Source organism: Diospyros lotus, chromosome 11 (genome assembly GCF_014633365.1).
Source record: "Diospyros lotus cultivar Yz01 chromosome 11, ASM1463336v1, whole genome shotgun sequence".
NCBI lineage: Eukaryota > Viridiplantae > Streptophyta > Magnoliopsida > Ericales > Ebenaceae > Diospyros > Diospyros lotus.
In genome coordinates this window covers 3,489,351-3,628,353 of record NC_068348.1, presented here as the reverse complement: position 1 = coordinate 3,628,353, position 139,003 = coordinate 3,489,351, and the positions used below count along the sequence as shown (strand labels likewise).

The following is a 139,003-nucleotide window of genomic DNA, read 5'->3' as shown; positions in this document are numbered from 1 at the left end:
AATTAATGTTAAATTTGTTTTATTTTTAATGTGAATGTGGGTAATATTAATTTTATTTAATGTTATTTTTAATATTTTATTTAAATTTTTAAAAAAATTCTTGTTATTTTAAATTTTTTTATTCTTATAAAAGAAAATTTTAATTTTAATAAATATAAATTTTAATTTTATAAATTTAAAAATTAAAAATATATTTTTTGAAATTAAAAATATATTAATTTCATAAAAATATATTATTGATTTAAAATATTAATATTAATTTAATATTTTGTTTCAAAATTATTTTTTTTATTTAAAAAATATTTGCGACGGCTGTCCCGTCGCAGATTGATCATATTAATTTTATTATTTTTAAATAAAATTATTTATTTAATATTATTTTTTTTATATTTAAGAATATTTGTGACGGGTACTCCCGTCGCAGATCTGTGACGGGGGTACTACCCGTCGCAGATCTGTGATGGGGGTACTACCCGTCACAGATTGTTCGTTTTAATTATTTTTTTTTATTTTAAGAATGTTTGTGACGGCTTGTCATATCCGTCACAGATTTGTGACGGACAATTCCCCGTCACAGATTTGTGACGGGAATCCCCGTCACAAATCTGTGACGGGCAGTGCTTCCCTGTCACAGATCTGTGACGGGCACTATTTCCCCGTCACAGATTTGTGACGGGCAACACTTCCCCGTCACAGATCTGTGATGGGTAGAACTGCCCCGTCACAGATCTGTGACGGGTGTCCCGTCACAAATCTGTGACGGAATTGCTATCCCGTCACAGATCTGCGACAGGTAGCACTCACCCCGTCACTAAAATTCTGTCACGCCCCCTTTAGTGACGGATTTTACCCCGTCACTAAACCCATCACAGAAAAATTTAGTGACGGATTTTATGTTTTTAGTGAGGGATTTTTCCGTTACTAAAACTGATTTTTCTTGTAGTGTCTTTTGATGCTACATTGAGTTTGAGAGTACTTTCTTAGACATATCAAAAATAATAATAAACTAGTTAAAATATTGTTAGTAGAGATTGTAATACCCAGTAGTTAATATCAAAGGTATTTTTTGAAATTTTGGGATCAAAATGAAATTTATCAAAATTTCAGGTCAATGTGTAAATATTCAAAACTTGAACGAAAAGGTAAGGGACCAAACCAAGACGAAACTTGGAGGGTAAAAATGTTCAAGAGTCATGGGATGTCAAAAACAAGAGATTTACAAAGGTGTTGGGTCGAAATTACGCGATTAGGGGCATTCGAGCCAAAGTGCAGAATCTAGAAATTGATGGAGGGTGGTCAAAACCAGAGTTTTTCTAGACTTTCAAGGGTGTAGTGACACATCCTAAACTTCAAGGGTCTAATAGTATTAATGAAAAACCTAGGGTTTGAGTGATAGGGGCAGAATCTTGAAATATATATCAAAGTTTGGGGGTGAAAATGTAATTACTAACAATTAGGTATGAAACCTGCAAACCACTGACCAACTTTGCGACGGCCGTCGTTGGAACTACCAAGCGACACCAGGATGTGCTCCAGGCCATGATGGTTCAATTGAACCTAGCCATTGGTCAAGATCTACGATGTGTCGACGTGGTTTAATTTTTAAAGAAAATCGAAATTTGGCCAGAAATTTCGAGGCAATTTGGTCGCCATTTGGCTCGATTTGATGCTTGATATGATAAGGATTCTAAGCTTAGCAACCAGGAAAGTTTCTGAATTGTCGAAAATTCGGTCGAAATCAAGTATAAATAGGGTTCGAATGATCGAGGGTTTCAAAACAAATCGAAGTAGATTGGCCGTGTTTTAGAAAAAATCAAGCCTCAATGATAGAAAGCGTTTGTTCCTTGAGTGCTAGGGAGTATTTCTGGAAATTTTAGGAGGTTTTGGTGTGAGTTTTAAGGGGTTTCAATGCCTTTGTCGGAAAATCGGGCTCGCCAAAGCTGCAACTTGCAATTGGGTTTCGACGACTTTTTCGACCATCTAAGGGGTCCATCGAGGTCGCCTCATCGAGAGCTTTAAGGCCTTGCAATCGGATTAGCCATTGGAGGCTGTTGCAGATCGTTGGAGCCGGAGAATAAGCTATGCATGCATGGGCTTCACTCGTCGAGACTGAGGGTGGCGCGTGAGGGCGCGTGAGGTATGAGAAAAATCCAAAATTAATTTTATAATTTTGCTAAAATTATTTTAGGAATATTGGTGCAAAAATATTTGGTCAAATTAGGTGTTAGGTATTTATTATGAATTTTCGAAGGAAAGAAATGTTTAAAAATAGGGAAAAATGAGGAGAAATATGAATATTGATTTCTATAGACATAAATGTTAAGCAGGAGACAGTTAGATTGATAGAGGGAAGGATTGCACGATTTTCGAGGTACGACATATTTTTCGAGGCAAAAATCAAAATTTTCTAAATTAAGGTGAGTGGTTTGATTCCAGTTTTATTCTTGTTTTGGAAGTGTGTTGGTGTGTGTGTAAAGGGTTCAGATGAGCGATTTTACCCTCCCGAGCCTAAGTTACATGTGTTAGAACTAAGTTCCAGCGAGCGGTTATACCTTCCAAAACTTGGGATGTTATGCATAGGCATTTTACTTATGTACTTGTGGCATCGTATGCATATTGAACATATGATATATTGCATCAATTATTTTTACTTGTAAAAGAGTCGGTGCATGGCGTGTGATTTTTCATATCATCGAGGTATTGATTTTCATGTCTTGTTATGTCCATGGGGAACGGGATGGGGTTTTCTTGAGAATGGGGCAAAATTAATCCTAGTGATTGGGTGACATGGAAGGGCACTCGAGGATTAAGTATGTCGCGGCAAGGTCAACCCCAAAGGTGTGTGGAATGGATTTTTCACGAGAAGTTGAGTATGCTAGGGAGATTTCTCAAGTTAGACGTGTTGCATGTTTTCATTGTCTGTATATGCCATGTCCGTGTATGTTTCGTGTATTCAGTAAGTTGTATCATAACATCACTTAGATGTTTTATCTTCTAATCTGGGTTATACCCTTGGAACATGTAACGTTCCAGCTAGGGACTACTGTGAAGGCGAGGACGTGACCAATTGAGAGCCAACAGTGTTTAATATGATAGCTGTCGTATCATTTTGAGGTGATAGTATTTACTTTGATATATGTATGAACGATTGTATGATAATGTTGTTATCATTTGGTAACTTTGTAATATGTATTTTGGTGTGGAAATACTATATATGAACCTCGTGATAGGCCACAGTATTTTAGTGTTATTATATCCGCTGTGTTATTCAATGGCTCATTTAGTTTAAGATTATTGATTTTGTTAGTTAAACGGACAAAACTAGGGCTTATGGGATTTTATCTGGATGTGAAAATTGTTCTTAAAATTATTGCGGATGTTGGCCATCGTATGTGTCGAGCATGTTAAAATATGTAACGATTGTTCTTGAAGTATCACGTGTGATGAACTTGAAAAAAAAAAAAAGATTTTTAAGAATTCTCTTATAGTGACGCGCCTGTATAAGGTGGGGTGTTACATAGATGTTATATTAATAAAAGGAAAAGTTAGAAATTGAAATTGAATAATACATAGTACACCAAAACTGAGATAACGCCGATTAGAACTATTATTTTTTAATTAATTTTTCATTGAATAAAAATAAAGTCAATTTCAAGGAATACTTGGCATAGTAATAATTCTTCACTGAACCCTAAAGAGTAATTTCTACTAATATTAGTGTTGTAATTTTTTTCTAGCTATACATTCATAAGAAAAAGTGCTCAAAATAATCTTTGGTTTTCAACAAGTAGATATAAAATATTTATTGGATACATGTGGGTTTTACATATATAAGGTACATTAGCACATGCAACTTCATTAGCTAGAAAATACTTTTTATGTGTTACTTCACAAAATTAAATTTGAAATGTGCATCTAATGGCATGCCCAATGAACAATAGTATACAAATAAAATAGTTCAATACAATTTGTATCTATGACAAGTCATATATGGTAAAATTTTATTTAGCTATTTAAATATTTAACCTTTTTATTATAATTTTTTCTTTCTATGTATTTAATGATTTTGGACTGCATTCTCAAGCCAAATGTTGCCTAAACTTGAGATAGCCCTTTTAATGGTTAAGTTAGGATCAAGCATACAATTAGGAATGTTCATACTGTTCTTAACAAAGGATGGTTGCTATGAGTCCTACGCGTGCCCATTATGTGAAAGACGCGACATTTTCCAATCAACGGCAAGGGCCCTTTAAAGGTTAATGATCCTCCCAGGCCCAAGATGTCGAAAGTCCAACCTGGTCTTTTGTCACCCAGTAGTTTTGCCCCTTGTCACAAGGCTGGCTTAGTTTTTTATAGGCCCGTTTATTACAGTTTAATTAAAGAAATTATAACTTCTAACTTTTTAGATTCTAACTTCTAAAACTTAGAATAAGTTGTGAACCTATTTGTTGTAGTTTCTTAGAACTTGTAATTAAGTAGTTGTGGTGTTTGATATCATAAGTTGTAAAATAATTTATTTTTGTATAATTGTCCATAATACCATTAGTAGTTATAGAATGATAATTTAAAAATTAATTAGTGTATATGTATAAGTTTTAAGTGTTATAAAAAACTAACTAGAGTATAGAGAGAGAGGAAGATGGTGAGAGAGAGGAAGAGATCTAAAAATGAAGATGGTGGTGGAGAAGAAAAACCCATGATTGTGTAGACAAGAGGGTAATTCTTTATTAAAAATAAGGGTAAAATTGTCACAAAAATGTAATTATTTAAGCAAAAGTCGTAAAAGCTGGAATACCTTAGCTTTGAAAAAGCTAACTTCTATCACATCTAAAAGCTAGTATAAGCTATAAGTTAAAATTCTATAAGTTAAAACAAACACTACATCCCAACCTTTTGGAAACTAGAAGTTAAAAATTACAACTTTTAAGCTACGACAAACAGGCCCATAGTCTTGTTCCTAGGTATAGGGTTCCTCGATACTCCAATGAAATAATGGATTTTGGTATTGCTATAGCCTTGTTACCTAGGTAGTTAGAACTTGTGATTTTCCTAATTCCTATCCAATCTTTTAGTTGATCTTTATTCTATCCCTTTTTTTTAAAGGGTAGGTGACCTCTACAATAGTCCACACAACCTTCTAAAGTTGAGGTGGCAAACCAAGGTGACTAAAGTTAGTATGCAAAAGCTCGAGACCTACACGAGGGAATTGGAAACCCACCTTGCTCAGTTCCAACGAGAGATGGGGTGTTGGAATAATGAGGTGTCCCACATTTTGAATTGGTTAGATGCAATTGAGGCATATTTGTCCCATCTTTATGTAGCCAACGAGGAGCTTTGTTCATGTTCATGTTCATGATCAAATGGAGATTGTGAGGTAAGGAGGTGCCTTGTGAGTTGGTAACGAGAGAGGGAGAGATGAGAGAAAAAAAAGATAAGGGTATTTTAATTATTTTAAAAAAAATAATTGAGATTAATTAATAATAAAAAAATTTATTCTGATTGAGAGTAAATAGAATTGTTATTTACGTCATATAAGATGCATACATAAAAAAAGAGAAAATACTATATTATAAAAAAATCACCTCAGCAAGACACATCAAATTAAAATTTATCTTGATAAAAAAGATCAAATTATCTATATCTTAAAAAAAAACCCCTAAATCCTAAATAAATAAATTCCAAATATATAAATATTTGAATCACTTCTCAATTACAAAATATAATTGAACTAATCTTCATATTTCTAGGTATTAAACTCAATTATATATATATATATTTTTATTATAATACTCCAAGAACTTAGAAAAGATTAATATATATTGAGAATAAGTAATAAAGAAAACAATACTAGTTGGGTATTTTTTGGATTGAATGTAGGCAAATAACTCTCGGATTAAGCATGCTTGAGTTGGGGAAGCTCAAGAATGAGTAACCCCTTGAAAAGTTCACATAGAACCATTAAAGTAAATTGTTCCGATCTTTCTTATCACTTGATGCAGGATCTTACATTTATATTATTTTTGTGCCTTAGAATAAAGATTTAAAATAATAATTTTAATTGATGAGATACATAATTTTGATATTTTATATATTAAAGACTAAATATTATATTTTTAATTATTGAAGGAGTATAATAAACTAATCAACCTATTTAAATACTATTAATCAGACATCCAAGTGGCGTGTCACTTGTGAAAATAGGTACGTTTATATATGCGCTAACATTTTATCATAATAAAGATGTAAAGTAATAATTTTTTATAATTAAGATATAAAATTTTAATATTTTGTAGATCAAAAATTAAAGATTATATTTTTTAATTATTAAAAGAGTAGCGTACGTGATAAGCCAAATCTTTGTTATTTTTTATATGTAGTGGTGTTTTTATTATTTTATTAGTAGGGGTTCGGTGGAATTTACCCTCTTCTATCTAAGTGCACATGCTGACGCGGGAGCATGAGTCCATCCTCCAACATTTGGCGCCAAAGTAACAAGTGGTGATCCAGATTAGGGTTTTGCGAAGCTCAAAATTTCTTCTTGAGGTTTTATGGCAGCAGTGGCGCCTTCTTCTTCACGTTCCGCGAAGCGTAAACGTAATAGCCAGAACCAGCATGACGACGAAGAACCGAATCTCGAGATAACAAGAACGACGGCGGCGACGATTTGCAACTCGGAAACCGTTTCCGAGGCGGAGAAGAATGAGAAGTCACCGCTGGTGGTCTTTGCTCACGGTGCCGGTGCCCCGTCCTCTTCGGATTGGATGATCAGGTACATTTTGTGTATATACACATGCATATACACGAAAAATGCTAGCGGGTAGCTGGTCTTTGATTTTCGATTAGGTTTAGGTTTTGGTATCTTGTTTTAAGATTTGAGAATTTAAGGGAAGCTGGGGAAAGACGGGAGGAAAATTTTTGCTGTTATTTCTATTGATTTTTTCTCATAAGAAAGAAAGTTCCAGCTCATTTTTTTTTCAGTTGTTAAAACGCTTGTTCTTTTTTACTTTTAAAGGACTGAAAAGAATTTCATTTTATACTATTTAGTTTTCTTCTCTACATTTTCTGGCAATCAATCAGAGCTTTCTGCTATCATATGTATATTTTGATAAATAACATAACAGAACAAAGGAAATAACTGTTTTAAGGGGTCACTCCAAGTTGTGATAAGGTGAGTAAGATGCTCTATAAGGCCGGGAAAACAGAAAGGGAAAACACAGACAGAGCTTTTCTATCATGTACTTGTTATATCTGATTCTTCTTATGGTACTTTATTTTCTTAGTTTGATTTTGATGCAGAGAAAGTGAATCAGTTGTGTAATTGTGAAATCAAGCTAGGCATTGAAAACAAATGAATAAGACAACATATCAGGCCTTAATCCCGCTATGTGGGGTTGGTTACATGAATTCTAGCTTGCTAACCATTTTTATTTATAGTATGATTTTCTATAAGGCCTTTATAACTCATATCATGCTTAAGAGTCTCCCACCAAGTTTTTTGGTCTTCCTCCATATCTTTTCCTCCGTACTTCTTCCATTGTATCCACTCTCTTCATCCAAGCTCCTATTAGTCTTCTTTCCACATGACCAAACTATCTTAATCACGTCTCACACATCTTATCTTCAATATGAACCATGCTAATCTTAAAATAGGTGAACAAGAAAAGAAAAGAAGCAACAAGTTGGAAGTTTTGGAAACCTTTTTGTTGACAACTGATCAATGCCATAACAGGTTTAAGAAACAATAGGGTAACTTCAATCGGTTGGGACATTTCTATTACTTTACAGGAACATTTGAACAGAAGTTAAACTTACCAGTCTATTTAATGCATTTACTATTGTGAGCTTGCCTTTATTCTAGAATGTTATGAATGGCGCAGCTAGTCCTTCTCTGTTTTTTTGTGGGTTTGTTTATTGGACACTGAAAGATAGTAACTATTTAAACTAATTGATTTGATTGTATATTGTTCTAGATTCTTTAGTTGCTCACTTATTCTTTTTCTTAGAATTTAAATATGGACTCAAAGCTAAAGGCATAAGAAAAGTTGGAGCTTTCCTTGAATTTATACGTTGCCAAACTTCTGAAAGATTCTCTTGCCTAACTTGTGCAGATGGACGGACATGTTGGCCAAGGGGCTGCAAGCTGTTGAAGTTGTTACTTTTGACTATCCATGTATGCTTTTTAATAACAATGTACCTTAAATTTGTCTAATTGTCTATTTATTAGTTTCAAGACTTTCTGTCCTGATACTTTCTAAAGTGAGCTAAAAATGCTGACTTATACTTCATAAGCTAAAAATGCTGACTTATACTTCATAAGGCAGCCACAGAATTATTATGGCAAGTATACCTAAACTATAAAGGGCTATCTCATTGTTAAGACAACTTAATCATCTTTGGAAGTCTGGATTGCACTTACGGGACTGATTTACTATACTTATTACTGCTGGGTGCTGCATAATTTGTCAAATGCCCGTTGGCAGATATCGCTGGTGGAAAACGAGCGGCTCCTCCCAAGGCAGAAAAATTGGTTGGCTGTCATGTGGAGGTTGTCAAAAAGGCTGTTGCCAAGTACCCTGGGCATCCACTAATTTTGGTTGGAAAATCCATGGGTTCAAGGTAATTGTTACTGTTGATTTCAATTAAACACTTGTGCACACACTGATTGCTGCAAGAAGATTAGGCCTGAAATAGTGTTTTTCTCATCCCAAATATTGAATGGTTGTCTTACTTGTGGAACGAAAAAAAATCTGATTTCAATTATTTGGCATTTGCAACTAGGGCTCCATTTGGTATTGCTGTGAAATTTCTGCTTTTGTAAGAATCACTTTTGTGAGAAACACTTTTACAAGAATCACTTTTTATAAAAAGTAGTTTAGCATTTTGCCAAATTATTTTAAGGTGCTTTTAATATTGTCACATACGTTTGGCTAGGGATTGAAAAAGTGCCTATAGTAATCAAATTACCTAAAAGGATATTGACAAAAATTCTTCTATAATTAATACTGTTTGTATATTAAAATGCTTTCAATGTTTTTTACTTATTGTGATTAAAAATTATTTTAAATGATAAAACGTTTATTGCATTTTTTTCACTAAAAAACGTATTTTACGTATACATATGCACATATATATATTTTAAGCAGCAGAGGCCGTTGCCGGCCACTGGCCACCACCTCCATGGAACCTCCATGGCTGGGGGTTTCTTCAATCCCCAGCTATGGTGGTTCTCACGGTGGGTAGCGGCTGCCACCGCTGTATTTTTTTTTTTAACTCTATATATGTATATATGTATATATACTCGTAAAATATATGTTTTAATTATATACGTGTATATATATTTGTATATGTATAGGATGGACAATAGTTGTAAATTTAAATGTTCATTAAGGTTAATTTTGTTTGTTAATAATTTTATTTTCTACTTTTACTTTTGTTGTACAGAAAAAGCTCCAAATTTCTGGCTCTGCTGTACACAGAAAAACTGCTTTTTCCATTATTAAAAATACTTTTAAATTTGGGCCAAACAGTACAAAAAATAGCCAAAAGTGCTTTTACCATAGAAGAACACTTTTTTCTCTCACCACAGCACCACCAAACAGGCTATAAATGATTCATATTTTTACAAATAAATTTATTTGTAGCATGTTTTCTCATCTATAAATGACATCCCTAAGATGAGGCCACGCTTTGATAGCAATTGTAAGGTTGCTCTCTTGTGATTGGAAGGTTACAAGTTTGAGTTGTGGAAATAGTCTCTTTCGAAAGCAAGGTACGATTTCATAGGAAAAACAGCTTTCTCTTGACCCTTGCAAAACAGGGAAACTTGTGCATTAGGGACACCCTTCAAATGAAATCCATAAATATATGGTAGCCAAAATAAGAAATCATGCATCCATGCAAGCAATACCTATAATAATGGATAATGTGCATTGCCATATTCTTAGAAAAATTGATTCTGTATAAGGTGGTATTAGATGTCTCAAAACTTTTGTTACCCATGCAAGATGCATCTTTTTTTTTATTTTTTAATAAATTGTGATTTTATTTCTTTCTGTATTTGTAGGGTCAGCTGCATGGTGGCTGGTGAGGAGGGCGTTAATGCTTCAGCTATAGTTTGCCTAGGCTACCCATTAAAGGTTGGCCATTGTTCATGAGATACTAACAGTTCTGATTTTGCTGTTCTTTTTCCATGTTTATGGCTTTTGATGCATGTAAAATATTAAGACAATGCCTTGCGTTTCTTTTTCTTCTCATGAATGCTTGGTTTGGTAGTGTGCTGGGCCCATATTTAGTATTAGATATGCACTTGGTAAATTTCAGTGGTCTGTTAATAAAGTGAATATGCTGACAGAAATGTGACAACAAGTTAAACAGAAGTCCTGTATGTGTTGGATCAGCTTGGCTTTTCACCTATTGCCAAAAGACCCTGATTTGTGTGCCCTACATTAATGTAATACATTGAGAATGATACTCATGTGCCAGAGAAATGAAAAGTTATATGATTCAAGAAATAATGGATGTGGTAGTCATTCTAGTGGTGTGCAAGTCAGTACTTTATATGTGTATTTCCTAGACTGTGGGATATCTTGTGATGAGGAACCATGAAGCAGGGCCCCTTTTCTGGTTCTATGTGCTTCTATACCATGTGAAGTTGATTGTTTTCTCTAGATATTTCTGCAATAAGACGGGTAAAATTACTCTTATTTGGCCAAATTAGAAATGCATTATGATCTTGCAAAACTTCAATAATAAGGGTGAGGGCGTGCTTTTAACTTCTAAGAATTCCAGGGTTGGCTTGGCTGTATGGTGTCTTTGGCTTGCCTTAGCTGCCCGATGATTCTTGGGATTGGCAGTTTACTGTAGTGCTACTTATGCTGTAACACTCGAATTTTTTGAAAGAGACAAATAAGAGCGAAAACAAAATCCGAGAGGAAATTGGATTTTCTCAAAGCCATTGTAGATTAGGATAATTTAAAGTTTCAAAGAAATTGGAATTGAGTTTAGATTATAAATGGAGATTGAGATAAGGGGTTATCATAGTTCTAGAGGGATTTTATTTGGCTGGAAGTTTGAATTGAGAATAAACTTGATTAAGTCTTTGATAAATAAAACAAAATCATAATGATATAATATTATTGGAAGAGAATTTGAGAAGGATTAGGATTGACTTAAGGGATAATTGAGAGATAAATCAAAAACATATGGAGAAGGATAATGATTAGGATTAATCAAGGAATTGGAAACAAATCAATTCCTTGTAGAATAGGAGATTATTCATTTAAAGTTTGGAGACAAACTAATTCCTGGTTGAAAGGGAATTAGGATTGCTAATGTAAATTTTGAGGATAAAAAAGAAGAAAAACCTATGTATTAGCTGGTTAGGATTTTGACAAGGATTATGATTAATTACAGAATTAGAAATAAAGGGGGAAATTGAATCTACAACCAACAGGGATTTGGATAAAACCAAAGGGGCTTATAAATACAAGCTTAGAGGAGGATTAATCATCAAACTTAGATATGAGCATGAGTGAGAATTAAAGTTGCTGGATATTTATGGGTTTTCTCTACAAAGGGGTTAGGTGAGTGGTTATTCTTGCACTAGTATGGTTTCAAATGAATCCCATGCATGTTCAAAATTTTTTTGATATAATAAATATTCTCAATTTTGTTAATTGATATATATTCTTGAAGTGTTGAATTAAAAATAAATTGAGAATGGGGATTTATCAAATCATTTTGAAAAATTATTGATGGTGTTTGCATGTTGTTATCAACTATTATGGAACCATTGGGGAAGTCAAGGGGTTGCTCTGGCAATTGAAATTTAGCTATCTATATGCTGACATTTTAGTTTCTCAACAGGAAGAGATGGTGATATATTCTAATCACGGTCCACCAGGTACTTGGGGGTAGATCCTAGGGGAATTACTTGGTCCCCTTGTACATTGGCTGGATCCATGGCTATACTGCGTATTGAGATATTTATTGGGCTTTGAATTGATTATTGAATATTGTGATTCCTTTGAATAAATGGTGCTTTATATGTTGTGAAAATTGTTGTGTACACCATGTAGTAGTGATTCTTTATTGGTGTTGTTGCATGGGAAATATGGGTGAATATTTAAAACTGAAATTTGTTTTTATTGTATACGTATGAATTTGGTATTGATCTATTATGTGGGATGACTTTTATTGGGCTTTAAGCTCACCACTCTCCCTAACATATTTTTCAGGTGAGCAGGAATGGACTTGGTTGGGGATTATCAATAGACTCAGTTTGGGATTGTTAAATTTTCAGTTATTTTTTGTTATTTTAGTTATGTAAGTATGGAAGGATTTTAGGCTTCATGAATTTTAAGTCTTGGCTTAGAGTTCATGACTGGTTACGCATCCTGTAGAGGGGGGTGACATATGATGTTACTTGGAAAAGAGAATCGCAATCATGATTTTTCTCACTTTTTCTCACTGATTATTGAACATGTGAGCCATCTTACTTGGTTTGCATGCACGTATTTTTTCAGGCTATGAATGGAGCAGTTCGAGATGAGACATTGCTGCAACTTTCAGCTCCGACTATGTTTATACAGGTTAGACTATTTGCCTTCATCCTTTTAATCTTTTAAGAAAATAAATAGCAGTGTATATAATGCATATTAGAGTGCAAGGGCCACAAGTGCGTTAGCAGTACAGGCTAGTACGTGTCTGCTAGACTATATAAAATTCATCTTTTGGCTATCATCTATTTGGACGGCCTAAGGTTTTGCAATTGGTTAACTATTAGTTGTTTAGATATTTGAGTGCTCATTATAGCACCGATTCAAGGCCCAGCTAAGATAGTATTTTGTCTACCATTCAATCCACAGCATTTTTCTAGTGTTTTCATCAATACAAGTACTGCTTTTGAACTATTATGTTATGTCTCATGTTTGTGTTTCTTATTTTCCGATGATTCTGCTACATGAAGGGTAGCAAGGATGGGCTCTGTCCACTGGAAAAGCTAGAAGCTGTTAGGAAAAAGATGAAATCCGTTAATGTGTTGCATGTGATTGAAGGTGGCGACCACTCTTTCAAGATTGCGAAGAAGCATCTACAATCACAGGGGACTACCCAAGAAGAAGCTGAAGATCAAGCTGTTCAGGCCATTGCACTGTTTGTTTCCAGGTCTATTGAAGGAAGGTGAAACCTCATTTACTTTAAAGATCTGAATGTATATATCTATATTCTGTCTTGCCTGTTCAGCTCTTTGCTAGTTGCTGTCTTTTGTAAATCTGTAGCATTTCTTGTAGATTGCGCAGTTTGCATCCTTTGTGACTGGGGTCCTAATACTTGCTTGAAACATGTAAAATGATCTAGTCTGGATTATTAGATCACCTTATTTTGTAGATGGTTAGGCCTGAAACTATGTGGTTCTGTTTATGCCTACCTTGTTTTCATCCTTTTCTAACTTCTGTGAAGTGCCAAATTGCTCTTTACATCGGGCTAGTTAGCCATTATGGCAAATGATGGTTTCTTTTGTTAGTCTAGCTTGTTGGAAGTTAGAAAAGAAGTTGCCCTAGCCGTTGATTTCCATGTCCTGAAATGTTGTTACTGGGTGGATGCTTATGATTTTACCGGGGGATTAGACAGACCCAAGATGTGCATAAAAGAAAGAGTATTTACTCAGTGCAAACCACAATAAGCTTCTATCTTCAGTCATTTAATTTAAGGTTAATTACTAAGAAGTGATTCTGCAAATTTTAAAACTCATCAATTTTACGTTTAAACTTTGAGTTTTGTATCAATTTAAAACCACAATCCAAATTTAAGTAGTTAGGCTATCTCCAACGAGGTTGCTATTTTTGTTCGTCAAGCCAAATATAGCGACCAACCCCAAATTGATGCCTCTAGGGGACCTCACCATTACCAAAATCATTTGTCAAAAATTCGGAGAAACTCAAAAATATTGTTAGACGTGACGAACAAAATTTGCAAGAGTATCCTCGTCATCTCTCCCCTCACAATGGCCATCAATATTGGAAGAGGCTAACCAGACACAACAAAGACAACATCAGTTGGAGAAGAGAACGTGCAAACATTGCGATAACAAATTTGAAGAAGACAGCCAGAGAAAACAAGTTGCAAGCACAACAGAAGACAAAATCGATCATTAAATTCGGCTATTGCGGCAACCAGCGGAGGCTGCGGCGACCAGAGGAAGCAGTGGTGGCGGCAACAAGTAGAACAATCAACGGTGAACCTATTGCTACGGCTTGTTGGTTATCTTCCATCCCAGATTGGTTTGTAATTTTTTTTTGAATTTTTTATTTATGTGTGTATTGAATGAGTGATATTGTGTATTTTGATTATTGATTATTGAGTTTATGTATGTGTGTATTTGATTATTTTTTATATTTGATTATTGATTTATGTATTTGATTATTAATTATATATATGCATGTATTTAATTATTTTATGTATTTGATTATGTGTATGTAAATATTTGATTATTTTGTGTATTTGATTCTTGATTTATATATTTGATTACTCATTTTGCATATACATGTATTTAATTATATTGTGTATTAAGTGTTCAAAGATAATCCCACGATTAAATTAAATGAATTTCCAAACAAAATGTGATTAGAGTTCCCAAATAAATTGATTTTTGCAGTTTTTAGTATTTTTGATGCACGTTGATCAATTGTCTTTTGTTTGTCATGGAAGATAATAATGAATATTATTATACAAATTTACTCAACGTTGACTAAAATATTCAAGATTGGTGTGTGAATATCGCAGCCATTCCGTCTTAACTTAATTTATCCGAAGTCAACACTCAAGGAATGATACGAACAAAAAAAAATTTCAATGCAAGAGGATTTGATACCTGTGTCAGCATAGTTAAATATTAGTACGAATGTTATACATGGTAATGATCAAAGGAAACAAATGTATTGGGAAAAGGGTTTATTCCTATTTTCATCAATATAAAGAGTTCTAATCTATGGAACTCCCAATTCATTGTTGCATTGTTGGTTTACAATCTAACTTGCTGCGAGCAAATTTTAAGAATATCATAACTAAATAGGTGACAGAAATGAAAGTGGTATAACAAAAGAAGATGAGGTAACCTTTATCGTTATCTTTTTCTTGCTAATTATTAATATCATATTGATAGAAATTGTTATTGATATTATTTTTACATTATTATTAGATTTGTCAAACAGTTTACTTTCATATTTCTACATTACTAGTATGAGTCATGACATGCACTAAAATTTTCGTGGGCTTCATTGAAGAAGAAATCCAAAATTTCTCAGCATGCAAGTCAAACACGATGACCATCTCCTCTTGATTCGATGAACTTGTTTGATATTGATATCTGAAGCAATGAGTCTTCATTGGAATGGCCAATGGGAAGAGATGCTATAAAAGAACGTGGATGAAAAAATAAATCCAAGGTAATAGAAGTTTCTACTTAGGAAATAAAAAACATGTTGATGGAAATGATTGAAAAGAGAATGTAGTCTAAAATATTATTAATTGAACAAGCAAATGAGATGCAAAGGCTGGATAGAGATAGGATAAAATTAGAAAAAAAAAAGGGGAAGAGTGAGAACAACTGTTTTATAAAGAAAGAATTATTGGGATTGATACTAGTAATATGGATGAACTTCAAGCTAAATATTACAAATGTCTCAAACTCGAAATTATTCAGAAAATAGGAACTGCAAAGTTCCCACATTTGTAAATGGAGTTGAGATTAATGTAAGTATCTTTTTCTTTTATTAATGTATGGAGTTGGGATCAAGTGAACTTTATAAACATCTAACTTGAAATTTATGTATCTTTTCCTTTATCACTTGTTTTTTTTTTTTTTTTTTATCTTATTTGCTTGAATTGGTTTTAATCCAATTATCGTTGTGTTTAGTATTGATAGCTATTTCTTATGAGCGCTGACTCAGAATGAATTATTTTTGTCTAATATAATAGAAAACAAATACATTAATTTATTTCAATTCAATTGTTTACCATACAATTTTTACAAATGCTCCACAAGATTATTTTGGAGTTGCATATGAATCTGTTTGTCTCAAAATTAATGGTGAACATATATGAACTCAATAACTTCATTTGTGCGATTGCGAGACAATTCAATTGTTGGAGTGCCAGCAATTATATCATAGGTGAAATTTACATCTTCATGAATTATATCATGTTTATCTTTAATTATATTATATAATATTATACGTGTCGTCATTATATTTTTGAGTGTTTCAACATCCCACATACATCTTAGTCTACGTATTTTTGCAAATTGTGATTGTAGGACTCTAAATGCTAATTCGACGTCATTTCTAGTGGACTTTTGTTTTGCAACAAAAAAAAGTCTTATTCCCTTGAGGAGATAGAATGGTTTTAACAAAAGTATGCCACAAATGATATATACCATTGACAAGATAATATTTAATGGTATATTTATGTCCATTGATAATATATTTCATTTCAAGATTGTGACTTTCTGCCAATTCTGAGAATACATGGGATCTATCTAGCACATTAATGTGATTTAATGATTTCGATAATCCAAAAAAGGCATGTCATATCTACAGATCATAAGAAACTATTGCTTCCAAAATAATGGTTGGTTCACGGGCATTACCTGTATACATTCCGTGCCATGTAGTTGGACAATTTTTCGCTTCTAATGCATACAATCAATGTTACCCAACATTTATGAAAACTCATGCTACTCAATCGCAATCATTAACCTTGCAATATCAATACTATTTGGCCGCTTCAAATATTGCTCGTCAAATACTTCAACTACTGCTTTCACAAACCTCTTCAAACTCTCTATTACTATATTTTCGCTAATTCTAACATATTCATTCATAGCATCTGCAGGTGATTCATATGCGAGCATCCTTAATGTAGCTGTAATTTTTTGGAGTGATGATAATCCAGGAACTCCTACGGCATCAAATTTTTTAACAAAATATTGATCATGTAATTCAATTGCTGCTTGAATTCGTAGAAATAATGATTGACACATACAAAATCCTTTACGAAATATTTGTGGTGGATATGTAGGGGAATTAGCAAAATAGTCATAATAAAATCTTTCATGACCTTCACTTTATTGCGATTAATGACATAGTGGTTTATCACAGATCCACGATGACATGATACGAAGTCGTGATTCATAGATTAAATATAGTATTCAACTAAAGCTGTAGCAATAGCCTTATCATCTTCAAGTTCTTCATGGATCATTCGAAGGAACATACAGATGTTGGACATGATGGCTAATGCAAGATTATTAAAGATTGGTGATGAGAGTTAGTGTTTTAGATTTGTGAATTGTAATTTTTTTGATCAAATGGATCATCTATTTATAAATTGTTGGAATATGTTCGTTGGAATATAGCCATTGAAATATAACCGTTGGAATATTGTTATTGGCTTTGTTGGATCAAAATTCACTCAAAAACAATCAAACCCTTTAAATTTATGCAACTCACTCAAGAAGAAGAATAAGAAAGCTTGTTACTCTTATTGATAACTCTTAAAATTCTTCAATTGATGATACAACACAAGAGATGAGTGCTTATTTATAGGCCTTTGCAATCAAGCACAACTACATAATTTTAAACAAATTCACTAACCGAACATTATAATTATCACTAACCAAACATCTACCTAATTTTTCCATGATTGTCCACTAACCAAGCTGGAGATGAGTCATCAACTATTTCTTAGTTGTTGATAAATTATGGAGGTCTTTAGAAAATAAATTTACAAATCAACATAATACAGTCGTTGAAATATGATTGTTGTTGAAATTTTAATTTTAACATATTAAAATTTTAAATTTTGAATTATGAAAACATTTCAATCAATTTTGTTAACTAATTGTATTTAAAAAATATTAGTAAATTTATTTAAAGTAGATTAAATATTATAAAATTTTAATACCGTCATATTTATTATTAAATTATAAAATAATAGTAAAATTTTATAATAGTAAAAATTATAAATAAGGTAAAAAAATAGAATTGAATTTTATTAATAAATAAATAAAATAAAGAGTCAAATAGAGAAGGTAATATAGAGTGTGGTTAGAGTATGGATAATTTTTTAAATAAAATTAAAATAAAAAAATTATTTGTAATATAATAAAAAAATAGAATAGAAATCAAGTTGGAGATAGCCTTCATATTCCTTTAGTTTAATATACTAATTATTGAGCGTGATTTTTCTTCTTCACTTGGGATGCCTTCCTTTACAGGGGTTCTCGCTGCTCAATCCCACGATTTCGATAGAAGAGGTAAATTTGAGTCTGATTTATAATAGTTGTGCAGGAAGTGGATTCGAACATAAAAAGTCAGGCCGTCCACCACTTCTTGCTAATCATTGGGCAATCCCAAGGGACATGATTTTTCTTTTTCACTTTGTTATTGAGTTGGTGGTACTTTTGCGACAATTGAATTGATTGGAAGTTGTTTTGAGGAGGCAAGGCAAAGGTTGAGGTCCGGTTCCGATATCACATGGTTGGTTAAATGTGGGAATTAGAACATAATAAAAGGACATAAAACTAATAAATAATAACACAATTAAGTTTTAACCCATATATATATGGATTGTGCTATATGTACTGACGAGATATATAAGTTCGATGACTGAATCAAATTTCATCTGATGATAAAATCCGATTGGACTTCATCATGAATCGTCGAGCTTCATCATCAGACTTCATCAATCATGAATGTAGACCAGGCTTCATCCAGGGGCAGTAGCGGAAAATTAGGTGAGAGCATTTTTTAATTTTGATATTGTCGGTCATTCTCTTGATAATCCAATTATTTGAACAAATAATATATTTTTATATATATATATATGTGTGTATGTATATAAATCGACCCACCATTTGAGATGAAAGAGACTAGTAAAAGGTAAGAACATAACATTTATTTATTTAAGTAGAAAGAGGATGGATGCAACTTATCTCCAGTCCAGTCCAGTCAGTCCACCACCCATTAATTTGAGGGGGTGGGGGCTTTTATTTATTTATTTATTTTGGTAATGTGTATTCATTCATTCTCTTTTGGCTGATCTCCCGTCGACTCTCTTTTTGCTGATCGTCATCTCCCATTTCAGCTTCTGCTTTGGTCCAACCACTGCCAGACCACACACACACACACACACATTAGAATGAATATATATGTTTATATGTCACCACAATTTTAAATAATTGGTCATTTATTCTTACTTATCAAAAAATAATTGATCACACTCATTCAAATACATACACTATTCCAACCCAACTACATAACCCTCCCTCTCCCACAACCTTAATTTTTGAGAGATGTAGTAACTTAAAATTTATTATGTTGTTGACTTCTCGCAGATGGCTCTTTATAGTTTTTTTTTCTTCTTCTTCTTTTGGTCAAATGCATATTTTTACTACAAAACTTTTATTTTTTTTCTTATGAAATCCTAATTTTTTTGAGATTTCAAATGTGCCTCTAAACTTACAAAGTCACTAAATTTAAACACTTTTTAAGTATCTGCAACACTCGTGCCTTATTTGAGTGCTTGAGAGGCAAAAACAGGCCGATAGAAAATGAAAAAGTCAGCGATGGACTTCAAAGACCAAAATCGACTTCAAGAACCAATGATGGAATTCCAAGATATTGAGGAAGTTGACGGCTTCAACACCAGCACAAGCACCGGCGCTATCGTTAACCTCTTCTCTAAGCCTTGTCGTTGCGGATGATATTATAGTCCCCTTCGTCGAGCAATGCAATGCTTGCAGCGAAGCCATGAAGAGACCCACGCCATCATCTTCCTTTCCCCTGTAACTCAACTCCAAGAAAATCAATCTCCATCCTTTCTTCAGCCATCGTCTCTGTGGCTTCACCAATATTCCTCTTTTGCCCAATTCTTTGATGGTCTGGAACTTCACCTCGCCATTGTGGTGACTCTGCAACGTTCCGCCTCTGACCTTACAAACTCCCCCAGTTTTGGATGAAACTTACCCCATTTTTCTCTTTTTTTGTTTTGGGTTTATGTTTCTTTTAATTCTCTTTCAAAACCCGGGTCACACTATTCCTACAAAAGGGGTTCACATAACCCCTTTACAGACACGATAAATCGCGATATATCACGAGATTTTGACATCGAAAAATTACGATATATCGCGATTTGTTCACCCCTCTCTCTCTCTCTCTTTCTATCTCTCTCCTTGCTCGCCTCACCCTTGCCTGCAACCTCACTGTCGCCTCGCCCACCCCTGCAACCTCGCCAACGCCTCGCCTCCTGTTGCAGCTGCAACCTCACTGCCTCCTGTCTCCTTTCGCCGCCTCTTGTCGTCTCGCCTCTGCGCCTTGCCGCCTCGCCTCCTCATTGCTGCAACCTCCAGCAATTGGCGACCACCTAAATCAACTGTGGTGCAGTGGGCGGTGATGATCGGCAAGTGGTGAAGGCGAGGCGAGAGAGAGATAGAGGAGAGGAGAGGCGAGGCGAGAGAGAGAGAAAGTGTGTTGGGTTGAACAAATCAGGGATAATTTGGTCATTTCATAATTCTGTAAAGCTACCTGTACACTAGCTATCTGTACACCTCCTTCTGTACAAATAGCTTTATCCTTCAAAACCCACCCCATCACTAGTTCTTGGAAGTCCATTGTCGGTCTCGATCTTTGAAGCCCATTGTTGGCTTTTCATTTTCTGTTAGCTAATTTTTGCCTCCCAAGTGCTCAAAGGAGGCACATGTGTTGCAGATGTTTAAAAAGTGTTTAAATATAGTGATTTTGCAAGTTTAAGAACACATACTCAAAAAGTTTAGAGTTTTATAAAAAAATATAAAAATTTAGGGACAAAAATATGTATTTGGCTTTTGTTTTATTTGCCCAAGCCACCCACATGCCCAAAAGGATAAAATTAATTATCTAGATCATATCTTTTGGTAAGATCTTGATGAATTGCTACAATGTGTTCCATAAACTCGTTTAGGAAAACAATTTTAAAAAAAATTCTCAAAATAGCCCCCCCCCAAAATTACAAAAACAACATATTAACAAAACTGGATCTGTGCCCAAGCTGATGCACTCTGGATCTTCATGGATTCATTTAACATTCAGCAAAGAAACATGGGGGTTGGCTATCTCATGGCATCAATTGTCTAGAGAGATTAAATATAGGTAGTGTTTGTCAATTAAAATATAGATTAAAAAAAATAAGATATAGAAAGTATTTTAAATTTTTGTACTTTGTAATATATTCGTTAAATTTATCTAATGATTCTTGAAAAAGAAGTCACATGGCTTCTTATCTGATATTTTTCAGATATACTTATCTCTCTCTTCTTCAAGATAAATATATTTTAGACCTTATAAATAAGAAAAAAATGAAGTATATGTCTTTCAGTACATTCTAAAAAATTTAACAAATAGTTTGATAAAAATATTAAAATGTTTCCCAAAATTTATCTTGACCATTCTATATTTTGATTCAAAAAATATTTCAATTACATCTTAATACAATCTTACCTTATTTATTTTAACAAACACTGCCATAATAAATAAATAAGTGATGATGAATCTCCTTTTTAATCAACAGTCACCAGAACATAGTAATATTGTGAGTCGCGCTGTTCTTACGCATGTTAGTTCATACTCCCAAGTCAATATATTCTTGGATCGTGTTGTATCTTATCATATTTGAGGCTAAATTACCCAAATCTAAATTCAAGACAATCTTATATAATCACATGGGAACTTGATCATAAACAAACGCATACCTTCCTTCTCATCTTCTTCACTCTCACTGCTACTGCTGCCGCTGCTGTCGTCGTCGTCGTCATCTTCTGCTTTAAAGCTGCTCTTTTTCTTCCCCATGCTAAGCGTCCAGTAGCCTTGGCCTGTACGAGTAATGGTTGAATCATGCCCAGTGGACGCCGAGGCGTCAGAACGACCCTTCTCTTTCACTTCGTTGCCATTTCTGCGTTGAAGGTTGTCTTCAGGGGCTGGTTTTTCAGGCTGCACTGAGTCCATGGAAAATGGTTTAATTTGGGATTGCTTGAGACGAGACTGCAAATATATACATAACTGGTGGAAGATAATAATAACTGGGGTTCCTTCACGTTCAATTTATCATTTATGCTTAGAATCCACTTTGTCCGGCAGCCAAACAGCACCGAATATATTCTTACTGAGACACAAAATTCCCTGTTGTGATTTAATTTCAAACAATTATACATGGGATTGCTTGAGCCGAGACTGCGAGTATATACATAACTGATGGAAGGTAATAATAAGTGGGATTCCTTTTTATCATTTATGCTTAGAATCCACTTTGTCCAGCAGCCAAACAGCAACGAATATATTGTTAGGCCATCTCTAACCCCTCCCTATCTCTTTTCTTATTATATTATAAATAATTCACTCTTTATTCTGATTTTACCTAAAAAATTATACGTGTTCTAATCACACTTTCTATTCTCCTCTCTATCACACTCTTTATCCTACTTATTTATTAATAAATTTTAATTCTATTTATTTTACCTCACTTATAATTTTTATTATTATATGATTTTATTATTTATTTGATAATTTAATAATAAATATGACTGTATTAGATTTTTATAATATTTAATATATTTATAAATAAATTTACTAATATTTTTTAAAAATGATTATTTAACAAAATTATTTAAAATATTTCCATAATTCAAAATTTAATTGTCAAACTATGTAAAAAATCACAAAAATAAATACTATCCTTGCGATATAATAATTATTATTTTAAATACAACACTAAATAATCTAATTGAGTAATTTTGACATTCATTTTTAGGATCAATTTCAAAACATTACATTAAAACATATAGAAAAATTATGTAATACACAAAATGAATTAAATATACATAATCAATAATCAAATACACACATACACATTACATTAAAATAATGAGATACACACATACACATAATCAATAATTAAATACACAAAATAATCAAATACACACAAAATAAATAATCAAGTACACAAAATAGTTAAATACATGCATACGCAAAATATATAATCAAATACACAAAATAATTAAATATTTACATACAAATAAATGTATAATCAAATACACAAAATAATTAAATACATGCATATAAAAAAAAAATAATCAAATACATAAAATATAATTCACTCAATACTTCAATATATATAAAATGGAATAGGGAGCAAATTTCAGCTTCTCATCTATAAGGAGTCATTTTAACCAAAGCTAAATTTTGAAAAATGACAAGACATATAGAGAGTTGCATTGGAGATGAATTCAAGCACTTTTTTCCTCATTTTTTAACTTAGGGAGGATTCTGGCTGTAACGGCGCGCCTCTCGAAGCCCTTACCGCGGATAGAGGATCCGTGAGATGGTCATTATTTAAATGATATCGAACAATGATGCATCTACAACTCACACACAATCCCTATTAAAATCATAATCTCTTTTTATTATAACATCTCATAAACATCTTTACAAAACCATTCATCTCTTGGGCCTACCAGGGCTTACACAACATACGACAATCTCAAAAAAATGTAAACGTTAAGCTTATCAAAGACTCGATGACCGCCCAGGATCTAGTTTTGTGAGAGTTTTGCACTTGCTACCATGACACGCCGGTCTGGACCCAAACCCCAATGAACGTACCTGCTATCATAGGCGTTTCTCTTACTTGGAATGATGGAAAAACAACATGAGTCGCGAGACTCAACAAGCTCTAGAAAGAAAGGCTGAGGGATTAGGATAGGACTCTTCCCACGACATCCCATGCAATTCATACCAATGCAGTCACACCATGTCATGATCCATACGTGCCTTACTTCTACATGCATAACATAAAATTAACTGCACATAAGGAACCAGGGGCCCACATAAGTCACGCATTAGCACCCGGGTCCCACATACATACCTGTTGGCAGCCTTCTATAGGCTATCATTCCATACCATTTGCCTTACATGTCTATTCCTGTCGCTCACAACATACTTTGTTACCGTGGGTCTCAGCCCAAGGTCTTTAAGTTGCCGTGGGTCTCACCCCAAGGTCTTTATGTTGTCGTAGGTCTCACCCCAAGGTCTTATCGTGGACCACACCACCGTGAGTCTCACCCCAAGGTCTTACCGTGACCACGCCTACCACCCATACTTATCACCTAAAACGCACATTCTCACCATGCAACAAATAAGAAATGTAACGGCTTTTGTAGCATAAACGTGATGACAAGGCCCCCATAAACCAAGCATCAGGCCATACTAACGCCCACGTAAGAATTCACACATGCGAGATACCTCTAAATGGATATGCTCACATAGGGTATCCAAATTGGCTCTTAGACCAACTGGGTCATGTAAATGCTCACACATCCCATCACACACAAAGCATGTCCCCACGTGAATGCAACCCAGCCCCTTGTGGCACACACATCATGAAATGCACAAACCAAGGCGGGAATCTGGAGTATCAGCTCTTCTGGCCGTCTAACGTTTATCGTAACAACCGATGACTGGCGCCCATACATCTACCCATCAACTACCACGACCCACAGTCAACAGTCAGTGGCTTTGTACCCATACCCTTAAACACACTTACTGACACTATTAACTTTATATCTTCCCAGCTTAATCTTGCATAACATTTCTCCATACTTATAACTCTTCATATACATAACCTCATAACATCGTGATACCATTCTCGTCACTTTTCATTCACATAAAGCCATCTCAACATACATAATAAATTATTAATAAAACCCCATTAAACCATAGACAACTTTTCTAAGAACCTAGCCCAACGGGTATGGCATCATTCCCAAGGAAAGCGGAGCGAAACGAAACTCCGTGTCGGTTGTAATAAAAGACACCATGACGCCATTGCTTATCTCATTCCATTAACAATAAACTCATTAATAAAATAAAAGTCATTAAGTGGTTACCACGCGGATTATTGTTATTGATGCGTGGAACCGATTCAAGGTGAGGGAGGGTTTAGAGTATAAGAAACCTCGAAGGCTTTTACGGGAAATAAATAACGCAAGGAGAGGGTTCGGAGCTTGCCTGAAAACGACTGATTTCAGCATCTCTTGAGCTCCCGATGCAAAGTAAAACTTTTCCTATCAAATAATACAATCGTAACTTAAATTAGTTAATTCTAACGCATAAACTGTATAATCTAACTGTATAAAATCCATGATTTAAACATATAACACTTATATAAATTGTACACACTTACCTAAATATTTTAAACATCAATTAATCACCAAAATCCCTTCATTTTCCTCACTTTTTCTTCCTTCCCAACTGCTGCTCGCGAGCCCTTCATCTTCTCCCTTAATTTCTCTCTTCCTCTTTCTCATTTACTCCCTGTTTCTTGGCAGCAAAAGTGGCCGAAATGGCAACTGGAATGGCCTTAAATTTCCTCCGATGCTTGCTGCCCAAGATTTGTCTTATATATATCATCTTAAGTGGCTTTTAAGCCACAAATTAGAATGGCCAAGGATGAGCCATGCCATGCACACATACAAATATATATATATATTAACTAATTAGTTTATTTCAATTCAATTTGATTAAATCTTTTATTATTATTATTATTATTATTATTATTATTATTATTATGATTTATATTATTATTGTTATTATTTTTATTATAGTTTATTTTATTATTTTCATAAATATATCCAATTAATTTAATTAATTACCTTAATTTCCTATTTCTTCAAGATCTCATAAATAAATATTTTCTTAAAAAATTTTCAAATATTCTAAAATATCCTCAAACACCCAAATTAATTATTTTTATTTGTCTCCAAATTTTTGAGATGCTACACTAGCCATGCATTGGAGATGGCCTTAGTGAGACACAAAAATTCCCTTTATGTGATTTAATTTCAAACAATTATACATGGGGCATATATAATTTTTTTTTATTTTGTTTTCCTCCTCATTTAATTTGATTATACCTAGGGTCCAAATAAATCGAGTCATTCGTGAATTCTTTGATGTTTAACTCGATAAAAGCTCATTCATTAAGATAAACGAGACAAACTTGAGTCTAAGTTTAAATCTTAATTTGTAAACTACTTAACCTTAAGTTCAGTAAAGCTTGATTCGTTAAGGTTTGTAAATAAACTAAATTAAAAGGTCGTGAACATGCTCAATTAGAAACTCATGAATATGCTTGTTTATAAATATATTAATAAATTTATTTATATTTTTATAAATATATGTTATAATTGTGATCCGAAATTCAAATTTGACTATGATTGGGATATATCTACAATTGAAGATATATTTTCTTTAAGATTCATCAAAATTTATCTTCTTCATGACTCATCTTCTGATTAGAATATAGATTTATTTAAATCTTTTTTTATATACATCTATAGATGAATAGTAAATCTATAAATAAGTTCTCAATACTCTAGAATTAGTTGAAACTATATTACTATTATTGTATCAATATTCACTTAATAATATTTTGTTCTTTCTGCTCGTAATTTTTTCCAATTTGAGTTTTTTATCTTAAATTCTATGTTCATTTCTGTAATTGATAGTTTGGTAGTAATTTGTTTTTTATTCAAAATCAAAACAATATATTATTTAATATAAAATTATCAAATTTTAATTTTATTTTTTAATAAAGATGGAATTAAAGACGAAAACATCTAATTTGAAATTCCATTTCTCAGATAGACGTAGAGGTGGAATAATTTTTGTCTTTAAGATTGGGATTTAATCCCCAATCACTTCCTTATTTGTCCATTTTTCTCAAATCTTACATCAGCCATTTTTTCTCAATCTTAGTTGTCTCCCTTGCTTTCTTCACTGCTATCGCTATTCATCTCTCTCGCCATTGACCCTACCACTCACCTTTATCTTCTCTACCTCTGTAATACCAGAGAAACTATTAAGAGTATAAATGGCATTTGATAAAAGGTATAACTTGAATTATTGAAAGAAAGAGGCTGTAGGGCATACTATCGCAATCTTAAAAGACCGAATCAATCCGAGGGAGTACCTCGGATCTTAGATAGCCAAGGAAAATGTAATGGTATCGACAAGTAATACGGGTTATGATTTTAGGTGATGAAAAAATTGGATCAGGAACAGTTTTCGATACAGCTATCGACCGGGCTGAGAAAATCGAATCGACGTAAGAGACGTCTGGAAAGTCAACGGAGCACGCCGAGGACAAACATTTTACGTGTAGAACAACCCTTGAGCGAATTCGGGTTAAAACGAATGGATTTAGAGTCAAAACGGTCAATCAAGCTTAAGTGCAATTTTCTAATTTTACCCGAGGGAGGTCAAAACGATAGATTTTTGGATGTTTCAAGGGTGAAATAAGAAGTACTAATCTTGTAGGCTTTAGTGATGGTGTTGGAAAGATCAGGGGTATCATGGAAGAGGCTAAAAAGAAATTGGATAAAAATAGGGGTGAAAGTGCAATAAAACAAAAGTTGCAGTGTGAACACAAAGCCAAAATCGGCAGCTGCACTGCCACCGCACGTGGTCGTCGTTTCCGACGATGGGATGGTCGAGGGATGGCTGGGGGAGGTTGTATCCGGCAGTAGGAGGATTGGGGACCAAGTTGTGGTCGTTGATTGGCCGAGAGATGGCCAGTTTTCGGGTATAAAAAGGGTCGAGGGTTTCAAGGGTTTTGGCAACAAATCGATCACGATTTTGAGTTTTTGAGTGAGTGATTAAGGGGTTTTGAATCCTTGTGTCAAGGAGAAGAGATTGGGAGTGTTTTGAAGCATTTTGGGTGGGTTTAATGGCCGATTGAAGCTCGGTCGGAAGGAGGTGATAGACCACCACGAGCCGCTGCAACTGGCCGTTTGGTGGCCTTTCGGCCTGAAACTGGTGCCATTGTGATCAATTTGTCAAGGGCTTTAAGGCGGTGCCGTTGTTTTGTCCATCGGAGCAACTGTCTGCGGCCGGATATAAGGAAGAAAATGGTGGCGCATGGCTGCACGCGCTTCCACCCGCAGACACACGCTAGGCGCGTGTGATAGGGGCAATTTGGTATTTTTCTTCCAAATTTTTAATTTAATTATTTTAAGATTTATCATGTTGAAATATTTGGAAAAATATTTGAGGAGATAATTATTTTGGAATTATCGAGGTGAAAATTGAGAGAAAAATTGAGGAAATTATGGAAAAATTTAGGAAAATGGATTTTGATGCTTCCTTAATTAAATGTGATGTTTAGGAAGTATCGTGGCTCGAGATTGAGTATAAGTGCAAGAGTTTGTGATTTGGCATGCAAATTGAGGTAGTGCACGAGGCTCAAGGCAATCCGTATACGTTCATGTGAGTGGTTTGATTCTAGTTTTACCTTGTCTTGATAATGTGTTGGAGTATGTGTAGTGGGTTTTGGTGAGCGGTTTTACCCTCCCGAACTTAGGTTACACGTGACTGGGCTAGTTCTAGTGAGAGGTTTTACCCTCCGGAACTTGGGTTGTTTTGCAAAGGGGTTTTACTTATGTACTTGTGATGTCATTTGCATATTGAGCATGTGGTATATTGTATCAACTATTTTTACTTACAAAAGAGTCGGTGCATGGTGTGTGATTTTTATATCATCGGGGTGTCGATTTTCGTGTCGTTGTTGGGTCCGTATGGGACGGGATGAGGTCTTCTTGAGAATGGGACAAGGTTAATCCAAGTGAACGAGTGACACGGTAGGACACTCTAGAGATTAAGTATGTTGCGGCAAGGTCAACCCCAACGGTGTGTGGAATGGATTTTTCACAGAATGTTGAGTATGTTAGGGAGATTTCTCAAGTTAAACGTATTGCATGTTGTTGTTGTCTATGTATGCCATGCTCATATGTCTTCCATGCATTTAGTAAACTGTTTCATGCCATCACTTAGATGTTTCATCATTTAACTTGGGTTATTCCCCTAGAACATTCAAACGTTCCAGCCAGGGACTACTGCGAGAGCAAGGACGTGACCAATTGAGACCAATGGTGTTTAGCTTACTAGTCTTTGTATCATTCTGGAAGCTTTAGTATGTATTTTTGGTTGTGTATGATCGGTAGTATGATAATGTTGTTATCATTTGGTAAGTTTTGTAATAAGTGTTTCAGTGTAGAAACACATTGTATGAACTCGTGGTAGACCACGGTATTTTGATATTAATGTATACGCTGCGTTATAATATGTCTCGTTTAGTTGTTGAGATTATTGATCTTGTTAGTTAAACAGGCAAGACTGGGGTTCTCGGGATTTGTTTTCTGCATGTGAAGATTGTTCTTGAAATCACCGTACGTGATAAACTTGGAAAAAAAAAAAAGATTCCCGAAAATACCCTTATAGTGACACTCCTGGCGAGGCGGAGTGTTACAACCTTCATCAACTATGCCACCTTTGTTGCCTTAGCCATTCGCCGTCGCTAACTCAGCCTTTTGTCATGGTTAACACTCTCATTGTTGTCCACTTCTCTCACATTCTTTCATTGTTTCCAAAACCTTGTCAACCTTGTTGTGAGCTTGAACTTGGCTTGCCAAAACCTTATCAAAAGCTTGATTTGAGCTCAAGCTCAATATTTTTTTGCCAACCTGAGCTTGAGTTTAACAATGCTCAACTCGACTCTACTCAATTGATTGTATCGCTGATTATACCTATTTTTGGTGATCCTATTGATTTCTTTAACTACAGGGAATTGGCAATGCATTAGTACTCACTGATATAAACTAGTTTTGGAGTATTTTAGTTACCTTGATTTTACTTTTCATTCAGGAGAAATTGAGTTAAACTTAGGTGACGTTTAGTGCCATCATTGTTGGCCACCACAAAAGATGACCTATTTTGGCACTTAATGGGAGTACATGCATGTTAGTCCCATATATGGTATCTGAGTAGTGCTTGGTGACAATAGCATTGACAAGAATGTGGGTGTCAATTTCTAGTGGTCATTTAGGAGAGGTGAAACAAGTTGAAACACAAACATACAAGTACTAAATGAAGATGAAGTAGGTAGGTGTATACTTGGCACTAGCACACAAAGAGTTGGATAGAGGTTGAGTAAACAAGGGTTTATCATACTTAGGCATACACTAATGGTAGTCTTTAATTATTATGGCCAAATACATATTTTTGTCATTGTATTTTCATGTTTTTTTTGTATGATCACTTAAATTTTTCGTTGTTTTGATTACATTCTTAGATTATATATTTTTGAGTTAATTACATACCTTAGTTAGAGCATGCAACACATGCCTGCTAAAATGACCAAATTATCCATCATGTGTGTGCAAGAGGTCAGTCTGTAAGAGATGACTGACGGCTGTTCGATAGTGCCTCCTATCCTCTATCTCCGCCATGGTGCTTCTTCTTTTTTGATGGCAACAACAGAAAGGCTCCAGCTTACTAGTTACGGTAAGCATGAAGATACAACTTGCGATGGGCACTCTAAGATGCCAATAGAGGCAAAGCTTCCTGTTGTGTAGCCCGTGGACAATTGGCAACCAAGGCTCTTGGCAGAGATAAAGTTGGAAAGAATGAGAGGATGTGAATAGGTGGCGGCGGCGCAGTTGGTGTTGCAAAAACCCTAGACCTATTTTAAAGAAGATGGATGCTCAGAGGCACCACCGACTGAGAAGACGAAGCAAGAAGTCGATCAATAAGAGAAGATCGACAGTCGGTTGGTGGTGCCTCCAATTGTCCGTTCGACTGGTTCATCTTTCTCGACTCATAACTCATTGGCCTATTCGCCTTTCGTCACCACTGACGATAGCTTCTACACCTTCTGTCACTGTCGACGACAACCTCTGCACCTTTCGCCACTACCGACACTTTCTCCTTTTAACCTTCTGCCACACTAACATATGCCTCTTCACTTTACGCCACCATTGATGCCTTTTTGCCATCAAGTGCTCACCATCATAGCCCATGATCATCTTCATCTTTTACCATAGCCATCAGCTTGACCCTTCTTCTCCATCTTTTGTATTTGTTGCTGACCACCTTCCTTGCCTCATCGTCGACTGCTACTTATCTTGCCACATTGTCCACCCAGCCTCATTGCCAGCCACCATTTCTGTCACACCTTCTCCATCCTCTATACTTGTCGCATACCACTTCCCCTGCCTCATTACTAGCTACTAAAAGAAAAAGTTGGGACATAAATGGTGGTTGTGCATGAGGGGTAACTTGGGTATTTCAACACACGTGTGTTGTGTGTTCTAATTGGAGTATGCGATTGACCTAAAAATATATAATTTATAGATATAATCAAAATAACAAAAAAAATTAAATAATCATATCAAAAAAATAAAAATACATAAACAAAAATATGTATTTTACCCTTTATTATCCTTGCGAGGTTGTCGATATATTATCCATGGATGCAAGTACATAATGCTCCAATGCATTGTCAATTGTGTTTTAAGCTTGCCACCCAAAGATCAAGGTTGGCCCTGCCTTTCATATACCTCGAAATTGGGGCACCACACATAGACATAGACAGGCGTTGGCCCTATACACAGGCATGCACTAATTAAAATAAATAAAAAATACTTTTATATCTCCAATTCTCTATTTATTTTTTATTTATTCATTTTGTGTGACTATAATAAAAGTAAAGACTACTAGAAGTGTAATCGCATTAATTATTCATATATATATAACATAAAACTAAGAGTCACAAATCCCAGAAAAAAACCCTTATTCATAAATAACCAGATTTAAACAATAAAAAAATCTAAAATAGCGTTACAACTTACATTAAATTAAATTAAATATTAGATATCTTTATCTATGTAACATTTAAATAGTGTTTATTAAAATGAGTAAGATAAAATTATATTAAAATAAGGTCGGAATACTTTCCAACTCAGCATATGGAATGGTCAAGATAAAAGCGAGAAATATTTTAAGATTTTTATCAAATTATTTGTTAAATTTTTTAGAATGCACTGAAAGACATATATCTCACTTTTTTTTTAATATATATCTTAATTAACAAGCACTACCTTACTAAAATAGTTTCACCTAAATACCAGAATTTTCAGGTGACAACTCCTCGTTACCTCTGTTATCACCTAAACTTTTTATTTTTATTTATACATTGAATTTATAATAAAAACAACTATTTGAAATTTAAATTTAAGTATTTGAAATTAAATTTTTTAAAAAGATATCATTTCAAATTAACATATGAAATTCATCTTATAATATTTTAATTTGGAATTTTTCTATTTGAAAATTTTACAATTAAAACTGAATTGTTTGGATAAATGAGTTCAAAATTTAAATATTTCAAATATTATAAAAAAGTATTTCAAATTAAAAACTTTTAAACAATATCATTTGAAATTAACATATCCAAATATGTTCTATAAAAATTTTAATTTTAAATTTTTATGAATGAATTTAAAATTTGAAACACAAAAGGAAAACATTGGCTACCTTCACGTTTCGCTGCATAATCTTGGTCTTCGTAGAGCTTCATTGATTCGGAAGAGGTGTTTAGAGTGTCTTTGGTTCTCGAGCTGACACATTGATCAGAAACTGTTACTTAGCATTTATTTCGTGTTACTCATTTTTTTCTTCTATGTTGTTTTGATTCCGTGTGTGAATTTTGAGTATTCTATTTATCTTAGTTATTATGTTATTGTCTTGATTTGACTTCAATAAAGACATTTTTTCTATTTATACATATCTTTTTTATTTAAAAAAAAAACAGAAAACATTGAATTTGAATAACTTGATTTATCACATTCGAATTGAAAGTGAGACTAGGAAGAGAGAGATACTTGAAAACTAAGAAAATTATGATTCAAAATCACAAAATCATAGTACTAGCTTTGATCAAAGATCACATTGTTTCAATAAAATAAATATATATATATAATAATTATATATATAGATGTATACAAAGCATCTTGTGGAAACAGTGGGCAAAGAACTTTCAATTGGAACAAAAGATAAATGGAAAGGAGAAGAGACAGAGAAGAGAATCAGGGATTACTTGAAGTCGATGGTTGGTAGAGTGAGAGAAGAAGATTAGGACTTTTGTGTGTGTGTGTGTGTGTGTTGATGTCATTGGCTAAAGGTAAATTTGTCTCAAAAATAATAATTACCTTTTCATCACTTAGAAAAGTTAACTTTCCGAAGTCTAATGATAGGAAAGTGATTCCTACTAAACATGAAAATGTGATTCCCTTGAGAAAGTTACATTTACAAGAATCTATCCCGCAAAAATCTATTCAAAACCTATGAAGCTATCAATGGAGAAAACTCTGTTTTCATGGGTAATTCCTTTACTTGTGCTGTAATAAGAAAATGAACATCATGGGTTAAGAAACTTGATCATCATGATCTCACTTGATCATCATGGGTTAAGAAACTTGATCATCATGGGTTTAAAAATGTATTGTTGATGACATGAATCATTTTTATGGAATTAGAGTAGGGCATATAGGTAGGAATAATATCTATCACATGATCATCTCACTTGGTTTAGTTCCAAGTTCAAGTTTTGTTTTAAATATTAATAATTGTGAATGTTGTGCGCAAGCAAAAATTGGTAAAACTCCTTTTAAATTAGTATCTAGAACTACTTCACTTTTAAAGCTAATTCATAATAATTTATGTGATATATAATAAGGATTATTTGATTAGAAGTGAAAAAGATATTTTATAACTTTTATTAATGATCTTTTAAAGTTTATATATGTAGTGTAGTTTTTAAAAATAAAAATGAAGCATTTGATAAATTCAAAATATTCAAGGAAGAAGCAAAAAACAAGATTGGTAAAAAGATTAAAAGAATTAGGACGGATAGAGATGATAAGTATCAAATGGAGTAATCGAAAGAAAAAATAAGACTTTACTTAAAATGGCAAGTGTTATGCTTATTCATTTTAAATTGGCTATGAGTTTTTGGGGTGAAGCATTATATTCTATAAGTTATATCATGAATTGAATTGCTTAGAAGAATCTTAATAAAACTTTCTATGCATTGATATTTGGTAGAAAACCAAATATAGGATATTTAAAGTGTGGGGTTGCATCACATATGTTTTGGATGCCATGCACTAGAAAAGATCTAAGTTAGGCAGCAAAGCTATTAAATTAATTTAAATTTGCATTCTAATAGTGTTATTGAATTTGTGCATGCAATTTAATTATCTTGAGCATTTGACTATATATCAAAGACGCTGATAAAATTGAGTTAGAAAATTTTAAAGAAGTTGTCTTTTATCTATGGATGAAGAAATTAAGTCCATATATGAGAAAAATATTTGGCCTTTAACAGATCTTCCCCCTAATATTCGCTGCAAATGGGTTTTAAGAAAAAAAGGTTTAAAACAGGTAGAAGTATTGGCAAATACAAAGCAAGATTAGTATCCTAGGTTATAGTCCGAAGCAATAAATTGATTATTTTGAGAGAAAAAAATGTGATCGTAATTTAAGTAACTATATATAAATAAGTTTGTTTGTATATAGAATAATGCTATTTATCTAAACTAGAACTGGATTGACACATTTTTATTTAAAAATGAAAAGGTACAATGTAAATATAAATACATACATCTTTTCACTTTCTAATGAAAATGTGCCAATTAGACTGAAAACATGTTTCCAACTTAGATAAATAGCATTACTCTTGTATATATGATTGTGATACACCACAATTCATGAATTAGTGTTATTTGGGACAAATTATAAATATGTCATTTGAATTGTGCAGAGTTACAATAAGGGTGGTTTATAGTTTTTGTTTGTTTAAAAGTTGTTCATCATTAATTGTTTAATGGACTATATAATTAATTTTTGAGATGGCAAACATAGATTTGTTAAAAGATCAAGTCATGTTAATTTTTTTGGGTACTTTTTTTAAATTTTTTTATATGTAATTTGTGTTATTTAATCTTAAAAGTGGTATTAGAATAGGGCCATCTAATTTTATTGTCATTTTCAGTTTCTTGCAAAAGAGAAATAGAAAAAGTCATTCGATGGTGCATCATTGTCGTGTCCAAAAAAAAAAAATTTATAGTTCCAAAATGATATTAGTGACATTGTCCTCGTATTTTTGTTTTTTTCTTAAATTAACTAGCCAACACTTTTATCAACTTAAATTTTGAGAATGAAGTAATCATATCATCTCCCAACTTAAACCCTAGTGACCAACCACCATTTTTTTTTTTTTTTTTTGCAGGGGATGTATATTTTTATTAATATAAAATAATGTGCATGATCGAATGTTATGTTTAATTTTTATTTTTAACCTATTTTCAGGCGATATTTTTATCTTCTAAAATAATAGCTAAAGAGTCTAACCAGATTAATCATACTTTTGGGATTTTTTTTCCAATTATTAAAGGAAAATATTACTTTTCCTTTCAACATTAATTTACACCCGTGTGTATTGTTAACTTCTGAATAAATATAAAAAAGAAGAGGAAACAGAAAATGGTTAAAACCCAAATGAAAAACAAAAGTTTATGCTCCATAATTGTACATCTCGTTTGAAAATCATGACAGGGAACTTCGATCACAAAGGAATATGTTCAGTGCTGTTTGGCTACTGGGAAAAGTAGATTCAAAGCAAAATGATATAATGGAAAATGTAGCAATCCCACTAACGTCCCTTTGCTATATAAGCGTTCCATTAGTTACTTCCAGTCTCAACAAATCCATCCCAGAAACCCTAAGTGCGCCTGCTAACAAGCCTTGAGTTTAATTACTTCTTCATCACTTTGTCAGCCATTTTCCATGGCCTCAATGCAGAAACCAGGCCACGAATCCTGTCTCCATCGTCGCAACAATAATAGCGAACACGGATTTGGAGAGAAAGTGAAAGAGATCGCCAGCTCTGTCACCAAGGTGTTCACCGGACACCAACACGGAGAAGGCCATGGACACGGGGGCATGCCTATGAAAGAGAGACGCATGAAGAAGAAGAAGAGCGGGATGGGAGAGAAACACGACGATAGCAGCAGCAGTGACGAAGAGGACGAGAACAAAAATTAATGGTATGCATTTGTCGCAGCAATTTTTTCGTTTGAGTGAACATTAAAAAGATAGTTAGCCACCGGCTTACTTCTGTGCTTTTGGTTGGCTGTTTGTGGGTGCAGGACTGAGTCACTGAGGAAGAAGCCCATCTAGAAGACGCCTAAATAAATAAAAACCCATCAGATTAATGGGTGGAGATTAGTAGCATGCTTTACCTAAAGATATGCTAGCTGGATATCTCATGTGCTGCCTCTTTCATATATATATATATATGAAAAAGACGGTGTCAGTTTGCATGTGTGCTATTGAAAGTCTAAATATAGTAATAAGTTATGCATGACAGCAAACAAATCAAAGAGCCATTGATTATGGCAAAATTATAAGACCTCGAGTGTTTTTTGCTAAAAAAAAAATGGATTGAGAAACACTACATATATTAATGTGTGATTTTCTATATGCAGATCGATATATATATAACTATTGGTTTTTTATGGAGAAAGAAGAAAAAAAGAAAGGAACAAACAAGGAACATAGAATAGATTGAGAGAAGGGATATATTTATTGAGCATAAACTTGAAGTATTTATGCAGTAAAAGATCAACAAATCTGCAGAATAATCTGCTAATCAAATTAGAAAATATTTTCTCCTACAAAATAGCATAAATAACATGTCATAGTCTAACTGACAACTAACTTATTCAAACCAGAATTAACAGCATCTTAAGTCATAATTCAACACTCATTCTTGAATTTGAGGCTATAAATGCAAATTTTTAATTTTGGTATATCTTAGATATAAGTATATGGGCATTTTATGGTTTATGGTTATGAGGTATATGTATGGTTATAGGGCATAGGCATTTTTTTTGGGAGAGGCATAGACATGAATATGATTTTGAGTAGAGTTAAAATAACTCTTCTTTCCCCGGTTGGCTATTCATTGCTGCTTTGACTTCATTTTGTTGTTGATTTTTGCATACCCTCTCCATATGACCCAATTGACCACATTTACTGCATTTGATATATGGTCTCTACCAACACTTGTTCTTTGGATGATTTGTCTTTTTATAATGAGGACAAGTAGGATGATTTCCCTCATTATTCTTTATTGACTTTGCTTAAAAAGCCCCTTCCACAGAGCCTTCTGTCCTGATCAATCTTCTTTGATCTTGAGCCTGTAGTGCGTTTATTAATTATGCCACGGATATGCTTGACAAATCCTTAGACTCTTCTAGTGAAGAGATTTTAAATTCATTTTTTTTTTGGCAAACTCATAAGAATTTTTTGTACAATTTGTTCATCAGAGAATTCCTTACCAAGCAACCTCACCTTATTTACAATGCCTAACAACTTCTCAAAGTAATCCTTGATGGTTTTTGACTCTTTCATTTTCAGCATTTCAACTCTCTAATTAGGTTCAGCACCTGCATATTCTTTGTCCTTTCATTGCCTTGGTATTCCTTCTTGAGATACTTCCAGATATTATTTGCAGATTCTAGGTTCATGATTCTGGAGAAAATTGTGCTTGAAACTGCAGAGTACAAGCAAGCCTTTGCTTTTGATTTTTTGGTCTTTCTTTCCTTATAGTTCTTGATCCGAGCAACTGTTGGATTGTTAAGCAATGGAGGAATTGCATATGCATTCTCCACTACTTCCCACAAATCCAAAGTTTCCAGATGAATTGTTATTCTGATAGCCCAGGCTTGATAGTTGTCACCATCAAAGACTAGTGGTGCAACTAATGGGAATGATCTCTCTGACTCCATTTGATCATAGATTTTGGGTGTTGTGTTTGTGCAAAGGGTTTTGATTTGTGTTTTTGTCCTTTTGGCTTACTCAATTTCACAGGTCCTTAAAGAAGAAGGGCTCTGATACCACTTCATTGGTTTTTTATGGAGAAAGAAGAAAAAAGGAAGGGAACGTACAAGGAACAAAGAATAGATTGGGAGAAGGGATATATTTATTGAGCATAGGAGTATTTATATAGCAAAAGATCAACAGATTTGCAAAATAATCTACTACTCAAATCAGAAAATATTTTCTCCTACAAAATAGCATAAATAATAGGTCATAGTCTAACTGACAATTGACTTATTCAAACCAGAATTAGCAGCATCTTAAGTCATAATTCAACAATAACTCTTCTTTTATACATGAACAATTGAAGAGTGTTTTGGGCTCAGTTGATTGAGATAAAGTCTGGGTCTAGTAGGGAATTTAATTCGAGGGAAAGATTATTATTCTCAAATCATTTGGAGATTGAGTCTTAAATAAACTCAATCAAATTCGATTAGAGTTGTTGCTTATAAGTTAATAGTGTAACAACCCATCTCCCAGAGCTCCCCTTAGCATAGAGAATCCATGAGAGGGTCATCAATAGGATGATATAGAATAATTCCTACCAAACACCTAGTAAAAGAAACAACACACTGCATTTCATAGCCATCCATATATAGCCGACCTATGATTACACAAATTAAGTCCTTGCGCAACCACACATGACATATGACAATTTGGGACTATATAACACTTGTTGTTCTCAAAGACAAAAGTATATCAGTCTGACAAAAAAAAAACTACACCTAGGTTTCTATCTTCAAGAGAGCTCTACACACAATACTATAATTCGAAGGACAAGTTCTAGCACCACTGAGAGAGCCTCCCAACTCAAGCATCCCCCTTACCTGGAATGAGGGAAATTAATGGTGAGTCACAAAATTCATCAAGTATATACAAGAAACAAATGCTAGTAAGGCTTGATGAGGAGTTAATTTTTCTAAATCTTAATGAATTATATCCTTATTTTTTATTTTATATGAATGTTTAATTTAAATAATTATGCACATTATGTACTATTGTTAGGATGATATGAAGAAATTGACATTTGCAGAGTAATTAAAGATGTTAAAGAGTCAATCGGATGGGCAACTTTACTACTCAAAATCTAGTGCAATTGAGTCAACTATTCAATGGAGTCCAACCAAAGAAGGCCCAAACATTTTAATTCCAAGGAAGGCCCAAATCCAACATAAAGAAGACCCAAAACCCAACTTGTAAAAAATGTATTTTTTTTATTTTTAAATATATGTTTTATGAGTGCTTTAAATGTGTGACATTAATTTAAATTTCAGTATGGGTGTGTAGTAATTATTGAGAAATCACTATATTTGGATTGGAGCGTAAGCCTAACTTAGAGCTTTCATGCCATGTATGAGAGTTACTAGAACTGAAAACGCTATCATATCCAAACCCGAATAATTAATTTAGTTGTTTTGTGTATTAATTGCAATCGAATTTATGGTAGTTGCTTAAACTAGAATCCCGCATATCATGTATGGGGATTGCTTAAACTAAAACTATCATCTCTAATTGCTTTTAAATTAATGGTGCTAATCTTTTCTGCAAAAAATTGAGGATCAGTGGGTTGGTGCTGAAATTGTTTTAACTCAAGTGCTATCCAATTTCATATTTTCACATTCAATATTTATTTCAATTTTTGCCTTACTTTATTTCTTAGTATCCGTTATCTAAAAATTCATAAAAAATCTTGTTGCCAATTCGTCCAAATGCGTGTGTGTGTGACATTCTTTTTCTTTTGCCATAAATAAATCTCTCAGTGGATCACCTGAACTCATTCAGAAAATACAAATTTAAATTTGGACTATAACTGCACTCGTACACTGACGAGTATAAAACCTCTCACCAAAATAAATAAAAAAAAATATAAAAATTTTATTGTGTTTTAATTGCAAGATGAGAGTGCAACCAAATTTTGGTGTTGTTGCTGGGGAGATTGAAGCACAAACAAAAAGGAAAAAATAATAAAATAAAAAAATATATTTAGATAACCATTAGTTACTAAACAGTGTAAGAGACTATAGTTAGGTATGATTATTAAAACAATAATTGATTCATTAGCATCATTATCTGTCGTTGAATTATTATTTTCATATTCTTTATGTCTCAGTATTTTAGCATTTATGTGTCTTCTAATGCATTTGGCTATCCCGATCCCAGTAAGGGAGGTTTTCTTTTAACCAAAGTCAGGGGGAGAATTCTTATCTGTTGGGCTATGACCCGGATCTTTCCACTGATTACCCCAGTCCCTATAACCATTGGAATTACCCTTGGAATGATGACTCTTTGTTTCAATCTCATGAACATTTCTCTTCAGTATCTTACTAATTCGAGTTAGAACAAGGGGTTAGATCTGATACTTATCAACTTCAGGATGAAAATTTTTTAGAAGACACACTTCAGGAGTTTATGTAAGGTCAAATGAGTTTTAACACACAAGTGGCCCAATTTCAAGAACAAACCACTAGGGCCATAGGTGACATTTTAGAACATTTGATTGAGCTTACACAGACCTCGAGCGTGAGTGAGCCTGGAGAGTTTCCAAACTAACCCAATCAAAAGTCCGAATGGGGGAAATCATCATTCAATGCACCCATAGGTCAAGAGTTGGTCCAATTTATATCTATCCTTAGGAATTATGAGCCAATTGAGAGACTTGATGAACCTAGGATGGTACAAGCAATCATAGAAGAAAAATTGGACCAAAATGATGTGAGAAAAGAAGAAACCTAGGAGGAAGAAGAAGATAAATCCGAGAGCCAAACTGTGAAGATGTCATAGGTCTATCCACATTTAAGCCTAAATTTATATCTCTTAGGCTAGGTTATATTATTGGGGATCAAATTAAACCAAATATGTGTGAAGTGTTTGTGCGAATTAATGTGCCGTACTCTGATGTAATAAACCAACACCTCCGGATGATATATTTTCAAAATATGTATGTGTATTCATGAAAAAAAATTAATTTACATAATTTTGAAAATAACTTTAAAAGTGGTGTAATGAATGAGAGTTATTATACGATTAGGTGGGTAACCACTCATTTGATCCTTAACTGGAATAAAAGAAAAGAAAAACTCTAAAAAAATAAAATAAAAATTTGTTTTTTTAAATAAATAAATATAAGAGAAAAGAGGGACACAGAATTGACGCTGGTGGTAGCCATTTTTCTCGAGCAATGCAATCACACTGCCTTATAAAGAAACAGACACACTGCCAAATGTTGAAAAAGGAGGCGCCAAGCGTTGAAAAAAGAAACGCCGAATGTTGAAAAATGAGATGCCAGACGTGACCCTGCACTCGTGGCACGCCTCGAGCCAAGTGTGATTGTTGGAATGGTGATTTCCACTGCCCTATAAGAGATCCTGTATTTGCATGAGGCAAGCCACACTTCTTTGAGCTTAGTCTTCTCTCCTTTGTGTTATTCTCCGATCAGGTACTCTCATCCATTTTGTAAAGTTCATAGTTCTTTACTTTCTTTTTATTATAGTTGTCTTTAAAAAAAAAAAAAAATGGATCTTCAGCTCTAAAAAATTCACAAGTATTATCCATCTTTCCCGTAGAATAATTTGAAAAAAATTTATGCTGCTAGGTGTGAAAGACTTAGGTTGTTGATGTGTAATAACATCCTTGAAGATATTTGTTGGCTTATCGAAGCAAAAGTTCGATTAGCTGGCGAAACTTCACCTAGTTTTAAGCACTTTCCAGGCTTAAGGAATAGTAGTTTTGCGAAGAAACGAAGAGCGAAAAGAGTGAATGGTTGTCACAAATGTGCTCGATGCACCTGTAACACACAATGCAAATCTGTGGGGTTTAGTAAGGAGTCTTTGGATGATATCTGATTGACTCTTGAGATGCATCCATGTGGAATAATGCAAAGAGAACTTCTTGTTTTATGGACCCAGTTTATAAGTGACCACCAACGCTATAGTCTTGGGAATCTGACTAAAAATGATCATGTTTGCTAATCTATAAGAAAATTGAATGGAAGCCTATCCCTACTTCATAGAAAGTGTTTAAGCCATTTTTGGACATAAAACCAGAGGAAGATGTGAGCCACAATCACAACTACTTGTACATACGCATGATTTTTGTTTGTGTTTATTTCTTGTTGAATTCCTATATAACTACTTTTGATCACCAAACTTCTTTTCAGGGAATACATAAGGAACAAACGTAAATGGAAGGCTAGTTAGTTCGTCGAATCAATACCATATGTGTACTTTGTGACTGTCATCTTGGGAGCAATATTTGTTACACACTTGCAGCAAGCGAACTTAGGCAAAAATTGGGAGAGCGAAAAATTAATTTGGTATATGGAGGGGGAAGTCGTGGATTGAATGGTTATATTTCACAAGCTGCACATCTTAGAAAATCATATGTGGTAGGTGTAACGCCAATCCCTTTGGTTGAACTAGAGGTGTCAAGAGGGCCGGGCGGCCCACGGGCCGCCTAGCCCAACCCGTTACTGTTCATACGGGCGGGGTTGGGCCAAAGAAATTGGACCCCCGGCCCTGCCCGGCCCGACCCGTGGCCCGTTGGGCCCTTATGGGCCGGGCCCATGAGGCCCTTATGGGCCAGTAAGGCCCTTACTCATTTTTTTTTTTTTTAATTTTGTTATTTTTTAGTAATTATTGATATTGGATACTAAAAAATTTAATTTCGCAATATATATAAATAATAACCATCAATTATTTTTTTTAAAATTTTTAAATTAAATTTTTTATATATTTAAATTATAAATAAACATTCTCCTTTTTATATGTATATTATTTTTCATATCAATTCACAATAAAAATTATAAGGCATATAGAATTTTGAAATATAAAATAATGAAATAATATTTAAAACTTAAGAATTAAGATAGAAAATATTTTAAAAAGAAACAAATTAATTTTTATATATGTATTATTTTGATATTTATATATGTATATATTATATTTATTATTTTTAAAAAAATTATTTAAAAAAAAGAAAAAAAAAAAGGGCCAGGCCCACCGGGCCCGGCCCACTAGGCCCTGTGAGCTAAGGGCCCGGCCCCTTTGTAGGGGGGCCGTGGGCCGGGCCGGGCCCTATCAATGACAAAAGGGCCCAGGCCTGGCCCGGCCCGTTTAAAAAGCCCGTGGGCCGACTCGGGCTGGATCGGGCCAGGCTGGGCCAGCCCTTTTGACACCTATAGGCTGAACCACATATTTTCGGAATTATACGCGATCAAGTTATAGAAACGACTTCTATGTCTGAGCACATGGCTTGTAAGATTTATCAATCAGATGCCTTCATTGCTTTACTAGAAGGTTTTGGAGCACTTAAAGAAATCTTTTATATAATCTCTTGGGCCAAGAGTAATCTCCATACCAAACCAATTGGACTTTTAAATGTTAACAATTTTTTCGATGGGTTGCTCTCTTTTCTTGATCAGACTATGGACCAAAAGTTCATTTGTCTTTCAGTAAGAAAGATTCTCATTTTCGCATCCACCATTAAGGAGCTGCTAGAGAAATTACACGCTTATATTCCATAGCACGATCCTCATGAGTCTCGGATAGATTGGTCTAAGGCAATCAATAACAAGCGCCAAAGGGGTCCGATTAATTTAGATTTATCACTATAAGGAGTGCTTTTTGTTAAGATGGCTGAGTAAGGAGTACTTTTTGTACTCTTTAGACCCATCTATTTATTGTACAACTTGTAGGATTTTTCTTGGTTGTGTTCCTAAAAAAAAAATTAATTAATTAAAAAAATGTGGAATGTTGTTAAGCAAGTCTATGATAAGATGACTGAGTAAGGAATACTTTTTGTACTCTTGAGACGCATTTTGTTTATCTTATGACTTACATGAAATTTTTATTTTGGTGTGAAAATATAAATATATGTATATATGGTATGCTCATTTGTTTGTTTGAGTTTTAGCAGTTTACAATAAATCTATGGACTTATAAAATTACAAGTATTCCTAACAACCCTATTTTATTACTACAATTCAGGTTGGGGGGTGTAAGGTCCAGTTATGAATTATCTGGTTCATGTTTAACTATGAGTTTGCTATTGCTTGCTTGTAGTCTTGTGAGAATTGATTATCTTTATCTGCTCTTATTAAAAAAAAAATAAAAAAAAATTGTATTTTAAATAACGCTATTCCTAAAGCTTTGGAGTTATGCACTGATAGTTGGTTAAATTTGCAATAAGAAACACGAATGCTTTGATTTCTTATTTGAAAACGTATATGCATTATAGCAAGTAATTTGCATTCATCGGGTATTCAAAATTTAAGAATTGGTTATCAGTCATAAAGTCAAAGGTAATAGTAATTAAATGATTAGTACACTGTATGATCCCTCAACAGAAGTGGAAACTATTACCCAAGTGAGTGTCTGAGCCTCATAACCGTTAATTCTGAGTGAAATAACATTTACTCTAAATATGCTTTATTGTTTATCTCATCTTTTCAATAGTTTCAAAACATCAATTCACTTTGAATGTCTAGTATGATAGCGAATGAATTTAAATGGTTTCAAACTCCGAATTAGATAATTGAGTAACATCGTTTTGTAGAAGCATGATAGGGGGATCAATTTATTTTATTTTGGACCTATTAACATTTTTCTTTCTTTACATTAACCTCCCTTGCTAGCCCATTTGAGCCATTTGTAGTACAATTTCTTTCGTTACCGTTGTTTAACACATAATCATATGAATTTTGTCCAACCTGGTGTGTTTTGGGGAATTAGTCTATCTAGCTATTTTCATATCTTAAAAAAAAAGTAAAAAAAATAGAAAGGAAATTATTTTAGCTATTCAACACAATTGTTTCAAAATAAATGTTGAAGAAAAAAAAATTCCCGACACACCCTTTGTACACTCTACCTTTTCTTTGACAACCTGTATTAACCTCATAACCCCATTACAACCCGGTCTGGTCCCTCTTGATGCTATAAATCATATGATCTCAGAATTCGAGTTTGGAGTAGGGAATCATGTTTAAATTCATAAGTTATTCATTTAGGGCATTATTCCAATCATGAAGCTATGTCAATTTCCCTATTCTTTCCTGAAATTACGTTCCTTGTATTTGGGATGACACCGAGTTTTGAACTTGTTCTACATTTACTCTTATAACGGTGCACCCCCTTGTGTGTACATCTGAAGAATCCTTTTTATTGGAGTGAAAATTCACAGTAAGGTTTAAAGTCAAAACTCCGAGGGAGTAAGTCTGTGTGTTGGTTATCCTAATTGTCATTCTTGAGATTGTATGGCCTTTAACTAAAAATCTGATTTAGAATGCTAAATTACTTATTCGATTTTATATATTTCGGTTTCGAATTTTAAATTTTTACATTCATACAATTATTGCGAATAAATCTTGGTAGGTGTATAGTCTGATTGCTAAGGGACTAGCAATGTTTAAGTTGTGGGGTATGATGAGGAGTTAATGTAATATCCCCCAAAAAAATAATAGGAATAATAATATAACCATAATAATAATAAACGAAATTAAATGAATTAAACTAAATTAATTTAAGTTAAAACAAATTAAATTTTGTGGCTGTGGGCGATGCTTGGAGGTTACGCCACTTTCTGTCAAATTAAATTAAAGAAGAGTAGAGGAGAGAGAGAGAGAGAGAGAGAGAGAGAGAGAGAGAGAGCTGGGAGATTGGGGAGGGGGTGCGGCCGAGTGAAGAAAAAGCCGCGAGAGGAAGAGATCGAGCTTGAGAGAGAAGGAGAGCAGCATGAGAGAGAGAGCTCGAGAGGGAGAGAAGCTGGCCGAGCGAAGCAGCAGCGACCAGCGGCGGCCATGGCCGATTGCAGCGTGCGCGTGGGGAAGATGATGAACAGCAGCGGCCGCTGGAAGAAAAGAAGGAGAAAGGAAAAAGAAGAGAAGAAGAAGAAGAAGAAGAGAAGAAGATAGGAAAGAAGAAGAAAAAGGCGTGCTGGAGCAGTGGGCGCGGAGGAGGAGAAGAAGAAGAAGAAGAAGAAGAAGGAGAAGAAGAAAAAGAAGAAAGGGAAGAAAAGAAAAATAAGTGAAAAATAAATGAATTTTGAATTATTTTGGCGTGGAAAGTGATCAGGTACGTGGGTAAAAATTAGTAGAAGTATTATGTGTTTAAATTATAAATTTTTCATGATTAAAATTAATTAATTTGAGTCCCGATTGTGTTATTTGCTAGGAAATGATTTAATTTACATCGGGAGCTCGAGTGAGGTCGAAATCAGCTGATTTCAGGCAAGTTCCTAATGCTTTCCTCGTATTCTTTAATTCTCGTGAGAAACCCTGTGATTTCTCGTATTTTATACCCACCCTTCGTTTGTTTCGGCTCGTTTATTAATTATGGAATTTTGAGTCGTTTGATTTAAATTTAATTTATTAAGGTGGCTTCGAGGATTTTATTAGTGTGAATTAATTTAAAATAAATATGAGACTCGTTGGGATTTTAATTGTGGTGCGCCTACGTGGGATTTTAGGCTGTTAAATTATTTATATTACGCGGTTAGATTTAATTAATGCGAGCCATGGATTTATTAATCGCTATTAAACGTTTTACTTCGCAGCGGGAGTGCAAGAAAGAGAAGAAACGGCCGTGTAAAGACAAGCTCTTAACCCGCTCTTCCTGATCTTTAATTCCCGTGGAAGACCCCGTAATTTCCTATATTTTATCACATCCCTTACTTTAATTCGGCACCTTGCCTTATTGGTTGAACTATTATTCATTTTTTTTAATTTAAATTAAATCTGAGGCTTCTATAATTTTATTTGTTGTGAGCCTAAGGGGGTTTGTACCGCCCCCATTCCTTTCGGAATGATACTGAACCCAGTTGGGGAACTAGGTTCCTAGTCATGCGGGTTTTATTTACGGTTTTTCTCGAAATTACTTATGATTTGGTTAGAGCTATTGAGCAGTGGGGCAGGGGTCAACCGTTTGGTGACATTGGGGTAGACTACGGTACGGCCCTGAAGTGGACCGTCGGGTGGACACTCCTAGTCACTGACCGTTGGCCGATGCCGGGCACTGCTGACTAGCTCTGCCGGTATGTGATTTACTGCATGATTAGATACCTTGTATTACTGTTCATGATTTGATATGCACATGGGTACGGGATGCATGTTGGGATATTCATTTATTGAGTATGCTTGGACACGGACATTCTAGCTTGGTTAGGTTGCATCCAGCGCGGCATATGCATAGCGTGTGGTTTACTATGTGGGCGGAGCATGGCCTGATGCCTGGATGTATGGGCACCTTGTATCACGTTGATGCTCACTACGCCATTGCATTTCTATGTGCATTGCATGGATACTGGTAGTATTTAGTTCTCGGACGGGAGTACCGTTCCGAGGGAGCCTATGGCTCGGTTGTCGGGAGTACCGACGGATACGGGTGACGGGAGCACCGACCCGAGATTACGCGTGCAGGTTTGTGGAGATATTTGTTACCTTTCAGGGCAGCGGCAGGTTGGTATGGGACTTGGGTGCCAAGTGTCTTATGTGGGCCCCAAGGACCAGTATGTGCTTTTATTTTGTTATGCTATTGAGCTGTTGTGTTGTATCGTCTCATGGCTTGTGTGTACCTGGGGGTTTATTCTGGGGTGAGATTTCTGGTTTCGTGTAGCCTTCAGCCTTTTCTTCCTTATGCTTGCTGAGTCTCTCGACTCACCTTGCTTTCCATCATTCCAGGTAGTGGCGGCGTGAGCCATGGCAAGGGAGTCAACTTTAACGGCAGAGTCGATGTGGTGTACAGGCAGTCTCGTCAATCCCTATCCACTCTGATGTCTAAGTAGAATTTACTCTATTATTTCATACTATGCCAAGTCTTTTCTCGAGTCTCGTGTGTGTCGGCATAGGAGTTTGTATTCTTTTACTTATGTTGTGACCGCTGTGTTAGCGGGGTTACCTGTAGTGCATGCATGTCTTGAGCTTTGCTTCCGTTGTTCTTATTTTTGTGTATGCATGCTGGGGGGTCTTTGTCTGGTGTTTATTACTTTTCTCCTCCCGTAGGCGCTCCCGTTCAGGTAGTCCGGGCGGCTGGGATATCCGGGCGGGGGTGCTTACAATTAATTTTTCTAAATCTTAATTAATTATATCCTTATTTTTTATCTTATATTAATGTTTAATTTGAATAATTATGCACATTATATACTATTGTCAGGATGATATGAAAAAATTAACATTTGTCGAGTAATTGAAAATGTTAAAGAGTCAATCAGATGGCCAACGTTACTACTCAAAATCTAGTGCAATTGGGTCAACTATTCAATGGAGTCCAACCATAGAAGCCCCAAGCATTTTAATTCCAAGGAAGGTCCAAATCCAACATAAAGATGACCCAAAACCCAACTTGTGAAAAATCAATTTTTTTAATTTTTAAATATATGTTTTATGAGTGCTTTATTAGGTGTATTTTTTAGCTAAAATCCATTTAACTTTAGGTATGTGAGTGCCCATTAGATATAATTATGTCTAGTTGAATAATTAAAATTGTGTGGTTCGTATTGCATTTTGTGGTCTATAAATAACTCACTTGATTGCACTTGTAAGAGTGATTATTATTCTTGAATCAAATCTTAGTTGTTTTCTTAGATTTTCTCTTTGAGAATTGTTCTTTTTATCTCTTCTTTTCTCTATTGTCTTCTCTTGTGATCTTACTTTCTTTCTTTCTTCTCTTTAATTTTTATGTGATTTATTGTTACTTTATTATCCACCGCCTAAATGGCCGGTTAATTTATGCTTTTAAATTTCTGTAATTTTAATTCACGTCTTTTTTTTATCCACCGCCTAAATGGCCGGTTAATTTTTGCTATTTTAATTCCTGTCATTTAAATTCTGTTATTTAAATTATACTATTTAAATTCCTATTAATTAGCTTTCAAATAGAGATGAGTAGCTAAATCCAATCTTGAGTTAAGGTAAGGACAGTGTCCAACAGTAATGATTCCTAAAGAAAGCTGCGTTTTAAATGAGTGACATTAATTTAAATTTTAGTATGGGTGTATAGTAATTATTGAAAAATCACTAGGTTTGGATTGCAGCGCAAGCCTAACTTAGAGCTTTCATGCTATGTATGGGAGTTACTAGAACTGGAAACGTTATCATACCCAAACCCGGATGATTAATTTAGTTATTTTGTGTATTAATTGTAATCGAATTTATGGTAGTTGCTTAAACTAGAATCTCGCATATCATGTATGGGGATTACTTAAACTAGAACTATCATCATATCTAATTACATTTAATAACAAACTCTCATATCTGAAATTAAATTAATGTTGCTAGTCTTTTATGCTAAAAATTGGGGATCAGCGGGTTGGTGCTGAAATTGTCTTAACTCAAGTGCTATCCAATTTCATATTTTCACATTTAGTGTTTATTTCAATTTCTACCTTACTTTATTTCCTAGTATCCGTTATCTGAAAATCCATAAAAAATCTTGTTGCCAATTCGTCCAAATGCGTATGTGTGTGTGACATTCTTTTTCTTTTGCCATAAATAAATCTCTCAGTTGACGACTTGGACTCATCCAGAAAATACAAATTTAAATTTGGACTACAACTACACTCGTACACTGACGAGTATAAACTTTTCACCAAAATAAAGAAAAAAATATAAAAGTTTTATTGTGTTTTAATTGCAGGGTGAGAGTGCAGCCAAGGCTTTGGGAGAAAACCCAGCACAAATCGTACACCACATGCCCAAGACATATACATCCACATCATGAACCACATGGCAAAGAATAATTGCATAAACAGATATGCACATAATGGTCATTAGGGCCCATATAGAAGACACGGGCACCCAAGTCCCTAACAAACTTGCTGCTACCATGAACTGGCAAACATAAATACCTTACGCTCCAGTGTTGAATCCCTTACTGTGTACACCAACCTCAATTGACACCATCTCTATCGTAGACCCAAACTTTCTTGGGTTGGTCTTCTCGCTCGCGAATTATGTGCACAAAACCTCATATTAAATCAAGTTTTCCCTCGGGTTTTTCCTAAGCTAATCTAAAATCAAGTCTTTCCTTGGGTTTTCCCCAAGCTAGTCTAAAAAAATCGAGCTGAAGCTCATCCGGGTCAATATTCCCATCACCCAGCCCTATAAGGTCCTCACATCTGGCATAACAGTAATAATAGCAATAATAATAATCACGCGCAAATAGAACCATGCAATGCACAAATAAGAACGTAATGACGTAGTAAGCATAAAACTTGATACGAAGGCCCCCATAAGCCATGCATCAGGCCATGTTTCGCCTACATAGTAATACATATTCAATGTAATGTTAGTGCGAGACACCCTAGACACCTTAAGATGCTTGTGCCCAAGCACTCACAGAATATGGCTCCTCATTGATGTAATTCCCAAATCCCGACACACACTATCAATATTAAACTATAATTAAATAAATATTAAATTCACATACAAGAGACCCAAGACCAACCATCCATCACACAACTACCCATCTGGAATCTAAGCCAACTAAGTGCAGCAACACAAACCCCTATGATGGTTAGAAAGAAATATTGCAAGGAGTCCTTTATGTAACTTGAAATCACCGCCACTAAACTCCCCAACACTCACAAGTTATAAAATAGGTACCACACGTACTCATAAAGTTGATGCGTGGAATCGAATCAGGGTAAGGGAGAAAAAATAATACACAAAATGACAGGGACATACATAAGGATTTAAGAGTACGCAAAGGGGGTTTAGAATTTACCTTTAAATAGTTGATTCCAATCTTTCTTGCACTCCCGCTGCAAAGTAATATTTTTATAAGAAATAATGAAATTACAACCTAAAATAATTAAATCTAATCGTACCATATTCTTAGTATAATTTCCCCACTTACTCGACTATTTAAACTTCAATTAAACTGAATTTGTTTTTTGCAGATTTAACTTCAATTTTTTTCTAATATTGTTTTTCTTTTTCTTCCTTTAACTCTCTTTTTTGTTGTGGCTCGAAACACCCAATTTTCCCCTGAGATTTGTGGCTTAAAAGCCACAAAAGGAAGGCCCTAGAAGCTGTCGCATGGCAACCTAGTTGCCGCTCACCACCTTGCCCAAAACAACGTTCTGGGCAAGGAATGGCTAGAAAATCAAGCTAATTTGCGCAAGATCGAACCTGCATCCTCGGCCCAGCCACCCTTGTGAGCATGCCGCCTACTCTAGCCGCCTCCTCACATATATAATACACGTAATTAATTTTAAAGTGACCCTCAGCCCATTTCCTGAATTTACACTTAAGTCATCAAAATTTTTGGAAACCCCACTTACATCCTAATTTAATAATTCTATAATTATAATAAATTCATAATTAAAATACTACGAATTTGCAAATCCTTAAATACTCCCAAATAAAGTAATTAATTATCTTAATTGCTTAATTTTCTAGTTGGCATTCCTTTTCACAAAATTACAAATTGCCATCTTGACATTTTCCAATAAGCATCCAATGGGCCTAAAAATCACCTCAATGAGTTACTAAGAATCCCATCAAAATATTCAGAAGTCATCTCATATACCAAAACTAATGAGTATGATTTATTTCCAAAATTTCGAGATGTTACAAATATAGCCACCCCTAATTTAATTGTTGATCATACATTAATAATCTACAAAATAATGTAGTTACATTATTGTGATTGTATGTTGAGTGTTTATTCCCACAAGAAGATAAAAAGAATGCCTTGAATATGTGCAACTAGTTGTCTAATGTAGTTGGAATGGAATTCCAGTTTTGTCCTTGCAAAAATTGTGTGCAATACTATAAAAATATATTAAATGTAGTACAATAATATTGATTATTAAATTATAAAATAAATATTAAATATTTATAGTTTTGAAAATTATTGGTAAGGTAAAAAAAATAGAATTAAAGGTTATTAATAAATAAATGAAATAGATAGTAGAATAGGGAGTGTAATTTGAGTCATTATAGTTTTAAAATAAAAAATAAATTATTTATAATATAATAAAAAATAGAATATGAAATGTGATTAAAGACAATTTACCATTGATGTCAACCTTGCCTCTCTTGTAAACCTTTTCTTAATGAAAAATGTTAGATGAACAATTTGGATGACAACACAAATTTATCGAAATATTTTGACACCAAAATATCAAGATATTTTAAATCCAAATTTTTGAATACCTACCCAAAATCATGTTTTTTTCCTCATACTCTCTTTCTCCTTCCCATTTCATCATCTCTCTCTCTCTTCTTCCCCTATTTTGTATCTCTGTTTGTTCTTGTTGACATAGCCGCTGTCTGCAGCTGTTGAAGTTGCTGTCGATACCTCCATCTCCTTCTTTCTCTCTCTCTCTCTCTCTTTCTCTCCCTCTTTGTTCTTGTTCTTTCCTACTAGCTACACAACCGCTTCCACCATTGTCGAAGCCACTATTATCAACGCTTATGGTCGTCATTCGCCTCTATTACAACCTTCATCTCTCTATATCTCTCTCTCTTTGGATCTTTTGTTTTTGCTCGTCGTTTCTCTCCTATTGTCATTCGTTGTCCGTCTTCGTTAATGCCTCCATCTCATTCTTTTTCTCTAGGTCTTATGTTCTTGCCCGCTGCTTCTCTCCCATCACCGTTTGTTATCCGCCTCCACCATTCCAGCTGCTTCCGACACCCCCATCTCATTCTCTCTCTGTTTTCTTGTTCTCACTCGCGACTTCTCCTCTTCATTCGCCATTCCTTGTTGTCTGTCGTCGTTCCCCATCGTTCTCCTATAAAAAAGATTTATATTTATTTTTCAGTATATTTCAATTAATATTTTTAATATTGACAAAAAAAATATGAATTTTTTACCTATCATAAATGATAAAAACATCATATTGTTAACTATGGATTGACCATTTTGTTTCTAATTTTAAAAAAATTAAACTAACACATATAAATATATAATATATAATATATTTATTGAAAATGTATTTGTATATAACTTTGGGTTAAACATACATATTTTCTAAACAAAAGTATAGACTAAACAATGATACAAATAAATAATATACTTCGGGTTAAAGTATATTTTTATGTTATTATTTATTTCCTTATTTATTTGCATTGCTTGTAGAAACGTGAAATATGATATTATGGTTATATTTAACTTTACATACAAATTTTGACCTTTCAATTCAAGCAATACAAATAAATAATAACATAAAACTATATATAATTATTTATACATAAGATAATTAAAAAATACATAAAATTTATGTTTTGTATTGTGATAATTGTGACTAAAAATCCTTATTTATTTGTGATTGGGTTTCTTAATTTGACCAAGACTATGATTATAATATTGTCAAATTTGATTTTATCATAAATTTATCTCATCAGGAGGAATATCCTCATGCGTCATATTCTGACTAGAATATGATTTTTTGTATTCGTTCATAGATGATTTTAGGTCTATAAATAGGTGTCAAGGTCATCAGAGTTACATAGAGTGTGTGTGCTAATATCACTTTTGTATTACCAATTCTGGTTAGTGATATTTTATTCTTTATGCCTGTGGTTTTTTTCGATTTGGGTTTTCCACGTTAAATTCTATAATCGTGTTTGGTTGATTGGTTTAATCGTTGTTTGTATTCGATCCTATTTCGTAACAAACTGGTATCAGAGCCGTTGGATCAAACCATCACCGTTGGCTGTTGAAACTCAACCGTTGATCGTTGGATCTGGAAAAAAAAAAATTCAACAACAGCACTAATAGTGTCTTCTTCCTCTAGCGTTTGGGTTTCAAGCAAGCAGCAGCTAGCGCTGTCGCCATTGACACCGCCACCAGCATAGCCCGCCACCGCCATCGACAATGACCACCATACCCGCCGCTAAAGCCGTAGTCGCCCATTGTCGTCGACCCTTACAGCCATCGCCGACCGTTTCTTGGCCTCTTTCTCAGCCCTTTATTCGTTGTTTGCTAAACGCCACCATTGCTTCTTACCACGTTTGTCGCATGTCATCGGGCCACCATCGTGGTCTCTGTTCGTTCGCCTCGCCATTACGACCACCGATTGACGGCCCTCGCTACCTCAAGCTTCAAGTCGCCGATTGTCTTCGTCCTCTAGTCGTCGAATCTGCAACTCACATCTGCCTTCTTGATCGACGACCCCCGCAACCGCAGCTCCCGCCTCCGTTCTTCTTCGGCCTCTTTTGCCTCGGCCGACCACCGCCTCGCCAATCGATCTTCCTCCTCGCTTGGTTGAAGTATGATATTTGGGATTATTTAATGGCTTCGTTGAAGTATGATATTCCTTTATTGGACTAAAATATCAGATTTTCGCTATGTCAGGTTAAGATGCGTGCAATTTTGGCACAGATAGATTTAGATGATGCATTTTTGGGCTTCGAAAAAATGCCATAATCATGGAGCATTGAAGAAAAAATAACGTTAAGGCCTTATCTCATATACATATGCATTTATTAAATCAAATTTTGCAAGATGTTTTGAAAGAAAAAATTGTTGCCGCTCTATGGTTGAAACTGGAACAGTTGTATATGACGAAAAGCTTAACTAGTAAGTTTCATCTGAAGCAAAGATTATATTCTCATCGACCGGCTGAAGGTACGTCTATTGAGAGTCATTTAATAGTTTTTAAAGAAATTGTTTATGATTTGGAGGCTATGGAAGTTAAGTATGATGATGAAGATTTAGCTCTAATTTTGTTATGTTCTCTACCGACCTTTTATTCAACCTTTAAAGACACCATACTCTATAGTCGGGATACTCTCACCCTTGATGAAGTTTATGATACTTTATTTTTGAAAGAAAAAAATTAATAAATAGTTATTAGGGACTTTTGAGAATAAAGGATAGGGTCTATTGATTAGGGAGAGAACAAATGATAGAAATTCTGGTGGTAGAGGAAAAAGTAGATCCAAGTCCAGGAACAAAGAAAAAGTTTGTAATTACTGTAAGAAGAAATGACACATAAAGAATGAATGCTATAAACTACAGAACAAACTTAAGAGATAGGAAACTGACCAGAAAAGAAAACAACTCGAAACTTCAGGTGAAACTAATGTTGTTGAAAATAATAGTACTGATGGGGAACTTATGGTGGTTACTAATGAAGGTAGTAAACCTAGTGAAGATTGGATTCTCGACACGGCATGCACGTTTCATATGTCTCCTAATAGGGATTGGTTTTCGACATATAAAATTTTGAATTTTGGTGATGTGCTGATGGGAAATAATTCTTCTTATAAAATTGTTGGCATTGGAACTGTCAAAATTAAGATGTTCGATGGTATTGTTCGAACTTTAACTAATGTCAAACATATTCCCGATCTTAAAAGAAATCTTATTTCATTGAGTACTCTTGATTCGAATGGGTACAAATTCATTGGTGAAGGTGGAGTTATTAGGGTCAATAGAGGTGCTCTTGTTGTGATGAAAGGCACGAAACAGTAAGGACGATTATATGTTCTACAGGGTTCTACCGTTACAGGTGATGCTTCAGTTTCTACTTCTTCTTTATCTAATACTAATCTCACTCAGTTATGGCATATGCGTCTTAGACATATGAGTGAAATAGGTATGGCTGAATTGAGCAAAAAAAGACTTCTTGAAAGGTAGAGTACTGGAAAATTGGAGTTTTGTGAGCACTGCATTTCCAGTAAGCAAAAACGAGTCAAATTTACTAATGGCATTCACAATATGAAAGGTATATTGGATTACGTCCATTCTAATCTCTGGGGTCCGACTAGAGTATCCTCTGCAGGTGGTGCCAGATATATGTTGACTTTTATCGATGATTTTTCTAGAAAAGTCTAGGTATTCTTCTTAAAGCAAAAGATTGAAGTTTTTGCTACTTTCAAGCAGTGAAAGACTATGATTGAGAAACAAATAGAAAGACAGATCAAGCGTCTCAGCACAAATAATAATTTTGTTCAAGTGAATTTAATTATTTCTGCAAGAAAAAATGAATTCTAAGGTATTTAATAGTTCCAGGTACACCACAACAAAATGGTGTAGCCAAGCGGATGGACATAACCTTAATGGAAAAGGTACAGTGTATGTTGTCTAATTTCGGTTTATCTAAGTCTTTTTGGGCCAAGGCTACTTATTTGGCATGTTTTCTGGCTAATCGATCTTCATCATTTGTTATTGACAAGAAAACTTCAGAAGAATTATGGTCAGGTACTTCTGCAAATTATTCGAATTTGAAAATTTTTGGATGTCCTACATTTGTTCATGTTGATAATGGGAAATTAGAACCAAAGTCTAAACGGTGTCTCTTCCTTCGTTATAAGCCTGATGTTAAGGGTTATAAGTTATGGGATCCAGAAGCATCTAATGTTGTGATTAACAGAGATATTATTTTTAATGAAATTGCTATGCTTCATGAAACTAATCCTACAAGTCACCAGAGTTCTGATATTTAGGTGGAGCTTGAAATCAACAAGAGTCAAACATCTGAGCTGTTGTCGTCATCTCAGATTAAGTCAAGCCCCAAATCAAGTCCAGAAGCAAGTGATGGCCCTTCAGATTATTGTATTGTTAAGGATAAACTTAAAAGAATTATCAAACCTCCTCAAAGATATGCTAAAGCTGATCTCGTTGCATATGCTTTGAATGTGGCTAAAGATATTGACTACAGTGAAGAGCCTTCTAATTATTCTAAAGTAGTTAGTTGTCCTGAATCTGGGAGATGGATTACCGCAATGCATGAAGAGATGGAATCCTTACACAAAAGCAGTACTTGGAAGTTAACGAAACTATCCAAGGATAAGAAAGCATTTAAGTGCAAATGGATATTCAAGAGAAAAGAAGGTACACCAGGAGTTGAAAAAGCAAGATACAAAGCCAGACTCGTAGCAAAGGGACACGGTCAGGTTCCAAGTATAGACTTTACAGACGTATTTTCCCCAATTGTAAAACACTGTTCCATCCGAGCACTACTTAGTATTGTGGCTATTCAAGATTTTGAATTGGAATAGTTAGATGTTAAGACAACGTTCTTACATGGGGAACTTGATGAGCATATCTATATGCAGCAACCAGAAGGTTTTGAAGTTACAAGCAAAGAAGACTATGTGTGCTTATTGAAGAAATTTGGCCTGAAATAGTCTCATCGGCAGTGGTATAAAAGGTTTGATTCATTTATGATCAAGCACAATTTTAATAGATACAATTATGTTAGTTGTGTTTATTTTAAAAGGAACAAGAATGGGTCTTTTATATATCTGCTTCTATATGTCGATGATATGCTAGTAGCATCAAAAGATAAGGATGAGATAAGGAGATTAAAAGCTCAACTCAACAAAGAATTTGAAATGAAAGATTTGGGCGTAGCAAAAAAAATACTTGGAATGCAAATTTCAAGAGACAGAAAAGCAGATAAATTGTATCTAAGTTAGAAGGGAGACATTGAAAAAGTCTTGACTAAATTCAATATGCAGAAAGCTAAACCTATGAGTACTTCGTTGGCTGCATATTTTAAGCTTTCATTGAGCTTATCTTCTCAGTTAGATGATGAAATTGATAATATGTCAAAAATTCCATACTCTAGTGCAGTGGGTTGTCTCATGTATGTTATGGTTTTGTACACGTCCTGATTTAGCTCATGCAGTGAGCGTGGATAGTAAGTACATGGCTAACCCTGGTAAAGAATATTGGAAAACAGTCCAATGGATTCTCCGATATTTAACATGGTATCGCTGATGCCTATTTACAGTTCGAAAATACTAAAGATGGAGTTATTGGTTTTGTTCATTCTGATTTTGCAGGTGATCCCGACATGAGAAGATTGCTTATTGGATATGTGTTCACCATTGGTGGTTGTGCTATCAGTTAAAAGGCTACCTTATAGTCCACCGTTGCCCTATCTATTACAGAAGTAGAATATATGGCAATTACTGAAGCAATTAAAGAAGCTATTTGGCTAAAAGAGTTGATGGGTTAAATTAGTGAAGATCTTCATGACAATACAGTTTATTGCGACAGTCAAAATGCTATTTTCCTTACCAAAGATCAGATGTTTCACGAGAGAACAAAGCACATTGATGTGCGATATCATTTTATTTGAGATATTATTGCTCGTGGTGAAGTTACTGTAAGAAAATCAGCAGTCATGACAATCCTACAAATATGTTGACCAAGTTACTGCAATATTGCAAAGTTTGAGCATTGTGTAGATTTGGTTGGTATTCATCAAGGAGATTGATTCTCCATGATTTCGTTGGAAGAAAGAATTCTGGATAATTTCGTTTGCGGATTTAGAGTCAAGGTGGAAATTTGTGATAATTGTGACTCAAAATCCTTATTTATTTGTGATTTGATCTCCTAATTTGACCAAGACTATGACTTCGAATTTGACTGTGATTATGATGTTGTCAAATTCGATTTTATCTGAGATTTATCTTATCAGGAGGAATATCCTCATGCGCCATATTTTGACTAGGATATGGTTTTTTGTATTCATCCATAGATGATTTTAAGTCTATAAATAGGTGCTCAGGTCACATGAAATTAGATCATCAGAGTTACACAGAGTGTGTGTGCTAATATCGCTTTTGTATTAACAATTCTGGTTAGTGATATTTTATTCGTTTTGCCCATGATTTTTTTCAATTTGAGTTTTCCACGTTAAATTCTATGTTCGTGTTTGGTTGATTGGTTTGATCGTGGTTTTTATGTTTTGTATGAATGATAAAAAAGAAGAAATATAATTGTATTATGATGGATATATGAATTTATCTTTCTATTAAAAATAAATATTATAATATTAGGTTTATAGTTTGATTTTCATTTTATAACTTAAAAAATGAAAGAAAACTACAAAATATTTTTTTAAAATAGCAACCCAAACTATACTCTTAAAAGCTTCAACATGTTACAAGTCAAAAATTTTAAAAGTAACAAAATAGGTTTAATTTGGTCTATATAATTTTGTATAATATGTTTTTAGTTTATAATTATATTTAAAAAACATATTTGTGTATATTTATATTTAGATAGAATATATATTTTCAATAAACGATGGGGAACTACGGCGAACGACGAATAGAAAGGAGAAGCAGTAGGCAAGAACAGAAGACCAAGAGAGAGAAAGAAAGAGATGGAGGTGTTGGCAGAGGCGGATGACAAACGGGCATAAGAGAGAAGTGGCAGGCGAAAACAGACCTACAGAGAGAGAGAGAATGAGATGGAAGTGTTAGCAGAGGCAGACAATGAACAACGATAGGAAAGAAACCACGAGCAAGAATAGAAGACCCGGAGAGAGAAAGAGAAGGAGATAGATGCATTGATGATTATTGGAACGATGGAAGTGGATGGCGGTAGAGGCTGCAATAAAGGCAAATGACAACTATAAGGGTGGCGGTGGCTTCAACGGTGGTAGAGGAAGGAGAGAAAGAGAGAGAGGCATCGGCGACGACTAGAATGACGACTAGAAGCGTTGATGGCAAGGGCTTCAAAGGTGGCAGACTGATATAGACGATGGTTGCGTCGATGAGAACAAGTAGAGAGAGAGGTGAGAGAGGAAGAATGAGAGAGATAGTATGAAAAAGAAGCATGAGGAAATAGATAATAAATTGGGGGTATTTAATTAGTGGATAGATTTGTAATTGAAGTAGAGGATAAATTTATAATTGGAATAGAATTGTCATCCAAAGTTATCACCCGAATGGTTCATTTAGCATTTTTCTTTCTTAATTCACGTGTAATTTCAATAAAAGTCGTTTTTAGTCCAAGTCAACCATCTCTTCAATGAGTGATGTGGCTACTATCTTCTTGACTATAAAGACATGAAAAATGTTACTCTTACACCATTGTATATACATTGGGCTACATAATGGTGTAAGAATGTCTAAAATATCCCTGAACCTCACTGAGAGGCATAATGAGGTTCAGGGATATTTTGGACATTTTTACACCATTGTGTAGCACAAAGTGTACATAATGATGTAAGAGTAGCATGACTCATAAAGACATAACTGTTGTTGTTTGTGATCTTAGGTGGCACCTACTTCGTCAGCCATTAATATCAACAAAAATTATTGTTTATGTCAATGTCTATTTTTGGAATAAAGATAAATACATATATAATGTTTGTTTAAAGATATTTATCTAATTTTGTTTCTTTAAGATATTTTAAAAATAATTAGGTATTATCTTGGTATTAAATTTTGATATTTGAATAAAAATTATTATTATATAGAATTGTTATATTATTATAAAATCAAATTTTAATTTTTTTTGAAAAACTCTTATAAAATCATTAAAAATATTATTTAGCATATACATTAAGTAAGTAATATATATATATATATATTAAATACTATGCATATGATAAATGATATATTATGATGTATATTACACTGCATATGTTTTATTTATATGTAAAATATTTTATATGCTCTAATAAAATATACTATATTATGTTCTATTTTTTTAATTATTATGGACATACTATTTTTTAAAAATTTTAACTAAATATATATAAATAGTACTTGACAAAATAAATTTGAAAGATTTAAGAATAAATTACAATAACCATTATTTTTGTTTTTTTGACCTATTTTTACTTTTTTCTTGTCTTTTCTTTTTTTTTTCTCTTTTTCCCCGATTGCTCTACACTTTCTCAAATGACATCCGTCACCCCACTACTACTCATCATACATACTTTAGCTCTTGTAACCATAACTTATTTTTTCAAATTCTCTAATCTTTATTTCTATCTCTGTTTATCTCGATTTCTTTACCAAAATCCTAGCTGAAGTCACACCCATCACCATCATTTTTGTTGTGATTTCAAACTTCAACAACCATTTTTACTTTCATATTTCAATGGTGGATGATTTCAATCTTAGGTAATGAGTTCTAATGTCTCTTTATCTTTTCAATTTTGATTTTCCTCTCTATCTAGCACTTCATTTATTATTTCTAAACTTTTTCGTGCATTTCTAATCATTGCTAAACCATGAAAGAAGGATAAAAAGAGAATTGAGAAAACAAAAATAGGCAAGATACATATTTTAACCTTTGTATTTACATATTTTTTTTATTTAAACATTGAAATATGTTGTTGTTTTAAAAATATCCCTAAATTTGTAATTTTGAGTTAATTGCATTCTTGAATTTTTTATTATTTTAATTATACAAATTTGTCAAAATGTGTAATTACTTTGAAATTGTACAGTTTAGGAGTATAATTGAAATAATAAAAAATTTAAAACTATAATTAATTTAAAATTGTATAGTTGAAGAGTATTTTGAAATAACAAAAAATTTGAACTTCTAAGTAAAAAAACGCGTTAAGTATATAGGTTAAGGAAGGGAATGAGTTTTGAATAATTCTATTGAGACCCCGCAAAAGTTGAGAAATTTCATTATAGGCCTGGTTAAGAAACTGGAAGCAGCGGGTAATCCTTACCAGCGATCCAACGGCTGAGAATAAAAATGGTTGAACCAATGGCCCAGATTTTGCTGTACCAGTACCGTGTTGGTAACTTAGGAATTTCCAAAAAGTCTCATTGGTGATCGTAACTGGATGCCGCACGACTTTGAGCAAGCACCAGTCGCAAACCTTCTTCTCCTGCTAGCGGGCTTTAAACGCACTGTTACTGCACTTTCTGGGTGATTCTAAAGGTTCTCATCTGTTTCCGTTTATAATTTCCTTAGCTTACTCGCTGTGTTGATGGCAATTTAGATCCGTCTTCTGTCCCTTCGCTCTATGCCAAGTTTGATTTGATGACCGAGTGAGTGAAAAAGAACCAATTTTCGAACTTGATTCGGTCGGTGAAAATTAATGATTTACATGTGTTTTTCTCTTTGTTTTCAATTTTATCTTTTATTATTTTCAAGTCTCAGTTAAAGTTTCCCCAGGTCAATCTCTGTGTTGATTGATTGATCACAGTTAGGATTTTCTTTCTTTTGCCCCCTTGTATTAAGCTATGTTTGGTTGCCCAGAAAATTCAATTCTCGAAATTGGGTGATTACACACATTTTGACTTGCAGCTCAGCCCGTGTGATTCTTTTCAATTTTCCTGTATTTTTCTCGGTAACCAAATGGAGGGTTATCGTTTGCGGCTGAAAAAGAATTTGTTAAGATTAATTAAATTGCCTTGCTGGATTTAAGACGAGTGGTTGCGCTCTCCTCCATCCGCACCCACCCAAAGAATTTGGTTAGATTGTTTGATGATTATCCTAATTATTTAGAATGATTATCTTGACTCAGGTGCTTGCTTAATCATATTTGTAGCGGCAATGAACCAGAGGGCTGTAAGTTCTTCAGGGACAGAAAACCCAGCTGGCAGTAATAAGCAAAGTGACGGGCCTGGTGTTGATCGCGGACCTGAGGCCAATGGTGGTGCTAGAATCCCGGAAAGGTCAGCATATGTGATACTGGCCTTGTTTGTTCTGGTTATGCATGGCTCCTCGGTTGTTTATCGTTTTCAGTTTGAGAGACTGCCTGTGCCTCTTACTGCTGAACAGGCAGGCAAGAGGGGTTTCTCTGAGGAAGAAGCCATGAAGCATGTTAGGGCCTTGACTAAATTGGGCCCACATCCTGTGGGTTCTGATGCTCTTGATCTTGCTCTCCAGGTTAGTCTATGGAATGGCTCCCCTCCCCCCAACACGCACACGGACACACACAACACACAGCGCACGCGCACGCAATTTAAACACATTTATATTCACTTGCCAACTGTTTCTGAAAGTCATTCTTCTTCAAGAAAGGGAGAGTTGGCGGTCCCTTTCTTGAGATATCATCTTACAGAAAACTTCTCCCTATCTGCTTTTCTTTGCAGTATGTACTGGTGGCATCTGAAAACATCAAGAAGTCAGCTCATTGGGAGGTTGATGTTCAAGTGGAATTTTTTCGTGCACATTCTGGTGCCAATCGTATGGTTGGTGGTCTTTTTAAGGGAAAAACACTTGTTTATTCAGATCTAAGTCACATTTTGTTGAGAATATTGCCGAAGTATGCTTCTGAAGCAGAAGAAAATGCTATCCTCGTCTCCTCCCACATTGATACTGTTTTTTCAGCGTATGTTTTCTTTTCCTTGTAGTAATACTTTTTTTCCTTTTCATAGAAAAAAATTATTTAGCATGAAGAAGGGATTTTATTGTTGTGACAAAACCCTAGGGCACAAATAGAGAACAGGAGAGGAGGAAGAAGAAATACCTCTCAGCAATTTTACTAAATCAGAGAACAAAATATGAATTACAAAAACCAAACTCAAAAGAAGAGACGCCTCTATTTATAAAGCAGCTATCTCATTAAAGCACTTTATAACTGCCTAACTATAATAAACAACAGTAGCAGCAATAGCAACATAACATTAAAGATACAATAAGAAGCCTGTTATGCTTTCACATTCCCCCTCAAATCAGACTCCACAGAAGAAGAACTTGTGATCCTTGAGCTGCTTGTAGAAGCACTAGACCTGCCACGCACTGGAGACATTTTAAGACCAAGTTTATCACACCGAAACTGAAACCGATCTCTTGCCAGCCCTTTGGTAAAAATGTCAGCCATGATCCATCTGATAAGCTGTAGGAATATATCTAATTTCAACTTCACCACTTTCAATATTTTCATGCACAAAATGAACATCAATCTCAATATGTTTTGTTCGAGAATGAAAAACAGGATTCTCAGCCATACTTTTTGCAGCCAAGTTATAAGTCCAAACAACTGAAATAGTAGTACAAGGATAACCCAATTCTAAAAACAATGATCTTAGCCATAAAAGTTTTGTAACCCTATGTGCAACAACTTAGTATTAGTATTCAGCTTCTCCAACAGATCTGGCTACCACTGATTGTTTCTTTGACCCCCATACTTTGCCAAGAAATACACAAAGACCACTGGTAGATCTCCTAGTATCCTTGCAGCCAGCATGATTTGCATCCGTATAGACAACTAGGGACATATGATCATGTGAGGGAGAGAACCACAAACCCAAGCCAATTGTCCCTTTATTGTACCTAAGGAGTCTTTTGCAGTCTGACCAATGTTGTACCTTAGGTTTAGATAAAAATTGGCTTAATTTGTTATCCACAAAAGCAATGTTTGGGCGTGTATAGGTCAGATATTGCAGTGGCCCAATGATAGTCCTATACGGCTGAGAATAAGTTTTCTCAAGTTGCTCAATTATTTTCAATTGAGACTAGCGAGAATACAGAGGAACAAGGGGAACAGGAGGGTCAGTGCCTAACAGCTAACAACAAGCCAACCACCAACCTATGGCAGGTACATGAGCTGACCTCTCTTGATGCATTACTTATTGAGTTTAAGGATCTATTTGCAGAACCTAAGGACCTTCCTCCACAAAGACCATTTGATAATTCTATCCCTTTACAACCAAATGCTGAACCTGTGAATATAAGATCCTACAGGTACCCACCAAAACTCAAAACAGAAATTGAAAACTTAGTAAGAGAAATGCTGGACAACTCTATAATCTGAGCCAGCAAAAGCCCATTTGCTTCCCCCGTCCTTTTAGTTAAAAAAAAGGATGGAACATGGCGTTTTTGTATCGACTACCGCCAACTTAACCACATCACAATAAAGATAAATTTCCCATTCCCATCATCGAAGACCTCCTAGATGAACTACACCATGCAACTATTTTCTCTAAACTCGACCTAAGATCCGAATATCGTCAAATCCGGATGAACCCAACCAATATACCCAAAACAACCTTTAGAACTCATCATGGGCATTATGAGTTTACAGTTATGCCCTTCGGATTAACTAACGCACCAACCATCTTTCAAGCCCTAATGAACCACATCCTTGAGCCTTATCTTCGAAAGATTGTGTTAGTATTCTTTGATGATATATTAATCTACAGCCCAACTTTTTCTAAACACCTAGAACACCTTAGAATTGCATTTAGCATCCTTAAACTCAATCGGTCATGCATCAAAAGGTCCAAATGTGACTTCGCCCAGAAGCAAGTTGAGTATTTGGGGCATATAATTTCCAGTGCTGGAGTTAGCATTAATCCCAAGAAGATTTCAGCTATGGTAGCGTGGCCTAAACCCGCGACCATCAAATCCTTGAGGGGGTTCTTGGGGTTAACGAGTTACTATAGGCGATTTGTGAAGAATTATGGGGTGATAAGCAAGCCTCTAACATAATTATTAAATAAGGATAACTTCAAATGGAATGAAGAGGCAGAAAAGGCATTTGGGCAGTTGAAGCAAGCTATGTGCGAAGTACCTGTGTTGGGCATTCCTGATTTTAGTAAACCATTTTTCTTGGAGACCGATGCATGTGGAATCGAGGTAGGAGTTGTGTTATCTCAAGAGGGCCTACCCTTAGCCATTCAAACCATTCCCATTCCATTTAGGGAAGAAGAACCAACCATCACTCCAGTAGCCATCTTGGACAAACGGGTGCTTTTTTAGCAAGGAGCCCCAATCACTCAAGTGCTGGTGCAGTGGTCTGCATTGCATCCTGACAATAATACTTGGGAATATTTGCCCGAGTTCCTCCAACAGTTTTCAAATGCGGCTAGTTTGCTCAACATTCTTGAGGACAAGAATTAGCTTAAGGGGAGGGAAACTGTCGTGTACCTAAGGTGGGGGGGGGGGTATAATTGTAATAAACAGTAGAAGCTGGTAGGGATTTGTAACTGTGAAACTTCGAGATTGTTGCATGCGAAAGTGGCAACCGCTTTTGGTGCCAACTTCCGCTAAGGCCGAGTACATATACGCTCTGCCTATCATGTTGAAAGCATCAAATATCGTTTGAGAATTTCCTGTTCTATTTCCCTCTCAATTCTCCCTCTCCCTCTCATTGCATTCTCTAATTTTCCCCCTCCTTTAATTCAGCTCCTTCTCTACCTAATTCCTGCCAAGTTCTCTCCACAAATGAGAGAACATCTTGTTGAATCCTAAGGGATTTAACAACTTAGAGCTTACAAACCTTTCAGGTTGAGTCATAAAGACTGCTCCTTCTAGATCACCATTTAGAAAAACGTTATTTACATCCACTTGTTGAATATCCCATCCAAAGGTCACTACTAAAGAGAATTAACACCCGAATAGTGGGAGCCTTAACAATTGGATTGAAAGTTTCAACATAGTCCACCCCTGGATTTTGAAGAACCAACTTGACATTGTGTTTAAGAATAGTCTCATCAGGTTTATACTTGACCCGAAACACCCATTTACACTCAATTAAGTTCACATCCTTAGAGAAGGGAACAAGATCCCAAGTATGATTTCTGTGCTGAGCTAAAACTTCCTCCTCCATGGCTTTAACCCAACGTGAGTCTAAAAGAGCCTCACGAATCAAATTAGGTTCAAGAGAGCTCGCTAAAGCATGAGGAGAGGTAGATACAAGATGCTTGGCTTTTGATCTAGTGACCATAGGATGAACAGAAGGTGCAGGTGCAGCTTTAGGTCTAGGTAAGTGAGGGTTAATGAACACAGTTGGTTCCTAAACAAGGAACCTAGGATTTGGATCAAGCACTGAGATGAAAAATCTCAATACTTTCATTCAAAGGTAGGAATTCTACTTATACAAGTTTCTATGCTATCTAGTCCTACTATTTAGGAGATAATATACAGCAGATTTTAGAGTACAAATAAATCAAGATAAGACAGATGTGCCATGGTGTATGCTATTTGCAGACGACATAGTGTTGGTGGATGAAACAAAAGAAGGAGTGAACACTAAGCTTGAGTTGTGGAGAAACAATTTAGAATCTAAGGAATTTAAATTAAGTAGAAGGAAAACAGAATATATGGAATGCAAATTTAGTAAAAATGCAAGAGTGGATGATGTTATAATAAAATTAGAAAATCAAATCTTACAAAGAAAAGACCATTTTCGGTATTTGGGATCAGTGATTCAAAAAGATGGAGAAATCCACGAGGATGTCGCACATAGAATTAAGGCAGGTTGGCTAAAATGGAGAAATGCATCGGGGGTGTTATGTGATGGTAAAATCCCATTAAAATTGAAAGGAAAATTTTATAGGACAGCTATATGACCAATCTTGTTGTATGGCTCAGAATGTTGGGCAGTCAAATACCAGTATGAGCAAAAGACGAGTGTAGCGGAGATGAGGATGTTAAGATGGATGTGCGGACATACAAGAAAGGATAAAATTAGAAATGAAGTTATTCGTAATAAGATAGGAGTAGTGCCAATCGAGGAGAAGATGAGAGAGACTAGACTAAGATGGTTTGGTCATGTGAGAAGGAGACTAAGAGACGCTCCTGTGAGGAGAGTTGATGAAATGGAACAATTAGTCACAAAAAGAGGTAGAGATAGACCCAAGAAGACTTTGGGAGAGCCATTAAAATTTGATATGAAATATATGGATCTAAATGAGGATATGACAAAAGACAGAAATACATGGAAGTCTAGAATTCATGTAGTCGACCCCACATAGTGGGATAAAGGCTGGATATGTTGTTGTAATTTGCTAATTTTTATTCCTATCTACTCCTATTATTTATCTTGATTTTTAGGAGTTTATCTTCACTACACTTGATCCCTTATCACCACCAGATCATTCTCCTATTGCTGCATATTAGCTGCAACTTATTCTCTTTATGTTAACTCCTTAGCAGCTAGGACTCTCCAACACCCCCCCCCCTCAAGCCTAGAAGTAGATATCTCTCATTCCTAGTTTGTTAATGAGAGTCTCGAAACCTGGTCTTGCCATGGATTTGGTGAGAACATTTGCCACTTGATCTGTTGTGGGAATATATATCAGCCTTATATCTCCCTCTTTAATCTCTCGTTGGATGGAATTTCGATCAATCTAGACATCCTTCATTCTATCATGTTGCATCGGGTTGTTGACAATGCTTATGGCTGACTTGCTATCACAATATAGCCTTGTTGGTTTGGTTAGAGGCATTTGTAGATCCTCCATTAGTCTCACTACCCAAATCAGTTCACAAATCCTTTGGGCAATTGCCCTAAATTCTACTTTCGCACTGCTTTTAGCCATAACAGTTTACTTTTTACTTCTCCATGTGCCTAAATTCTCCCATAACTTTGTACAAAACCCTGATGTAGACCGATTGTCAATAATTAAGCCTGCCCAATTTGCATTGGAAAAACCTTCAACACCTCTTTCATTAGTCTTTTGGAACATTAATCCCTTACCCGGTGTGCCTTTTAGGTACCTCAAAATGTGACAAACGACTGTCAAATGTTGTTGGGTTGGAGCATGCATAAACTGGCTTATGATGCTCATTAAATAAGCTATGTCTGGCTGTGTCAAGGAAAGATAAATTAATCTTCCAACTAGTTGTTGATAGCTCCCTTTGTCAACCGGTGGATCATCATCCCTTCTTTCATACTTCCAATTTCTTTCTAGTGGAGTTTGATATTTTAGGACTTTGGTTGGCAACCTATTGATCAAATAATAGGCTGTTAGGATCGCTTCACCCTAATATTTGTTTGGAGTAGAACCAGTAAACATTAGGGCTCTAGCCACTTCAAGCAAATGACGATTATTTCTTTCAGTCACTCCGTTTTGTTGGGGTGTATAGGGGCATGTGCTTTGATGTAAGATTCCATTTGTGGTGAGGTATTGAGTGAAAGGGTTTGAAAAATATTCCCGGCCATTATCAGTCCTAAGAATGCAAATAGAGGACTGAAATACGTTTAGAATCAACTTGTATAAATTTTGAAAAATTGCATGAACCTCAGATTTTTCCTTCATTAGGTATACCCAACATACTCTTGTGTGGTCATCTATGAAGGTCACAAACCATCTAGCACCACTCAAGTTTGGAACCGTAGCTGGTCCCCAAATATCACTATGGATCAAGTGAAACGATTTGGAAGGATTATATGGTTTTGGTTGATGAGAACTATGAGTTTGTTTGGCAAGAATACAATGATCACAATTGAGTACCAAATTGCTTTTATTGATAAATAAATCAGGGTACAAGTGTTTCAGATATTGAAAACTAGGATGACCAATGCGTCTATGCCATAACAAAATTTCAAAATTCAAGCTAACTGAAAGAGAAAAACTAGGAGTTAACTGACTGGGAAGAGCCTTGTTGTCTAATATGAAGGGAAGAAAGCAATGCAATGCAAATCCTTAATGAGTTTACTCACCGATAGCAGGCTACATTTCAAATTTGGCACATACAAAACAGAATCAAGAGATAAACCAACCACACACACACTTCCTCTTCCCTTAACTAAAGATACTGCTCCATCTGCCATTAGAACCGTTAGTTCCTTTTCTTTCACCTGAAAATTTTCAAGTATGGTAAGATTTAACCCCATATCTTTTTCTGTCGTTTGAGCACTTGCTGTTGCTGCATTCTGAATACTTATAGTTGCATATGTTGGTCTTTTCTTCTCCTTCCTGCTCCTTGGTTGCTAGTTTGGTGGCCTTCCATGAAGCTTCCAGCATGTTTGCTTCATATGATAGGGTTTATTATAGTGTTCACACCACTGTTTGGCCCTAAAAACTTCTTCTCTCTTAGATGCAGCAAGTGCAGAACTGATATTTGGTTCTGGTTGAGTCAGCGTAACTCGTCTTCTACTTTCCTCTCTTCAACTTCCGCAAAGACTTCTTTGAGAGTTGGTAGTGGCTTGATGCTTAGAAACTGACCTCTTACTTCATCCAAGTCCGAATTTAGGCCTTGGAGGAAGTCAAAAACCCGCTCTTTCTCCAACATTCTGTTGTACTTCTAGTTGTCACTCAAGTACTCCCACTTTGGATTATAAAACAAATTCATCTCTTACCAAAGCTCTATTAGGTTGTTGTAGTATTCAATGACCCCAATACCACCTTGTTTTGTAGTCCTAATGGCTGCTCTGATCTCAAAACACTGGGTTGTGTTTTCAAGATCAGAGTATAATTCTTGGACTGCATCTCACCCCTCTTTTGTAGTCTTGTAAGACAGATAGGTTCAGCCTATCTTTGATTCCATTGAGTTAATCAACCACGCCATAATAATAGAGTTTTCTACTTCCCATCACTGGTATTCTGTTGACTCTTCCAGAGGAGTTGGGACAGCCCCGGTGAGGTAACCAAACTTCCTTTTGCCTTTGATTACCAGGGTCACGGATTGAAACCATTCCTTGAAGTTTCTTCCATTTAACTTGTTCTGTGTAATCTGCAATGTTTGGCTATCCATGGTGAGAGTGTTGGCAAGAGTTATGGTCGCCTGTGTGATCGGTGGTTGAGGAATTGAACTACGAGAGGATTCTTCAATCGTAGGAGTTGTGGTTGCTGGATTGGAACCAACCATGTTGATCGAGAGTCTTGGTTATGATAATCGAGCTTTGATACCATGAACATAGTCGGTTCCTAAACAAGGAACCTAGGATTTGGATAGAGCATTGAGATGAAAAATCTCAATACTTTCATTCAAAAGTAGGAATTCTACTTATATAAGTTTCTATGCTATCTAGTCCTACTATTTAGGAGATAATATACAATAGATTTTAGAGTACAAATAAATCAAGATAATTGCTATTTTTAACTCTTATCTACTCCTATTATTTATCCTGATTTTTAGGAGTTTATCTTCATTGCACTTTATCCCTTATCACCACTGGATCATTCTCCTATTGTTGCATATCAACTACGACTTCTTCTCTTTATGTTAACTCTTTAGCAGCTAGGACTCTCGAACAGTTAATAACAGGTGACTGAATCTCAGAACAAACAGTCACAGGTGGAGTAGATGAATTTCTGGAATTTGATGGAGAAGATGTAGATAGGACAAGAGTTGAGGACTGTGCTACTTGAGGAGAAGAAGAAAATGAGGTGAAAGAAGGAAGAGATTGAAGTACTGAAGTAGATACTCCATTAGACACCCCACTGGAAGCTGACCTAGAAGAAGAAGACAATGCAGTGAAGAAGAACAAACTAGGAAAGGGGAATTCATTCGGATTGAACTGAACATGTCTTGAAACATATATCTTCCCTGATGGATGCATACACTTATAACTGGCTTGAGTGTGACTATATCCAAGGAAAATATATTTGATAGTATGAAAATCAAATTTGTGCTTGTTATAGGGTCTAAGATAAGGAAAACAAGTACAACCAAATGGTTGCAACAAAAAGTAATTTGGTGGTTTATGGTAGAGCAATTCAAAAGGTGTATTAAATTTGAGGGGAGAGGCTAGCAATAGATTGATTGTATGCACAGCTGTTTGAAAGGCTTCTACCCCATACTTTAAGGGCATATGAGCATGAGCTAATAGATTAAGACCCATTTTTGCTATGTGTATATGTTTCCTTTTAGGCACACCATTTTGTTGGTGTGTATAAGGATAAGTAAATCTAGTCTGTGTGCCATGACTTTGAAGGTAGGCCAAAAAGGCCTTGAATTCTACCCCCCCCAATTATCAGTTTGTAATGCCCTAAGTTTGGTTTGATACACAGCTCAACAAATTTCTGGAAAATGGTCAAGACAAATAGAGCATTAGACTTAAGTTTCAGAGGATATAGCCAGGTATACCCAGTGTATGCATCCACGAAGATAATGTAATATCGATGACCTTCCATGGACAAAACAGGTGAAGAACCCCACAAATCAGAATACACCAATTCCAATGGTCTAGTAGATTTAATTTCACAATTAGCAAAAGGAAGCTGATGCAATTTGCGAAGTTTACATGAATCATAAAAAGAAAGATCAAATTGCAAAAAGGGAATATGAATTTTATTCAATACTGATCTCAATACACTAGAAGATGGATGCCCTAATTTGGCATGCCATTGTTGACAAACATTATTACATTGGGCTACATTTGCATTGTGAGACAACTCATGACAGAATGAGCTTTGTCTATTACATTTATTCAAAGGAAAAACAGTATTACTAGACAACAAGGAGTTGCTGGAGTGCTATATGCAGCATGACCAAATGCTGGAAGCATTGGTGTCCCGAAGTAGCACATGCCCAGAATCCTTATCCTTAATCAAACAAGAAGTAGCATGAAATTCAGCAACAACATTGTGATCACGAGTAAGTTGTGATACACTAATCAAGTTCTTCTTCAAACTAGGTACATGAAGTGTATTAGGCAATGAAATAATAGAAGCAGATTGTGTTTGAGTATATAATTTTCCATAGCCATTAGCCAACATTAGAGATAGGCAGAGTCTTACCATTTCATATGGCCACTTTGTCTCCACCATTATAGGGAGCATGAAGGGAAAGATTGTTGAGGTTGGATGTAATGTGATTTGTTGCTCCAGAGTCAACAAACCATGAAGAATTTGACAAAGAAAAAGGTTGAGATAGGTTATCAGGTTGTTGAGGAAAATGACTATAGTGAGCATCTTGGACCGATCCTATCTCATTCATGTAGACTCTATTAGAATCACTAAGAGCAGCCATATATGCTTTAGAATCTGTCTAAACACCATTGTTAAACTGTCCAAATCCTTGATTAGAAGTTCTCTGAAAATTCCTATCAAACTGATGATAGTATTTATCAGCAAAGTGCCCTAGTTTACCACACAATTGATAGTATATTTTTCTATTGGAAGCTCTACCTTAGCCTCATCCTCCTCTGTTAACATAACTACCTCCTTGTGACATATAACTATCTTTATTGTTAACAAAATCACCATTTTGTGATGAGTGTGAAGCCACATTTACAGTCATTGAAGGAGACATAGTCGAGTCAAAATTAGTTGAAAGTGATGATAAATTCTTGGATGTTAGTCTCTGTTCATGCATTAATAACAGATACTGCACCTTCTCTAAGTCAATTTCATCCATTTGATATATAATCAGACTCGCTATTGTCTCATAGTCATGATCAAGACCATTTAAAGTAGCAAGCAACAATTCCTTATCATTTAGAGGCTCTCCGATAGTTGCTAGAGAATGACCTATCGTTTTAATCCTTAGAATGTAATCATTCACAGATAAGGAATCTTTCTTTATAGACCGTAGTTGCTGCTTTAACTGAAATGATTTAGCAAACGTTTGATGCGAGTAAAGGCTTTCTAAAGAAATCCATACCTTGGCAGATGATTCACAGTGAATCACCTACGCTAGAACCTCTTTATCAATAGTGGAGAATAGCCATCCAAGTAGCAATTGGTTTGATTTGATCCAATTCAGGTACTTTGGATTGATCGAAGATCCAGTGGCAGCTTCACCGATTGCTGGATTTGACACGTACTTCGGTGGAGGTGGTGATTTATTTAGAAAAGACACCAAATCAAAAGCATGGAGAGTCGCAAGAATCTGTGCTTTCCATAAAATGCAGTTGCTCGAATCGAGCTTTATCGGAATAAAACTAAATGCCTTAGCCACAGTAGAAAAGTTTGATTGCAAGGCTAGAGAGAAAGAGGAGGTGCGAGGTGATGAGGAGGAAGGACTACGATTTGAATTGAATGCCATTGAGATAGAGCTGCGGCTCTGATACCATGTAACAAAACCCTAGGGCACAAATAGAAAACATGAGGAGGAAGAAGAAATACCTTTTAGGAATTTTACTAAATTAGAGAACAAAATATGAATTACAAAAACGAAACTCAAAAGAAGAGACGCAACTATTTATATAGCAGCTATCTCATTGAAGGTGCTTTATAACCGCCTAACTATAATAAACAATAGTAGCAACAATAGCAACATAACATTAAAGATACAATAAGAAGCCTGCTATGCTTTCACAATTGTTAATGACATTATTTAACATGATCTTTAAATTGAAGAGGATATCCAAGTTTCCAACAAGTGGAGAAAGGGCAACCTAGTTTACAACAATAAGGAAGAGGTTGACTGAGTAAAGGTTAAACTCCTGAAAATTGTAGGGGATCAAACAAATGAACCATACTATGAAACTTTGAGAATGAAAGAGATCGATTGATTAAAGTTTAACAATGGAAGTTATTTACTTATTAAGGCATGCAATGAAAAGGTCCAAAGATAAACAAAAGGATTTGTGTTGGTATTTACAGATTGTGAATAGTCTTCAGAGAAATTTTTTAAGAGTTTTAATGAAGAATGGTGATGAAGATTATAGACACAAATATTTTGGGAAACAATACTTTAGGTGTAAAATTAGAATTTAATATTGTTTTATTAATTTCTTTATTTTAATGTGTTTCCTAGTTTCTTTTAATTTCTTTTATGTCCTAGAATCCTAATTAGATTAGGATTACCTTTATTAGCTTAAATATGAAGGAATCCTAGTTAGAAAGGAATTCTTGTTAGAATAGGTTTATATGTATTAATTCTCTATAAATAATCCTTCAGTGAAGTATTGAAGGACAGATTTTGATGAATAATATTAAATATTGATATTGGTTTTAAGTAATTGGGATTACTCTTGGTTCTTTTGGTTCGGGTTCCGCATTAGATGGATTTAGATTGCTTATAAGCAGATTTTTAAAGACATGTATCATTAAGGGAAAATGTGTGCTAGGACTCATGAAGAAAATATTTAGACTTCTCTAATTACAATTGAATTACATCCAATATCTGCATTGAGCCCTTGAATTTTTGTCCTTGTAATGGATGAATTCACAAACGCATCCCCAAGGAGGTGTTTTAATATATACCATCTTGGTGGATGAGACAATAGAATGTGTGAACACTAAGCTCAAGTTATGAAGGGATACTTTAGAATCTAAAGGTGTTAAGTTAAGAAAGTTGGAAATCAAATATATGCAATATAAGAAGTGTGAGTGATCATGGTGAGACTTGAAGATCAAGTTATTCTGAAAAAAGATTAATTTAGATATCTTAGATCCTTTGTTCAAAAAGAAAAGGAGATTGTTGAGGATGTTACTAGTAGAATCAAGGTAGAATGGTTAAGTGAAAAAATGTGTAATATTTTATGCCATTGTCAAGTCCCTTTAAAGCTTAATAAAGTTATTTGATGATCCCTATAGGACCTGGTCAATGAACAGAATTATTGGGGACAGACCAGTAAAATAGCTGTAGCTACATACACAATTCTCAATCAAACAACAACAATGTACTGTTTGTTTATGTATCTACTGTTCAAAAAACATCTTTTATGGCTTAGGCAGTATCTACTTCAGAGGAAAGAGGAGTGATGCAATACACTTTAGATGGTTGTAAGTCTATCTCTGTTGTATGTTATAGAATGTTGAACAGTTTAAGTACCATCATATGCAAAATGAGCACAGTTGAAATGAGAATGTGACCGTTAATGTGTAGCAATGAGATTATTCATAATAAGGTTGGAGTGGCACCTCTTGAAGATCAAATGCTTAACATGTGATTAAGATGTTCAAGAGATGTGAGAAGAATACCAGTAGAGACACCTACACTGAGAGTGGATGGAATTAAAGAAGTTTATAGGGAAAGAGATAGAGGAAGACAAGAGAAAACTTGGTAAAAAACCTTAGATATGATGGGATGGATTTGCAAAAACATATGCTATAGATAGACATGATGAGAGCTGAATCTACATAGCTGACCCCACCTTAGGGCTTGATGATGATAATGATGTAAGAAAATTAGGTTAGTGGTCATGCAAATCAAAGGCATTTATGTTTATGACAATCTACCTCAATGTTTTTCTCCTATTCCTTTTTTCTTTCTTTTTTTTGTTTGTTTTTCTTTATGGTTTTTGATGTGAGTATGAATGTGGTTTTTTGAATGAGTTTCCCAATTTCTGTTTTAAATCTAGAATTTTATAACAGTGCCCAGTGCCTGGTTAAAATTTTCCAGTTCATCCATCTAAAGGTGGTTCTTGCTCACATGTTTCAGCTCTAAGAGTTACGTTTTTTATTTTTTTTGAATTGAATATTCTTGGTTATATGTTCTTATTCTTCCATGCTTTATTCGACGCCTGGACTCCATTAAACAAGCCTTAAAGGTCTTATTCTTCCATTCATTATCCGACTCCATTCAGCAGGCTTGCTGAAAGTTCTTTAAATTTGCCATGTGGTATTTTCTTCCCCAGCTTAGCTCTTTTTCAAACTATATCTTATGTTAAATCCAACTCAATCATCTTACCATGGTGCCTCAGGTAATTTCTCAGTGATTCACTATTTCCTATGCTTGCATTAGTTAGTCATAATAGGTTTTATCAATCTAAAAGCATTTGATTATGCTCAAAATTTTACTGAAGTGAAACCTTTCCTGTTTAATCAAGCAACTATTTAGCTATTTTTTACTCTAAATCAAATCCATGTTGATGTTATCTTCCTCTTTTACTAGGGCCCTCAACATGCAAAGCTTTCTTAATGGAGTTTGGTCCCATCTTTGTAGTGTATCATCATCCTATTAGCTTCTTCTTGCTCAGGCAAGTATTCTTTGTTGGTAATGTCATAGTACTCGAGGTTTCCCTTTCCCTCATGTGCAGACCTGACAAAAAACAGCAAACAGTAGCAATGGGGAACCATTGCAGGAGACACTTGAATTAAAGACATCTCATAACCTAAGCTCTGTTCTGTGTATCAAATCCCAAAAGCTTAAGTCTTTATAAACTTGGACATACATATCAAGTTCTCACACAGAGGGAACTCAGCTGGGGGTCAGGAAGTCTGTTTCTCTGTTTTCAGGTATCTGGAGGGGTCCCATCCCAACAAGACTGTAGACATGGTCATCCACTTCATTTTATGTGTTGTCATTGCTGCTTGAGTTGTTGAATTGCAAGAGTTGCCAAAATCTTGTTCCTAAATTTCAGAGGGGGTGTACTTTTTGATTTTAAAACCCAGCCTTTTCCCATTTGGTTCAAGTTACCCCAATTTGAATTTAACATGCTCCAAACTGGTGTCATGTACCTAACTGTTTGTACCTAAACAACATTAATAGTAGCAGTTGTACCTAGAGCTAGCTGCTTATAGTTGTACTTTGAGTTTGTAATTGGCAGCCTTGTTGGCGCCAACTTAACTGCTGCTTGGATTAGTATATAAAGCTAATCCAGCCTAATGCAAATCTATTGAAGCATTATTCCAGAATTCTCTGTTTTCTCTCTCAATTACTTTCTCTTGATCATTCTCTCTCTCTTTCGCCTCTTTCTGTTCTTCTCTCTCTCTGAATCTTTCCTCTCAATTCTCCCTACTTTCAGCCCTAGTTCTTGTCAAATTGGCTGATAATTCTCATTGTCAGTCTAAGGACCTGACAGCTGGATAAGAACATTTCTAAATTTCTGCTTAAAACAAAGTTCATGATCAAACTGATGCATGCCCATGATTCCAGGAGTGCATATTTTTGAGTTATTTGTCTTATGGATTTAATGAAGTTGCTGCTTCAGCCTTCCAATACCTAATTACAGGGGAGCGGATTGTCTTGAAAAGATTCATTGTGTTTCTCCACCCCAATTATCCATCACACAACCTTCTGACTTTTCACACTCACATATGGCAGGGCCAATATGACATTCATCACTATATTTATTAATATGACATTCATCACTATATTTATTTTCTTTTATTTCTTCATTGATACACTTGTAAGCATAGTTTCTCTCAACTTGTCATCTTATCCTAGTACAGAATATTTCCTTTCTGTCCTTGTCAACACTCAACAAATAATAGGGTGACTTTGCTATGCATCTTCAGGGAAGGAGCTGGAGATTGTAGTTCATGTGTAGCTGTTATGCTGGAGCTTGCTCGAGGAATTTCTCAGTGGGCTCATGGATTAAAGCACTCTATCATATTTTTATTCAATACTGGGGAGGAAGAGGGCCTAAATGGTGCTCATAGCTTTGTAACACAGGTTAGGCACTTATTGCTTATCCACCTTATATTTTTAGTTTGATTGATTTTTAATTTCTTTACCTTTTTCATTCTCTATCTTTTCAATCAAGTTAGCTTGAGCAGTTGAAGGGCTTTTGCAATGGGTAAATACTGGATAAGCTGATAGGTTAAATTTACAAACTCTCCTGCTTTAGTCATGTCTGTGTTTACATGTGCTCGCTAAAGGGAGCAGGTGATGAAGGATGAATACAGGGTATGCAATTCTGTGTGATGAGGCTGAAGCTAATATAGATGGCAGTGGAGAGCTCTAGAGTGAGGTCTGATAGTATATGTATGCTTAAGTGCATCATACACTATGTAACCTATGTGGTTCACATGTTGGATTAACTTAATATCTGTTCCTTAAATACATAAGACATTGGATCTCCACATAGGACATGTGATTTACATGTTGGGTTAAACAAACTAGATGTCCTTACATATGCTAGCCGATAGAAGTCCACATGTCAGCTTGCTTAATTGGCACATGTGAGACTGCTTTTACAGCCTGTTCTAGGTTATCATGTGAAACAGTATGCCTCACTGAAGCAAACGTCTACTCTGTGGATGGTTCATTGCCTTTTTAATGGACACCTTTGTTAATAGTTGAGGAGGTCGTCACATACAACTTATCATGCGCATGTTTTGGTATGAAAGCAACCATACATTCACCTAGATCCTAGATACACGTTGGGCATTGAGGTTTTGGTACAAGATTGATTGTATCATTCACCTTGGCCTTAGGGGCAAGTACTGGATTGTCAAGCCTCGCAGTCGAGACTTGAATTTCCAGAACAATTTAGAGAATAGAAGAGATGAAGAGAGAGAGAATTTGGAGGGAGAGTTTGAAAGAAGTAGTAGAAAGAATTGAGAGAGAATTTTGGGAGGGAAAGAATTCAGTAACGTTTTCATACAATCCCCATCCTCACATATCTTAGCCTTATATAGCTCTTCCTTGTGGTTACAACCATATTGAGGGGTAGAATGGTAAAGCTAACGAATTCAGTTGGCTCCCGCAATTATAGTTTTAAATTTTCAAAGAGATTACAATTAGACCTTCGCATAGATGTTAAAGGTGCTCCTAGGCGCAAGGCGCCTTAAGGTGCTAGTTTAGCGCTTCGACTGGGCTGAGGTAAGGCGTTTTTCAGGAGGCGCACACCTTGCACGACGAGGCGCCTGGGCATGAGGCGCGCCTCATGAAACTAGCTGTCAAGCAGCCCGCTGCCCACCGAAACTAGTTGTCATTCTCGGTTCCAACCTCCCCTTTTCTCAGTTCCAGACTGCTCTTGTTAGTTTTTTTTACTTGTTTTATTTGATTAAAATTAGAATTAAAATAAATTCGATCACAATTGGGTTCAACTTTGGCTTCGATTTCAAAGCGGTAAGTAACTCCGAAGATTGAAGAAGAGGAGGAACCCTGATTACACTCTTAATCCCTTTTCACCCCACTTCGTTTTCACTTCGGGCTGGGGCCTAATGGCCCAAGTCCTCCGCTACCATCGCAGCTCTCATGAAAAATCCATATTTGGGTCTTGTCCCAAATTATTTGGGCCAGGGTCAAATAACGGGTTTCATTCTGAAAATCAAGACATACTTTTACAACTTCTTTATTGATTGTGGACTTGTAGTGTTTATGTGTTTGTTTAGAACTTTGCATTATGATTGGTACTTGTTTGAGTTTGAACTTTGATGATGTTTCTAGTTTAGAATTTGCATGATGAATGAATCAACTTTGGTGTTGTTAGTTTAGAATTTGAAGATGATGAATTATGAATGATATGCACGTGTTATTATTGATAATTTGATAGTTGTTTATGATTTTACAAGATTTTGAGTTTTTTTTTTTCTAAAGGTGCGCCTCGCTTCGCAAAGGCGCGCCTTGCGCCTCGGGCTCCAAGACCCTTTGCGCCTATCGCCTTTCAGAACTATGGACCTTCAAGTTGTGACACTCCACTGCCCTTCAAAAACCAATTATTGTCCTCAAGAATATCTTTAAAGTAGGCTTGTAGCTCTTGGGAATTGCTTCAACAGCTTCAAAAGGTACTCCTAAGTGGTATGGTCTGGTTGTAGTTGCAACCATTGGACCAACACTTGGGTTAGGAGCACTGTTCCTTGGTAAACCACCCTCTTTTCTGGGATGGCCCTAGGCTCCAGGGTTTCCTCTCGGTTATTTTCCATGGCTGACAGTTGCTGACTAGTGGAAGCACCCAGTTGTCTCAAAAAGAAATGAAGGCCGAAATTTGGGCCAATTTTGCCGTGGAGTTTGAGTAGTTTTAACTGTTTACTTTATTTCTATTAATTGTAACTTTTATATTTTCCAGCTAGTAGTTTGTTAGACAGTTGTGCTAGGTGTAAAGGGGGTTAGAATAGGATAAAATAGTCTGTTAGAAGAGAGGTGATCTGCTGTGGCAGCACCTACGAGTCTATTATAAAAAAACTATGGCGGCCTCCTGTAAATCTATCGAAGAATTATATCAAAATCAGGTTCCTATTCTCTCAACTTTCTCTCTTCCTCCCTTATTCTCTCTTCCAATCTCTTCTTCTTTCTTTCTATGGTTCTCTAGCAACTCCCTCTAGTTCACACTGAATTAAGAGAGTTGAAGTTGTCACAGCATAACTGTGCACACAACAGCTTATATCTTGAATCGTTCCCCTACAAAATCAGTCCAGAATAAAACCCCCTATGAAGCATGGAGTGGGAGAAAACCAAATGTAAGTAATTTGAAAGTATTTGGCTGCCCTGCTTATTCTCTAGATAAATCTCCTAACAAGGATAAGTTGATGAAAAAGGAGAAAAGTTGTTATTTGTTGGATATAGTGATGAATCCAAGGGACATATATTGATTAATCCCCAAACTAACAAGTTGACTGTTGCAAGAGATGTTATATTTGATGAAATGGCAGTGTGGCAATGGAGTTCCAGCTCTCAAAACTCAATTAAAGTGACTGACTCTGGTCCTGCAGAAAGTACAGAGACTGAAGAGGCAGATCAGACACAAAATCCAGCAAATACAGAAGCTGGAAGTACTTCTGGAAGACAGGTTTCAGGTTCTGGAACCACGAGTTCAGTAGAATCTTCATCTCCAGTCCCTACTTTAAGGAGATCGGGTAGAATTAGAAGACCTCCTGAAAGGTATGAAGATTTCAAGAGTTATTCAGACAATGAAAGTGCAGAATTTGCTCTTTTTTCTTGTGAGCCACAGAAATTAGAAGAAGCAGTAAAAGAAGACAAGTGGCTGAAGGCAATGGATGAAGAGACTGCAATAATAGAACATGGGAGCTGGTTGACCTTCCTAAAGGAAAGGAAGTGATTGGCCTGAAATGGGTCTTTAAGACCAATTATAATGAAGGTGGAAGCATGCAGAAAAATAAAGCAAGGCTTGTTGCAAAAGGGTATGTCCAGCAGCCCGGTGTGGATTTTAATGAAACTTTTGCACCAGTGGCACGCATTGAAACTGTGAGAATGGTATTGGCCATAGCAGCCCAATTAGAGTTGCAGGTATATCAGCTGGATGTGAAGTCAGCTTTCCTTAATGGAGAGCTTGAAGAGGAAGTCTATGTGGAGCAGCCCCCAGGCTATGAGCTGAAGGGTAAAGAAGAAAAAGTTTACAGGCTGAGGAAGGCTTTATATGGCCTTAAACAAGCTCCTAGAGCTTGGAACAGCAGGATAGATTCCTATTTTCAGCAAAGTGGTTTCCATAGAAGTCCGAATGAGCCGTCACTTTATGTGAAATGGAGTGGACAGAATTTTATGGTGATATGTTTATATGTAGATGATCTGATCTACATGGGAAATAACCTGAAGTTACTTGCTGATTTTAAGCAGTCAATGATTCATGAGTTTGAAATGACTGACTTGGGTGTTATGAAGTATTTTCTTGGCATACAGGTCAAGCAAGGAAAAGGGGAAATTTTCATTTCCCAAGAAAAATACACCCATGATATTTTGAGAAAGTTTCAGATGCTGAATTCAAAATCTATATCCACTCCAATGGCATTGAATGAGAAGCTGAAGGTTGATGATGGGTTCAAGAAGGTAGATGAAGGGCTGTATAGAAGTCTGATTGGTTCCTTGTTATATTTGACCCACACTAGGCCAGATATTATGCAGGCCATAAGTATGCTATCCAGATTCATTAGTAGCCCGAGCACATTGCATTATTCTGCAGCGAAAAGAGTGCTGAGATATCTTAATGGAACCAGAAAACTTGGACTCAGGTATAATAAAGAATCAGAGTATTTTTTGAATGGATTCACTGACAGTGACTGGGCAGGATCCTTGGAAGATAGAAAGAGCACTTCGGCTTTTGTGTTTCTCTTGGGAAGTAACATTCTTTCGTGGAGTTCAAGGAAGCAACAAACTGTAGCATTATCATTAGCAGAGGCCGAATATACTGCAGCTACAGAAGCAGCTTGTGAAGCTGTTTGGTTGAGAAAGTTGCTTGCTGACCTAGGCCAGAAGCAAGAGGTGCCTACGGTAATTTGTTGTGATAATATGTCTGCTATTGCTATGACAAAAAATCATGTTTTTCATGCCAGGACTAAGCATATTGAACTCAGACATCACTACATTCGAGATTTAGTACCGAAGGGTGAAATTCAACTGAAGTTTGTAAGTACAAATGAACAGACAGCAGACATGCTCACCAAGGCAATCAGTTCAAAAAAGTTCGAGAAGTTCAAAGCTCAGTTGAAAATCACAAATTAAGAGGGGAATTTGTGAGATTAAGATAATTTATGATTTTCAGCATATCAAGGGGCATCTAAAGTGGTTTCTAGAAGCATTTAAGTATACAACATTTAAAGTATTAAGAAAGGCTTTATAGTAGAGTCTTTCTGTTTTCCAATATAGCATTTATAGCATTAATTCTCTAGGAATCTTCTTGTATTCCTAAACTGCTGTAAATGCCTTGATTAGCCTTTATGGTTGTTTGGCTCTATATGAAGAGAAAAGAAATGAGAAGCCTATGGGAGATTTTGATAAAAAAAAAAAAGGCTACAGCTCTCCAATATCATCCAACGTTTGTGGCTCTCTCAAAAGTTTTATTTTCTAAAACTACTATACTTCCACATGCACCAACAGGAGAGAGAGAGAATTTGGAGGGAGAGTGTGTAAGAAGTAGAAACAATTGAGAGAGAATTTTGGGAGGGAAAGAATTCAATAATGTTTTCATACATGAATTCCCATCCTCGTGTATCTCAACCTTATATAGGCTCTTCCCTGTAGTTACAACCATACCGAGGTCCGAGGGGTATAATAGTAAAGCTACTAGTAACGAATTCAGTTGGCTCCTGCCATTACAGTTTTAAATTTTCAGAGAGATTACAATTAGACCCTCAGGCCATGACATGGATCTTGTCACATGGGAGCTTAGGAATGAAGGAATCACTCACACTCTACCATTTGCATGGGTGTTACTGTTTTATAGGCCAATTCGACTAGTACAGTGAGATTTTATCATATCCTGAACAAGTTACCCACCTTGTCAAGAATGATCATAAAGCTTATATTTAGAATCATTAAATGTTAATGGTTCTGCCTTGTCTTGGATAAAGATGACACTAAATCTACTCAGCCTTATCCTTATCCTTTGATAGATCTATGTAGAACTATGCCCTAATCCTCTATAAGTTGGAGGTTTGACTCCAATTAGGTCATTATTTTCTAATACGTTCTGAGCCTTTTGTTCTTATTGCTTCCTTTTAGTCAATGCTTCATTTTCACCCAGTTTGCCTTACTCTTTTGATTAGCTTCTCAACAACCCACACATGTCAATACCTATAATCTACAAGAACTGACAGTTTTTGTTTGCCAAAAGGGTGATTACAATAGAGTTTTTTGGCAGTTTACGTATTATAGAAAATGGTAATTTTGGCTTTTCAATTATTCAATGATGGGACAGTGATTGGTAAGTGGTGGCAAAAAAGTACGACTTTGTTTGGTATGGTTGAATAGTCAAATGAATAGTGGAGCCAGGTTGTAAAGTAAGTTGGAAATAGGGAAAGGATCTGGATTTTGTTGCTTACCTTTATGTTATAGACTGCACATTACCATATCAAGATGACTAAGCTCAAAGTTTGGGAAGTAAAGACCTTGAATTTCAAACCTATTTGGACATGATAATAATTGGATATCCAACAATATACCTTGACTCATTTTACAACGCATGGGTGAACCATAATAATGTGCGAAGTTTATATGAATAATGCGGTGACCTAAAAAGTGACATCAGGAAATCTTTTCAATTGAAAATAGACACAAAATAAGAACTCTAATAAGACCAAATACAATTGCTGATGGACTTTCTTAAGTGTCCCTTTTAGAAACAAAACAATTTCCTAATTTTGCCACCACCTTTCATAAGTAGTTGTATTAGAAGGTGCTAAAGGGAGGTTGGGCTGGAGGAAACGGTGTATTGTTGGCATACAGAACCGGATATACTAACAGCTACATGAGATAGATCCCTGATGAATCAACAAAAACAAAAGAAGTCTCATAATTTTTTTTTTTTTTTTTCATATTTCAAAACAGAATAGTACAAAAGGGTTAGTTTGAGTTTATGAATTGCCTATTGGTCTCCTCAGATGTGCAGTTGTTCTTTTCCCCTTCAAGTGCACCATGCCAAGCACTAGGGCATCGATTTTCAGCTTTCACGTCCATATCATAGCTCTCATGATCCAGCAATTTCTATCACCTATTCACTCTTCAGCTTTTATGGTCGTCATATTCAAGGTTACATTACCCTGCAAGTTCTACTCACTTCACAGTGTAACCAAGATCACCGACAGATTCCTCTGCGGTCGGCACATGCAATACTAGTTATTGAGAATGACTTTTAAAGCAGCAGTCCAGGAAAAAAAAAAAAAAAAAACCTTTATGACTAGTTCTGTACATGATAGCAGGGAAATGACTAGGGACAGGATTAATTTTATATACACTTATTTGGGGATTAGATTGTTGTGTTATAACTATTTTGGTTGACTATTTTTTTTCTTTGTTCGTGAGAATTTCTTTTGGGCACAGTGTAGGTGGAAATATCATGTTTTATATTTAATTATTTCTGTGTACTTATTTTGTTGATAATTGATAATTTACATACATGTGAACCTGTATGCTGTTTGCTATAGTTCTGCTTCTGTTCTTGACACCATCCCCCCCCCCCCCCCCCAAAAAAAAAAAAAAAAAAAAAGATAAATGAAATATAATGTCAAAGGACAAGTAGTCTACTTGCTTCTGAAAGAAATTTCAAATGGTAGCTCAAATTTTGTTGAAACACAGGAGCATTCAAGTGAAACCCCAGTACTTCATAGGAATATGTAGTAACTCACTTTTGTTGATGCAGCATCCATGGAGCGATACTGTTCGTTTGGCTATTGACTTGGAAGCCATGGGTATTGGAGGGACATCTGGCATATTTCAGGTAATTACTAATGTGCATATATGTTTTTAACTTTTTTGCCTCTGCATGTGTGCACACGCGCATAACAATTCTGATTGTATTTGCTTGAGAATCAGATCAATTGATCTAGAAGCTATCACAGCCTCCCCCGACCCCTGACATACATCTGGGGAGTGGTATGAGATAGTGGTTGAGATATCATTGAATTATTGACCGCTGTCTAGTTAAAACTTAATAGCTTAACTCATTAGAGAGGGGAGTAACTTATTTTTTTATTTTTATATTGTCAATACATCGCTTCACATATGACCAATCTCTCATTCATGAGTGTAGAAGTTATAAAAATACTGTTTTGTTATTCTATATTTGACGTGTAGTGTACACACACACACAAGTGGATAAATCAATTAACTAATCATTAGAACTCACAAATGTGGTGACATAACTCAATGTGTTTAGTTCTCTCATGGAACATGGGATTAGAAACAATATGCATGGCAGTTTGATTGTCGCAAATCAACTGCATAGACTTCATCTAAATGACTCCTAACTCCTCAATCAATTGTTTCAACTGGATTAACTCATGTGTTGTTAGTGCCATAGCCTTATACTTGGCCGCCGCACTTGACTTGGCAACAACACTGTTTCTTGCTTTCTCAAAAGACTAAGTTTCCACCCAAAATACGCAATACCTAAATATGGACTTTGTATCACTAGGAGATCCTATCTAATTAGCATTTGCAATGTTCTAAAATGCGGCCAAGGTGGCTGCCTGGGCGCTAGGCGGCCCTTGGACACTACGATTAAGCCCTAATCGGCACCCCTACACATTGGGCTTGATCGGCACCCAGGCGAGGCCTAGTCGCTTGGGTCGCACGTGGCCTGGCCGTTGCGATTTCATGCCAATCGGCATCCTAGGCGTCGGGCCCTCCACAACTTAACCTTGATGCTTTCTCCTTTGGATTTCATCATCGTCCTTGAAGGTGCGAAATCCGATGTTTGTAAGAGCTATGTAGAGATGGTCAATGAAGGTCCAGCGAGTGTCCTCGCCTCTAAAGCTCAAGAACACATCATAGCTAGCGTTGCTCCAAGAAGTGAAAGAGGAGGAGGCAGGCTCTTTGCCTCTTGTAGTAGTAGTCATTGAACAAAGGAAGCAAAGAAGAATGGATCTGTTGGAGAAATTTAGGGGAGAGAAATTTATGAAGTAGATGGAACTCGTCTGGATGACAGGGGGGGGGGGGAGGGGGGAGAGAGAGACCAAAGCAAAGCAAAGCATTGGTCAAAAAACACATATTGAATGGGCAACTGCTAGGAAACTTGGAAAAAAATTCGTGGGAAAAAAAGTCAAGAAAAGTACAGTACCATGGGCCAAGTTATTGTTAATATAATAATTTAATTTGTATGACTTACTGTTAGATAAAAGCACAAAATAATGCGAGGATGCAACGAATGTTACAAAATAATACAGGTTTATGTTGCATTATTGCTGAAAACAGTAGTTTTCCTAGGCTCTACCTAGGGGCTAGGCCCTAGTTTGGCGCCCGACTAGCGCCTAGCGCGTTTTGGTACAATGAGCATCTGTGTATCCCACAATTTTTCCATGTCTATGATCTTGTTATAACACAGCTCTGCTAGGTTCACTTTTAATATAATGAAGAATATTAACCACTTCATCCCGGTGACTATCACATGATGAACCTAGATACTGACTTGCTACAATCACAACAAACGAGATATTGGGGCAAATGATTGTGAGATGGTTAAGTTTCTTGATTGACTGACAATAGCACCAAAGATAAAAAAAATAGACTCCCCTTGTCTTGGTAACAATTTGATATTTGGATCCATAGGGGTATATATGGATTGCATCCTAGCATCCTTGTCTCTAGCATATCCAAGACATACTTCCTATGTGCCTTTAACTTAGTGATACCAACATCATCATCCTTGTGATAACTATATTATCAACATACACCACAAGAAGAATGTGATGACCATATTTAGAGCGATAAAGACTGAATGATCAATTCTTCTTTTAAAAAAAAAAAAAAAAAGATTGAATGATCAATCTTGCTCTGAGTTAACCTAACTCCAACGCAACTGAGTTGAATCTACCAAACCAGAGGAGAATGCTTTAGGCTATATGGTGATTTCCTGAGAGGACACACCACCCATATAAACCTCCTTTTATAAGTCACTACGATGGAAAACATTTTTTATATCTAGTTAATCCAGAGGCTAGTGGAACATATATGCAAGAGAAAAAAATAGAAGTGACCTTGGAAATAAGAGAGAAGGTATCACCACAATCAAGGCCAAAAATCTAGGTGTACTCTTTTCGCAGCAAGGATGACCTTGAGTCTATCAACCTAACCATCTGGACCAACCTTAACTATATAAACCCAAGGAAAATGCTATTGGTACACCTTTGTGTACTCCTTGGGCTACATAAAGGTGTACCAATGACAAAAAGCCCATCATGAGGCGCATAGAGGCGCGTGAGGCGCATGTAAGGCGCAGGGTATTTTGGTCATACTACCCCCTTATGTAGCCCAAGATGTAAAAAATGGTTGTACATCTAGTATGATTCTAAACCCAATGTCATCTAATAGTAGACTTACTCAAAGGTAGGGACACCAAGTACTAATGATGTAGAACCCGAACCAAAGAAACAAGAGTTATCTCGATTACTCAAAACCAATATCAATATTCAATATTATTCATCAAAATCTGTCCTTCAATACTTCATTAAATGATTATTTAAGGCAATTAATGGATAGAAACCTATGCTAATGAGGATTGTTTTCTAACTGGGATTCCTTGGTACTTAAGATAATAAAGGTAATCTTAATCTAATTAGGATTCTAGGACATAAAAGACATTAACAGAACCTAAGAAACAAATTAAAAAAACATTAATCATGTTCCAAGAATCTACAAGCGCTTGGTTGACTCGTTAGCCCTTTGAATACTCAGCCACTCTAGTACACATGTTAGTACACCGGAGCACATAGTCGCTTGTTATCAAGAGATTGGACATCCAACCATACGAGCCCTTTCATTGAAGGGGACTCATTCACCTTTTTGGATGAAGACTCTTGAGAGTTGGAAGACGATGAACTATCACCAGGACGAGGAAGATTATGAGGACGATGGAACCATGGTATTATGATTTTGACAATTACCTTAAGGATGCATTCATACTAGAGTATGCCACTCATGGTCAAAGGGGAGCATGAAGGGAACTTGCCATTGTTTTATTAATTTCTTTATTTTAATTTGTTTTCTAGGTTCTTTTAATTTCTTTTATGTCCTAGAATCCTAATTAGATTAGGATTACCTTTATTAGCTTAATTGCCAAAGAATCCTAAGGAATCCTCATTAGAATATGTTTTTATCTATTAATTGTTTATAAATAATCATTTAGTAAATTATTGAAAGATAGATTTTGATGAATATTATTGAATATTGATATTGGTTTTGAGTAATCAGGATTACTCTTGTTTTTTTGCTTTGGGTTCTGCTTCAATTGGTATCAGAGCTGAGATTCCTGAATTCCTTTTGGAGATTTTCTAAAATTTTTGGGAAAATTTTAGAAAAATCACCAATCCTTCCATTGTTGATTTAGAGTCTACATCTAATAATATGAATCCCTCACATGCCAGTGAAGTTTGTTAAAACATACAGCAGTGGAAACCCTAGTTGGAGAAGTCAAAAACCTAGTTAACCTTGCAAAAAACCCTAGCAGCGGCAGAATCCTCAACTAGTAGCATCGGCCTCTTTGGAGATGTTGGAAACTCTAGTTGACCCTTGCTAAAAACCGTAGCAGCAAGTGAATCCTCAACTAGCAGTGTCAGAAAACCCTAGTTGCAGGAGCTATTTGAGTCAGGATCCTTGTTGACCCTTGCCGAAGAGTTTAAATCCTCGGTGATTGTCTTTTTGGAAACATCACAGCTTCTGATTGTTAGAAGCATTGCCCCAGTTGCTACTATTAATGGTAATCCAGTCATTGCAAAAACCTCTGCGAGTTCTGGTTGTGATCTTGGTGGAAACCATTGTAGCTTCATCTCTTCCTTTTGCTACTGCATTGTAAGTATGACCCTACCCAATTTCTCAATGCAAATCCTAACTCAATTTGAAGATCCATTACCCATTGACCTGATTCCTGACTTGGACCCTACTGTTCCCAAACCCAACAACCCACAAGCCTTATCCAGTCCAATCCACATACCTGCAGGCTTCATTCCCTTTTACACCATCAACCCAACTCGCCTTTTGCTTTGGTTAAAGGTATATTCTTTCATTGAAAATCTAATTAATATTTGTCCATTGGGTATCTTTTAATAAATTGTTTTTGGTCTAGTTAATATTCTTTTATTTCCAAGAAAAAAAAAAAAAAAAAATTCCTTACCATATTTGGTTTATCTCAAGTATTATTTTTTTGTTATTGATATTATCATTTAATTTAAATTTCTTAGTCTTATTTGTGCATCCTAGTGCTTGTCTACATTTAAGTTGCAATTTGAGTCTTCTCAGCATTTAGTTAATATATTGCATCTTTCCTTGGCCTTCTTCCCCTTACCATTTGTTTCCTTTCCTATGGCCCATAACAAATTTAAACAACCTTCCTCCACTACACTAACTGATCTTTAGTCATTACAAAATTCATTAAAACCCATTGAAACCTGAATGAATAATCTCAAGAGCCTTTCAAATACGGCGGGAACATGTATGAGCAAATGGCACAAGTCCTTAAAATACTAGGTAAGCAAAAGATAGGAGATGATTTTGTAGAGTCCCCCCATTCTAATGAGTTTATACATGGTGCCCTCAATACTTGGGGATACAAATTGCTTCCAATAAGATTCCTCACTCACACGAAACATTGGCTCCTTTTGAACCTAGGCAACCCCATTATAGGAATGCACGTCCTGTTGATGATGATCTTGATTTGGTAGATCCATGATGATGAATGGAAATGTACTAGTATTTTTCAGACATGCATTAGGAGTGGTGAGAAAACTTGCATGCTAGTTATTGATGGGGGTAGTACTGTGAACGTGGTTTCCAAGTTTGCAATTTCTTGACTTAACCTTAAGGTAGAACCACATCCAAAACCATTTAAAGTTGCATAGGTGAATAACAAAACTTTACCAGTTATCGAGAGATGTCTTGTTCCTATTCAACTGGGTGATTACAAAGATGAGATTTATGTGATGTTTCACCTATGGATGTTGCCTATATCCTTTTAGGTCGCCCTTGGCTTTATGATATGAGTGTTATTCATTATGGATGAGAAACACCTGTCTTTAACTATAAGGCTAAGAAACTCATGTTGATCCCTATTAAACCTTTTTGTAGAGGCACTAGGACCAAGCCCAAGCAAGCACCACCAGTCCCTAGTAAAAAAACACATTCATTTGATAGGTCCTAAGGCGTTTGAAAAAGATTGTCAAGAAAGTTGATACGAGTTAACCATCATAGCTAAGGAGTCCATTTTGTGTTCCTCAGAGAGTTTGGAGTTTCCATCTAGGATTAAACCATTGTTAGAAGAATTTCTTGATATCATGCCCAGTTAGCTCTCTAGTGACCTACCACCCATGAGGGATATCCAGCATACATATAATTAATTTAGTTGCCAGGACTCAATTACCAAATTTGCCCCATTATAGGATGAACCCAAAAGAGCAAGTTGAATTGAATAGTCATATAGAAGACCTTTTCACTAAAGGATTTTTTCGACATAGCCTTAGCCCTCGTGTCGTCCTTGTCCTTTTAACCCCCCAAAAAATGGATCTTTTTTTTTTTTTAATCGAATCGGTAAATATGTATAAATGATCAAATGTACAAATAATCACTGGGCATACCTAAGAACCATGGATAACATCCAAAAACTATAGGCCTATAACTAGGCTATCAAAAAGGACCAAAACATGAGGATACATAGTAAACATTACTTTGTATACAAAGGTTTTAATCCTATGAATGAGCCCCTCCACAGAAGGCTGAACATTATCAAAAATAAGGCAATTCCTTGCTGCCCATATTTTATAGACCGAACAAGCAAGGGCAATTTTCTTAGCATTGCATATCCAAGAGGATCCTTTGGCGTCTTTCTTCAGCCATTTGAGGGCACTAGGGATCGAAGTCATGGCTCTGGAAATGCCAAACCACGTTCTTATATGCTCCTAGACTGCCGAACCGATTGGGCAACAGAAAAATATCGGCCGACAAATTCCTCAGCCACATCACACAAGGGGCAGGTGCGGTCAATGGATCTTGGCAAATATGTGTGTGGATAGTAGAGCTATTAATAAAATCACCATCAAATACAGATTTCCCATTTCGAGATTGGAAGATATGTTGGATATGTTGGCTGGTTCTAGTTGGTTTTCCAAGATAGACTTGCGTAATAGGTATAATGATATTCGTATTAGGCCTAGAAATGAGTAGAAAAACTACCTTTAAGACCCAAGATAGACTTTATGAATGGTTAGTTATGCCCTTTGGCCTATCCAATGCTTCTAGCACTTTCATGAGAGTTATGACACAAGTTCTTAAACCTTTCATAGAAAAATTCTTGGTTGTCTACTTTGACGACATCTAGATTTATAGCAAGTCCCAAGATGAGCATCTAAACCACCTCAAACAAATTTTCCTAACTCTTAGGGTTGCTGTATTGTATGTTAACCTTAAGAATTGTTCCTTTCTCCAACCTCAAGTGCTCTTCTCAAGCCTTTGTTATCTCTGCCCAGGGTGTAGTTGTTGACCTTGAAAAAGCTCGAGCTATTAGAGAGTCGCCTAAACCTAGGGCAGTGTTAGAGACTTGTAGTTTCCATGGCCTAACTACTTTTTATAGGAAATTCATTAGGGGATTTAGTACCATCATAGCTCCAATTACGGAAGGTTTAAAGAAAGGAGAATTTTTGTGGCCTATTTTAGCCAATAAAGCCTAGAAATTAAAGAAAGGATGATCACAACACTTGTCTTATGACACCATGATTTTGGTAAAGTTTTTGAGCTTGCCTGTGATGCATGATGACCACAACACTTGTTACGACACCCTGATTTTAGTAAAGTTTTTGAGGTTGCCTGTGATGCATCCGACATTGGTATTGGAGGTGTTCTTAGCGAAGAGGGTTACCCAATAGCATTCTTTAGTGAAAAACTCATTGAAGCTAAATAGAAATATTCCATTATGATAAAGAGTTCTATGTTCTTGTCCTATCTTTTTGCTATTGGAGGTACTATCTATTACTGCAAGAATTTATTCTATATTTTGATCACCAAGCATTAAGATACTTGTAGTCTCAAAAGAAGTTGAACTCTAGGCATGCTAAGTGGGTAGAATTCCTTAGTGAGTACACCTTTTCCTTAAGCATTGTTTTGGGGTTGATAACAAAATAGTTGATGCCCTTAGTCGGGTAGTTAGTTTTCTTTATGTGATGAATACAAAGGTTGTTGGTTTTGATAAGGTGAAGGATACTTCCCCTAATTGTCTTGATTTTAGCTCTATTTACCTCAAGGTTAGTCAAGGTAATCGTCGCCTCCTTGTTGATGTTGTCATTCATGACGGTTATCTTTTTAAAGGAACTAAGTTATGCATTCCCCAGACTTCATTTAGAGAGACTCATATGGGAAGTGCATGCAGGGAGGTTAGCTGGTTATTTTGGAAGAGATAAGACTATTACACTTGTTGAGGATAGATTTTATTGACCATCTTTGAAAAGGGATATCTGTAAGATTGTTTCACAGTGTCGAACATGTCGACTGGCAAAAACTAGGAAGAATAACACGAGTTTATACACTCATTTTCCTATCCCACATACCTCGTGGCAAGATGTATGGATTTCATTTTAGGTCTACCCAAGGTTGTTTAGGACATGACTCAATTCTCGTAGTAGTGGATAGGTTTTCTAAAACGATACATTTTCTTCCTTTTAGTAAGACTACATATGTGTTACATGGTTTACCTTCTTCAATTGTATCCGATAGAGGTGTCAAATTTGTTAGTTATTTTTGGAAGACACTATGGAAACTATTTGGGACATGTTTGAAATTCACTTTTACCTTCCATCCCCAAACTAATGGACAAACTGAAGTTGTGAATCATAATTTAGGAGACTTGCCTAGGTGTCTTGAAGGTGAGAAGCCTAGTAATTAGGATTTGGTTTTGCCAACTGCTGAGTTTGCTTATAACAACTTTGTTAATAGGTCCATTGGAAAAAGTGATTTTCAGATTGTTCATGGTTACTCCCCTCACACCCTTATTGTTCTTGTCCCCTTATCCCAGATACCCATATTTCTAAGCTTGCTGAAAATTTTGCCCAACACATTCATGACCTGTATGTTGAGATTAGAAGGAAAATAGCAATGAATAATGTTGACTATAAACTTGCTACTGATGTACATCATAGGGCTTGGGAATTTGACGAAGGTGACTATGTCATGATTCATATTCACCCTGAGCGCGTCCCTAAACATTCCTTTAAGAAACTACATGCTCGAGCTAGTGGTCCCTTCCCTATCATTCGAAAACTTGGACCTAATGCTTATTTACTCGACTTACATAATAATATAATAGTGCTATTTTCAATGTGGAAGATTTAACTCCTTATCAAGGCACATTTGAGCCTTCTCTCTTGCCTACTAGTGTTCTTGCAGGTCACTAGGTTTCTTGTAGTTCATGCATACTACAACGAAAGGATGTGGTTGATGTTATGCTTGATGATGAGATTGTGGCTTCTTCTTGTGGTGGTGGTTATCGCTATTTTCTTGTCAAATGGAAAGATCGACCAGATTTTGATTACACTTGAATTGTTGAAGAGGATTTTCAAGTCTTAAATCCTGAGCTTTGGAGTGGTATTTACAGTCCAACTTGTCAGAGCTGAGTTCTTTTCGACTGGGAGAGAATGATGATCATAAAGACAAATATTTCGAGAAATAATATTTTAGGCATAAAAGTATAAATTAATATTGTTTTATTAATTTCTTTATTTTAATTTGTTTCCTAGTTTCTTTTAATTTCTTTTATGTCCTAGAATCCTATTTAGATTAGGATTATCTTTATTAGCTTAATTACCAAGGGATCCTAGTTAGAAAGGAATCCTAATTAGAATAGGCTTCTATCTATTAATTGTCTATAAATAATCATTTAGTGAAGTATTGAAGGACATATTTTCATGAATAATATTAAATATTGATATTGGTTTTGAGTAATCAAGATTACTCTTGTTTCTTTGGTTCGGTTCTGCATCAACTAGGTTCCATTGGAATGTAAGGTAGACATTTCTTCAACCATAGCATCTCATCACCTAGGATGAGAAATAACTTTTGTAATAGTTTTAGGATTAGACACGAAAGACAAAGAAGATACACAAGTAGTATATCTAAGTGATAAAGAATGATAACTCACAAAGTTAGAAATGAGATGTTGAGTAGTACAACAAGAAGTACCAATCTGAAGAGCGATAAGCAAGGCAATATTGCTAAGTGAGGGAGACTGACTAGAGGGGGGAAGTTTAAGCAGCATAGAGGATGAGACATCTGTTACTGTCTTAGCTGGTATGCTGACATGTGGAGGATGTCGATGATAGGTTTGAAAGTTTGGGTCAATCTTGTCAGGAGGAAGATGGAGATGTAGATGGATATGGAAGAGATAGAACATGAAGAAAGGGGATAAACAAGGGTAAGCTATCTGACATGGACTTGGACAACTTAGACGACCTTGAAAAATAAGGGGATCACTAAAAATGTAACATCAGTATAGACAAAATATCTAGCTGACTCTAGTGATACCCTTTTGATGATGGGAATGAATAACCTTGGAAAACACATTTTGTAGACAGAGTAGACGACTTACTTTGAGCAGGAGCAAATTGAAAAACAAAACATGCACATCCAAATAAAGGAGGAAGGAGAGAATATAAATCATCCCTAGGGAAAATAAGAGAGCGAGGAACTTGGTTGTTAAGCACAAACAAAGGTATACGATTAATTAAATAACAAGCTATTGAAACCACATCATCCCAATATTGTGTAGGAACAAACACGCAATCTCGATTAAATGGTGGTTATTCCTTTAAGTTACCCATTTTGTTGTGGGTGCCAAGTTAGAAGACCGGTGAAGTGTCACATGTAAGACTTAAATGGATCAGACAATATTCTACTACACTATCACTCTTTAGAACACATATGTGCACATTAAATTGAGTATGAATTTCAGCACAAAAGGTCGTGAAAATAGGGAAAAAAAAATTGTTTCTTCTTTAAATATAACCACATTTTCTTGAAAAATCATTAATAAAAGTTACAAAATAATGAAATTCAAATTTTAAATATAGGACTACATGAGAGTGGTAACTGGAAAGGGGAAACGAACACTCTTATTGACTTGACTTGGGAATGAACTATGACTATGTTTCCCAAGTTAACATAACTCACAATCTAAGGTTAGAAGACTTGATAGATTGGGAACCATTTTCTTCTGACCAAATAGAGATGGATGCCTTAATCGACAGTGGACCTATAAAGGTAAAGCATTAGTAGTGCAAGCCACATATTGAGTAGATTGAGATAGATAATTTAATTTCCAAGATTCATGCCTTGCACCAATCGTCTATCCAATCCTCCAGTCTTGAACTAAAATAGAATCAGACAAAAAAGTTATGGAACAATTAAGATCACGAGTGAGTTGACTGATAGAAATTAAATTATAGACACACTGTGGTAAGTGTAAAATAGATAACAAAGATAAAGTAGGAGGGGTTTTGCACTCCTGATACCTTTGAATGAGGCTTTAGAACCATCAACCAGTATAATAGTGGGTTGAAACCCTGAACTTTGGATATGATTTGTGAGATAATAAAGAATTATTATCAGACATGTGGTTAGGTGCATTATGTAAGACATTTAGTGGGATTACCATTGTGAGCAAGTGATTATATAGGTGAAGTGGCTTGTGTTGCTCAGAATTGGAGAAACTGAGCATATTCTCCTTTGAGATGATCACTGAAGAAGATACGCTAGGGGTTTTAGCATTCTGAGTCTCTAAATCATCAACTGCAACTAGTGGAAGAAGAAGCTCTAAGTAATCTGGCAAATACCTTTGTCAAGGGTGGAAGATAGACACTTCCTAGAATTTTTGTCTTGATTGGCTCAAGTTTAGACCGAATTCCATGAAGACACAGAATGCTAAACATTTCATCCCTATGCTCTTGTTGTTTTGTCACATTTGTATAAGAAGGCATAAGTTCATTGAACTCAATAATTGAAGCCTGTAGCTTACCTAGATTGATAGTCAAGTCCAACTCATTCTGTCTTGGATAGAATAATGCACCAATGACATTGTAGAAATGAGTGATGTTATTGGTATATAGATCACGTGTAAGGTTCCACAAGCCACTACATTCGCAGAGAGGTTGAATAATAGGAATCAAACTGGGTTCAATGGTATGCCACAACAAGCATAATGGCTGTAACCAAGAAACAGTCTCCATTAAGTGACTCTCAAGTCTTTGAACATGAAACTAGATTTCCATGGTGGAAGACCAAGCAGAATATTTTTTTTTTCCCATTCAGTTTCTCATTCATGATAATCATGCTGGAAAAATGAGGGATGGTGATTGTTTTTGATGAGGTTGTGACTGTTATTGATGAAGCCAGATCTAAGATGTTGTTGGTTGTGGATGGCATTGCTGGGATTTTGAACTAAAGGTTGCTCTAACCAGATGAAAGAGAAGAGTGCACAGATCTGACGATGAGAATAACAACAAACCAGAAACTCAAACAAGGAAGAACTAGAACAACAAAACTAGCCCTGTGAGAAATCTGAATCTGAGTAAGAAACCTGCTCAAAAAATGAGTGCGAGATTGGGAGAATCACACCCAAGGAGTCGCAACCAGATTGCATGCATGCAATCAGACCTGGAGGTTCCACCCATGCACACTGGAAAGTTGCTGGATCTGGAGGATATGAATGAGAGTTGCAACCTGATCTCAAGCAAGAGTTGCCAAATTTGGAGGAGACTAATGTGATATGAGGGAGAACTCGATATATTGGCAGAACTAGGTGGAAGTGTGGCTGGTGAGAGAACCATGGCCAGTGACTGGAGGTGCAACAGACACGTCTGTTTATGGTGATTAGGGTTTTTGGGTTAACTTTGGAAGCTGATTAAAAAAAGGGTCAGGTTTTGTATTAGCTCTGATGCCATGTAGAAGAAAAATACTTTTTTGTTATTCTATTTCTGATGAGCACACACACATATATACAAGAGTTACGGCCATACCCTCACTGTTGTGTACCTCAACAATGAGAATAATCACATGCAGATATTTAATCATGGGGTTGCCAATGAGATTCCAGGACAGGATTCGGGCCTACTCTTGACACTACAAATTGACCTCCATCTCATTTAAAGCTTAAGTTCTTAGAGAGGTAATTTAATTATATATTTTATATTCCCAAAATTACCAATTTGTCTCTCAACTTATTTACTCATTTTCAAATAAAAGGATTACCCTTTTTCTTTTCCTGAGAATCTGCTATAGACAAAATGATGGTATTCTGTTTATGTTTACAGCTTTTGGGGTTCCTGTATCTGTTAAAGAAATAATGCCTTTCCTTTTCTCCTTAATTTTCATCTTTTTGTTTTAACAGGCTGGTCCTCATCCTTGGGCTATCGAGACCTTTGCCCAGGTGGCTAAGTATCCATCTGCCCAAATCATTGCTCAGGTTTGTGAAGTGTTAGTTTTTATGAGATTATATATTGTAATAGAAATTTCAGTTATTCTTTTCCTGTTTTCTTTTCCTACTGGATGTCTCTTGCAGTTCGAGACCAGACTTATGTTCCAAATGAATTCTAGTGCTGCAGGATCTTTTCTCTTCTGGAGCTATAAAATCTGCGACTGATTTTCAAGTGTACAAGGAGGTTGCAGGTCTTTCGGGCCTTGACTTTGCATACTCTGATAGTACTGCTGTATATCACACAAAGGTTAATCTGTCAATTCCCTTGGATTTTGAATTGCATTGGATTCTTATAGTATTGGAGCAGTTGTTGTTCTAAAGAGGCTCTACTTTTCTCAAACCACAAATAGGTTTTGCTGAGTTAGAAATGACAAATCTGCAGTGAGTCCACAAAATTGATCTGAAGTGATGTCATTCACCAAAAGTCTGTGTTAAGGGATCAAGTCCAAGGGCAATTAATGAGAGCAGTAGCTATTTCCTTGCAAGAAGGAGATGCCTTGTTAGTTCTCCCCTTCCTACCTATGGTGAAACTTAGGGCTTGTTAGAGAGAATCCACGATCTCTTGCACCATGTGCTGGACAATAATTCTTATTGCTTACCAAACTTTAACAAACTAGAGGGTATTAATAATAACCTGATACAATGATTTAGGAAATAAACCCAATGAGGAGACTAAACTAAATAGGAAACTAACTATTCCTATTTAGTTTTAGGAAATAACCAAATAACAGCAAATCAACTAGATAAGGAAACGAGTCCTTTAAGGAAACTAGTCCTTAGTTTTAGGATGCCTTTGGCACACATGGATTGGCTGCTTTGCTTGCTTGGCTGCTGTAAGGCTCATAACATCACTCCCTGCTTTAGAAATGTGCTTGTCCTCAAACACCAAAGAGGGAAAATTGCACCGCAAAATATCCTCACGTTCCCATGAAGCCTTGGCTGTATACAATCCCACCCAATGCACCAAATACTCTTTGCAACCTAAATGAAGATGGGAATCGATAACAGCTTGGGGACGAAATTGAGGGTCATCAGCCTGTAACAGCCTATTCCACAAGGACTGAAGAACAGAATCCTGCTGCCTTAAAGCATGATCAACAACTTCCAATCTAGCTGTACTAGAATTATAGGAAAGTAATCTGGGAAGAGCACGCCCATAGACCACCTCTCTGTTATCCCACTCTAGAAGCTCGACTTCCTTACAGGTCACTGTTGTTAAGAATGGATATTTTTTTCCCCTGTAACCTCACCTCTTTCCCTCTCAGTTGGAACGTCATCGTCATTTCCTTGAAATCCATTTTATGGGTCCAAATGTACTCAACCAATCGACCCCCAGAACTACATCAAACCCATCTAATGGTAGCACATACAGATCAACCTCAAGGTGCAGTTGTCCTACGGTAAAGACCACCCCCCACACAACGCTGTGCTGTGCACCTGTTTTCCATTGGCCACAATAATTGAAAAACCTTGTTTGCACTCCAAATATTTTGACAAATCCACGGCTAATGAAGGACTTACAAAGCTATGGGTGCTCCCTGAATCGATGAGTATCCACACCTGTAACACCCCCTCTCCTAGAACTGTCCGAGAAGAGGTGTTACTGGGGATAATAAAATAAACTGACTGATAACTGAATTCTGATACCAATACTGTATATATCAATTAACTGTAATAAAACTCTGAGTCAACAAAAATTGAAATCATAACTGCATCTAAGGGACATCCCTAAACTGGAATATAAAATAAATCTAAACTGATCAAGCACTAACTAACAACTAATAACTAACAACTAATAACTCCCAGACATCTTTGGTCTTGAGTGGCTCCATGTACACACACTACTGGACACTGCTGCTAGGCCCCACGTCTGGTACTCCCCCACTAGGACCTGGAATGGTGAAGAGTACAAGGTGAGCTACAAAGCTCAGCAAGTAATAAACTGGAAATAATAACTGAAGCTGAATCGAAGAATATCGATACTGATAAAAATACTTACTGAACTTGTACTGAGAGATATAATAATCACTGGATGGCATTTATAAGATGAAATGCACATAAGCTGTAAACTAAATGCAAGTATGCAACTTTGGCCCATAGGCCCACATAACTGTAACACATACCTGACTGATCTGAGTCCTGCAAACATAAAAACTGTAAGCTCATACTTTGGGCAATATGCCCCTAGCTCCCTGGTCGACATCAGGCGAGCAACTCATAACTGAGATATAATTGTACTGATACTAGTGGGATCCCCGCAGACAAGCCGCCTGGCGCGCATAATGCAATGCTCATATAAATGCTAGCACACGATATGTAGTGCTCCACATAAGTCATGCTCAATGCTCATACAATGTGTATGCACATAATCTCACAAAATAATGCTGACCATGTCATAATGAACTGCTAAACATGGTATATGATTTTTACTAGAAATATTGAGATTCAAATATTCTGAAATTTCTAAGTATAGGCATGGCATATTGGATTTGATGATATCTTGGCATAAAAATTCAATATTTGAATAATTGAATATTCATATTAAATTTAAAACTTGAATCAAGAATTTATTGGAAGCTATTTGGATGCCATTTGATACTATTTGGATGATTGAGAAAGTCTAAGGAAGCAATTTGAATGAAAAGGCAGCTCATTCGAATGAAAAAAAGGGATTTCAGCAAGCTCATTCGAATGGCAGAAAACTCATTCGAATGACAGAGACTCATTCGAATGACAGAAGGCTCATTCGAATGACTGATGATATTCAAAGGCTATTCGGATCTGATCTGGGACTCATTCGAATGACTCTCAAATTCATTCGAATGAATTTTGAAAATTTCCAACTTTTGAACTGGCAAAAAGCGACTCATTCGAATGCAACAGTAACCTTATTCGAATCAATTTGAAGATCATTCGAATGACAAGAAGGCTCATTCGAATGCTAAGCTATACAAAGCAACAACTTACTCACATCTTCAAGGGCTCATTCGAATGACAACAAGGCTCATTCGAATGACAGTCTAAAAACCTCAAAAATTCATACGAATGATATAATAACACATGACTCATTCGAATGACCAAGAATTCATTCGAATGACTGGAATATTATAAGGGAAAAGCTTACGATAACACTGAAACTTATTCGGATACTTTGAAACTCATTCGAATGACTCAAGGCTTATTCGAATGACTGGATTCTTATCAGATATACAGCTTACGATAACAGAGATCAAAACTTGAATCAAAACTTAGCTTCACTACACCATTCCAAAAGAAATCTTGGGAGAACAATCCCAATTGATATATAAACAACTTGAGGGATGATTTACTGATCATAACTAATGTAAACATTGCAAGGAATATATACATAAACTGGTTGGTACTCACTGTACGCATATAAATACATATATAAACATGCACTGAACTGAAATAACTCACTGTAACGCACATATATGAATATACATGCACTGGAACTGATTCAATTATGGAAATCTGATATCCAACTCAATCAAGACCTGTAAGAAAAGATTACAGGGAAAGGATACTTGCCTTATGATCTTCTTAATTGACTCAATAATCTCCCGAGAGCCTTCTATGCAAAGCTTGAACTCACTGTATATGCATGAAAAATATATACATACATACTGACTGTATTAATCCGAATTACACTAAGAACCTTGAATCAATTGAGGGTATTACTGAACTATAATCTCGTAAGAATGGATTACAAGGATGGAATACTTGCCTTAAACTCTCTGATCGAACTCGAATGCTACTCACTGTTACTGCAATAGCTCTTGGCTTATTTCCTTCTTCTATGCGATCTCTAATCTCCACGGCGTGAAGAAACTCAATGCTATGGGAAGATATATATATAGAGAGAGAAAGAGAGCAATCCTAGGGCATCTCATTCTCCTAATACAACTAGGAGACTCCATAAATCCAAAACCCTTTCTCGGATGGACTTCCCATTCTCATAATAACTTTTATTAATTAATTAAATTAATAACAACTTCTTAAATGACCCTCAAGTCCTTGCATTTAATTTCAAAAATAAATAAATAATTAAATGCTATTTACTCAATAAAATCTAAATTGCCATATTAAATAATTAAATGGCAAATCCTCTTAATTAATTACTTCAATAATTAATTAACTAATTCTAAATAAATATTAGGCCCTCTAATGGGTCGTTACAACACCTGAATTCCCTGCACCACAGCCCAAACCTGCATGGTTTGAGTGTTTGCCACTCCCATGATTGCATATAACTGTATAAGGATATAGTTGGTATGTCGAGTAATTCTTGCCCTCCATCTTCCTCTATTTCTTCTTTGACTGTGAGGTCTAAACAAAACAAATGCTTGCAGCTGTGATTAGGAGGAGTAAACAATTCATCACAGTTAAAAGCACAACCCTTTAGCCCGGTGTTCGGCCATTTCTACACGTGTCGGCCTTTTTAATGTTGGAAAGCTTGGTTTGTCCATCACCATGGAGTTAGGGGGCTGTTGCAGTGTGGTAGGAGGCTTCCCAAACTGCTGTCGAGATTCCTGATATATGTGTTCATAAATCCGAGCCAGACGCATAGCTACAGCCAAGCTTTGAGGGTTTGGACTGCTACTTCAGTCTGAATAGGATTTTGTAACCCACTGATATACAGCTCCACTTCCTGTGACTTTGTCATCTTCTCAGACATTGCAAGTAGCTGCTCGAACCTCCTTTGATAATCTGCCACTGCACCTGTCTGCCTCACCTTGGCGAGTTCACCAAATCTTCCTCCTGGAATGGGTGGGCCAATTGTGTTTGACATTCTTCCTTGAATTCTGCCCATGTGAGCATTGGATTGTCCTCTTCAACCTTCATAAACCAATCTTGTGCATTATCAAGTGGAAAGATGCCAATCCCACCTTATCCTCCTCTGGTGTTTGCTGACGTAAACAAAAAATGCTTGCAATGATTCAGCAGGCCAGTGGGTCCTCTATACCAGCAAAAGAGGGGAACTCCAGCTTAGAATATTGAGGAATAAATCCTCCTCTGCTGCCTGCAGGCCTGAGAGTCTCATGGTGTGACTGTCTGGCACTGTGGCTCTCTCCTCCCAAAGCTGCTGACTCTGTCTTCATTGATTCAACATTGTGTACTAAGTGTTGAATCTGTGCCAACATCCTCTCCCCCTTAGCAACCTCTACTGCATAGTTGTCTTCATACTTCTTCATGAAAGACTCGAGGAGTTGACAGAACCCATTGTCACCCATGGTTCGTTCTCATACCAATTTGTTAAGGGATTGAGTCCAAGGGTGATTAACGAGGGCAGTAGCTAGTTCCTTGCTAGAAGGAGATGCCTTGTTAGTTCTTCTCCCCTTCCTACCTATGGTGAAACTTAGGGCTTGTTAGAGAGAACCCCTCGATCTGTTGCACCAAGTGCTGTAAAATTATTCTTATTGCTTACCAAACTTTAACAAACTAGAGGGTATTTATAATAACCCTGACAGAACGATTTAGGAAATAACCAAATAACAGCAAATCAACTGGATAAGGAAACAAGTCGTTAAAGGAAACTAGTCCTCCTTAGTTTTAGGACACCTTTGGTACTCATGGATCGGCTGCTTTGCTGGCTTGGCTGCTGTAAGGCTCATAACAGTCTGCTGTGTTGAACCTCATAATTTGACATGAGAAAGGAGTGTTCTATTTATTTCATCCTATAAGTGAGGTGCATTTTGCAAAAGTAGTCAAATTTTTTTGTTAATGGTACAAACATACAGATAAGGTTTAACATCTTTCTGGAGAATCAGAATGCAGATAGTTTCCTAGAAAAGTGCCTGTGCTTTAGGTGGTAATTTGTTCATAGATTTGCATGAGTCAGATAGGTTTATGTGAATATTCTTACCCTGGACAAATTATCTGTCCTTATTTGTCTACTTGGGCTCATGCCATAGTGTTGTCCCAGCACATGTGAACTTTTTCTCTTCTGGGTAGATGATGTGTGTTCCACCCTTATGTTGGAGAGGCAAATGTATATATCAAGTGCTTTGCCAGAAGGGGAGATGAACTGATTTAACACAGCAGTAAATATTAGAGTTGTGATTAATTATGTTGCTTTTTTTTTTTTATTTTGGGTTTATTTGAGTTATAAAGCAATCTAACCACTGCTCACTAAAGAACATAAACACAAAAATAGAACCCCCTTCACAACCCCCCCCCCCCCCCCCCCCCCCCCGCGCAGGGAAAAAAAAAAAAAAACTAAAACAAAAAATCTAAGAATCCTCTTTGCTCTACCTGGAGAACTGTATATTGACTATAAGCTATTAGTAAATCTAGACAAAATTAATACTTCTAATTTGATTTATTGAGAATATTTGAAATACTTTCTATATGCAGAATGACAAGTTAAAGCTTTTGAAACCGGGTTCACTTCAGCATCTTGGAGAAAATATGCTTGCATTCCTGCGTCAGGCTGCTGCTTCCCCTCATATTCCTAATGCCAAGGCAATGGAAGCAGATGACAAGTCTGACTATGATACTGCTATATATTTTGACATTTTGGTACCTTTATAAACCTGAACTCAGTTAACATTCTTGCCATTCTTGATTACCTTCTATTTTCTTCTATTTTCTTATTATCCAAGCTGTTTGTTCTCCTGTTGGATTTTACTGCAATGACATCAAATTTCTATTGATTTCAATTTTTGACACTTGTGCAATGACAATTTCAGGGGTCATACATGATTGTGTACCGTCAAGGGTTTGCCACTATTCTTTATAACTCAGTGATAATGCAGTCTCTTCTGATATGGATTGCATCGTTGCTAATGGGTGGTTATTCAGCTGCAATATCATTGGCCTTATCATGTTTGAGCATTATCCTGATGTGGCTATGTTCATTAAGTTTCTGTCTTCTTGTTGCCTTCATTTTACCAGTCATGTCTTCTTCACCAGTGCCTTTTGTTTCAAGTCCGTGGTTGGTTGTTGGTCTATTTGCTGCTCCTGCTCTCATTGGGGCATTGGCTGGACAATATATGGGCTACCTCATCCTCCAGACATATTTGTTGACTGTATCTTCAGGGAGAAGGGTGAACCTGTCTACTTTTGTTCAATCTGATTTGGCCAAGTTGGATGCTGAAAGATGGCTGTTCAAAGGTGGTTTGGTGCAGTGGCTTGCTCTGCTGATCTTGGGAAATTATTATAAGATTGGATCTTCCTATTTAGCTCTTGTTTGGCTAGTCTCACCTGCATTAGCATGTAAGTTGAACTTCACAAGCACTATAGCTTGGTGGGGAAAATGTGAACATGGTTTGCTGGATAGTACATACTATGATTTCTTAGGACAGTATGCAACCATGTTTCAGATAAAAGAGTTGAAATTTGAGAAAGTGGTTGTACGATAAGGTGTATGGTATGTTAATTGTGGGCATGTCCAACAATATTTATTAGACTGAATAAACATCTGCTGTAAATCTGGGTCTTTCTCCCCACAAAGTGGGATTCCTTATTCCTATATGGCTTTCAACTAATTCTATGTTATGGAATATCTAGATGGCTTGCTTGAAGCAACCTTATCCCCAGTGCGGTTTCCGAAGCCAATCAAGATTGCCACATTGCTGATAGGCCTATCCCTGCCCTTATTGATTTCTTCTGGCATGTTTATTAGGCTGGCAGGCACAATAATTGGCATTGCAGTTAGATTTGACAGGTAATACTGTTAAGTTCATGAGATCTGGAATGACTCCTATAGAAGTTGAATGCCTGCTTCTGCTTTGAGCCATCTTATGAATTTTTTGTTTATGTTCTTATCAGCGATGCTCTTAATATAATAGTAAAGTGTAGCTGCACATAGATGTGTTTTAACATGGAATTAGGTACAAAAGAAAACGTTTTGTGAGAACTATCATTTAACTTTAATTGGATTCATAATTTTATGTTGGTACATAGTTCCTATCATTTTGTATGAAGAGTGACAATTCTTAGGTTCCAAATCTTGAGATAAATGAGTTAAGAATCTTCTGATGCCAAGCTTGATATGGCATCCATGCTGTTGAGTGCAAAATATAGTTTCAGGTGTCAAGGTTAAATTACCATTGCAACTTTGTCAGGTGTCAAGGTTAATTTGACCTTTGTTTTATTCTTAGTCCTCTTACTCTTTGTGAAGTGTAAGCTGAACTGCAGGAGCCACTATTGGGTTGAAAAGAGTACTATACCCCTAGAAGACCATTTTTCTGTCATTTTCTGTAATGGAACCAGAAAAGAGTGTTAACCTAGGAATGAAAGTGGAATCAGAGGACCTTATGTCCTTAAATTGAAAAGAGGGACCAAATATGACAAAATCACAGAATTTGCTGCTGTAACTAACCCCAAGTGTTAATCGTGATATGATGCCCATGATTTTAAATGCAGGAAAGCTTGTGAAGTCATTGTTCTACTCATAAGAGCAATAAGGTTTTGTTTCACCTGCTTGTTAAACAGTACTCGCTAGAAATTGGAAAAAATCACAAGAACTTTGATCAGGCAGTTGCATTGCCTTGTTGCAAATATTAGGTACACTACCAGATGTGGGAAAAGGAATTTATATGTATTACTTGGACTTTCTATTAGGAACAAATATGTTTGCTTTGTCTAATCAATCATGAAGTTGTTTGCTAACTGTATATCTAGTACACCACATACAAAATAATTGGAATGTAAAGTGAGAAGTCCTACTGCTGAGGATTAGCTTGCTAGTTGGTAGAGTAGCTAAAAAGCTGGTCTTTTATATTTTGTTAAGTTTTATAATCTTTTTCTAGTTCGAACAATTGGACTAATTTGAGTATAAATGTTAGCATTCTGAAAATTTGTCTACATGGTAAATGATTTTGTGACGTGAATTTTGTTGAAGTAGATAAATTGAAACAAATGTCCTTGTCCGTATTTAGTAATTAAATAAATAACTAAGCAAACCAATTGATGTAAATTTATGATTTTACGAGGGATTACATGTACTCAAAGTTGTATTGTATGAGATGAGGTTTTATTAGTTTCTTGACCCTTTTACTTTCCCTCATAAACTATCCGAGTGATTCATAAATGGGGGCATCCCCAGTACATGAAAATCCTTGCTCTTGAGGGTTGGGGAGGAATGCTTTTCTACACAGTCACCTTTGTTTTGTAAAGTGGCCATCAAATTCGTAACTTTTCAGTCACAGAGGAGCAACCTTACTATTGCTACCAAGTCATTCATAAAACTTAAATAAAATTAGATATATCAGGCATGAGTGTCAAGGAAATGACAAAGATACTCATGCATCTGAGACTTGAAAATTTTCATTCCGAAGTTGTTCACTCCTTTGTGCCATGTATATCATATCTCACATGTAGTCTAAGGTACCATTTTTGTCCATAAATATGTCGTAGTTTCTGGACAATGCATATAGAAGCAAACCCCATACATGGAGACTTTTTGCTGTCTTTTCCTGCCTTGTGATCACAATATTACAGTCCTGATATCCATTTTATGTCATAGTTGTGAGCCTTGGTAGAAATAGTAAGGCTTCTTTTCTTTGTGATCGGGGGTTATGGGTTTGAGCTGTGGAAATGACTTCATTGCAAAAAAGCAAGGGAGGGCTGCAAACAAATACAACTGATGTAGAACAGTGTCGTGAACAGTAGCGATGAACAGGGACGGAACAGTAATTACAGCATAATTCTATTTTAGATTATGTCTATTTTAGTCTTTTTTCATGTTAGGGTTTGCTATTATGATTGCTTGTTGCTAGGGTAGTATTTAAAGTCTTTTTCTTTTCTTTTAGTGGCAGTTTTTCTAATAGAATGCTGGAAATTTCTTTAAACTTTCTAGTGGAATCCAGTTCCGTTTGATTTCTTAGAGATTTCGCTTGAAATCTTTTCTTCTTGCTGCGTCAAGTGGTATCAGAGCACGGTTTCTCCGTCTCCATATCGTTGACTGCTATCTTTCTCCATCAAATCGACCATGGGTGATGAGATTGCTGCCATGAAGGCCGAAATTAATGCCCAAAACCAACGGATTGACAATCTGTCCACACAACTTGGAGAGATTCGCCAATTGCTGTTGCAAGTTGTTGGAAATAGCAGAGGAAACGACGTTGGAAACCCTCCACCAGCCAACACTAGCAATCCGCAGCGTCCTAACCAAAAGAATCACCGCGATATAAACGCCCATGGTGAGAGACAACGAGGAAACAATAGGCGGCCTGCAATTGAAGACAGTGAATCAGATTCCGGAGAGGATTTTGAGGATCTGCCTCAATACCATAATCGTCAACATCGAGGCACTTGTGACGACTATAGGATTAAGGCGGATATCCCTCCTTTCTTGGGAAACTTGAGGATTGAAGAGTTCCTTGACTAGATGGTGGAAATTGAGTGATTTGTGGAGATTATGGAGGTCCTTGAGGAGAAAATCGTTAAGATGGTAGCTTTTCGTTTGAAATCTGCAGCTGCTGTTTGGTGGGATCAGTTGTAGAAAACTCGCCAGAGACAGGGAAAGAATAGGGTTCGAACCTGGAGGAAGATGAAACAACTTATGATGGATCGGTTTTTACCCGCTGACTATGAGCAGATTTTATATCGCATGTATTTGGGATGCACACAGGGCAACCGATTAGTGTTGTACTACACCCATGAGTTCATGAAACTAGCGGAGCGCAACAATTTGACTGAATCTGAAAATCAGAAAGTAGCTAGGTATATTAATGGATTGAAATTTGCTTTGCAAGATAAAATTGGGTTGCAGAATCTTTGGACTTTATAGGAAGCCATTAACGTGGCATTAAAGGCTGAGATGATTGGAGTTGAGAGAGCGGCGACCAAATATCGTAGGGCTGCCACACCTATTGAACAACCACTAAACAATGCTATTGACAAAGGAAAAGCGACTGCTAGCTCATCTAGTTCCCAGAACAAGGCTAATACAGAAGGAGGCAGCAACAAATTTACTAATAGAGGAGCAGGGCGAGTTCCACCTCAAAGGGATAATCCGTATGCCAGGCCTTCAGTTGATATTTGCTACAAGTGTCAAAAATCTGGACATCGCTCCAATAACTGTCCAGAATGAAGACAAGCTAACTTGGTGGAGCATGAGGAGTTTTCAGGGGTAGAAGAAGAGGTGGCGGATGAAGGTGAATATGATGGAGTAGAGTTTGCAATTGAGGAAGGATTGGAGAGACTAAACTTGGTGCTGCAGCGAGTCCTCTTGTCACCAAAAGAAAAGGGACAGAGACATAACATATTCCGTTCGCTTTGTTCTATTAAGAATAAAGTGTGCGAAGTGATTGTGGATAATGGAAGCTGTGAGAACTTTGTATCAAAGAAATTAGTAAGTATGTTACAGTTACCAACTGAAAACCATCCCAATCCATATTCCCTTGGTTGGGTGAAAAGGGGACATTATGTTCAGGTTACTGAGACTTGCAAAGTACCACTCTCCATTGGCAAACGTTATAAGAATGAGGTGATATGTGATGTCATTGACATGGATGCATGCCATATTCTTTTGGGTCGCCCTTGGCAGTTTGATGTTGACTCTACTTTCTGGGGACGTGACAGTGTCGTAAACAGTAGCGATAAACAGGGACGGAACAGTAATTATAGCATAATTCTATTTTAGATTATGTCTATTTTAGTCTTTTTTCATGTTAGGGTTTGCTATTATGATTGCTTGTTGCTAGGGTAGTATTTAAAGTCTTTTTCTTTTCTTTTAGTGGCAGTTTTTCTAATAGAATGCTGGAAATTTCTTTAAATTTTCTGGTGGAATCCAGTTCCGTTTGATTTCTTAGAGATTTCGCTTGAAATCTTTTCTTCTTGCTGCGTCAACAACCCTCACAAATCAAGGAGTGTTGTGCACTGGGGACACTCTTATTAACTATGTAGATAATACCATATGCTTATGGATAACAGCTGAATAGCTTTCACATTTAATTTAGTGACATTTTACTTTTTATTGTTATCCTAACCTTGTCTTCTCTCTCTGTGCAGGAGCCCGGGTAGCACCCCTGAGTGGCTTGGGAATGTCATACTCGCTGTATATACTGCTGTGATCATATGTCTTTCTTTGGTCTATATCCTTTCATGCATTCACTATTCAGGTCTCCATCTATCTTATGTTCTCTTTTTACCAGATACGGTGCTTTTAATAATGATTGGTCATGCTACTACATTGGGCTGCTAATAGTTAAATGTTAAGCAGATGCATCTACTCTTGTCTCTGTGCGTGCGTGCATGTGATGGAGAGAGAGAGAGGTCCATCTGCCTTGAACAGGCTAACAGGCTGGATCCCGAATCCAGATTGCTGTTAATCCAACAGGATGACCCTGATTAGGTCTTTCTGCCTTGAACAGGCTGGTTCCAGAATCCAGATTGCTGTTAATCCAACAAGACGATGACCCTGATCCACTAAATCTAAGATAACGCCATTTCTTACTAGCGTCTAAGCTTGTGTTACCTAATAGTTGTTTGAACTACTGCTATTAATAGGGTTCGGTACAACCAGAATTTGTAAGGTTTTGGATCCAAACTGAGTAGTCTCACATGCACAAGTTTGGAAATTGTCCCATTATGAGGGTCCTGGTGGATGAATGGTCAAACTCTTGGTCATTGCGTAGATCAAGCTAAACTGCCTTAAAAGGCATAAACTTTGAGAAACATGTTACATTTCTAGCCACTGAGAACATCTGAAGTACAATTCATGCATAAGGGAATCATAAACATTACATGAAATGATAAATACTTGACAACTAATCAGAGTTGTTTCTGCTCATATTATTTTTAAAATGATAAAATTCAAATTACAGTTATACCCATATTTTCTGTTCCCAAGTGATAGTCTCTTTAATTCCCTGTTAAGCTACAACATATTCTTTTTATAACTAAAGATCACTCTAGCTCTTTACAAAGTAAAGTAAACAAATTTGGACTTCCATGAGCTGCTTTGATTATATTGTGTATGAATAAAGTAACAATCAATCTCAACTTGTTCAGTCCTACCGTGGAGTGAAGTTTTAACCATATCAACTAATGTGTGATGCCCCATATCTCTATACTTGAATCAAGACTAGACTAAGCTACTGTTGTTTATGTCTTACTCTTACAAGATACTTAGTTACCTCCAATTATGACATAGTACACAGTAGCATACTCTGTCTTCTGGTGAACTTGCCTAATCTTGCATTTGGGTAAGCAAGCTAGTTTATGACCATGATCTTGATAAGTAAATCACATCTAAGCACACCCAGTGTTTAAAGCACGTTTGGGGCTTTTTTTTGGGTGAAGCTCAGTAACTTTTGTTGAGTGCAATTAAATCGCGCTTCAAAAATACCCTTGGGTTTTTTTTATTTTATTATCAAACAATATGAATGGTTAGATTTATTTAAAGTTTTGCAATAGTGTAGCTGCTTTTATGGAATTCTTACCCAAAAAAAGCTATTATCAGATCATAGAAAGATCTAAATAAAATCATATATACATTTGTTTGAAAAAAAAAAAAAGAAGAAGACTCCACTCTATTTATTAAGCAAAAGATATTGAAGGAAACATGTAATTAGGTGTAAATTAAGATTGCTAATTTATTCCTAATTGCTGTAAATTAGGGCATAATGATTGATTCCTAATTGTTATAAATTAAGAATTGATGATTGATTGTAAATTTGGAATTGATTGATTGGCGATTGTTGTAAATTAGGGTTTGATTAATCGGGAATTGTTGTAAATTAAGGATGATTTTTTTCCTCATTCTTCTATCCAATCCTTTGTATAAATTGTGTTAATGAAATTGAATGGGTTTTTTTTTTTTTTCAAACTTTTACAAAAAACAAAAGGAGACTCAATATAAAAAATAAAAAATTAATAAGGAAGCCGCAACATATTTAGATCCTTTCAACTGAGAGTTTAGACCAGTTTGTCTTCCAAGTTCCATTAGAACCAACAACTTATCATATTATATCATTTTATATGTCCTTTATGTGTTTTTGCTATGATTGCATGAACTTGTAAATTGGTATAAAATATAAATGAAAAATGGTATCTCATCTTTTGTTAAATTTACAGCCCTCATTCTTATTTAATTTTTTTTAATGATTGATTTTTTAATAGTTTATAATTTGTATGCTTATGAAAGTTTATACTTTTTATTTTATTTATATACGCTTCACTTTGCTTAAGTATGTGCTTTGCGCTTAAGCTCTATAGGCCTTCTACACTTAAGTGCACTTAGCACTTTTCAAAACACTGGGTGCACCCCTAGATATCTCATAACTCAGATTGTTGCATTTCGATAACTTATATGGTTGAATCTAAGAATTGATTGACGAACACTTCTAGCAAATTATCTATGCAGTTTGATCAGTTGAATAATTCAATTTCCAAACTAATCTCTGATATTGATTTAAATTTTCAATATATCACCTTTATTAGCTACAAGCTTTGAGTTTGGATTTATAGGAGCATCAACAGACTTGCCTCATAACATCCTTGTCTCAGAATATAAATAAAAAAATGTCTTCATAAAAGTAATACCAAGACAGAATCTAGAAGTGCCTATACTGAAGAAAAACTTCAGGGTGCTACATCCTTAGCACAAAATACACCAAACATGTAACAGTATGATTAACACCACATCTCTAAAGACCAAAACACTTTAACATTATTACTAAATCTTCTGAGCCAAGCAATAGGAGATTGCTTTAGGCTGTATAAGGATCTTCTTATCTACTCACAAGTAAGAAATCTCTTAGATTGCTCCATATATAATTCTTGATCAAGGTTTTCTTGTAAGAAAGCATTTTTAACATCAAATGAAAAAGGCCACTGAAACAAGCATCCAGATAAAATAGAAGAGAAATAGAAGTGGTTTAACCACTGGGGAAATGGTCCTAGAATAGTCTGAGCCATAAACATGAGTATAGCCTTGTCAGAGCTTAATAATCTGATACTGGAATTCTCAAGTGTTTCTTGAGAATTCTAGGAGATAGAACAGAGAGGGGAGATAGAATTAGAGAAAGAGAATGACAGAATTGAGAGGGAGAGATAGCAAAGAATTGGAGGGAAAGAATTCCAAATTGGAATTGAATTCATTCATACCTTTCCTCGGGTGAGATCGGTCTTATTTATACTAATCTCCCTTACAATCAAATGGGAAATCTCCTGCCCAATGACAACTTGCATCCTAACTGCCCAACGCCACTTGCAACAAGCATGTGCGTGTTTGTTACCCTATTTCCCTCCTAATTTCCCAAATTACAATAAGTTATTTAGGCGGTACATGACAATTATCCTTCCCTTGAGGAATTTTTTGTCCTCAAGAAATACAAAGTAAACTCGCTACCCTAGGGAACTGCTTGAGTAAATTTGGGAGATACTCCCATGTGTTGTCATTAGTGGGTAGCTGGTTCCACTTTACTAGCACTTGAATTAGGGGAACCCCTTGATATACAACTCTTCGGTCTAGAATAGCTTTTAGCTCTACTATAGGCTCCTTCCTCCGATTACCTGTGGGCAAACTGAGACTTGTTGGCTGACCCCGCATACTTCTTTAGTAGGGACACGTGAAATACCAGATTAATTTGAGAATTCTCCGACAATTGGAGCTTGTAGGCCACTTTGCTAACCTTGCTATGATGGGAAAAGGGTCGTAGTATCTCGGACTTAGCTTTGTTATTTGCTCATCTGTCATGGCCTTAATCTGTGAGGGTCTAAGCTTTGGATTCACCTCTCTCTTACTGAAAACTCCCTTTCACTCCTTCCCTTGTCTGACTGTTGCTTTATTCTGTTCTGTGCCATGGCCAGATCTCTTTTTAGCAGCTGAAGAACCCCTTGCCTTTGTTAGAGGTGGTCATCCACTGCTTTAATATTAGTAAACTCTTGGAGCACTAGTAGTAGGAGGGGTTTGTATCCAAAGAGGGCCTCAAACGATGACATCCTAATGTAGTTGTGGTGGCTGGAGTTGTACCACCAATGAGCTAAAGCTAGTCGCTTATGCCACTTCTTGGGCTGTTGGAAACTTAGGCACCTTAGGTAATTCTCCAAGTATTGGTAAAACTTCTCGGTTTGCCCATTCATTTGAGGGTGGTAGGCAGATGACATGCTAAACTTGGTCCCCATAGACTTCAGTAGTGTCTGCCAAAAAAGGTTGGTGAATACCTTATCCCGGTCTGAGATGATAGTTCTAGGAACTCCATGCAGCTTGATGACTTGATCAAGGAATACCCTAGCAACCTCTTGGGTGGTGTAAGGATGAGATAGGTCGATGAAGTGGGCAACCTTCGTGAACCTATCGACCACCACTAATATGCAGTCTCTACTTTGACCTGGGCAGCCCCTTAATAAAATCCATGGGCATACTCTCCCAAGCTTGCCCTGGAATGCCTAAGGGTTGTAATAACCCTAGTGTGGCCACAGTTTCATACTTGCACTTTCTGTAAGTTTCACAAGTTATTACAAATCTAATCACTGTCTCATTCAATTTGGGCCAAAAAAAGAGTTGCCTTACCTTGTGGTAAGTATTTTGAATCCTCGAGTGTCTTCCCAAGGGAGACCCATGTAGGGCCTGGAGGATCTTCTCCTTAACCTGCGGACAGTCTCCAATCAATCACTATTCTCCCCTTACATCGTAACACCCCATTTTGTAGTGTGTACCCTTCTTTGCTATTAGGATCTAACACCAACTGCTCCAGAATCCCTTTGATTTGCTCATCTGAGTCATAGTTGCTGGCCACCTCCTGGTACCACTCTAGTATTAATGCGGTAATGGCTGCTACCTCTCCTTTTTCCTACCACCACATTGTCCTTCCCTTTCTTATATTGTATAATGTAATCAAGACCCATCATCTTAGCCATACCTTCCATTTGTAGTTGTGTGTGGAGTTTCTGTTGCAGCAAGTACTTCAAACTCTGGTGCTTAGTCTTGATAATGAATTGGCTACTCTCTAAATAGTGTCTCCACTTTTCTACTGCCATTAAGACTGCCACAAACTCCTTCTCATAGATACTCAATCCCTTATGCCTTGGAGCCAATGCATGGATGAGGAAGGCTATGGGCTTGCCCTCCTGTGTCAATACAGCCCCCACACCATTATCACACGCATTAGTCCCTACCGCTCATTGCTTGCTTCAATTGTCCAATGGCTGCCTCAGCTTTCGGTCCCCATCTAAACCCTTCCTTCTTCAACAACTATGTTAGTGGCCTACTTATCACTTCATATCCCTTCACAGACCTCCTGTAGTACCCTGTCAAGCTTAGGAATCCCCTTAAGGGTTTGAGGGTGATGGGTCTTGGCCACGCTTGCATGGATGCCACTTTGTTCGAGTTAGTACTAACCCTTGCACCAAAGATAACATATCCCAGGTATTTGACTTGTCTTTGAGCAAATGAGCACTTTGACATCTTAATGTACAATTGGTTAACTCTAAGGATCTCAAAAGTAGCCTTTAAGTGTGTAAGGTGTTGGTCAAAAGTGTGATTATACACCAGTATGTCATCGAAGAACACAAGGATAAAGTTTCTTAGGTGCAGTTCAAATATTTGGTTCATTAGGGATTGGAAAGTGGTTGGGGCGTTGGTAAGGCCAAAGGGCATTACTAAGAATTCGTAATGGCCCTAGTGGGTTCAAAATGCAGTCTTAGGGATGTCTTGTGGGCTCATGCTAATATGGTGATAGCTTGCTCTGAGATCAAGTTTGGAAAAGATAGTATCATCCCTCAGTTCATCTAGCAGATCTTCAATGAGGGGAATGAGAAATTTGTCTTTGACAGTCATGGCATTCAAATGTCGATAATCCACGCACAAGCGCCATGAACCGTCCTTTTTGACTAATAGCATAGGGGATGCAAAAGGGCTGTGGCTGGGCTGAATTAGAGAATGTTGCAACATTTCTTTGACCATCCTCTCTATTTTAGTTTTTTGTGCTGGGGGGTAATGATAGGCTCGAGCATTACAAGGTTCAAATTGAGGCTTTAAGATAATGGAGTGGTCGTGGGCTCGGGGTGAAGGTAAGGGTTTAGGCTCTTTAAATAGATCCTCATATTCAACCAAGAGTAAATTGAGTAAGTCAAGTTGTTTATTGGGGTGGACTGCTAACAACTAGCATTAGCTCACTTCCTGCTCCTTGATCCTCCTCTTCTTCTTCCAATGCTTGGATAGAGAAGAGTTGGGCCACCCTATTCATTTTATGCTTGAAGATCCTCTACAACCTTTTTCTTGTAATCATCTTACACATTCCCACTTCCTTGTTACCCACTAATGTCATCCTCCTCCCCTCCTTTTCAAACGTCACCTTCATTCTGTTGAAATCAAAGCATATGGGACTCACATGTTTCATCCAATCCACATCCAAAACCACATCACATCCCCCCAAGTTGAGTAGCCTGAGGTCAGTCTCGAAGTTTTCTCCTTGCATGGCCCAAAGGCCAATTTACTAACCACTTTGCTTTCATCTTCCATAGTCACCGTGAGAGGTTGTTGTACTTACCCCTTCCGCCACTCTCTTCCACCTTAATAATCTTATTATTGGCCAACCCTCTCAAAGCATGCAATGAAATCTCGCCATTGTCTTCCTCTCCTTCTTCAGGTGTCTCAATTATTTCTTCCTCCTTCACCTTCCAGTAGAAGCAATTGCTTCTTGCATTGGTGTCCCAGGAAATACCTATCCCCATGTATTTTAGGACTTGGAAGGGGTAAGTACTCCCCTGAAAATCTCCCTCCCTTGATTCTTCCCAATGGGGGTCAACGCATTGTGTGTTCCTCCCTTGTTCATCAGCCTCTGCTTTTTCATAAGCGCTTCCATTCTCAGCTCATGTAATCTTGTGTTGTCGGTAGGGTCTTTGGTTGCAAGACCCTTACTATAGGTCTTAACTCTTCATTCAATCCACTTATAAAGCTAGAGACAAAATAAGCCTCCGTGAGGTAAGGGTTGTGGTTGAGCATCAATGACTTTAACTCCTCAAATTTCCTCTAATAATCCGCCATTGATCCCCCTTGTCGGGTCTTATTAAACTCCTCTACTACATCGATCATCCATCTTTCTCTAAACCTCACATAATTCCTCCGCGAACTCAGTCCAATGGCATTACCTGATAAGGGCAACAGAAGAGAAGGAATAGGCAATACCTGGTCAAGACGTTGTGAATCAGGCTAAACAACCGAGAAGAAAGACTGTTGTTCAAAGAATGTGACATCAGCAGACATAAGATAGCGATTCAACTCAGGAGAGTAACACTTATAGCCTTTCTAGAACCGGGAGTAACCGAGGAAAATACACTTGAGGGATTTGGCAGCAAGTTTATCCTGTCCCGGTGAAAAGGAATGTACAAAACAGACACATCCAGACACATCCAAATACACGAAGGTGAATAGAATAAAGGGGCTGGGAGGGGAACAAAAGAGCGTGAGGAATGTTGTCCTTTAACACTGAAGATGGCATGCGATGCGATTGATCAGATAACACGCAATAAGAACAGCATCTCCCCAAAATTTGGTGGGAAGATTGGCATGTAAAAGTAGTGTTTGCGCAGTTTCAATGATATGGCGATTTTTACGCTCGGCAACACCATTTTGTTGAGGTGTATAAGGACAAGAAGATTGATGCAGAATGCCACGAGTAGTCATAAAAGTAGTAAATTGAGAAGAAAAGTACTCAGGGGCATTATCACTACGTAAAGCACGTATAGAAACTCTAAACTGTGTTTTTATTTCAACAGTGAATGTCTGAAAGACAAAAAACAACTCAGACTGACTCTTCATGAGAAACAACCAAGTGCATCGAGAAAAGTCATCAATGAAAGTAACAAAATATGAGAAACCAAGAGTAGAATTGACATGACTGAAAAAAGAACTACGTGCGTGTTTACCATGCTGACATGACTCAGAATAAAAAATAGACAACGATGACAAACTAGGAACTAATTTCTTCAATTTGGAGAGGTTGGGATGACCAAGACGAGAGTGGAGAAGATCTAGGGAAGTAGCACTCATGCAAGCCATCGGCACAGTAAGATGATAGTGACCCTGTGAGTCACGCCCGACGCCAATCGTCCGCCCTGTACCATGGTCCTGTACACAAACAGAGGTAGGAGTGAAAGTGACTAAGCAGTTAAGGGTTTTAGTAAACTGGCTAACTAAAATCAAATTAAAAGGACTGCCAGAGACATAAAAAACCAAATTTAAAGATAAAGATGAAGTGGGTGTGGTTTGGCCTATCCCTTTAACTGCAGTTTTGGCGGCATCAGCCAGGGTAACTGTAGGCAAGGTATCAGAATAAGTGAGGAGAAAAGAAGTTCATTACCACACATATGATTAGTAGCGCCATAATCTATAATCCAAGGACCAAGAGATGGGCTTTTAGCAACGCAAGTAACGGGATTATCAGGATGAGACTGCTGGGTGGCCTGAAACTTCAAAAAGACATCATACTTAGCTGCAGACATAGGTATCAACTGTGAACCCGGTGCAGATTGGACAGAACTAGGATCACTCTGGAATGCATGAGCTGCATTGGTAGATGATGTAGGCGGAGCAGCAAGCCGACCATGTTTTTTCCAACACCTGTCGTCAAGATGACTCAATTTCTTACAAAAGGTACAATGTGGACGTGTCCGATTATTATTACGGCCTCTATTTCCTCCTAAGTGAGAAGCCTGAGACGCAAGGGCTGAAGATTCGGCTAGAGGAACAACATGAGAAGAAGATGACATACCATGTGCACTGGTCATGTTCAGTAACCTTTTAAAAGAGTCCTTCATGGTAGGATTAGTGGAGCTAGTCAAGATTTAATGCATGATGGCATCAAATTCTGATTTTAGACCGAAAAGAGCAATAACCATAAAAAACTTATCTCTTTGAGCAACCTGTTTGGTCTTGGTTGTGGTAATGGGGAGAAGAGCATCAAATTCTTGCATGAGAACCCGAACCTGTCCCAAATAAGATTCCATGGACGACTCTTGCTTCAGATTCTTGATATTAGAGACCACAGTGTACAAACACTGGATATCATTCGTATAACATTCTTCAGCTTCCTTCCTGATAGAACCTTTCTTGTTTGATTGAATTCAAACTCTTATAGTAGCTTCAATAATGGAAAATAGCAAAGACAAGAAAGAAAACAAAAGAAATCAGACCTATTTGAGAGGGCCTCACTCTCCAACGATTTCTTCAACAAATTTTCCACACCTTCTCTCTCCTCCACTCTTCCCTTTTATATCTCTCCCCTATTCTGTTTCAGCCACGTAAAATAATATTCTCCTCTAACCAACTTCTGACTGTTTTGCCCCTAACCCAATTTCCTTGGCTGCCCTTATCGCTTCTCTCCTTTTACGTGTTTGATAGGTAAGACTAATGGGAGTCCTAACAATACTCCCGCCCACAAGTTTCACCTTGTCCTCAAGGTGAAATTCTGGAAATTGATGTAGGATTTGCTGATAGGGTTCCCAAGTGGCCTCTAGGGGTGGCAACCCCTTCCATTGTATCAGAACCTTAAGGCTCCGTAGATTTTTTCCCCGGCCTGGCCTGACCCCCAACAAGAATTTTGGTTCTACCTTCAATTCCAACTCAGCTGTTAGCTAGTTGGGAAAGTCAGCTATTTCTGCACTGCTCCTTCCGCTTTGCGAAGCTGGGAGACATGGAATATCGGATGGATGGCACATGAAGGTGGTAAGGACAGCTTGTAGGCCACCTTCCCGATCCTTTGCTCTACTACGTAAGGCCCATAGAACTTAGGAGACAGCTTCTCATTCATCCGAACAGCCAAGGTCTTCTGCCGGTAGGGACAAAGTTTAACATAAACCAGGTCACCCACCTTGAATTCCACATCCCTCCTTTTTTTATCGGCTGTCTCCTTCATCCTCGCTTGTGCGCGCAATAGTTGGGACTGTAGCTCCTCCAAAACAGAATCTCGTTCCATCAATTGCTTTTCAATCATCGACACAGCTGTGGTGCCTTTCTCGAACCTCAAAAGTAGGGGAGGTTCACGCCCATAAACTATCTAGAATGGGGACAATTTCGATGAGACATGGAAAGAAGTGTTATACCAATATTCCGCCCATGGTAGCCAGCTGCACCATGCCTTGGGGTTGGAGGAGGAAAAGCATCGAAGGTAGGTCTCCAAAGTGCGATTTAGGACCTCCGTTTGGCCATCGGATTGCGGGTGGTAGACTGTACTTCTTCTCAATTTAGTGCCTTGCAACCTGAATAACTCCTCCCAAAAATGGCTAACAAAAATTTTATCTCTATCGGAAACTAAAGAACTTGGAACCCCATGTAATCGGACTATCTCCTTCACAAAAATCCCAGCAACGCTAGCTGCTGTAAAAGGGTGTTTCAAGGCAATAAAGTGTCCGTACTTACTTAGGCGGTCCACAACCACCAGGATAATATCCATCCCAGCTGACTTAGGCAACCCTTCGATGAAATCCATGGACACATCTTCCCAAACTCGACTAGGAACCGGAAGTGGCTGCAGCAGTCCACCAGGTGATAGAGCCTCATATTTATGTTGCTGGCACACTTGACACTGCTGAACATATTGTTGAATGTCTCTCTTCATGCCCACCCAATACACATTGGCGGCTACCCTCTTACAAGTCTTGAGGAAGCCGGAATGACCCCCAACCAGTCCATCATGGCCTTCCTTCAGCATTAACGGAATTAGTTCCGACCCTTTAGGAAGATACAATCTGCCCTTGAATAGCAGATGGCCATCCACCAGCGCATAGTGGGTTTTGCTGGAAGGATTTTCCTGCAGCTCTCTAACAATCTGTTGGAGTGTAGCATCTCCTTTCACCTCCTCTTTGAGTTGGTCTAGCCGCACTATTTGGGGAATGGAAAGGGCCATCAAAGTGGCAGAAGAAGGGAGGCGGGAGAGAGCATCGACTGCTTGATTCTCCAACCTGGAACGATATTGAATCTCAAAGTCGTACCCCATCAGCTTCATGACCCATTTTTGACACTCCGGGCTAACCATCCGCTGCTCCATAAGAAATTTAAGGCTTCGCTGATCCGTTCTGATAACAAACCTGCGCCCAAGTAGGTAATGTCGCCATTTTCTCACTACAAATACTATTGCCATCAATTCCCGCTCATACACCAATCTCACTCGACCCGTGGGGCTTAGGGAATGACTGAAAAAAGCAATTGGGCGCTGTTGCTGCATCAACACTGCCCCTAATCCCTGCCCTGATACATCAGTTTCAACCATGAATTCTTTTGAAAAATCCGGCAAAGCCAACATGGGCAGATTGGTCATTGCCCATTTGAGGGATTGAAAAGCTTGCTCCGCCACTTCATCCCCAAAAAAATTACCCTTTCGGAGGCGGTCGGTCAATGGCCATGCCACCTTCCCATAATCCTTCACAAATCTCCGATAATACCCCGTAAGACCCAAGAATCCTCGAAGCTCACGTAAAGATTTGGGGCTAGGCCATTCCATCACCGCCTTACCCTTAGAGCTATCTGCAGCCACCCCATCTTGAGTGATGACGTGCCCCAAATACTCAAATCTCCCGTTGCCCAAACTGACACTTCTTCGCATTGGTGTACAACCGGTGGACTATTAGGAGCCCCAACACACATCTCAAGTGTTTCTTATGTTCAGCCATATCCTTACTGTAAATCAGAATGTCGTCAAAAAATACTAACACGAAGCTCCTTAAATGCTCCTTAAAGACCTCGTTCATCAACGATTGGAACGTAGCGAGGGCGTTTGTTAGCCCAAACGACATAACCAAAAATTCATAATGCCCCTCATGTGTGCAGAATGCAGTCTTAGGAATGTCATTAGGTGCTACTCAGATTTGATGATATCCTGATTTCAAATCCAACTTGGAAAAAATAGCAGCTCCATTCAACTTATCCAAAAGTTCTTCAATAACTGGAATTGGAAATCTATCAGGAACGGTTACCTTGTTTAAAACTCTGTAGTCAACACAAAATCTCCAGCCACCATCTTTCTTCCTGACCAGCAACACCGGGCTGGAAAACGGACTCACACTTGGTCAAATCAGTCCAGTTGTCAACATTTCTAGAACCAGCCTTTCAATTTCGTTTTTCTGAAGATGGGGGTACCGGTAGTGCCGCACATTCACAGGTGACGCTCCCAACTGCAATGCAATCATGTGATCCCGCCTCCGGTGTGGGGGAAGCCCACACGGTTCCTCAAAGACATGCCCGAATTCTGCTAAAAGCTCCTACAAGCTGCCAGGAACTGCCCAACCAGCAACTTCCTCTAGAGTAGTTAAACTTCCCAATTCCAACAGCACCCCTTCTCCACCCTTTCTAAATGCCCTGATCATTGACTTCAATGTTACCAAAGTTTTGCTAAGGCTAGGATCCCCATACAGTGTGATAGTAGTCCCCCTTGCTCTAAACTTCATGACTAATGAGCCCCAATCCACTTGTGTTTCCCCGAGAGTGGCCAACCACTTCATTCCAAGGATAACGTCCGAGCTCCCTAGCTCCAATGGCAGGAAATCTTCCACTACTTCCACATTTTGCAACGTTAAGGTTACCCCTCTACACGCTCCAGCCCCCTGGACAGCCATGCCTCGACCCCATGATCACACCATAGCCCCTCATTTGCGACCTGGTCAGTCCTAGTTTCTGCACCAAATCTGAAGCTATAAAGTTATGAGAAGCCCCACTGTCAATGAGAACCACCACCTCCTGGCCTCCTATTTTTCCCTTGATCTTCATGGTTTGTGGAGGGGTTAAACCAACTACTGAGTTGATGGACAACTCCACTACCTCTTCTGTTTTGACGATTTCACCTTCCTCCCCTGAATTCTTCCATGTTTCAACTTCACCTATATCTTCCTCTTCCCCTTCTTGAATTACCAATCACCTGCAGCTCCTTGTTCTTACATCGGTGCCCAATCATATATTTCTCGTCACAACGGAAACACAGCCCCTTAGCTCGTTTAGCTTGTAGTTCACTCTCGCTTAACCGTTTAAATGGGGAATTGTTCCACTTACCGGTATTAAGTGGCTGGTGAGAGGAACCGGGAATGGTGGTAGTCGATCGGGGTGACGCCGCTGGGGAAGGAGAGAGCAACACTCGTTGGTGGTTGGCGACTGGAATTGCAGGGGCCTGTGACCGGGCTGCGCCTGGATTGGAATGGCCCCCTCGCACCACCAGATTCCTTTCCTCAATTCATTGGGCTAGGTCCATCATCTCCTCCAACCCAATTGGCCTCAAAATTCTCATCTCCGCCCTTATGTCAGCCTTCAATCCATTTATAAAATGGCCTTCCAGCAGCGCCTCTGGCATGTCCTCAAGAGGAGCAGCCAAGGTCTCGAAACGGAGGCGATAATCCTTGACGGACCCCCACTACCGGAGCGCCAGGAATCGTTCTTCCATCGTGCCTTCCTGCGTGGGCTTGAACCTGTTCCTCATCATCGCCTTAAGCTCCTCCCAGCTTCTCACCCGTCGCCTTCGCTGTTCCCACTGGAACCAAGCAAGAGCTGCTCCTTCAAAGCAAAGAGCAGTGGAGTCCAACTTCTCCGCATCCGATAGCTGATTCACGGCAAAGTACCGCTCAGCCCGAAACACCCAACCATCTGGGTCGTCACCCTCAAATATTGGCATCTCCAGGCGTCGGACCCTTCCATCGGACCTCCCATATGGATCGAACTCACCTCCAGCTTCCCTCTGCCGATTTCCCAGCTCCGGCGTGGCCTCCCCAGTGAGTGTCGAACCCACCGGTATGTGCTTACCCGACTGTTTCCCCTTCCTCCCTTTCTCCTGGTCCTCCCATCTCTCCATCAGCAAGCCAAATTGTTCCATCATCGTCGCCATGTTTTTCTCAATGCTCTGCACCCTCTCGAATTCTTTTGTCATGGATTCTAATCCCATCTGTAGTCCCTCCATCTTCCTTTCAATCTGTTGTTGATAATTCTCCATCCTTCCCTCCAGATCCCCCACTCTCTCTGAGACGGTCACCCCCATGGAACGTTGCTCTGATACCAGATTGATAGAACCTTTCTTGTTTGATTGAATTCAAACTCTTACAGTAGCTTCAGTAATGGAAAATAGCAAAGACAAGAAAGAAAACAAAAGAAATCAGGCCTATTCGAGAGGGCCTCACTCTTCAACGATTTCTTCAACAAATTTTCCACACCTTCTCTCTCCTCCACTCTTCCCTTTTATATCTCTCCCCTATTCTGTTTCAGCCACGTAAAATAATATTCTCCTCTAACCAACTTCTGACTGTTTTGCCCCTAACCCAATTTCCTTGGCGGCCCTTATCGCTTCTCTCCTTTTACGTGTTTGATAGGTAAGACTAATGGGAGTCCTAACACTTCCACACGTCAACACAAGTTTCAAATGGCCGAAAGAGCTGCATGATGGATGGATCAATGGACTGCCATAGGAGACTACATAACTGGGCATCAACTTGTTCCCATCTAGCCCGATTGGCTTTCGGCACACTTTCAGCCTTTGTGGTAAGATGATCAGCTTAGCCTTGCCCTTTGAACCACATTTTGATAGAGGCTGCCCATGAGAGATAATTGGCAGACCCTATCAACTTGATAATGGTGATATTGACTGTGCCAAGATTGGAGACAATAAAGGACTGAGAGGCAACAGGGGCAGCAGGTGTAGTTGCGAGAGTAGCACCAACAAAAATTGCGTTACTGAAGTTAGACATAGCGAGGATTTGACACCAGGAATAGGCCTAGGGCAGGGAGGTGAGCTGATCTGGAGAAGCCGGGAGAAAACGGTCGGCGGATGCGCCTTCACGCACCAGCACGTGGGGGCAGACAGATGCATGTGGCGGCGGCGCGTTGGAGCTCCGGTGGCTACAATTTTCCGGCAGCAACTCGGCCTGAAGGTGGCAAACCCTAGGGTGGGGTCGGTTCCAGCAAAAGATGGTCGGACAGTGATGTTCCGGCATGAACGGTGATGAATAGAAAGAAAACTAGGTTTTTAGGCCGCTGAAAAAAGATACACAGCGGTGGCTAGGGTTTTTCTCACCGGTGGCTCTGATATCATGTGAGAAAACAATTATGAGAGAAAAACTAAGAGATTAGTCTCTTAGTATGTTATTTATAATAGGCACAACGGGGCTAATAATCTACGGGCTTAGTCTATGGGTTTAACCTAATTACACATAATTATAACAAATAAATAAATAAAACTCATACAACAATATGCAATATATCTAATAATTCTAATAAATACAAGGAAGAGAAAATAAGGAAACATGGAGAAAAAGTTCAGAATTAGGTGATTTATGCTTTAACCCTAACGAGTGCATCCAATTGATGAGATAATATGCTATAAGATGGCATCTCTCCATAATAGCACTAGGTATCTTCATACTTCATGCAAAAGAGTAAACAAGGAGGCTGTTTCATATTCTTTGTTATTTTTTTCAGCAGCTCTTTTTTGTTGTGAGGTTGAGATCAAGAAAATTGATAAATTATATGATCAGTAATAAAATTGTAATCTAAATAGAAAAGGCATGGAAAATAGAAAACAATTTAAAAGATCATTAACAAATGTAACGAAAACTTCTTAATCACAACTTTAAGATTGTGAAAAAATAATTAGGAGAGAAAAAACCTAAGAGACTAGTCTCTCTTAGCTTGTTATTTATAATAAGTATAATGGGACTTAAACCTATAAGTTTAATTTAATTACAAATAAAACACACATATAATAATTATAATATATACTAATAATTCTAACACTCTCCCTCAAGCTAGAGTATAGATATCATATGCACCAAGTTTGTTACAAATATATTCCACTCGAGACCCTTTAGAGACTTGGTGAAGATATCTGCAAGTTGATCATTAGAGTTAACAAACTCTGTAACAATAACACCTTTAACTAGCTTTTCTCTAAAAAAGTGACAGTCGATTTCAATATGCTTACTCCGCTCATGGAACACTAGATTGGAAGCAATGTGTAAGGCAGCCTGATTATCACAAATAAGCTTCATAGGAGAACTGAGGAACTGACTAACTACACTCACAGTAAAAGCAATGTCAGGATGAGTGACTGTGAGATAGTTCAACTCATCTACCAGTCTCCTATACCTTCCAGGATCTGAATAAAACTCCTCCTGTCCCGGCAAGAGTTGGATATTCGGATCCATTGGGGTGTCAACTGGTTTGCAATTCACCACACCAGTTTCTTCTAAGATATCAAGTGCATACTTCCTCTAATAAATTGAGATACCATCTCCTGATTGAGCAACTTCAATACCTAAGAAATATCGAAGTTGGCCTAGGTCTTTGGTCTGAAAGTGCTGATGTAGATGTTCCATCAGCTTCTGCATTCCAACTTGATCACTCATTGTGATAACAATGTCATCTACATAAACAACAAGGTAGATGCATAAGGAAGAAGAATGGCGATAGAAAACCAAATGATCAGTCTCACTTTGAGTGAGACCAAAGGCTTGAACCACAGTGTTGAACCTGTCAAACTATGTCCGTGAAGATTGTTTCAAACCATAGAGAGACTTCTTGAGTTTGCAGACTACATTGGACTCCCCCTGAGCAACAAAATCAGGTGGTTGCTCCATATATACCTCTTCTTGCAAATCACCATAAAGAAAGGCATTTTTAATATCAAGCTGATAGAGTGGCCAATGACGCATAGCAGTCAGAGAAAGAAAAAGGCAAACAAAGGCCATTTTCGCAATAGGAGAGAAAATATCGCTGTAATTCAGCCTATAGATCTGTGTAAAGCCTTTGGCAACCAAGCAGGCCTTAAGACATTCCACCTGGCCATCAGGACCCACTTTGGGAGTGAATACCCAACGACAACCAACGAGAGTCTTTCTTGGTGGTAAAGACACCAAATCCCAAGTACCATTTGAATGTAAGGCATCAATCTCATCTAACATAGCCTGGCACCAACCAGGATGGGACAGAGCTTCACCTGTGGTTTTAGGAATAGAAACAGAGAAAAAACTCGAAACAAAGGCACTATAAGGAGACAAACGGTCATAGCATGAAAAGTTGTAAATAGGATGGGATTACGAGTAGACTGTGTACCTTTACGAAGAGCAACAGGGAGAGTGTCGGGCTCAGGATCCGGGGCAAGAGGGACCATAGACGGAGAGAGTGAGTCAAGAGAGTCCTAGGCTAGAGGAATGCTGGCACCGGTAGCGGGATGAGGATGACAGTGATATGTAAGAAGTGGAGGAGTTGTGGTAGGTGGATCGGAAAACGATAGAGTAGGCACCATAGAGGAGACAGACGGTCCCGAGGAGGACAGCGGAAGAAAAGAAAAAGGAACAGACAAAACCTGGTGAAGACTTTGTAAATCAGGTTGAGCAATCGAAAAAAAAGACTGATGTTCAAAGAATGTGACATCAGTAGACAAAAAATAGCGATTCAACTCAGGAGAATAACACTTATAGCCCTTTTGCAATCGGGAATAGTCGAGGAAGATACACTTGAGAGATTTTGCAGCTAGCTTATCTTGTCTAGGTGAAAAACAATGTACAAAACAGATACATCCAAAAATACGAAGAGAAACAGAATAAAGTGGTTGCGTAGGGAACAAAAGGGAATGAGGAATTTGCTCCTGTAACACTAAAGGATTACATGAGTCAAATCCTTAACATTTGAATGAATGAGCATGAAAGGAACTAATGCTTCACTATTCACTCTGGAAGCAAAAGGAACACGGCGATGCTCTTCTAACAAGACTCACAAACAGGGGCGGATTTAAGGGGGGGGGGGGGGGGGGGGGGGTAGTCACGGGTTGTAGCCCTTCCCCAGATTCAGCCCTTCCCAGGAAGATCTGACCCATTTGGGGGGAGGAGAGCTAAAGTGAGCTATGGATCTGGGAGCCAGCCTTCCCCCAGATCCGCTCTTAGATCCACCCCTACTCACAAACAAACTCAATTGAAGCAAACAAGGATGGACCAACCTCAATTTACCTAAAGATATATGACTAAGATGACATCAAACAGCCAAAGGAGAAGCAACAACAGGACATGCAGTAGATGGTGTGAGACATCGAGGTATCAAGACTCCTCTAATCTTCTTCCTTGTCTTCAAATATTGGAAAATGCAAAAGAGGGAAAGAATGTTATGGATAATTAAGATCTAAGTAGTTTACTAACAGATAGGAGATTAAAAGGAAATGAGAACATTGAGCATATATAAATTGGAAGACAATGAGATTATGGTTTTTGATTGCTGTTGTTTTATTATATGCCTTAATCTTAGTGCATAAATGGTAGGACTGATGTAGTATTGTTTCATTATTTGGAGTAAAAAGTAGACACTGGTTTAGAACTGTAACCAATATCATGCTCTGTGCATTTAATCTAAGCACATCATAACTATTTAATAGATGGTCAGATTCATGTAAGCCATTTGCTTCATTACTGTTCCATTATGAGGTGATTGCTTGCTGTGTCTGCTTGAGATCTACTTCTTATCCCATTTTGATATCCTTTTATTTTCCTACAGTTCTTATTATGAATATTTATACATTCTTGGTTATTCATAAATGCAATTTCACTCATCTATATATTTTTTTTTTTTCCTAGGTGCGAAAAAATTAATCATCTTTGCCATGTGTGCTCTGTTTGGTCTCTCCTTTGCTGTGGTATTTTTTGGTATTGTGCCACCATTTACTGAAGATACTGCAAGGGCTGTAAATGTAAGTCCTAGTATAAGAACTGTATATACTGAGAGCTTCTAGTCCTGGGAAAGAATGTGATTGTAATTTATGTGTCCTATTACCTTCGTCTAGTAAAGTTGATTGGTTGTTTTCTGATTTACTCGATAAGAAGATTAGTGTAGTTTGGAAGAAGGAACCCTAATAATGTTACCTTTCTTGCACTTGTATTGCACCTCTTAAATGTAATCATATAAGCTAGACTTTCTTGCTTATATTTAGGAATGGAGTAGCAGGTCATGTAGTATATCTACATGACCACGCATCTGATGATATGTAGGTAGAAAAAGTTTTTGAGTTTCCACAAACCTAAGGCTATGATTTGCTAGGGATCATGTTAAACATGTTAATTCTTCTAACGTGAATGCAGCGTATGAAAACCTCCTAAAGTGAGGTATCTCCTATTAACTCAGGTTAGTATTCATTGACAATCATTTTATATTTACATATGGATTTTTTTTTTTAATTTTGTTTAAGTCTCTGATGTTGGACAAAATAGTAAATTTAGGAATTAGTGTTCTTTATTTTATTTATTTAGTTTTTTTCTAATTTTTAATTTGCTTCGTAGTTTCTCTTGGTTTCTTTTATTATCTTTTTTGTTTCCTTTATTTCCTAATTAGATTAGGATCATGTTTACAATCTTAATTAGATTGGATCAAGGAATCCTACTTAGAGTAGATTTTTTATAGTCTTTGAGATTGTAATTAAAGACAAAATTTGATGATTGGTATTGAATATTGATATTAGTTTGAGTAATCGGGATTACTCGTGTTCTTTTGTTTCGGGTTCTGCATCAATCTGCTCTAGCCTGGTTTCCAAACAAACATACTTCACAAGAACCAGATTACCATATGCATCAATGGTAAATTTTTTATCTTCAAACATTTCAATGGTTTTGCTTAGTTATGTGTCAATTCAAAATATTAGGAAGAAATGTTGAAGTTAGCTGTTTAAAAGTAAAAACCAAAGATGGAAGGCATAATTAAATGTTCTTCTCGCAATTTTTGCAAGTAATGCTAGCCTTTATAAGTAATGTTAGTCCGATCAATAATTTGGAGGAAGAAATTGTGGTTGCCCAGGGGTTTACCGCAAACTGATCTGTCAATATGCTGGGACTCCTCTTTCTGCTCTTTTTCTATGGCAGTTCAGTATATATCTTCAAATCATTTTGTGATTATGGGTTAGTCTTTGAACTGCTGTTTGTTCTTTTACTGCTTTAGTTGTTATCAACTTTGTGAGTTATCTGATAAGAAATTTCTAAGTAATTATAATCTTGATTTTTTATGCTTCACAGGTCGTGCATGTTGTGGATACAATAGGAACAGTTAGTGGAAAGCAAGAACCTAGTTCATATGTTTCTCTGTTTTCAGCGACTCCTGGAAAATTGACAACAGAGGTTGAACATATTGGAGAAGGATTTGTTTGTGGTAGAGATAGGGTCCTTGACTTTGTTACCTTTTCAGTAAAATATGGTTGCTGGACCCACAATAATACAGGAATTGGGTGGAGCAAATCAGATATTCCCACAATGAATGTCAATAGTGATATAAAGGCAGAAGACAGAATTACACAAATTTTAGTAGATACCAAAGTTTCCACCCGCTGGTCTCTTGCTATCAATACAGAAGTAATAGAAGACTTCAAGCTTAAAGGTAGTGTGGATGCTGGCACAATCCTTTATTCTTTGTCCACTCATAGCATTTAGATTTCTTCTCTCTGTTTTGTTTTGTTGAAGAGTTTCTTGAGTTAATGATTGAAACACCATCATTACTTTCTAATACATTCTTGCAGTCTTGTAATTCTCTGGAGTAACCATCCCTGAAGAAAGTTTAACACAACTTGAAAGGGCTGATACTTTAGGACAAATAACATGAATTTTGACGTGTTCCACCCCAACCCCTGGATGTCATGGATTGCCTTTCTGTCTTTTTAGTAAACTGAAAGATCATACCAATTACTATCTGTTCCTTTGAATTTTTAAAAGAATAGATTTCGATATGGTCTAAGCTCAACAATAGTGTTTTGGACTTGGAAGATTTGTAGACTAACTTGGTTTTTTTTTTTCCTTCTAGCACTCTTTGCAACACAAGTTAGAAACAGTAGATTTAAGTCAGAACTCATGGATGGGTCTTTCATCATTTTCACCAAACTATAAAGGGCACAAGTTAAGAACTGGCAAGGTAGTACAAGTGTTTAGAAGAAAGGTATTTGTTTAAGAAATCAATTCTTGTGACCAACAAGCGTATTTTCAGTAAAAAATCTAGTATCCTATGAATATATAAGAAAGCAAGCTTATTGGCGGGGAGAATCAATGAATGTTGACAGTAATGTTATATAGGTGATTTAGGGGATTTGAGCTTCCTCTATTTCTTTGGTGCATCAAAAACTAGTCTCAGCTGCTCAAAATAGCAGAAAAATTTGGTTTAAAAGTATACATGTCTAAACATCTAGAAATCAACGCTGTGATGAATTGTAGAATCTGTCTTAGCTGTTTACTGATTTCACTGACAGAGGACTGATAAGCTTGCCTTGAACCTTTTTTATGGTAATTCAATCATTTCCTATATTGCTTCAATTGTTCTGTGATTTGATCATTAATCCTGTCTGCCGTTGAAGTTACTTTTCTGATATTTAGTCCAATATGTATTGGGTTTGTCATGGGCATGAATATGGATTTCGTTCTTTCATGTATGATGATGCATCATACTCGTAATCGCCATTGCTGGCTTACTGGGCACTGCTGTATCATACTTGAATGTGGAATGGAAATCTTGCTTGGTTATATACTGCCTTCGGAGTGCTAATCATGTGGATTTGCATGAATGCAGATGACTCCGAGGAGTTGGTTCCACTGGGTGACAAGAGCAGTGTCGATGGATGGCACATTATTCAGTTTTCAGGCGGGAAGAATGCGCCTACAACATTCGACCTGACCCTTTACTGGTTCAGAAACTATACAAAAGCAACGAAAGAGGATGGGAAGAATGCAGAGCCATATCTCCTAAAATTGAGGACAGATGTGGACAGATTGACACCAAAAGCTGAAAGGGTTCTGAAGATGCTTCCTTCCTGGTGTTCTCTATTCGGGAAGTCGACTTCTCCCCACACCTTAGCTTTCTTAACTAGCCTTTCAGTTAACTTATGAGTTCAACACGTTTTGATGCTTATACTTAGTGTGAAAACAATTTGTTGGTACATGCAGGTTTACAGATAGAAACACCATCAATGATGTTCTAATCCAATTTAAGAAACCATTTTACAGAGTGTTTCTTTGATTGAGAATTGCTGAAATTGTTGAGTTTGCAACAAATGGTTCATTAGAATCGCCGAATTCTGCAACTCATTCGCTTCCGCTAAGAGTTGCTTGAATTCGCTTTTAATGACCGTCTTGCTCCACTTCGAATCTAGCTTGCTTACTTCAAATTTGATCGGATACTATTGATTTTTCAAAATCACAGCCAAGGAATGATTGCTCTGATACCATTTGTCACAGCCCTAGGGTTTGGCTAGGGTTGTGATAGGAATTTAGAGGGATTTAGGAACGAGAAAGCAGAAAAGGAGGAAGATTTAGAACTGAAACAGAGAAAAATGGGGAGGGAAGAGAAGAAGAGCCGAGAGAGAGAATTAAGAAAGAGAATAGAGTTTGAAATTTTAATTCATCAATTCAAGTGTAATCCTTCTCCTATAACAGTGGCTTATTTATAGCCTCACAGCCATTGCATCTATGTGCAATACAACTATAAGCCTAACAAGTACTATATCCTTATTACAATATTTTCCTTATACTACTATTAGGGACATGACAACCTTGCAAATAAAACCTAAAAGATTAAACTCAATACTTGTAAGAAATGTGAGATTGAATTGTGTTCCCATTTGTTACCAGTAAAAAAATTACATTAGCATTTTAGTTCTGGTAAAAAAAATTTGTATCCATAAATTTATAACTCTTGGATAGTGGCAAGAGCTAGCTCTTTCAATGACAAGCTTTTTCTCATGAAATATGGTAATTGCAAGCAAATCATTAGGTTAGTTCGACGGTTTATTTGGGAAGGCCATTTGATACCTAAAGTCTATGGGTAGTTAAGGATAGAGGGCGTCTGAAAGGTTAGAGGCCCAAAATGAAAAAGAACTATAGCAAGTGTTGCAGAAGGATACAGGGTTTATCATGATTCACCAGGTTTGAAAAAGGGGATTATTCAAATCCATTACCAAGTGTGTTGCCTGGGTATTTATAGGCTCATAACTTCCTTCGTCCAATGAGGCTTTGGGTATATATAGGGTTTATCAATATGTCGTTGCATGTGATGAGTGAATGTGCTATAACAAGGCATGCCATGAAAGAAATCATCGAATAACATTACACACATAATCATTGTGGTCCCAATTTCGTTGGGAATGTCACCATGACACCATCACTGGTCTTAATTTGTTAGGGACACCATTAGCGGACCCCGTTAGTTGAGGGCATGTCAATTATGGGGGAAGCATTCTTGGAAACATTCTTTGCAACTAAATAGAGAGTAATGACTAGAAGTGAAAGGGGTCTCTAAAGGTAAGACTGAAGGGTTCGGGGTTATGCTCTTCAGTGCCACGCGAGGGATGATACCTTCAAGAGTTGACCCTCAATGGATCAAGGCTCAGGTTCAGGCTCTTCACATGATCAATAGTTTTGGCTATGCTTTGGGTGTCTAAGGGCGGTGCCATGGGCATAACTAAGCCCCGTTGCACATTTGTCAGGTTGAATATGCCTATGACCTCATTCATTATGATTTTCTAAAGTCAATCGATGGCATGTGCATTCTTCAAGTTCTAATTAATAGTCAATTAATGTTTTACATAATCTCTTAAAAAGTGATGGGTAGGCATTCTCCTTCCTTGGTGAAGTTAAAAGTGTGCATTTCTTTTCTCTTAGCAACCTGCAGTGGAGTGGGAGTCTTTGTCTAGCAACAAAGCAGGTTCATGTCTCTTTTCTCTAAGAAATAAGAGTTGTGTTAAAGGCTGTAGGTGGTGTCTACTTCCACCACCTCTCACCTTCGTTAATCTTTGGGAGGGCATCATTCATTCATCCTTCCTTTTCATTCGCTCCACTCACCTGACACGTTTGAATATCTCACATTAAATCAAATCATTTAGTGAGACTCAAAATATTTTTTTTCATGCACGTGGATGCCAATGATATCATTGATTTTCCTTCGTGTTTAGTAATGCAAAGTTAAAATTACTCTTATTGGACATCGTTTTATACATTTCCCTCATTCTTGGACTAGGGTAGATTTAAGCTGATCGCCCCTAATGTCTCATCCTGTTGTCATTAGATCACATGTAATATTATATGGCAGATGAATAATACATTATGTGCATCCAAGAAAATAGGACATGCAAATGTATTCTATATGGCATGAATTTTCTTCACATGTGCTCAATATATATGGTAAGCATAGTTTCGAGTTTGATTTTGAGAATGCTTTGATGATGATTACAAATGCAAAACTTTAATGCTTCGATGATGAGATCTAAGTAAAATTTTAATGATAAGCTTCAAAATAGTAAACAAATGATTGAAACTGAAAGTAGGATGTTAATCGAGTAATAATGATTATTAATTGATTAACATGTCTCTTACTCAAGTAAAGCTCTTTATTAATCAAGTAAATGTGTATGAAAAAGTCAATTTACTCGAGTAATTACATATGTTAATCGAGTAAAATATGTTGAAATTTGAAGATAAATCAACTAATATATGAGTTTAGTAAACTGATTTATTAGTTTAATCAAGTAAGACTTGAATACTTAAAGGTTTAATCGATTATACATTTGTTTTACTTGAATATGTGTTGGGGTAATATTTCTCGAATAACCAAAATGTTAATCAACTACTGAGATATTAGTCAAGTAACTAAATCTTGTAATCAAGTAATAAATTTGGGATAAAATGAAAAATCTTCGTACTTGTATTATTAGTTAACTAAGAAAAAATATTAATCGAATACACTCAGTCTTCAGTTGAGTAACAAGATTTTATAATCGAGCAATAATTCGAAAGAAAAATGTCAAGTCTTGGTACTTAAGCATTAATCAACTAATAGATTATGTTTAATCGAGTAACTTCCATCTTAGTCAAGTAACTAATTATCTTAGTCGAGTAAGTATTATTAAACAAAGTGTGAGTCTTTATATCTAATTTATTAATCGATTAAGAAATAATTTGTATTCAAGTAATGATATATTTTAATCAAGTGTCAAAAGTGTTTAATCGAGTAATAGATTTAAAGTTACAAATAATTTAAATATTAATTGATTAAGATATACTTTTAATCAAATAATATCAATCTTTAGTCGAGTAACATATATATATATATATTAGTCAAGTAATGACTAACACAACTGATAAGCTTAATTGAGTAACATCTTTTAGTAGTCAACTAACATCTGAACTTAATTGACTAATTCTAAAGATTACTCGATTAATTGTGCATATTACTCAAGTAACATAAGTTTTACTCGACTAGTATTTACTGTTGAATTACAGACAACAATAAATATGCACAGTTTTGATTTGGGACAAATCTAAATGTTATAAAATGCTATCTGAACATCTCTTTCACATAGGAAAGATGAAAATGTTTGAACTTCAAAGACACATACTAACCCTTGTTATACAAAAATACAATATTCGTTGTGGTCATACAAGTTAATACATTTGTTCTTTGGACAAAGCTGCCAAATACATTGGAGAACATAAAGCTATACAAATCCAAGGTGTGCATGAGAATACATAACACACTGAGATGGAATGTTCTCTCAAAGAAAATAAGAAAAAAAAAGAAAAAAAAAAAGAGCTGAGCTAAAAGTCAATTGTTGTTATTCTTTTGTCTTCAAATTCTTAATAACAAGAGAGAGAATAAAGTGCTTTTTTCTTATTATTTAATTCTCTCTATTTGTATTTAAAAATTCCTCGTGTTCTTTCATTCATATATTGTTTTAAGAGTTTGTGTTTCATTGTGAGTTTTTGTTCAAATCTTTTAAAAGAAATTGTTGTAAATGTTATTTCCTTATCTCGTTAAAAAACTTGTAAAGTTACTGATTAATGCGTTAAAAATGAAAATTTCAACTGAACTTATAAAAACTGAAGTTATAACTTAACTTGTAAAAGTTAAAATAGTTAGTAAATTGTTGAAAAATCCTTGGTGAACATTCAAGATAATAGAGTAAGCCGGGTTATATCGAACCATTATAAATATTTGATGTTGCATTGTTTATTCTAATTTTCATTTCAACTAATTTTATTTTGGTACTTACATTTGATTTTCATATTTTAGTTTTCATTGTATACTTATAGCATTGCTTTTCAAAAGCTTAAAGAAACTTAAAACAGTTTGTGTACAAATATTTTATCAAATCAAAAAGTTTTTAAAACATTTAATTCACTCCCATATTGGGTGGACACTCCTATTTTGCACTTTCACATAGATTCTAAGGCAAATCACTCACCTCTAAAATTTTTGTAAAATGCATAGATTCTCAAACCTCATGCTTAGGATACTCTTTTTTGTCTCGAAAACTTTTCTTGAATCAAATTCTAGGTTTTTGTTTTCTAAGAATTCCATATCCTTCCTTGTAAAATTTTTCTTGAATTTGCCTATTATTCCCTTATTTTTCGTTTTTTTTTTATTTTCTCCTTTTTTTTTTTTTTTTTCCATTTCTTCACTTACCTTATGCCTACACTTGGCCCACGTGCTTGTGCCTTTCCCTTATATGCCTAATCCCTTCTTTGCTCCAGTTTTCTTCTCTGTTCCTCTAATCATTGGTTAATTGCTAGAATTCATTAGTTTTCTGGTTTTTCTTGACGATTTCAATCATTCCCCCCCTCCCCCCCCCCCTATTTTCTCCCTTTTTCTCCTTCTTTCCTCCCTCCTTTCTTGGCACAAAAATTTGCTTGAAATTTGATCACAAGACTAGGTTTTTTGGTCACTCGTATTTTTCCATAACCTAGTATCTCACTCGATATCCCACCAAAATGTCTCAAGAAACCACCATTAGAACCCTCTCTTTCTCCTCTTTCAAAACCCCCTATAAATTTCTCCTTAAAGCCTCACCTTATACCCTTAATTTCATGCCCTAGTTATTGGCTTCAATCCTTATTCATAGTTGATTTTACTAGCACAAATATCTCAACTTTCTCAACAAACCCTTCATCTAAAGTTATCTAAATATGTTTTGAATGTGTTTTTGAATTTCTATCTTTGTAGATTATTGTTCCACTATTTGTTGTTGTAGATATTGTTAGTTTCCTACTTTCAAGACCTTGTTATCTTTATCACATGTACATATATATATATATATCTAAGCTCAATTAATAAATTTACAACAATTTTTATTCAACTCATTAAACCTTAATTACCCCTCTTAGAGAGTACAATTTCAATCTCTATTGTTTGGCTATAATTTTGAAGGTTACATTGATGGCACATATCCATGTCCTCTTTCCACTATTGCAAACTTGGTTAATCATACAACTTCACCAAATTCTGCATACTGGTTATGGTGACGAAAGGACAATCTTCTCTTTCATGCCATTTTGGCATATGTGTCTAACTCTATAGCACCTCTCATAAAGTCTGGGGGTCAGAAGCTGATGCATGGAGTTGCCTCGAGCACACTTGTGCGAGTAAGTCCCATACTTGGATTATGGGACTTTGAGAGATCCTTACAAACACAACCACCAAGAATCGAAGCATTATTGATTATATGCAAATTGTGAAAACCATCTTTGAAACTCTTGCTTTAGCAGGCTCACCAATGGTTAAGGATGAACTCATTCATACCACACTTAGAGGTCTTTGTTCTGAATTTAAGGAGATCATTGCAACAATCCGCGCACTTGATTCTCTCATTTCCTTCAAAAAGCTACATGACAAACTGGTTGATCATGAATTAGCATTGAAGCAAAATACCAACACACAAGAAAAGCTACCTATCACTGCTCAGTTCAACCAACGTAGCAACAACAACAGAGGCAACCAATCCCATGGGAATAACAACAGAGGTATGCATTCATAGTAGGGAATAGACTTCCAAATCATAGGAATGCCCATAACAAACCTTATCATAACAATTGTTATTTTTCCAATTTGGGCGCTTAATCATCCAACAATCAGTGTTGGCATCTCCATTACAACAATAATCAACCACGCATTGTGTCAATTGTGTGACAAACCCGGTCATAACACTAAAACTTGTAGATCTCGCCCACATCCATTCTTAGCACCACAAGCCAATTTCAAGCAGAATAATCCTGGACGTAACAACCATAATTGGACAATTGATTTTAGTGCATCTCATCAAATCACCTCGGACTCTCAGAATCTATTAGTGCAATCGAAATATGGTGGTAATGATGATATCATCATCGGTGACGGTAATCCAATTCCTATAACTCATTGGCTCCACTAATCTTGTCCCCCTTAAATCCACTTTTCGACTTAACAATGTTTTGTGTGCACCTAAAATTAACAACTTGTATATGTTTCCTAGTTTTGTCATCAAAATAAAACTTCCATTGAGTTCTTTCTTGATTATTTTCTTGTGAAAGACCTAAAAACAAGGGCATCACTTGTTCAAGGACCAAATAAGGGGCATGTATATGAGTGGCCATACTCTTCCAAAAACAATAAAGGCGTCTATACATTCCACACCACGCCAAAGTCGTCTATGAATCAACAGCATCTTTATCTTGGTCATCGCTCTCTTAGAATTTTGAAAACTCTTATCTCTAATGCATTTTTACCTTGTTCAGCGTCTAGTCTTAGTTATTGCAATTCTTGTGTATGTAGTAAGTCCCAAACTTCCATTTGGAACTTCATCAATCTCATGTGACAAATCCTTTCAAGTTTTATATACTGGTGTTTGGAGTCCTGCGCCAATTGAATCTTTCGATCACTTTCACTATTATGTTGTGTTTTTGGATTATTTCACCAAGTATTCATAGCTTTATCTAATGAAACATAAATCTAAGGTCACCTCCATATTTGAAAGGTTCAAAGTCACTACTGTCTATTCAGATGGAGGTGAATAATATCAGGGTCTCACACCAACCCTTACAAAAAATGGCATTCAACACTTAAAATCCCCTCCTCACACCCCTGGCGTGGTTGGTTCTCCTAAACGACGGTATCATCACATTGTCGAAACTGGGTTAACCTTCATCACGTTCTTTTCCTCTCACTCACTTGGTCTGTTGCATTTCAAACTGCTACATATCTTATTAATCATCTCCCTACTCCAGTTCTTCATAAACGATCTCCCTTTCAAGCTCTCTTTCAAAAATCCTTGAATTATCTAAAGCTACGTGTCTTTGGTTGTTTATGTTATCCTTGGCTACACCATTCAACACCAACAAACTTCAACCTCGTCCTTGTCCATGTGTTTTCGTAGGCTATTCCACTGAGCACAATGCCTACATATAGTTGTCTTGATCCACAAACCAACCACGTCTTGATCTCCTAACATGTTGTCTTCATCGAACAGTCATTCCCTTTCTAGGGTCATTTTAAACTCTCTCTCTCCGTTAACAACTTCTATGTCCCTGAATGGGAACTTCTTGATTCCCCAACACACCACCCCACTTGCCCCTTTCTCAGTTCATGTTGCACCTACTGCTCCCGTGCTCCCTACTTATAACTGTCGCTAACAAGCGATTCGATCAGTCCTCTA

General features: G+C 36.5%; 3 protein-coding genes and 2 long non-coding RNA genes across 10 annotated transcripts; 4 read left to right on the top strand and 1 right to left on the bottom strand.

Moving 5' to 3' along the window:
• The first annotated feature begins 6,416 nt into the window (after nt 1-6,416).
• On the top strand, nt 6,417-13,521 carry LOC127813754 (uncharacterized). The gene is made up of 6 exons (XM_052354892.1): nt 6,417-6,769; nt 8,109-8,170; nt 8,481-8,616; nt 10,064-10,136; nt 12,525-12,590; nt 12,968-13,521. Exons 1-6 carry the CDS (start codon nt 6,549-6,551, stop codon nt 13,181-13,183), a joined length of 774 nt encoding a protein of 257 aa, XP_052210852.1. The 5' UTR covers nt 6,417-6,548; the 3' UTR covers nt 13,184-13,521.
• Nucleotides 13,522-18,932: 5,411 nt separating this feature from the next.
• Nucleotides 18,933-22,085, bottom strand: LOC127812638 (uncharacterized). The gene is made up of 2 exons (XM_052353124.1): nt 21,785-22,085; nt 18,933-19,163 (listed from the first exon to the last, which is right to left on the bottom strand). Exons 1-2 carry the CDS (start codon nt 22,035-22,037, stop codon nt 19,081-19,083), a joined length of 336 nt encoding a protein of 111 aa, XP_052209084.1. The 5' UTR covers nt 22,038-22,085; the 3' UTR covers nt 18,933-19,080.
• A 13,573-nt stretch (nt 22,086-35,658) lies between these two features.
• On the top strand, nt 35,659-38,913 carry LOC127812566 (uncharacterized). Of its 2 annotated transcripts, XR_008025949.1 has the most exons (3): nt 35,672-36,028; nt 36,131-38,713; nt 38,899-38,913. It is a non-coding gene; the product is annotated as an uncharacterized LOC127812566 (long non-coding RNA). The 2 variants fall into 2 exon arrangements; XR_008025948.1 differs by lacking the exon at nt 38,899-38,913 and having other exon boundaries at nt 35,659-36,028; nt 36,131-36,393.
• Nucleotides 38,914-61,294: 22,381 nt separating this feature from the next.
• Nucleotides 61,295-131,550, top strand: LOC127813637 (uncharacterized). 5 transcript variants are annotated; one of them, XM_052354698.1, is made up of 14 exons: nt 61,295-61,459; nt 62,049-62,413; nt 62,620-62,858; nt 77,332-77,488; nt 84,852-84,929; nt 97,566-97,640; nt 97,780-97,899; nt 104,028-104,192; nt 104,363-104,888; nt 105,183-105,339; nt 109,632-109,741; nt 128,157-128,269; nt 129,582-129,939; nt 131,116-131,550. In XM_052354698.1, the coding sequence occupies exons 2-14, from the start codon at nt 62,078-62,080 to the stop codon at nt 131,430-131,432; spliced, it is 2,751 nt and encodes a 916-aa protein (XP_052210658.1). In that variant the 5' UTR covers nt 61,295-61,459; nt 62,049-62,077; the 3' UTR covers nt 131,433-131,550. The 5 variants fall into 5 exon arrangements, with proteins under 5 accessions (XP_052210658.1, XP_052210660.1, XP_052210659.1 ...); XM_052354700.1 differs by having other exon boundaries at nt 61,307-61,459; nt 62,073-62,413; XM_052354699.1 differs by having other exon boundaries at nt 61,412-61,569.
• LOC127813638 (uncharacterized) lies at nt 109,760-126,419 on the top strand. Its single transcript, XR_008026160.1, has 2 exons — nt 109,760-118,968; nt 123,909-126,419. It is a non-coding gene; the product is annotated as an uncharacterized LOC127813638 (long non-coding RNA).
• Nucleotides 131,551-139,003: the final 7,453 nt, after the last annotated feature.

Coding starts and splice junctions, on each gene's coding strand:
- LOC127813754 (XM_052354892.1), top strand. CDS start 6,549: ATGGCAGCAGTGGCGCCTTCTTCTTCACGTTCCGCGAAGCGTAAACGT. Junction 6,770..8,108: donor TCTTCGGATTGGATGATCAG/GTACATTTTGTG, acceptor TAACTTGTGCAG/ATGGACGGACATGTTGGCCA. Junction 10,137..12,524: donor GCCTAGGCTACCCATTAAAG/GTTGGCCATTGT, acceptor GTATTTTTTCAG/GCTATGAATGGAGCAGTTCG.
- LOC127812638 (XM_052353124.1), bottom strand. CDS start 22,037: ATGGACTCAGTGCAGCCTGAAAAACCAGCCCCTGAAGACAACCTTCAA. Junction 19,164..21,784: donor TGAAGAAGATGAGAAGGAAG/GTATGCGTTTGT, acceptor GTGGTCTGGCAG/TGGTTGGACCAAAGCAGAAG.
- LOC127813637 (XM_052354698.1), top strand. CDS start 62,078: ATGAACCAGAGGGCTGTAAGTTCTTCAGGGACAGAAAACCCAGCTGGC. Junction 62,859..77,331: donor ATTGATACTGTTTTTTCAGC/GTATGTTTTCTT, acceptor ATGCATCTTCAG/GGAAGGAGCTGGAGATTGTA. Junction 84,930..97,565: donor GGACATCTGGCATATTTCAG/GTAATTACTAAT, acceptor TTGTTTTAACAG/GCTGGTCCTCATCCTTGGGC.